The following is a 144,179-nucleotide window of genomic DNA, read 5'->3' on the forward strand; positions in this document are numbered from 1 at the left end:
CTTCTATAGTGTAGACTGTTTAGTCTGGCTTTCCTTGTTTTGGAGGAGTTTACGGCGTAGATTTCTACATGTGGCCTTTTCTAGAGTTTTTCATAGCTTAGCCACCTGGCCACATTGGGTTGCACGTTCATGCATTGACAGGCTTCCGGTCATTCTCATGATGGTTCTTGGGCTTCCCCATTTTCTCCAGATGGTTTGACTATTACAAACACCGCAGATCCTATTGGGTAGGACAGTTCTAGGTCTATTAGCAGTTCTTTCATGACAAAGGGGTTGTTATCACTCAATTCAAGACCTTCACGCAGTATTTTCACCTTGCATCGGTGGAGTACAACAGTTTTCTACACTGCTCGTGAAGGCACTTTACCATGGAGATTTCTTGGTGGTCGGGACACCCCCCCTCTAGAGTGCGCAACTGTCGAATCTGACCACACCTCTTCTCAGAGGCCCTTCACAGTGCAGATTGTTGAGTCTTGCTTCCCCCTCATCTTGGATTACCCTAACAACTAACAGGACACCATTCAATCATGGTCCATGCAGTCTATCAACTACTTTAGCTTACGGTAGCTTCTATAGTGTAGATTGTTTAGTCTAGCTTTACTTATTTTGGAGGAGTTTATGGTGTAGGTTTCTACTTGTGGCCTTCCTGGAGTTTTTCACAGCTTAGCCACCTGGCCACATTGGGTTGCAGGTTCATGCATTGACAGGCTTCCTGTCATTCTCATGATGGTTCTTGGGCTTCCCCATTTTCTCCAGACGGTTTGATTACTACAGACACCACATATCCTATTGGGTAGGACACTTGTAGGTCTATTAGTAGTTCTTTCATGACAAAGGGGTTGTTCTCACACTCAATTCAAGACCTTCACGCAGTATTTTCACCTTGCATCGGTGGAGTACAACAGTTTTCTACACTGCTCGTGAAGGCACTTTACCATGGAGATTTCTTGGCAGTTGGGACATTACCCCCTCTAGAGTGCGCAACCGCCGAATGATGGTTGGAGTATTGTCCTTCAGTGAACATTGCAGCATACATCTTCATCATTTGCCTCACATCTTTGGCTTCATGTGGTTCGTTCAGCATCCGGTGCTGAGAGGGGGCGTTAGACTTACACACTCCGCTGCTTCACTCAGGTCTAGGGCATACATGTACGGCTAGTATGTCTTCGGGCTGGCCACCCACTGCATTGTCCGACCACCCACTCCGGGCGGCTGATCGCCCGTGCCCACCTTTATCTTGGTGGCCATCCTATATTATTTTCACACTGGGTTGTGGGGTTTCTTTATGCATTGCCCTACCTCCCTCTTGGGCACTTATATGAGGGGCCAACGGGGTACCCATAGTCAGTCAATCTGACACACTGTACATTGCAGGTTTGTGGTTGATGGTAGTCATGGGGGGCTGATCTCCCCCTCTTGCCTACTCCACTTTTTTGCTTTGTGGTCTACTCACTCTCTCTCTCTCTCTCTCTCTCTCTCTCTCTCTCTCTCTCTCTCTCTCTCTCTCGCACACGTGCACTCTCACAAAAGCCCCTAGAGCACGAGCCTCAAATCATTACTCTATTTGTGTGTGTGTGTGTGTGTGTGTGTGTGTGTGTGTGTGTGTGTGTATCCTTGCTTAAAAGAAACGAGGATCCTAATTTTTGAGCTGCCTCAACAAGGAAACCCCTTGGGACCAGCTAAGGGATTTTTTGGCAAGCAAGGCTTTTGACTCCTTGGGCCAAGATCCCACCCCATGAGGGGCAAAGAATCAAAGTTTTTCAAAAGGGAATTTCTAAGAAGAGCTTCAAAAGGGGGCAAGGAAAGGCTTCATGCATGATTTTAAGAATCCGATTTCAAAGGAAAATCAAGGCTTCTTTGAGAGCTCAAAGCAAAGGGAAATTGTTCTCTCTCTCTCTCTATCTCTCTCTCTCTCTCTCTCTCTCTCTCTCTCTCTCTCTCTCTCTCTCTCTCTCTCTCTCTCTCTCTCTATGTCCCTAAAAAATGAGGCTTAAAATTTTTGCACCCAAGGTACAACATCGATATGTATCCTATCATTTTGTTTTTCGGTGATGATGTGGTTATAGTGTTCTTGTAGAGAAGTAGACACTGACATTTGCACACCACCAATTGTCAAGAATCCTCTAGCTGCACTATGGAGGACAAAGAGGATGAGAAATTCAATAGGGAGGGCTTCCACACGTGGAAGACAAAGCTATATGGATACGTCATGAAGAAGCAATTATGGTCTCATTAAGTCTATAGTAGTGATTCTTTGTTTTAGAAAAGACACTTAGCTTGTGTGACACCATATCATGATGAGACCGCCTATGGTAGCATGTGTGGAATTCGTATGTGTGATGGAGGGTTGTTGAGTATGTGGCGTTTGTGATGTATACCATCTAGCATTTCAATAGCATCCACTCAATAGGTGATCATGTGACACCATGTGGGCTTAAGTGAGCCACACAAGGAGCCAAATAAGTACCCTTTGGAGACCACATTGGGATATTACCTTTGCCCTTTGGAAAGATACCTTTTTTCCCTTGATAGGTGCTCCTAGCCATTGTACTACCACTTGCACTTTCCATGCTACTACTATATAAGTAGCCACATTTGTACAAATTTAGTGTTGTTAGTTCATTTCATAATCAAGTACTTTCTACTACTTTAACACCTTAATTAATGTGCCATTTCTATCTTTATTCATTCACCATAAATGCTACTCTAATTATGCCCTCATAACCTATTGCCATGTGCTAAAAGGATGAAAATATTGACTACTCTATAATAAAGTAGAGGAAGATATGAACAACAAAATCAAATACAATGTTTTCTCTACCCTAAGTTGCCTTGTCCTTGGAAACAACACCAAATATTTAGGGCTCTCTAGTCACACAATATCATGTGCAATATAGCAAGAACCACGTACCAAGATTTTCAATTCATGAGGAATAGTTGACTTGACTAGTGCATGGAGGCTAAAGGAGGATGTCAAATTGCTAAAAAAACTCTATCACAACTCACTCCTAACTAAGTGTTGATCTCAAGTGTTTGCCCGACACTAAAAGCTACTCTGCCAATCGCAAGCTCAAATGCATGTTTTGCTAAGCACGCTTTGCTACCTGGCACATAATGGAACCAAACTTAATTGGTAGGTTGGAAAGACCCATTAGAACATTGCTATGCTCTTAAACCCCCAAATTGATGCATGGATGAAAAATGATTATTAACAATATCCTATTTTTAGCAAGTCATTTTGACGTCTAATACACTTTATAGCAATGTCTAAGGGAACTCTATTACCTCCTATGCTCAAAAATTGAAATAGATGCATAAAATAAATGCCACAACTATTTTCGCAAGAAGATCAACCATGCCAAAAAAGACAATTCACTTGTAATAGAAATGCAAGTCATGGACTTGTAATAGCACCATGTACAAGCACAAAAGGCATGAAGGTACAATCAAGTACTCACATGCTTACTTTCATCATCCAAAACTTACAAAAATTGGATTTTCTATATTAGCCAAAGGTCAAAATGAGCGTTACATAAAAAACTACCAACCATAAACTCAAATGCGTGTTTCACTAAGCTACAATGCACAAAACATAACCAAACTTAATTGGTAGGTAGGCAAGACCCATTAGAACACTGCTATGGTCTCTGAAACCCCCAAACTGATGCATATAAAAAAATCATTATAAATAGTATCCTATTTTTAGGAATTCATTTTGATGTCAGTCTGATATAGCTTTGTCTACGGGAGCTCTACGATCCCTCCGATGCTAAAAAATTGAAACAAATTTATAAAAATGAGTACCACAATCTTATTTAGTAAGAAGATCAACCACTTAAAAAACACAAATACATCACAAGAAAGTTACGTAGAATTGAAGAGCTTTCACTTGTGATCGCAGTGCAAGTCATGAATTTGTCAGATAGCACTTTGTATGAGGGAGAGACAAGCACAAGAAGCAAGAAGGAAGACTAAAGTACTCAAAACAGCTGCACGCTTATTTTTATTGTCCAAAAACTATGGCTTTTATACCTTAGCCAAAGGTCAAAATGGATTTTAAGTAAAAAGTTAATGTCATGTATGGCAATCTAAGTGTCCAGAGTGAATCATACTGCAAGTGTGTGGCCCATTACTCAATAGTACACATACAAAATCAACAAATTACATAAATTGTCACACAAAAGTTGTGGTGTCCACTTTTACATATAAAGTGAAAAATATATCCTAGCCACTTTGGAATTGTGTCTTAGTGACTTGGGTTAGCTACTGCTAACATTGATCCCTCTCTCTCTCTCTCTCTCTCTCTCTCTCTCTCCCCCCCCCCCCCCCCCTCCCCCCCCCCCCCCCCCCCCACACACACACCTCTTAATCTCGCTATTCTTGCATCTTTCTTTGTATATTTTACATAATAAATTCTTTGAGAACTCAAGGCCTTTTGGAGAGCATATAAGTCATTTGCATTTTACTGAGCATATGCACACCCCCATGTGTTACTGAGGAAGATGCAAATTCTTCTCTGTCATGTGTTGCAAAGGTAGTATTTAAATGCTAATTCCTAGAAATTCAGGTTTGTTGTACATTGTCTTGATTGTGTGCTTGGTTTAGGTTTTCAAGGGTGAGCTATAATTTTAATTGCATTAGATGTGATTGATGTTAGTTAGTTGGTTGGATTACATTTATTGAGCAGTTTGAATAGATCTTCTACCCCCTCCCCTTATGTAGGAGATGGATCATAAGAGAGAGGGCAAGTAATCAATAGCAAGAACCAAAGGAATATTTCAAGCTATTAATCTACGATCATGTGTTAAAATATGCATTGGGTATCTGTATTCCTCCCTTAAGATCTTGGATCCAAGAACAAACAACCTTGAGATATATTCTATTTGACTATGCAACTTATGAGTCTATATGACATTGCTTCTGTTTTGAGGTGTTTCTTTTGTCATTATTTGTGTTTGGATGCGTGCGCACGCCCGCGAGAGATAGATAAAGAGATTTTATTATCGTCCTCGGAGGTCAAATATGACCTATGGGACCAAAGTTACATGTGATGTAGTATGTGTATGGTTGATGAGTGACTCTCGATGCGCCAAAATTGTGGTGATGAGAGTCGCAATGGAGAGCCCACACTGTGCCTGGGAGAGGAAAGTGTGTAGGTCTAAGTCATGGCTGAAAATGTGAGAGAAGCAAGTTTGGATGTGACCAAAAGCTGAGCACTCTAGTAGCGTGTGGTACTCAGACTCTCGAACTTGGAGTGAGCATAATGTGCACAATCGATTTGACTCTTCTTCATCATCCCAACGCCCTGTCTCGCATCAAAGGGAATGGGAGCTAAGCCGAATGGCTGTGATAGTGCATATCGCCGACAAGGGGATAGGCTCAAGCATGTAAGTGTGAGTATGGTTTCCTCTTTCAGCGAAGAACATGGTTTTGTAGTTGGGGGCAATATGGGTGGTGTAATGTATGAAGCGTGACCCACCAGATTTCTCCCAAGCCATGCTACATTGGCATTCTAGAAAAGCTTCATTCACTTGGGAGTCAATTGAAGCATCATGTAGCAAGTGTAATGCATCCCATCTCCCAAACCACTTCTTTATGTCTTGCATCCATCCCGTGCTCAAGATCTTGCTTTTATGCGCCTTTTGAACTTTTTTGCTTGCTTCCCATGCAATTGTAGGAAGTCAATGTGAGGGGTTTTGACGCATCTTTATCATGTACTCCACAACCCTTTCCATGCCCATAACCTCAATTGGAAGAGATCCCGACTCAAGAAGTAGGAGCATATACGGTGTCTATGTCTTAACTTGGGAGAAAGTTTGTAATAAAACGCTTTTGGACATTCTCAAACTCTTTCCAAGTGGACGTTGAGATGCTCCCATCCCACACTTCATCTCCATAAAGAAGAATTGGTGTCACCAATGCATCAAAAATGTACTTCTTGAGAATCCAACACTTGATGTTTCCCCCATCACATGTTCTCAAATGCATAATATGTTTTCTTTCCCGCTTCCAAATGACGCATAGCACATTCATGCCACTTGAGATTGAACGGAACCTCAAGGCCAAGGTACTTAAAGCTCTCAACAACTTCAAGTGTCTCATGGTTGTACACAATGCATGGCTTCTCCTTATGGTTGGTTTTCACAAGCATAACCTTTGTTTTGGATTCATTCACAATTAGCCCACTATGCAAGCAAAATTTCTCAAGGACAAACATAAGCTTTTGTGCATCTTCTAAAGTATGTGCTAGAAGTACTACATCATCCGCATACAACAAAAGCATGAGTACCGCATTACAAATAGTGACCTCTTTGATGGCTTCTTCTTGCATAAAGTCAAGTACCATTTGTTCCAATTGATCGTTGCATAGACCTTCTTGCAAATGATACCAAGTATGCCATGATCATGGTTTTTGCTGTCGTTGGTTGAGTGATTATGTTGCTATCTCCACATTTTGGATCATTTTCTACAATGGTTGTGGACCTTGTTGAAGAAGAAGAAACCTTGCATGTGCCGGAAGACATTGTATGTATAATAAGAGATGAGAGTCAACTTTCTTGAACCTGTTCACTTCGGAAATGCTGCTCTACAGAAATGCCTTCCATTACTCTAATTTTTTTTTTGTCTTTACATCAATGCGTAGAGGGCGTCGTGGTCTTCGATTGAGGCTAGAGAGAGAGAGAGAGAGAGATGGTTTTGTGTTGTCTCTTCTCCTCAAGTTTTTTTTTCTAGCCAAGTGCCTCATGTAGTGTAGTTACAAGAGCACAATAAATCGATTACAATTGTCAAACACGCTCAATTATTTTTTTGACAAGTGGAACAAGGTTAATGTGGTTAGGAACTTCACACGGCCAACCATTTCTTTAAAAGACTAAACTAACACAGTTCTTTCTTGTTGTGTGCTTGAAAAAAGCTGCTATATGGTCCCTCAAGCTCTTCATACACCAAGCGTGGAACCAATTTGAGTGAAATTGCATTGCTTACATGCTTCGGCATTGGTTTCATTGTTGATGTATTAGTTGAGAAGGAAATGGTTAGTATGTTTGGAATTTTCTTTTGTTGGACTTCACAAGTGCTCTATGAAATTGGCAAGCCTTGCTTTATTGAAATTAATGAAATTTCCATAGCTTGTGTTCATGCTATGTTGTGTTCCATTTTGGGTAGACTTTAATTTTTTGTGTGCATGAGTATGATGATATGTTGTGTCCTTTTATCAAGATTTATTCTAATATATTCTCTCCAACAAGGCCCTTAGGTGTTAAATGGATTGCAACACATCCTCAACACAAGCTACATAGAAGGAAAATCACAAGTATCGACAATGGCCACTCTCTCGCTTCTATTCAAGTACAATTCAATTTTGTTGGGCTTTTGTATTTAAAATGATATCTTGTCACATGTATACAATATATGGGAGATGACATCGTTGCATGAAAGAATGAAAGATATTGGTCGCAAATGATGACAACTCCTTTGCATAAGCTTTAAGGCCATCATTGTTACATTTATACAAGGGAGCTGTTACACACAAGCAACTAAAGCTTGTTCAAGAATTATAAGGTCACCAAATATTCAAAGCATTGGCTTTAAGGCCATCATTGACAACATGTCAAAGGGAAAATTGTCACTCTCTCACTACCCCCTACATTTGAATCAAAGAAACATTTTTTAACATCCATACATAAGAACAACACAAAATGACGTCTTTATATTTCTTTATGGAGATCATTTTAATATCGTGCTTTTGTGAAGAATCTAATGACTAATCAAAGGAGAGTATTCTTGATTAAGAAAACTCTATAGCACACTATGGGAGAAAAGGGGATCGATATGTTCAATGTAGATGGATTTATACCAAGGTACACAAAACTTAAGGGCTTCCTAATCAAGAAGGGGATATAGGGCATAGTGAAAACTACCATTAGTGATTCCTCTTCAAGTGGTGCACGATCACCCTGTTCATGAGCGCACAAAATCAAGACAAAGAAGAGAAAACTTTAAAGATGATCATTACATCCTTACGACCATATGTGCAATTTGTGAGACATCCTCACAAGCATGGAGGTCCTTTTTAAAAAACAAATTGTGGCTCGAAGAAAAAAAATTAAAGTAATCCTTAGAAGGAAACTTTAGAAATGACAGATGGAACTTAAGGAATAGTTTTATCAACCGCCTCAAGAGCATGATCACACAACTCACTTAGATGAAATGTGAAGTGCTTGAAGAGGACAAGATTGATGTCCTATTGGATGCTTTGTCATCCAAATATAACAACATTGTCACTATCATTGAAGAAAAGACCTAACCCCTAACAAGCAAATGCCATTAAATCCCTACAGTTTGAAAAAGAAGAAGATAATGAGAGATCAACTATCAAGGGGAGGTGCATTAGAGGTTACAAATAAATAGGCATGTTTTGAATGTGGCAGAGAAGATCTTATCCAAAGCTTGTACCATTTGTAAGAAGAAGGGCCATCCTCCTTCTATGTGCTTCAAGAAGGAAAAAGGTAGTACTCGCAGCAACTCAAAGTCCAAGGCAATAATTGAGGTGACAAAAGAAGACCAAGGAGAAGAAAAAGTCAACCACAATAATCATATTTCTTGTGGCTATGAAAGTGATTACATTCTTTAGCTTTTGGTTAGCCTTGACCTCTTCTAGTGTATTCTTATTGGTGATTGCTAGGAGTAGCATGGTCTTGGTCTTGCATTCATCTGTTCAGAGGAGGTATCTTGTAGGTTCTGTCTTGGTTTAAAGATATGTAGTGGATCAAAAGATCTTAGCGGGTTGAATTTAATTGACCAAGTTGACTCCACGCACAAGGTGCCTATTCACATAAGGATCAACTCTCAAACTAAAAAAAGGCTTGTGAAAGATTTGAGCCCAAGCCATTACATGTGATTTAGAGCGTGTAAACCACATTGCCACAAGTTTTCTTCATTGACATTGGTGACATGATTGACATACACCCATCACCATCCATTTGTGTGATCGGCCTAGCTACCGCTTATATTCATAGTCGAGTTGATAACCTCTAGTATATTATAACCATCTATTCAAACACATCTAGTATATTATAACCATCTATTCAAACACATTTTGTATCTAGTTCAAGATAAAAGATGCCATGGATGCTCAAAGGAAGCCATGGACCAAGATGCAAGAAAGCAAAACAAAGATCACATGCACAAACACATTGCACCGAAGACAAGCATACACACTACAACCACACTCACGCCAAAGATCGCATGCACAAACAGACTGCACCAAAGACAAGCACACACCCAAAGCACTCCATGGCCCTCAATTGAGACTAACTTCCACACACCACATGGATGGACACACTCACACTACAACACTATCACACAATGCCAATAGAAAAGCAAAAGAATGTTGACAAAAAAGGGGAGGTAACAAGAAAAACCTAGGATCAAACACATGTGACAATAAGCAAAGCCCCCAATTCATTTTAAATGAAAAATCCATCAAAATCATTAACAACCGGTCCAAATGATTTGAAGTCAAAAGCCACCTTGCTTATCTATATTACAATGATCACATGGGTAATGAACAATGTAAGGATTTTGATGTATTTCTGTTTCGACTACATTTTTTCCTTTTGACTTTAGTAGTCTCTTCCTTCTTCCACTAGTATCAAGTAACTGGAGCCTTTAGGGGAACAACCTTCACTTCCTACCCAAACCAAACTTGTTGACATCTAGTGTTCGACATGTGTCCCTTGAGTGGGGCTTCCAATCATTAAAGACTAAAAGAAATCACATCATTTTTTGTGAGATCTTGACTCTAAGAGCTACCTTCCAAGGATTCGTTCTTTTATGAGTTTTCGGTGGTTATGCCGTAGCAAAAAATGTTTACTTGATATACATACTTTGTCTATAAATAGTAAATATAATTTTTTCAAGGATGCTCTTTGTAAGTTTACTATTATTCCAAATAGCAGTATGGTCAAGGAATTAGTATTCAAGCTATAATTGAGATGCCAAACTCATCTTGATGGAAGCTGTCCTTTTCTACAAAACGCATACTATTTCTTCTCCTGTGCTTAGATTTAGAGTTTTTCAAGGCTTCTGTAAATTGTAAATGCAATCTTTTCAAGAATGCTCTTTGCATGTTTATAGTTATTAAAAAAGCATTATGCTTGAGGAATTAGTATTCAAGCTATAATTGAGACACCAAACTCATTTTGATGGAAGCTATGTCCGTTTCTACAAAAGGCATGTATTTCTTCTCCCTTGGTTTAGATCTAGAGATTTTGAAATTCTGAAGGATAGAATTGCAAGGCAAGACACTTTTGCTTTTGGCAAAGCTTTTATGTTTTAACATGGCTTAGCAGTCTTCACATTGTTCTCTAAACATCAACAAGCCTCAAATGAATGTGTTGATAAGGCATGCTACCGACAGCTAAGTCCTTGTATAGTGTCATTTGGAAGAATGCTACCGACAGCTAAGTCCTTGTATAGTGTCATTTGGAAGAATGCCCGACACTAGTACTGATTGACTACTTGCAAAGCAACATAAGCTTTTCCATAAGGACCTATAAACATGCAGCCACTCTCAGACATCAAAGCAATTGGTAACGAAGCAGCAAGCTATTTATCATTATAAGGTTTGTGATACTCTTGAAAGTTAATAAATATAATGACATCAAGGCTTGAAACTTAGAGCTATTCCCTTCTGTCAACTCAACAAATAGCTGGTACAATGTGCTATTGCCAAAGATGGAGAAGGTTGGCATGCCTTCACACAATTGTCAGGAAGTCAGGCATTAAGTCATTAACCCTCAAGCTATAACTTGTGTCTCAAAGAGCACAAGGGGAAGAACCCAACTCACAGAAATCTATGTTACAAACTGTCCCTTTTAATTAGAGCTCCCACTGCGGGGGGACATACATCTCTGGCTTTGGTTGCAACCTCCTCTGAACAGGTTTTTTAGATTTTGAATCTGTACTTTCAAGCGTAGACCTTATTGTAATCAAAAGGTCCTCTATGCCCATTCCTTCCCTGCATATAGATAGGACAAAAAGGTTAACAGTAAGTTTTCTAGAAGACTATTTTGATTAGGGCAATAGAATGAGGCATCATTTGATACACAGGTGCATTACATCCAAAGAGCAAGCACCATGGATCAAAGTGGTTAGCATTCATAGTGAAACCGAATTTGTGGAGCACACAAGAATGATACTATGCATAGATTGAAGCATATGGCACATATACGCCTACGCAAACGGGTATAGACGTCTGTTATAAGTATGTTTCAAAGGGGCTGCCGTAAACATATGTAACCCTAAATTCTAGCCACTTTTGTAGGTACATATGCTAACCAAAAAACTATTAAAAGTTCAACTTACAAGTTACAACTTGACATTGAACATTCAGTACTGGCTCCAGAGTCCAAAATTTTCAAGTTCTTAAGATTTTTACACTTTTCAAAAAGACCAAAATGTTTGGTCAAACATTCTCCAAAAATACCAAACATTTGCAAACATTTCAACCTCAAACATACACATGTTTCAAACTATGATAGAGAATGTTAATCTATGGGTAAGCCAAGGTTTCCACGAGAAGCTGTGCAAATGTTCATCTACACGGTATCACTTGCAACACAACGAAGAGAAAAGAGAAGACAAAAGACAGATTCTTACAGAGCGCTTATCCCCGCAATTGCTGCTGCATGAGGGAACTTTCGGACAGGCTCCTGCTGACTGAAAAAGTACTCTCTTGCATCGACTGAGCTTGCCCCATAGTCCATTAACGGATCATCTGATCTATTATCGTCTGATTCAGGGGGGTTTGTTGACTGGGTGCCCAGCATAAGAATCTGTTCTTTCAATGATTCAAATCTTGCCGCAGCCTGGAGCCAAGTTTCATCATATAAAAAACAGCCTTAGCTTCTGCTTTGGTAAAGCCTAAGCACAACCTGAACAAGTATGTGTGTTGGTCCTTGTTCCAATAAAGCAGCATACCTCGGGAATATCCAGCTTATTCAATACAACAATGTGTGGCCGCTCCAAATAATCAGGGTTGTACATTTGTAGCTCCTAAAAAATAGCTTCCCCTATTAGTTCATTTTTCTGCTCATTGCCCAAATATATTGATCTGATAATGGGATTAAAAAAACTTTGGATTTTACCTCACAAAGTATCCTGTAATCTTCCAGCGGGTCTTCTGAAGAGGCATCCACGACATGAACTACAATCCTTGTTCTGCGCAAATGCCTAAGAAACATTCTTCCCAGACCCTGAAAACAGGAAAACAGTTTTAAGTAGGGAGATCACACTAAAAGCTTGCCATCACAACAGCAACCATGAGATCCGAGAAGATTCAACAGCAAAATCCACTGCCTGCAGCCCAAACACAATCAATTGTTTTGAAAACTGTGAAACCCTTTCACTCTGCAAGAAATCGGAGCATGCATGCACCTCAAACAAGCGCAGATCATTCGAAAATTATGTCGAATATTAGCAATAATCCCACAGGAAAAGAATAGTCAGAGTTCTACACAACACACAGGGGTACACCATAAGAGGACAATGCAAATAGTATAAAGATGCCTTGACCATGACCATCACCAAGGAATAAAAGGTTGCATTCATGGAGACAGCTCTTCATGTAACGGGAAAACCACGAACGAGGCGGTAGAATCACTGCAACAATCACTACATTGAACCAAAACAGCAATTACTTCAACTTGAAAGAGAGAACACACACTGTAGACAGAGACACGGAGTGGCGGAGTTCCACTCCCAGAAGCATTGGCCCCCAAGTTGGGTGCCCCTTTCGGTACTTCATTTTATATTCAGAATCTCAGAGTACGACTGCCGGGGAGTTGCTCTGCAAACATACCACCATGCCCTGATTTCCCACAACCCGTGATTTCCGCAGGGATTTGCACCGCAAAATCTGAGATACCACGTCATCAATCGATCTGCTCTCTCTCTTTCTTGGTCTCTGGGTTGCACATCTTCACTTTGTGACAAGCCCGCCCGCCCGCCCCCCCCCAACAATAAAAAAGAAAAAAAAACAGTGATCGCCTTTGATAACACCTGCAAAACAAACAATAAATCGTAATCCATCTGACTACACACTGATTCTATGCATACATGGATTTGACCACTCAAACCATGCACTAACACAAAGACACTAGTCACTGAACAACCACAATCACATTCACATCATTATCCCCATCGTGATCTCAAACACAAATCATGATCATTATGAGTTATTTCGCAATCACATCCAAATCACCGTGATCTCTAATGGATGTCTTAATCTACTAAATCTCGCCACTTTCATATTCACATCGCCTCATTGGTTCCACACAGACATGCCAATGAGCATTCCCACAAGACAATACATTCAAAAAGCATGCATCCGCACATTTCCTAGTCCACACTGGATTTCAAATGACAATCCACGTTCATATAGTTCACAATAAGGATTCATATGCAAAAAATTAAACTAGCCACCTCATCTAATCATGTACCAACATCACTATCTAGCCATCTCATCCTTCCCGAACTTTTTTTGCACTAAGACCAGTATCTAATCATCTCATTCAGAGAGAACTATTGATGCACTAGAATCACATTTACATCTTGCCCTTAAGAAGATCTCAGACATGAACTGTGAGTCCAATAATTCATTTAGCCATCACATCTAGATCTCACCAATCTCTACTAGATGTCTAGATGCACTAAATTCATCATATCAATCATCAATATCATCCTTGTTGGTGATTCAAGACAATGCTATAGACATTTCGTCTCTCATGCTCAAAGAAACGCACCTTTGAAATTGTCGATCAATCAATCCTTATTAAGGAGTTCCTTAATCCCAAAATTATGGTCAACTTTTTATGTAGATATTATAAAGTCACTTAGAAGAGCATTGTCAACCTGTCAATTCCCTTTAGGGCAATCTGTGACAAAGGAGTGAAGTGGTTCCCCTCTTGTGAAAGCACATACCGCACTAGATTCAACCCGCTGATTTGACGTGCATTTTTGGAATAGGCAGAGCTAAACCAAAAGCCTCAAAGTAAAGCTCTAGTATATGAAGAGTATATGCCAAACTTCTTGAACTTGACCAAATATCTAAGTTACCCTTCACTTTTCTTATGTGCTAGGACTCTTTATGTATAAGAATCTCCTCCATTTCTTTAACCTCAGGTTGCTCCTCTGGCTCTCTTTCCTCAACACTTCACCTTTGAAAGGTCTCAATAGACTCACATGAAAAGCATTGTGAATCTTCCAAGTATCTGGCAACTTTAGTCTCAAGGGCACATCATTGATCTTTTCAAAACTTTGGAAGGGCCCATAGTATCGTATACTTCGCTTTGGAAAAAGTCTCTCCTTACCCTCCTTTCTAAGGCACGCCTTATCAACTTTAAGAAGCACCCAATCATCTTCCTTCAACTGCAAGTCGCGTCATTGCTTGTTTGCAGCCTTCTTATACCATTCTTGGGACTTCTACAAAGCCTCCTCAACCTTGGCGTAGTCAATCTCCACATCCCTGTCAAAGTGTGACCATTGGTTTTGTAAGCAAACTCCACCAAGGGAAATACTTCTTCCACTGAGACTTTTTTGAGAGATACAATGCTTCTACGAGTCTAATGTCACTAAGTTGGTAATCTTTGGTGAGATCTTTGAAAGAGTACAGAGTAGGGAGACAGTTTCAAGGTATTCTCCCAAGAAAGGGTATTTGATACAAAAGACCATGTGGTGTGTGACAAGTGGTTTGAGGCAGAAGGTGTTGACGGAGTGTCACAATCCTCCTTTTGTTGGGCACAAGGACATAGATGCGACACTTACAATGTTTGAGACTTACTTTTATTAGCCGTAGCTTGGTTGTAGCTCAAGAAAGGTGTTGATGATTTTGTGCGTACTAGTTTGTTATGCCAGAAGGTGAAGTATGATAGGCACAAAATAGACAAGACTCCTACAACCTTTGTCAATTTTAGATCGACCATGAGAGTATAGTGATGGACTTCATTTTTTTAAAATCTTCCTAAGACTGTTTGGACATGATAAAAACTGGACTATCAAAGAAAAAGCTATTTGTCTCGTACATTTTCGGTTACAAGGGATATCGAACTCTACTATTTTAGATAGAGACCCCAAATTACCAGTTTGTCTTGGAGAGCAATGTGTGAAAATATAGGTACTATGCTCAAATATTCGTCATCAAATACCCAAAAAGCGCATGTGATCAATAGATGGCTTTCTATCATGCCATGCTTCATATGGAGCCATAGACTGCAAAGCTTTCGCATGACACCTGTTGAGTACAAAAGTGGCACATATAATGGCCTCAAGCCAAAACGAATGAGGCAAAGCTTGACTTTTGACCATACATCTTGCCATCTCTGTAAGCGACCTGTTCTTTCTTTCAGCAACATCATTTTGCTGAGGCGTATACGGCACTGTACATTGGTGTTTTATCCCATGACTAGCCAAAAATGCATTAAATTCATGAGACATATACTCCCCCCCTCAATCAGAACGAAGGGTGCCCATAGTACATATAGAGTCATTTTCAGCCATAGCCAAAAATTGCTTGAAGCACATAAACACTTCGGACTCCGTCCTAAGCAGATACACCCATGTATGCCTGAAGTAATCATCAATGAAAGTCACGAAGTAAAGGTAATTGCCCAAGGATAGAGTTTGCATGGGCCCACAAACATCACTATGCACAAGCTGCAATCTGCATGTAGCCCTAACTGAAACATCCTTTGGAAACTTCGAACACTATATCTTACCCAAAATATAGCCTTCACAAACATGCTTAGCAGGTGCTTCAAGAGGCGGCAAAAAAGCAACCATATCAGATTTTTGCAAACGCAGCAAATTGGTAAGATTCAGATGCCTAAAACGTGCATGCCAAAGTTCATCTCAAATAGCCTTAGAATCCACAACTGCATTTGCAAAATTCTACCCACACTTGTCATACAAAGTGAGCTTATACAACCCACAGCATAAAATGCCTAATGCAACAATCTTATCACCGAAACTGAGATCATGAACTGTACATATGTCATCCACAAATTTCACAACAAGACGAAGTCTAGCAAGTGCAAATACAGACAAAAGGTTCTTCTTGATCCCAGGTACATAAAGTGCATCAACAAGTGTGAAAGAACTGCCATTCGCAGCACTCAGCACAATCTTTCCAACTCCCTTAACCGAATAAGAGGCATTGTTCGCACAAGTAACTGAATTCCCATGAGGGACATCCTCAAGAGAGGTAAACAAGTGACGATGAGACGTAATGTGCTTTGTAGCACCACTGTCAAAGTACCACACATCAGCATCTGCAACAACTGACATACATGCATCATGGACAGAGGGATCATACGTACACTCTGCACTGAAAACCCATTCTGCATCAACATCAATATCACAATCTCCTTTCACAGAAGACTCAACAATTGCTACATTTGTAGTGGAACCAGCCTCTTTCTTCTTAGCCTCTTTTGCCTTCAACTTAGGACACTGCTTGATCAAGTGATCATTAGCTTTACAATAATGGCAACGTATCTTCTTTCTGCCCTTTTCACCAAAATTCCCAGACGAACTACTGTCCGCACAAGCATTAAGAGCATGTTATTTTCCACCTGCAAAAGAATCACGAGAAGTGGCTACATTGCTATTACCACCTTTTTTTTTAGCAGCAATGAAGGCCTATTCAACTGCACGCTGTTTAGCCCTGTTTTTTCTAGAATGTGACTCTTGCCACAACAATGTGCATAATACATCAAACTTGACAACTACCTTGGGTCATAAGTCTCCAAGTACTAGCAAAAGTCTGGTAAGAATCTGGCAAAGCATCAAGAACAGTCTGCACAAGGGAAGCTTCAGAAATGACTTCGCCTGCAGAAATAAGTTGCTAATTAATATCCTTGACACCAGCAAGGAAAGTGTCCATCTCATCTTCCTCATGCATAATCAAGTGGAGAGCGAGGAGCATTTTGTTTGCAGATGCAAAGCTTATGTGGATATCAGAGTCCGATACGAGCCCCTATTTAGAGAGCAGCCTACCTTTCGAGATATCACGCACTCTCAAGATCAGAGACAGCTGGGGTGCTACTTGCTAGAGAAACAGAGGCACAGGGACACACTTCAACAGCCACCTACAGAGACCCCGGGGGGAAGACAGTCACAGCTAACAGATTTCTTTCAGAGCGCTACACCCCTTCCACTCCAAGACCCACCGAGGGGAGTGACCCTTCAACAGGCTGAGGCGAGCCGTGGGCCCGACGATGCCCGCGGGCCACCAGAGGCCAGGCCCCACGACTCTACTGCAGACAGATTGAGGAGATCAGGACTCAAGCACATTGAGTTGCCGAAGAGAGGCTGGCTCACCCAGAGGCGTTCATCAGGGCAGGCCTTGTTTCCCACCCTACATTTTACCTCCCCCCCCCCGGGCAATTAGCACAAGATGGAGCTAGCTAGATTGATGCATCTGCATGGTTGTACTACCCTCAGCATATAGACATGCACATATCCCTAGTACTAGTGCTCCACCCATCCCCATAGATTTCATCACCCACCAGACGTCCTTCTCTCTTTTATTTGTACCAATCGGAACTATTTTGTCTTTTCCGATAGACAGAAGATATACACATATGTATACTTGATTTGTCTCTTAGGTCGACTTCGGCCTCACATAGACTACAACAGAGGATTTGAGCCATACTCTCTCGACATCCAGAGGGCAAATGAGGATGGATTCTAGTAGTAGTATCTTTGTTCTAGTTCTTTTGTACCCAACCATGGTATTAGATTCACCATTTTGTAGCAGATTGGTCTCATAGGTCATTTTGGCCTTTTGAAGACGTTAATATAACATTTCATTTCATTTCTCTCTCTCGACTCACCATTGTAATCAGTTTGGTCTCATAGGTCATTTTGGCCTTTTGAAGACGTTAATATATCATTTCATTTCATCTCTCTCTCTCTCTCTCTCTCTCTCTCTCTCTCTCTCTCTCTCTCTCTCTCTCTCTCTCTCTCTCTCTCTCTCTCTCTCTCTCTCTCTCTCTCTCTCTCTCTCTCTCTCTCTCTCTCTCCGCCTCCCCTGCGCGCTCCCGCTCCCTACCCTTGCTCGCTGCCGCCTCCCCTCGCGCTGCTCGCTGCCCTGCCCCTACCCTCCCTCGCTCCGCCTGCAGCCCCGCCACACTGTCCCCCCCTCTCTGCGCTGCTGTGCCCGCCCCCCCCCCTCGCCCTGCTCACTGCCCTGCACTCTTGCTACCGCTCCCGCTCGCTGCCCGGCTCCCCCCACCCCTGCCCGTTGACCTGCCCTCCCGCTCCCGCTCCTCTACCCCCTTGTGCTCCCCGCGTAAGGTGTCCCCCGGACTTCTTCTACGCGTAGGATGTCCCCCCCCCCCCCCCTTCTTCTACGCGTAGGAAGTCCCATTTTTTTTTTTTTTTGGACATGGTATCACACTCGCTATGGTGTATCAGCTTGGTCTCATAGGTCAATTTGGCCTCTTGAAGATGCTAGTATATCATTTTATTTCTTTTTTTCAATTTAGAGAGCATCTGCAGCCACTGATACATATTGCCCGCAGGGATGAGCAGGCTAGGTACATGTGGGTGAGATTGAAAGCAGAGACAAGCAGATATCTCTACCTAGCTATTTGCTACTTTCCCCCGAGTACATCAATTTATGCATCACCCAGAGGACAATCCCCTTTCTCTATTTTAGATGATGACATATGGGAGTTCTCTAGGGATGGTGACATTATCATACTAGGGGACTTCAATGCTAGGACTGCTCATCACCGGAAAGTGTTTTATGATACTTCAGAGGAGATGCTAAGAGAGCTAGATGTCATGGAGACGGGCCTGTCCAGACTATCACACAATGTACAATGTGGAATATACTGAGTATGGGCGACACCTGGTAGACATGGGCACTGCACATGGATTGGCCATCTTGAACGGCCTACAGAGATTTCTTGCTGCGGGAGGTTTTACATGCGTCCCACACAGGCATGGAGCCAGCACAGTGGACTATGTCATGGCACAGCCGAATCTCATCTCTAGTATCCAGGATCTCATAGTTGGGCCCAGACCGGTCGGGGTAGCAGTAGATCATGCTCTGGTGTCGATAACCATCTCTTTCCAGTTCAGTGTAGCACACAGGCCACGGGTAGCATCCCCTACTTGCTACACACACACAGGAGACGGATTCTGTATACATGGACGGGATCTACGGACGCCTATGCACTAAGGACCCGGGGCAACCTCTGGAGGAGCTAACTACTATACTGACACAGACATTCCATGAGGCAGCAGCAGAAGCATACCCACACACCGAGCTGAGCAGAGCCGCCGATCAGGAAGCATGCCTCAGAACATTTGGTACGATGAGGAGTGCCGCCAGACTAGAGCCAAACTTCAGAGGGAGGTGCTTTTGGGGGATGTCACTCACAGACAGTCACAGATTGACTTCCGACGCCTGGTACGGCGGAAGAAGAGAGCTTTTTTGGCTCGACTCGAGCAGGATCTATATCAGCTATTCTTGAGTCAAGACTCGCGTGAGGTGTGGCGGCTCTTTCATGAGCAGTCCCCCCCCCCCCTGCTATTTCCTCCACAGAGACCTGGGGTCAGTACGCATCATCCTTGTACACAGTACCTAGACAGCCGCCCCTCCCCAACCCCCCCGACCCATGCCCACACACATGTGCTTTTTTCACCGCTGAGATGGTGAAGAAAGCCATTGACAGGATGAGGACTGGGAGAGCATGTGATCATGATGGCTTAGTCGCTAAGCATTTCATGCATGCCAAAGAGCTTCTAGAAGTTATGTTTAACCGTGCCATGTGTGAGGGCCTACCGGACACTTGGAGCCTATCTACGATCGTACCTATCTTCAAGGCAGGAGACCCCATGGAGCTTGGGAATTATCGCACTATTATGATTGGGCAGCCTACCGGACACTTGGAGCCTATCTACGATCGTACCTATCTTCAAGGCAGGAGACCCCATGGAGCCTGGGAATTATCGCACTATTATGATTGGGCACACACTGGCACGGTTGTATGCATCCATTCTTGAGCAAGAGCTGAGTAGATGGGCAGAGAGGGAAGGAATGCGTGCAACTGGGTAGGCAGGGTTCAGGAGAGGCTTCTCTACTCTTGACCATATCTTGAAACTCAAGGCAGATCTCATGGGAGACGGATCTATTGTAGCTTTGTGGACTTCCGCAAAGCTTTTGACACAGTACCCAGACCTAGATTGATGCGCAGATTACAGGAAATGGGAGTACCCACAGAGCTCATTTGGGGGATCATGGCATTGTACAGATCAGTATTAGGGCATTTACGCACCCCGGAGGGACTTTCTACACCCGTTCACTCCACTATTGGGGTGAAGCAGGGCTGCCCGCTCTCTCCTACTCTTTTCGGTATGTATGTGGATGAGGTTTCTGACTACATTGACAGCGATGGGGATAAAGGTGCATAGCTGGCAGGGACATGGATTCCACTTTTGTTATATGCTGATGATATTGTGTTGATCTCCGAATCCCCAGAGGGAATGCAACGTCAACTGGATACTCTCCATACGTTTGCCCACGAAAGTGGTTTGTCTGTCAACCTTGGTAAAACCAAGGTTGTGGTGTTTAATACCACCCCACAGTGGATCATGAGGTCAGCACCTACATTCACATACGGCCAGGAGACTGTGGAGTACACAGACGCTTACACTTACCTTGGAGTGGTTTTTAGCGGACCTACATTCTCACTCAGAAGAGCAGCAGAGACCAGACTGACTAGAGTCCACGCAGCATTGGGTAGATTGGAGAGGATGTGTTCGCAGGTTCAGTTTCAGGAGCCCCGGACGAAGCTCTGGCTCTTTGACACCTTGGTGGCTTCAGCATTGCTCTATGGGGCTGAGATATGGGGACCTTCTTTGGATCACCACGGGAGGCCAGGTCGCAAAGACGGATGGGGGAACATGGAGAAACCTCTCATCTCTATGATCTCGCGGCTCATTAGAGCCAAGGCATCAGTACCACGGGCCATTATCCGAGCAGAGCTAGCGGCCCCCCCCACTAGTGGTGGAGGCGCTCACCAGATCAGTCTCCTTCATAAACCGCACATGGAAACTTCCCAGAGACAGATATGCTCGCATAGCACTTGAGTCCTCTCAACAATTAGCCATACAAGGAGATACAACATGCTGGTATGGGGAGATGACATCATGGTTTTAGGCGCATGGGTTCAGCATAGACAGGCTGCCACCATTCCAGTACTCATCGGATGCACCATCTCTCATTCTTAACATGATCGGAGATCACCAAGCTCGTCCGCCAAGATCTGACCCAGCTAGACACCAGGAGGACATGGATACAACCAACACAAGAATTGGGCACGAAGATGGCTTTTTACAGAGACCACCTTCTCCAGCTTACGGAAGATGGTTTTGTGACGAGACCAAGATACATGGATACCCACTTGTCTCATGGGATACGATGTGCTATTGGCCAATTACGCACATCGTCTCACCAGCTGCGGATTGAAACTGGGAGATACAGCGGAGTACCAGCGAGGCCAGGACATGCCCCTTGTGTGACATGGAACCTGAGACAGAGCTGCATTATACATGCCGCTGCCCCGTCTACTACGAGATACGAGGCCGCTTCCATTGCTTGTTCAGAGAGGGTTTTGAACCACTCTCAAGAGTAATGGGATACGAAGATCAGAGATGCCTGGGTTTGTTCTTGCTCGAGCTGCGCAGACACAGAGAGAGCCTGATGAATGGCGAGGCTAGCCAGTCTCAAAGACGGATCACAGACTTCTTCAAAGCAGACACGGGACAGCAGCAAGAGCCACTCCCACAGCAGAGCTCCCCCTCATCTCACACTAGAGGCACACTGATCGACCGAGCGATTGAACTGGGGAAATCCAGGCGCCCACGACTGCGAAGGACTACACAGCACCGACGGAGGCTACGTCAAAAGATTCGGAGCATGCTGGCCAGGCATGCACGACGCCCGGTCAGACTACTAACCATGGAGGAAATTGATGAGATTCGCCAACAACCGATGCTAGATTTTTTGTGATTCAGCTATCCCAACATGCCGCCCATTTTTGCTTAGCTCACATCGACCAATCTAGGATCCCATAGTATATATCTTTGTTTTGTATTGTTGTTAGGTTATTTCGTTACTTTGACTTTGTATCAAATCCACCACCTTGTAACTTTCTGGTCTCATAGGTCACTATGGCCTTTTGAAGACGTTAATACAACATTTCATTTCATTTCATTTCTCTCTCTCTCTCTCTCTCTCTCTCTCTCTCTCTCTCTCTCTCTCTCTCTCAGCACCGACGGAGATTGCTCCACAGGATTCTAGCACGACACCTAGAGTGTCAATCAGGATAGGCTTCATGCTACTGCTATATTGTATCATGGTGACACTTATCCCCACTTTGTACCTTTGTGGCATTATACCATTGCTCAGCTTACCAGCCACCCATAGGAGTCTGTAGCACTCCTATCTCAGTTTCTAGTTTGTAGTTTTCTTTGTTTGTACCCAGACTTGGTACTAGACTCACCATTGTAATTAGTTTGGTCTCATAGGTCATTTTGGCCTTTAGTAGACGTTAATATATCATTTCATTTCATTTCTCTCTCTCTCTCTCTCTCTCTCTCTCTCTCTCTCTCTCTCTCTCTCTCTCTCTCTCTCTCTCTCTCTCTCTCTCTCTCTCTCTCTCTCTCTACAGAGGAGAGCAAACGGAGAAGTCACTACAGCCTACTCATACTAGAGGTACACTGTTTGACAGAGCCACTCAACTTGGTAGATCCAGACGTCCACGACCTCGGGGGGTCTCCCACTACCGACGAAGGTTGCAACAGAAGATACAGATCACTCTAGCTCGACATGCAAGACGCCCAACCAGAGTTCTGACCATGGAGGAGGTCGATGAGATCCGACAGCCCCCCTTTCCTCCCCCCCCCCCCTTTATTTCCTTTCTCCTTAGTGCCTTAGTGTTTTAGTGTTAGTCCTCTGTAACTGGGTAACTTTGTAACTTGGTAATTTCCGTACTCAGACATGGTATCAGATTCACCAATTGTCACTTTTTGGTCTCATAGGTCATTTTGGCCTTTTTGAAGACGTTAATATAACATTTCATTTCATTTCTCTCTCTCTCTGTCTCTCTCTCTCTCTCTCTCTCTCTCTCTCTCTCTCTCTCTCTGCCCCCCACCCCAATTATGCCTTTCCTTGTCATTCCAATCTGCTCCAAAACCCAGCTCACCGCCCCCTGTTCCATGCTGGAGAACGTGATCCATCTTTTAGCTCTTTAGCCTTTAGCCTTTCACAGAATCTTCAGACAAACGTACTTTTTCAGAGTGGAGCCAGTAGGTTAAGTTTTTTCTAAGCAAGACTTGGGCAAAACAGAACAAAAGCAGGTATTACTTCACAAGCACACCACTGTTAAAAGCTTTAAAAATTCAAGGTCGAAAAGGTTATTGTGATAAGCTGTGGGTTACAAGGTGGATTGATACTGGCTTTGAGCCTTCAAAACACACGCCTTTTCCCAAAAAAAAAAAACACAAAACAGCTATGCGGCCAAAACTTAAAAAGCAAGAGTTTAACAGCGTTCTCAGTCAGTTTGTCATAGGGACTCAGTCAGTTTAACAGCGTTCTCAGTCAGTTTGTCATAGGGACTCAGACAAAGTCACTGGCACACCATTTGTGATACAATTATAATTACATGATGTACAAAGATCACACTGACCTTACCAAGGTGTGCACCTTTGATTAAGCCTGGAAGGTCTGCCATTTTGGGGCCCTTTGAGAAACCACCATCAACCTCCTCAGAACTGCCAGGAAGGTGCCCAAGATTTGGCATCAATGTTGTGAAGGGGTACTCTGCAATTTCTGGCTTTGCTCTTGTAACTGCAGCCAAAAGGGAAGACTTCCCTGCATTAGGTAGACCCTGTAGAACGCAAACAAGATTAGGAGCAGACTAGACGTAACACTGCAACAAAAGAAAGTTTACTGTTCACATTTATGTTCGCAAACAACTTTTATAAGCCAGTTCCAAAAACTGGTCCCCACGTGAACTTTACAAGCATTCCACAGAGACCGGAGAGGGATAGCGCCCATGCATCTCAAGCTTTAAATGACAAGTTTCAGAAACTGGTCCCTATAAACCTCGCAGCATTTGCAGGCACTGCCAACAATATTCACCATGGGCTCTCACTCAGACTGAGACACCATTCCACTTCTGTCAAGGCTATTTTCAACAGGGAATACTATCACTTTCGTCCACATAGCGGGAAGCTGGTACACTTGTGCTTACTACTGCAAGCGGTAACTCTTCTACATCCATAGAGGATTCGGAGGGAATTGCTCGCTCTGGAGATGTAGAAGAGATAAACATGGAGGTCACAAACACATCGTGGCCAGACTCAATGAGACACATAAAGCAGAAGAAAGAAGGTTTAAAAGACGGAAATCATGTAGATACAGTGGGAAAGGCAGTACATAAGTGATAATTACCGATTAGGCATGATTGGATGTTATAGCAATTAGCCCCACCCTGATCAAGAAAACAAGCACAATAGATATATTACAAAAGAAAGAATTTCTCAAAAGTTCGGAGTTTCAAACAAGAAAAAGGGGACACAAAAGATTGCCCAAAACATGGCAGACAAACGGTACTACCATATTGAAGGTTTGAACATGTTAAGCATAAAAAACAAGGAGCAAAAACTGACAAGATAGCTATCTTCTAGATGCAGTTTGTAGATGCAGCGGTTTCTCGAAATTAGGTAGATTTTATAATGTGAGTGCATGCGGTGAGTGCGGGAAGGAGAAGACACACACAGCATGTGGTGGAGCGCAAGATGAGAAGAATACTCATCCACTCCTTATTGTTCTATTAAACCAATAAGTGAATTATGTTCGTGATGGGTTCCTGCGTGTCCGGCCTAGTTGGCCTGCAACCCTAACAGTCTCCCACTTAAAGGCCAGCGTGGCCCACCAAACAAGAATATATAGCCAGATGTGGATTTTGACTATCCACACAACCCAAATGATCTGCATCTTTGTAACCCACTATGGATGCATCGCTATTCCATAAGCGTAAGCACTTGCTCGTTGTACCCTTACGGTATCTCAAAATGTACTTCACTGCTTCCCAGTGCTTTCTGCCAAGATTTGCCATAAACCTGCTAACCACTCCCACTGCAAACGCAAAGTCTGGTCTGGTGGCTACCATGGCGTACATAAGACTACCCATTGTTGAAGAGTACGGCACCTTTGCCATTTCCGCTTTCTCAGCATCAGATTGGGAGCATCATCCTTGCTAAGTTTTGCATATGCCTGCATTGGGGTACTCAATGACGCCTTCCCCTCCTGCACATTAAAACATTGCGAGACTTTGTGGATGTACGCCTCTTGAGATAACTTCAGTATTTCACTCTCTCTCTCTCTCTCTCTCTCTCTCTCTCTCTCCACATACCAAGAAAGTGATTTGCAGCTCCCAAATCCTTCATAGCAAATTGCATGCTAAGTGATTTCTTCAGGATAGCAATCTCGACAATGAGCATATCATCAACGTAAAGTATCAAGATGATTAGCGAACCATCGTTCAACTTCCGGGTATACAAGCAAATGGTCTTCTTAGCTCCTCACATAACCTTGCAACGGCATGTACTTGTCAAATTCCTGGTACCAATGCCTTGTGCCTTGCTTAAGGCCTTACAATGCCTTCCGTTGTCTAAACACCAGTTCTGCCTTGCTAGGCTTGTCAAGTTTAACTTCAAAACCCCTCTCGTTGCTTCATGTAAACATCCTCTTCCAAATCCCTGTGAAGAAATGCCATCTTCACGTCCATTTTGACAACTTCCATGTCCTTAGTGGCTACTAGTCCAAGCACAAGACATAATGTAGTCATCTTGATTACTGGAGAAAAAATCTCATTGAAATCCACGCCTTTCTTCTCCTCAAATCCCTTAGGAACCAATCTAGCCTTATACTTGGGCTCAAGAACACTTGCCGTGCATTTCTTCTTATACACCCATTTGCAAGGCAAGGCTTGTTTGCCCTCTGGCAATTCCGTTAGTTCCCAAGTCTCATTTGCCTCAATCAAATGTATGCTAATTGCAAAGCCAGCTTCCACTTCACGCTATCTTCCATCTGAATAGCTTCTTGGTAGCAAGTTGGCTCTCCGCAATCAGTGACTAATAGTCTAACTCTTGGGGTAAAGGTGGTGTGCCTCTTACCCCGATCGGATGCGCCAGAGGCGTTAGACCGCCCATCATCTGTACCCACATTATTCTTTACGAGATAGCAAAATAAGGGGCTCTCTCAAAGCGCAGTGAGTTGCTCCACCCAAATCCGTGTCTGCTCTTCTCCTCTCTTGTGCACGCCGCACGCACCATGCACCGCTTCTACACCCTGGGCGCTCACAAGTGATATCAGACCGGATGGTTTCCCAGCTCCGTTTCGTGTGTGCACGGGCTTCACGGAAGCTAAGATTTGCTTGGCAAAGGTCTTTACATAGAGTGGAAATTGAGTTCGATTCAAATCTCAGTTGCTGCACACAGTTCAAACCACGCACAGAGGTAGCACCAGAGGAGAAAGCAGTGCTGAAATTTAACTCCTTACAGTAGCACAAGTGAGGAAACCCTGCAGAAGAACAAGTAGCGTTGGAGTTTATGAAGACAACAGACAGCGCAGTTTTTGCAAAGAAAAGATAGTGCTGGTTTCTTTTTTAATTCACTGCTTGGTAGTGTAAAATTAAGAAAAGTTTCATAGCAGCGCTGAAAAAAAAAAAACTTCTTACAGTAGCACTGATGGATCTGTATAGCTCAAAACAGGGCAGCGTTTTTAGAATTGGGCAAGGTGTAGTGGCGGGGTTTTGAGCAATCAAGCAAAGCAACCTGCAGGCTCTGTGTGCAAGCAATTCAAGTTCCCATCCCTGCACAAGAAGGCAAGCATAGAGTGCAGCCCACTGTGTGATGGCGGATTCGCACAATGTGTATTGTGAGCACCCGGGTACTCTTGAAGCGTGAGGAAAAGGGACAAAGCTCAGCGCATTTATGCCCTTGTCAGCAGCCGGCAAAGAAGGGCTTGTGTGAGAGAGAGATCTTACGAGCTACTGTAAAGAAAGAGTGTGTGCGTGCTATGCACACACGTGGCAGAGTGGGGCTTTTGGGTAGCTCTTGGGAGCATTTCAGGTGCAGCCAGGGCCCATTGTGGGCATCTTCAGCCGCATGCAGGTGTCCATCCGAGCATGTATGCTCTATGAGGATTTGTATGCAGGTCTTCGAGGTGCCAAAAGCACACATGGCTTCTCATGTATGTAGAAGTGTGAGGCTGATTTGGTGAAGATCGAGCCCTATTGAATGTTGCGTCGTCACACTTCTGTGAACACACACATAGGCATCGTGCTTTGCAAATCCGGAGGTATAGAGCAGCTCATGTATGCTTGAGTGCGGATTCACGCATGATTTGCTCATGGTTTTTACAATGTTTATCGCATGTATGGTTATCATGGTCACATAGCCGGAATACTGCCAGAACTCTACCAAAAATTTTCAGCGATTTTGTGTGTTTTATGCGCATGGTTTGCAATCGCGTTTTGATTGCATTTTGGCACTCAGTGGTTGCTTTGCCATAGTGTTTTGGCATCGCATTGCGAAAGAGTTTGCTCTTGTTGGCTTGAGTTTGAATCGCCAGATTATGCCATGCTTCACATGTATGCGGTACTCTCTTCACAGGAGATTGGTGACAGGTTTCCACAGGTTACTCTTGCAGTGATTTCAGTGCATCGGTTTATGGTCTTTCGCGGCCGATTTGCATATGGTTTTGGCATACGGCAAGCAGTGGTAGAGACAAGAAAAAGCATCGCATATTCCTGGAGAACCTGGAGAAGAAGGAAGTATTGCTCTTTCCAGTGCGCGCAATAAAAAATAATACTGTAAAATTGAATACAGCTGCTGACTCCTGTGATAGTCTGAATGTGAGTGCAGCAACAGTTCCTGGCACGCATTTGCAGTGTCTTCTGTGGAGAGATTCGAGAAGGTTTTGGTGGCGGGCAAAGGTGCCAGCACATTCAATATTCCCATAGCCTCCTCCATTGTAAGTGTAATTCCATGTAGCTTTGGAAAAGTAAGCAAGAGGACACTTATCTTGGCACTGGAGATTGTGCAGGACAAATCGGCCTGAGCCAAATTTTGGAGACCCAAGTGTATCGTCTGTTGCTGAGAGAACACATCTTTGAGTGTCGGGTTTGGCGCCTGTAGATAGATCATTAGTAAGGGTACCTTCGAGATGGCACCAGAAGGGCGAGGCACCTTGAGAGTGGTGACCTTGCCAGCAGTGAGTGATTGGGATGAATCTTCCTCAGAAGATTCTCCTGAAAGTTGCTCGGAACTAGGAGTATAGTCTGATTTATTGTTAAAGCTATCCCCAGAGGAGGCAGAGGACTCTTCCTCGGACTGTAGGTGCTGCTCTCGATTCCTAGTACGAACCATCTTGATACAATACACTCGAGAATCTGCAACTGATGAATTCTTAAAAACCTGTATTCTTAAGTCCTCATTGTAGCAAGAGCAAGGTCGAGATCAAGCTGCCGTTATCAAGGAGCACAGAGAGATAGGAACGCCGGAGAGAAGAGAGGAACGTCTGGAGATGCAGGAGTAACGCCTGGCGATGGCCAGAGATGTTGGCCATGGAAGTTGACTGAAGGGAGAACCAGCGCTTGAATTTATAGACGTTATCTGATTTTTCTTTTTGCTTTTCGCTGGGCAGTGCTTTTCGCAGGGAAAATTAAAGCATTTTAAGTATACTTTAGAGTGTTATTTGGCTTACTTAAGGCGGTGGAAGCCACAAGCGAGGGCAGCGGGGAAAGGCGAGGCGAGATGGCCAGGCCCGGAGGGCGAGGGCGAGGGCGATGGGGAAGAGGGCAAGGGCGAGGGCGAGGAGAAAGGGGGAGGGCGAGGGGAGAGGGTAAGGGCGAGGGCGAGGAGAAAGGGGGAGGGCGAGGGGAGAGGGTAAGGGCGAGGGCGAGGAGATAGGGGGAGGGCGAGAGGCGAGGGCGAGGGCGAGGGGAGGGGCAAGGGCGAGGGGCGAGGGGAGAGGGCAAGGGCGAGGACGAGGAGATAGGGGTAGGGCGAGGGGAGGGGCAAGGGCGAGGGGGGAGGGGCAAGAGGGTAAGGGCGAGGGCGAGGGCGAGGAGATAGGGGGAGGGCGAGAGGCGAGGGCGAGGGGAGAGGGTAAGGGCGAGGGGCGAGAGGCGAGGGCGAGGGGAGAGGGTAAGGGCGAGGGGCGAGGGCAAGGGCGAGGAGAGAGGGTTGGTGGCGAGAGTCAAGGCAGCAAGGCTTCAGGGCGAGGTCATATGGATATTTTCGAGGCAATCAGAAGCAAAGTGAGTGAGTGAGAGGACATCAGAAGCACCAAACAGGCAAAGGGACTAGCAAAGCAAGAGCAGGGAAGATTCACGGAATTGGAAATCATCTAACCCCTCTGAAAGAATCCGTGATAGATAAAAACGCGAAGTAAAATTGCTAGTGAACATGGTACCTTCATAAATACCCAATTCAAGAACACTAAGGCTTATATGCATAGCAAAAGGAACTTAGTGTCACTTAAGACGCTATAGATCAACAGAATTTTGTGCTTTGTAAAAAGGCATGAGTCGGGTTGAGGTAGTGGGTAGGTTAAGCCCAAGACTAGAACCATTCTTACAGAACAGAAGAGGGTTTACATAGGATACAGACAGAGAGTGAATACAGCGAGTGAAGGAGAGGGTTTTCTCAATTCTAGAATCAAGCCCATTGAACGCAACAGAGTCAGCAGAAGGAGAGCTATATAAGGAGAGGGTGTATGAGATAGGATGAAAAAGAACAGAAGGGATGTCGAAGATAGTGATCCAGAAGATATTTAAGGGTTCAGGAGTCGACGAAGATCAACACTTGATTTTAGACCGTTGATCGTCAGCTTGAGCATGATAGCATTTGATCCTAGATCCATTGACTAAAAGCAGCGGAGAACTCCTTCAAGGGTGGCTAATTGTACAGCCCCTTGGGGTAGAATCTCCATCACCTTACATGGTCCTTGCCATGCTGAGACCAACTTCTTTGCTTTTTTCAGATACTTAGCTTGATAAAGTAGCACCACTGCTCCTTGCATTATTTGCAGCTTTCTGAGATGGCGATCATGCCAGGCTTTGCGACGAAGCTGCTCTGCTTCCAAAGCCAGAGAAGCCAAACTTCGGCTTTCATCCAGAAAGAAAAGACGAGAGACACATACCGACCCCAAATCTCCATTGGCACACAAACTGCCGACTCGCGGAGATCCTGAGTTGAATTCGAAGGGTGCTATCGCTTCCAAACCGAAAGCTAATTGAAATGGGGTGTGATTGGTTGTGGCTTTGAAAGAAGTTCGATATGCCCAAAGGGTGCCGTGGATAGCTTGAGCCCAAGTCGAAGGATGAAGATGACATGCTTTCCGCAGAAGTGCTATCAGAACCTTATTAGTGCTCTCGGCTTGCCCGTTTGCTCTAGGGTAATAGGAACAAGATTTTCAGTGAAAAATCTTGTAGTTGGCAAGCAAGGTTGAAATCGTTTCATTCACAAAGTGACTACCCCTATCACCGGTGATTTCCAAGGGACATCCAAACCTGCACAAAATATTTTCGTAGAGAAACTTGGCTACCATAGTGCCAGTGCAATTCGTTGTTGCCAATACCTCTGCCCACTTTGTTCCATAATCTGTAGCCACTAAGAGATACTTCCGATTGCCTGGTTGGACGGACGGAGTAATTGGACCTACAAAATCATTGCCCCATCTCTCAAAGGGCTGCCATGCCATAGAGACCTGTAGAGAACGGTTTGACTACTTGCTTGGTTTAGGGCCACAGCGCTGACACACATCACATACTTTTACATAGGCAATTGCATCCCGAAAAACATAGGGCCACCATAAGCCACACTGGAGAATCTTCTGGGCAGTAATATAACCAGGGTAATGGCCACCAGTGCGACCACTGTGGGAATCCTCTAAAATATAGTCGACTTCATGAGGGGAGACACACCGCCTCAGAACACCATACTGTCCTGACTTGTATAGCTGGCCCCCAATCAGAGTGAATGGCCTAGACTTCAACAACAGTCGTCTCTTTTGCAGTGGAGAAGCGTTCTATGGGTACACGCCAATAGAAAGCAGATGCAAAACATCGCCATACCATTTCGGAGTGGTATCCACCTTAAAGAGACTGCTATCTGGGAAGTCGTCAGCAACCCCCGTTGCTTCTTCACCCGTGTGAATGCGAGCGAGGTGGTCGGCAAGGACATGATGTTTGCGGGGCCTGAGTACCACTTTGAAACCAAATTCTTGAAATAAGAGTAGCCAACGCCATACTCCACCTGCAACTTGCGGCTTGTTGAGCAGATAGCACAGGGCATGGTGATCAATAATAACTGTGAAGTGGACCCCTAATAAATAATGCCGAAATTTTTGCAGAGCATACACAATAGCCAAACCTTCCCTTTCTGTGGTGCTATAGTTGCGCTCTGCCTTGGTGAGTAGATGTCACGTGACACATCCCAACCCTATGTGTCCGTGGACAAGCTACAGCATGATCAGGGTTCAGTCCGTCCAATCAAGTCTAGATTTAGCAGCGATCTGACACTTTTGTGAGTCTATTCGTAGACCGTGCATGCCCAGTCACTGAGTGTAGATGCATATCCTCTGGTTGCACACAGCATGATCATCAGTATTCCCTTCAAGATCCATCAGATTCAGTCAGGGGAATTTTCCAGTGCTAGCCTATTTTCCCTATTTTTGGTATTTTCACTTATTATTTTTAAGTGACTTTCCAACAAAAGTAGGTAGGGCAATTTTGCTAAGTTAATATATAAGCAAACCCAAGTTAGCACTTTCTGGCAGATGAGCAAGGAGCACAGCAGGCTTTCCAAGCAACAGGTGTTGCCTCCCTCTCTCAGCAAGAACCTTGTCAAGCTCGCTTGGTGAGGCCCCTCACATCAGCCCTAGCGTTTTCTGGATCGCCACCCTCTAGCCATCCTTGGCGTTTTCCCCCACAGACCATCGCCATCAAGCACCCCTTTCCTGGCGTTTTTCCCTAGGACCGGCAACCCGATACCCCTCACAAGCCCTAGAGTTTTTTAGCCAAAAACGCTGCAGTTCATTGGCGTTTTTCAGCCCAGCACATAGCAACAAAAACACAGATTTTCAGCAGTGACAAAAACGCAGATTTCAGCAGATAGAAACGCAGTAGATTCAGCCTAAGTGGTTGCAGCAGTCCCCCCATTTTCAGCCCATAAAAACGCAGCCAAAACAGTCATTTTCAGCCACCGAAACAGTCCCGAAATTCAGCAGATAGAAGATCTCAGATTTCAGCCATCAATTCGTCGTCGTCATCGGCATAGTCCAAGTTGCATCAGTCCATTGCATACGCATTGTACCACTTTGTGCAATCATAAGTAGACCACTCTCGCCAACGAGAGTGGGGCCTTCGGAGGAGGGTTTTACAACGTCTCTGGTGTCGTATTTCTCTTCTCTCTCTATCTCTCAGTCTCATACACTTGCACGCACAGTGTCCATTCACTTTGTTTGTGATCATAGCACTTTCCATTAAGAACGGAAGGCTCTCCCTTCCATAAGAACTAAAAGGAACCTTGAGCACAGTTCGGAGCACTCATCTTGAGCAAAGCGCAAACAATCATTCCGCTGCACCTAACAGTAGACGACTTGCATAGTGAACGGGACGATCCAGGTTGTACTCCTTACTAGGCTGAGTCAGCACAGCCCCCAAAGCCAGTTGACTGGCATCAGTATGCACATGAAAAGGGAGAGACCAATTTGGAGCCACTAGGATAGGCGCTTCAATGAGGCGTTTTTTGAGGTATGCAAAAGCTTCAGTCTCTGCATTCGACCATTGAAAGGAAATAGTAGCACTGGTTAGGCGGGTTAGGGGTTGAGCCACCTATGCATACATGCATATAAACCGGCGATGATAGCCTGTATGGCCTACAAAGCTCTGCACCCCTTTTGGGCTGATGGGAGGTGGTAACTTTAAGATTGCCACGATTTTCTCTGGGTCAGGCGCTAAGCCTTTAACAGACACCACATGGCCTAGAAGTGTGCTCTCAGTGACCAAAAAATGATATTTGTTAGGATTTAGCTTTAGGCATGCCTCTCTGCATCTGAGGAAGACAGCAGAGAGCTTAGCGAGGTGTTCCTCTAGATTTTCCACTAGGGTTGAACATTGAGCACCTGAGAAGGTCGCAAAATCGTCCATGAAGATGCGAAGATGATCCGTAAGTAGAGGACAAAAGATGAGATATACCGCCCGATTGAAAGAAGGTGGAGCGTTTTTCAACCCAAAAGACATTCTAGTGTATATAAAAATACCCCAGGGAGTCACAAAGGCCGTTTTTAGCTGACCACCTGGATGGATGCCCAACTGATTGGATCCACTAAATCCATCTCATGAAACTGTACGTTTTTCAACCCAAAAGACATTCTAGTGTATATAAAAATACCCCAGGGAGTCACAAAGGCCGTTTTTAGCTGACCACCTGGATGGATGCCCAACTGATTGTATCCACTAAATCCATCTCATGAAACTGTACAATACATGCCCTGCTACATCTTCAAGCACACGCTCAATGAAAGGTGTGGGGAAACCATCTGGGATAGTTACCTTATTCAGAGCGCGGTAATCTACGCACACACGGATTTTATTGGACTACTTCTTAGGAGCTATCACCATGGGTGATAACCACTCAGAGTGCTCCACAGGTACAATGATCCCTGCCTCTTGCATTTTTTCTAGCTCTGACTTGACCGCCTCAACATACTTTGGGTTGAGCCTGTAAGCTCGGCCTCTTACAGGCTTAGCCCCTTCAACCAGAGGTATAGTGTGAACACCCAATTCTGGTGGGATCCCCTCCAAATCCTTGTAGGACCAGGCAAAATCATCTTTAAACGAGTGTATAAAAGAGACTACCTGATTGAGTAACGCGGGATGCTCCCATAACCAAGCTGCTAAGAGTACGTGCTGAGGGTTGTCAAGATCTCCCAGGTTGGCTTCTTTGACCGGGTCAGGAGGTGTAGCTGGAGAGGGTGCTTCCGAAGATGAGAAGTGAGCTGCCTCTTGGAGCTTCGAGACATCATGTGTTGGTGTTTGATCGATTGGAAACTCCGCATACTCTTCTTGTAACCATCTTGGTGGAAGCTCCTCGAAGGGTAAATCTTCAGACACAGACATAACAGAGTGCTTTTGAAGGGGTGGGGCGTCCAACCTGGGAGATGTTAGAGGAAGGGGGAGATCTTTGGCGAGTTCATGCAGAGGAGATTTCTTCCCCCTTCGGTGATGTGTTATAGGTTCCCCGAGGCCGACGGTTTCCATCAGAGGATCATTTGAATCATGAGAATTTGGGGCTAACACACTTACTGCTTCGACTAGTCCACTGTCTGCTGTAGGACTTGGGACATTGGTGTCCGCCTGAGGAGCTGGGAGAGAGAGCGTTACCGGCACAGGTGAGTTTTGAATAGAGACCACATAGCGTGGCATCGATGTGGTAGCTTCCAACCACTGTAGCAGGTCTTCGTCAGACCTGTCAGGTGAGATGGGCTGCTCAGGGTCGGGGTTGGACTGTACTGACAATGAGCTGTGATGAGCCACTGGATCCATCCCTCCTTCGAGCCAAATTGGTTGCATTGGGGAGCCAGGAGTATGTATCCACATGGCGTCGTTTCCCCAATCATGAAGTGCGTTAGTATGCCGCAACCATGGTCTACCAATCAGCAAAGGAAATCCTCCCTCCACCTGAGGAAGACTGACCACCACAAAATCCAAGCTAAATGTGAAGTCTTGTACCCTCAAAGACACCTTCTCTACTATGCCCACATGGTAGACTGTCCTCTGGTCTGCCAATGTAACAGTGAATGGAGTAGGGCGGATAGGCTGCATACCTAAGGTCGACATAGTAAATTCTGGCATTAGATTGATCCAGGATCCACCATCCACTATGACGCCTGAGAATTGATGCCCAAGAATAGATATAGTGAGACGAGGACTTTTGTAGTCGGTGAGGGGAGCAGCTGGATATGAAATCATGTAGGACTCCAAGGGCTGCACAGGTCCTGTACCAGGGTACAGAGACTGAGTTATTGAGAGGGTGTCACTTATGAGGGTTGCATCTATTCGGAGCATCTCATAAAGGGAGACTTGTTCAAAGGTGTTCTTCAAGATTGCTTCCGCTGTGGGCTTAGCTCTTACAATCTGGGCCTCCACGGGAACTTTGACCTGTTGCAAGTCAGCCACTACTGCCAGGAAGGCTCCATCAATGTCCGAAAGCATAGAGATTGACCTATTCTTCTCACCACTTAAGGGTACGACAGTTTGATCAAGTTGCGGAAGTGATGGACGAAATGGTCCTGTTGGCAAGCTTAAACCCAGGGCTGCTCTTTGTGCCCGAGTGAGCACGCAAGCGAGCTCTGCCACTTGTTGTGGCCGAATTGTATATGTAGCAGGTGCTCACTGAGGGGTGGTGTTCACTATGATTAGATTGATCTTCGGGAATGTGAACTCTTGTTGGTTTTGAGTCGGGCCTAAAGATGAGGATTCCCTTTGCTTGGGACAATCCTTACTGTAGTGGTCCTTAGACTCCGGACAATGTCTGCAAGGAGGGAGACCCTTCAAGTAAAGGACACTTACTTTGGTAATGCCCATATTCACCGCATCTGTAGCATAAGATTGGCCGATTAGACGGACGAAACGGGGGACGAGGTGATCGCTGCTCTTGTTGCTGCATGGAGCTGGAGGCTAAGGTGTAGAAGCTTTGGGGAACTGAGGGAGCACTAGCATGATAAAAGCTAGGGGATGCAAAGTTGTTGTGCATACCTTGCTGCATAGGAGGTGTTGTCAGCAGAGGTGGCAACGAGTTTTGATGGCCATAGGGTGAGACCATGTTGGATGCAGGTGCTAGCCCTTGCTAGAGAGAAGGACCTAGACTTTGTTGTATTTGCCACAATCCTTTGATATAGTAACAATCCTCGTCTTCGTGCCCAGATTTTTCGTAGAAGTGGCAATAAGTCCGAAGGGGACAGTCCTATGGAGGATGTCCTAGAGAGCGACAAGAGCTGCACCATACCATAGTTTTAGTCTCCTACTGAGACCGAAGCTCTTCTAGCTCTCTCTTGATTTGATCCAAAGCCTCAAGATGCGATGGTTTCTCTTGTCTAAGAGAGACTGATTTCTCTTCTTGGAGAGCGCGTTGTAGTTTTAGGGCTTCAAGTTCTCTACGCAAAGAAGTCAATGGATCAGCAGGACTACTTTCCGAGAACACAGAGGGAGTCTCTATGTGAGGGGAGTTGTTGAACAACTTCCTAACCCCCTCTATCCTAGTAGCAGCTGCGATGAATTCCTCCAGAGTGGCGTCGGGTCGAAGGCTCTCTCGAAGTTTTTGCTGAGAGGTTTTGGGAAGCACCTTCTCCACCCACTTCTTAACCATGAATTCACCGGGTTGTTGGGGAAGCTTGGCAACTAGAGACTTGGTTTTAGTCATAAGCTCTGCAAAAGTCTCCTCTGGCTGGAGCACCATGTTGGGCAACTCATCCAACACTTTCTCTTGGTAGTCACCTGGCCAGAAAGCTGCACAAAATTGTTGTCTTAAGGCTGCCCAAGTTGCAAAATGGTTCTCTGCAAACTGGCTATACCATTTGTCTACTAAGCCGTCCAAGGTGGATGGAAAGAGTACCAAATAAGCATCTTCTCTGTTAAGACCACGACCCCTACAGAGAGATACCAACCTCCTTGCATGGTCGTCAGCATCTTCTGAAGAGAGTCCTTTGAAGGTGGGGAACTTGATGTTTACTTTGGCCAACACACTAGCCAACGCCTCCATGGCTCCTTGTTGAGCCTGTTGCTCAATAGCCTGCTGTAGCGGAATAGGAGAGAGCTTTACTGGAGAAGGTGATCTGGAAGATGTGGAACCGGATGAAGGAATGGGGGATGTCGTATGTGGAGGTATGGGTGATGAGGTTAATGGACTTCTACTAGGTACCAAAGGTCGTCTTCTGTTATAGTACTTCCGAGGGCTCAATAGTGCGCTTTGACGCTCGATTGACCGCCTTGTATGTGTCATGCAGTGACCACCAATCCAACCAAGATTTGGGCAAGAAGACCCTCAACTGTGGGCTGAACAACACAGGTCTAGACCAGGACAAGTGAGGATAGTGACTAGACCACCTGGTCCAGGACTAGTGACTAGACCACCTAGCTGGACCAGGACGAGGAGGACTCGACCAGGGCGAGGAGGACTGGACCAGGACTAGCAGGGACTAGACCAGGACCCGGGACGAGGACGAGGACTCGTTGGACGAGGACGCGAGAGGACCAGACCAACAACTATCTACACAATGCAAGCAAGTGGGCGAAGCTAGGTAACAACCAACTAGCTTCACAATTTGTATCTCAACAAAGAGTGAGACTTCATTTGAGGTCCCACCCTGATCGCCAAAATGAGAGCACCTGTAGCGCAGATAATGTTTCGTGCTCTCTACAGTGGGTGGTCCTCAATGCAAATGTGCGTGACAATCTCACTCAAACAGACTGAAAAGAAAGGAAACAATAGACATCAACTGAGCTCACAAAGACACAACAGCAGAAAACATATGACTCAACTAACTCAAAGAACTGATACAGACTCTGGTGTGGCAGCACACTCAGCTCCAACCCAGGACTCACAGGTACAATGGGGGTGTCGAGGCTCAGATCTGCCAGGATGGTGAAGACGTGCTCTGTGTATAGACTCACTCTAGACGACTACGTCCAGATCATCCTAACCAAAACGCTACTACTCATATATACAACCATAAAGAGCCACCAACGGCTCATAAATGACAGCACCTAAGTCTATCCCCACTGGGTGGCGGTGGTGACCTGGCCACGATGTCCACTAAACCGCCGTATCCCTGCCACGTGTTGCTGCCCAACGAGTCCGTCTAGTGTGAACAGACCGGACCAAAGACCAACTATAAAGTCCAAACTGTACTAACTGTCCTCTAAAAGTGACACTGTAGCCTACAGATAGTAACAAGATTTAATTAATCAAGGCATCCGGGAGATATCTGTGAGATCTGGATGTGATTGCTAAATACGTTACAATAAATCATAATTCTCATCCAAGATCTCGATGAGGATAGTGATGTGAATGTGATTTGAACGTTTGGTGATTGTCGTCTTTGTGCAAGTGTTGGATATGTGTTGTCTAGTGCGTCAGTACTTAGAGTTAGTGTCTACTGAACTAGTTTCTGGCTTATGTTGGTTTTGTGGGCGGACGTGGCATGGCCAATTGGATGCACTCCGCACAGAGGGAGGTCCAAACACTGGTGAAAGATGCAGATAAAGTTAAAACAACTTGCTTAACCAATTCTGCAAGGCCAAAAATGAAAGATTCCACCTTTAAGTTTTTCCAACTTAAAGGGTCCTATCCGATGGGGCCCAAGGGACACTAGAACCTTAAAAATAAAACAAGAACCCTGAGGATGCTAACATGGCAACGTTGTACGAAACTTTTTTATTTTTCGTTGACTGTTGATATGGCACTGTACGGATTTCTGTGATTTACGTTGGCTGCCGCTAGCGCCAACTTTGGGCCCCAGGATGCTTTTGGACTTGCAGTTTTTAAGTTTTCATGTAACTGCTTTTGGAGGGCCATGGGCCTATAAGTTAATTGCGAGGGCCTCACTTTGGGCATATGAAGCTATGAGAGCTTGGCAGAGTTGAGGAACCTCGGACATTGTACTTTGTGAAGCATCAAAAAATAAGAAAATACCAAAAGGGGTGCTAGTCTTTGGGCCAATCTCTCTAGGCCCGGAGCTTCGCCGTGCAATGTCGTCTCTCTCTCAGTTTTCTTCAGTTGTTGAGTTTCTTTCAGTTTCTCGTGTTGCATCAGACTCTCGGCTTGGGATGCCAAGTGTATTACAAACGGGCATACGGCTGTTTTTAAACACGGATAGGTTGTTTTCACGTATCCGCAAGAGTGCGTATGAGATGTATGCTTGTGTGGCTACGAGTAACAAGTAGCCGGACTTGAGCTTTTGGCAGTGGTTAAGTCGTTCTCCCACTCGCTCTACAGATTCCACGTACATTTGGCAGTTGAGACTTGCATCAGTGTGACGATTGCAAAGCACATTGTGGTTACGCTACTTCACGAAATTTTCTGCGTTGATGCACTTGAGTTTCTTTCAATTTCTCTCACATGTGTTGCATCGGACTCTCGGCTTGGGATGCCCGAGTGTATACGGCTGTTTTTAAACATGGATAGGTTGTTTTCATGTACCCGCAAGAGTGCGTATGAGATGTATGCTTGTGTGGCTACGAGTAACAAGTAGCCGGACCCGAGCTTTTGGCAGTGGTTAAGTCGTTCTCCCACTCGCTCTACAGATTCCACGTACATTTGGCAGTAGAGACTTGCATCAATGTGACGATTGCAGAGCACATTGTGGTTACGCTACTGCACGAAATTTTATGCGTTGATGCGCTTGAGCATTGCGAGTGCTGGTGAGCTTTTTGAGAGCATCTTCCCCCACAGGGAGCTCCTTTCGCTTCAAGTTTGGTGCACTTCTCTTAGGCATTGGTTTATGCACATTACCCTTGAACATGTTGTAGAGCCATAGCTCTAGTTATGCTTTGATAGCATCGTCATTGTTGAGATTTTGCACCAAATACAGGGGAGGCTCTGTCAATTTTTCCCTAGGATTCGCCCTTATTTTGGTGATAGTCGTCGAGTTGATCTCCCACTTTGACATTCACGTACTTGAAATATTGGCATTGTGGTTACACAGGACACATTAAACGACGTTGCTTCAGACGATTAAGGCGGCTCAGAAGATGTATGCGAGAGGTAGTTTCAATGGTGATATATGCCCATGACAGTGATGTCACGCTTGCCTCGAGTATATCTCTTGCAGATATATCTATGAGATAGCACACTTTCTCCACAATGGTTACTAGATGGCGACACTGCTTTCCACGTCAAACCATGTCGTGAGTGGTTTAGTAGTTTTTCTAGTGGGAGACTTGCTTGTGTGCGACTCGCTGATGGTTCGGCATGTGACATAGAGTGTCACCAGCGTGTCACTACTATCTATCCTTTTTGTTGATTTCTTTCTTATTATCTATTTACTTTCACTTTTTGGAAACACCCCTCTGGAAATCTAACTGCCCTGCATTGCATAGCTAGTGTGGAACTGTCCAGAGGGAGTCCAGGCCTGAGGGCAAGAGAGCACTAAGGTTGGACAAGGACTATGGTTAGCAAAGTGGGGTCATTGACTAGCCAAAGTGGAATCCTTTGCTACAGAGGCTACATTTCAGTTCTGGATGTGGCCGCAGTGTACAAAGAGGGTCGAATGACCTAGAAAGATACAATGGCAGCATCTCCTAAAATTTAGGGAACTGCTATTTTGGGACTTGAAAATGTGTTGACGTCATTACCTCCGGAATGACAAGGGGAACATTTTCTTACTTTGCCGTGAAGTCAACTGGGCAACCGGTTGGGAGATTTTTAGGCGGCAACCCCGAAACGGGAAAATGCTTGTAAATATGCCAAGTGGCACATTCTGGTGCACTTGCGTCATGCAACAAGAAGTGGCGCTGAATTTGAAGGAGACAGAGCCTCATTTTCAGATTTGTCACAGGTTAAGAGCTATGGAGTGCTTGCTTTCCCTCTTATGCACAGTGCGGTGCCAGGAGTGATGCCCTGCACGCTACGCACTGCCCTCTCTCTCCCCTTTGGCAGTATGTTATGCCCCTCTAGTGGGCTCTTCATTTGACCAATGTACAGTTGTGTGGGTTCATGCGCGATTGCCGAGGCAAGAGCCTCTTGCACAGGTATTGGATTAGCTAGCGGCTAATTCCCCCGCAGGTACAGGTGAATTCGGAGAGGTTTCACGCCAGAAATCTCGTCCGATTCAAAGGGCAAGTAGCCCTACAGGTGCGGGAGCTCGAGGACTTGCTACGGATGCGACCGGCACGCGAAACGGAGCCCGAAAACAGTGAATTACAGCCTGCTGTGTATTTTTGCAGGTTTAGGGTTTTGGCCCTAAACGGACCCTAATACCCCCAGGAGGTTCGGGGACGCAAGGGGACCGTTGTACAGATGATCTAGCGCATTTTCAGGGCCGAAAACAGAGAATTCAGCGTGCTGCAGATTCTCGCCAGGTTTTGCAAAGTGCCCATATGCGTCGGGAAAGTCAGTCAATGTGTGGGAATATTGACTGTGAAGGGTCCTAGTACAGTTATGCTGCCGAAATCAGGCCGGAACAGTTGAAATTCAGCCAAGTTTGTGCGGGGCAGCTTGTAGGGATCCATAGCATTTATTCCCTCTTATAAAGAATAAAGAAATACCGAAAGGGACGCCTAAGTTAGGGGCCAATCTGTTGTCGGTCTTCTCATACAGGTGCATTCTAGCATCTGTATCCCATTCCCCTCTCTTGTGTCACTATAGCGCAGGTAAAATAGACGACTAATAACGGGTGAAAGCTAAATCAAGGTTTGAAGTAAAGTCTACCGCCCTTTTTGGATTGAACAGGCCGGTTTTATGGTTCCATCGACGGGATTAAATCACTTTTTCCCATAGAAGTGAGCCTTGGTCAGTTTTGGGCTTGAAGACACAGGGGATCATAGACCAGACACAGGGAATTGCAATTATGGCTGACAGACCAGATGATGTGACTGAAGAGGTTTCCTCTTCACAGGGTCAACAGACACATGAAGTGGGTGAGTCCTCAAGACCACCACAGACAGATGACGATATATTCAGGACCCAGTTGGCTACTGCTGTGGCTATGTTCACACAAGTAATGCAGAACCCGAGGTTTTTAGCCTTTCTGCAACCTCCTGTTCCGTCTCAGCAAGTTGGGTCACTGGATCATATTCAAAAGCCTGTTAAGACTAGAGCACAGGTGATTCATACCGCATAGTCAATGGAAACACCTGTACACTTGACGGAGAACATGCAGTCTCCACAACCTATCCCTAAGGTGCAAGAACACGTGGCTGAGATGCCAGTCTTTCAAGCTGTACCAGTTCAGCCCGCCACCTTTCAACAGCCTATAGCTGGTTCTAATGGGCAGGGAAGCAACCTACAGGCTATGCAACAGGTCTTCCCACCACCTTCAGTACACCCTGGCTATTTTGGAGGTGGATCGGTATTCCAGAGCATGGTTGGTCATGCACCTAGAAATCAGTTTTATACGCCAGGAACAGTGTTTGGGGGTGCTCAAACGATGATGCCTAACCCCATGTACAGTGTCATGGGTATGCAACCAGGGTTTCAGAGCACTCAGGGCCAATTTGGGATGCCACAAGCAAATTTTGGTATGGCTGGAATTACAAATCAGCAGCCAAATATGGCATTTCCAGGTCATGTTTATAGCGGCCAAGGAACACAGAAGAACCCTAATAGTGTTCCCATGTTTCAGTCACTTCCATATGACAATTTAACGCCGCTCGAGAGGCCAACTCCGTACAAAGAAGGTGGCAAAGGTGTGTCATTCACGACCTTTACAGGGTTTGATGACAGGAAGAAGGCTCTCTCATTCCTCCAGCAGTTTGACAAGGCCTATGCAGGGGGAAACTTTACAGAGGCTTCAAAGGTCCGCAAGGCAGCCACTTTCTTGACAGGGAATGCGGGACAATGGTGGACAACTTTATTGCTTCGAGGGCAAGCTCCGTCCACATGGATTTACTTCAAGCAGATTTTTGCAGCAGCATGGTTATCTGATGACTTTGAAGCAGATGTCATGACAGAATGGCACCAGCTAAATGCTGCCACTTGCAGAAATCTGGATGATTACAATCGGAAGTTTTAGAAAGCTCTACTTCCAGTAACTTCCTATAGGTTTGTGCCATTGACAGAACAGATTGAAAAATATTGTTGTGGCCTACCCAAAGGATTGAGAAAATATTGCACGAAGACAAAAGTCACTACTTTGACGCAGCTCATCGAGGTAGCAAACACTGGCAATGGTTTGCTCAAGGGAGAAGATTGTGAATTTAACACTGGCGTCAAGGCAGGTCCAGGCAAGAAAAATTCAGCCAAGAAGCACGTTCCCAATGAGGCTCCTAAAGGGACTCAGGAGTCGGCCAACGCAGGGAAAGATAAAGCTACGGCTAAATCAGAAAAAAGGACCAGCAAAGAAATAGAAAAGACGTTTTCCTCGCAAGTCAGAAGAGCAAAAGAAGGTCCTGAGGACAGAGAACAAATGCTTTATATGTGAGCAGCCTGGCCACATTGCTTACAATTGTCCTACAAAGAAAAGGCCAGCTGATTCTGATGACAAGGAAGACAAGAAAGGAAAGAAGCCCATGGCTGGTCTAGTGCCAGATATGGTGGGCGATAAGCCAAATTCAAATGCAAGTGAGCTTTGCAGAGCATGGGGAAAGGTCAGGGATCAAACAGTGCTTATCTTCTTTGATCCAGGTGCCAAAGCCAACTTCATTTCCCCAGAATTGGCTTCAAAGTTGGGAATCAGACCTGAAGAGATGGGGTATAAAGCAGAGGCAGGTTTGGCATGTCCTGGCCATACAGAGGCTGTGACACCCATCATTGGAAAGTTGCGTCTACATATCCAATCCTATGTAGATGCTGAAGAATTTTACATCATGCCACTGGACGGATGTGATGTGTTGCTAGGTATTCCTTGGTTGTTTCGTGTACAGGGAATCATGGATGCCTACAACAAAAAGATCACTGTACAGAGCAGGGGAAAGACTCACATTCTGGATGTAAAGCTTAAAGGGGAGTGTCTATTCCTACTGTATCAGCTTCTGCTATTACTTCTGTAATGAAAAAGCATCTTTCTGCGTACTTGGTTTTTGCACGTGAAGTGTCAGATTGTGATGAATCAAATTTATCTGTGCTAGATAAAGAAAGGTCAATGTTTTTACAACAGTATAGTGACTGTTTTTCCGATTCATTACCGTCTCAATTACCGCCAGAGAGACCCGAGGACCATGCGATAGATTTGGTGCCAGGCAGTAGCCCACCAAATAAGCCTCCGTACAAGGTTAGTGCGGCTCAGCAAAAAGAGATAATGGGCCAAGTACAGGAGCTGTTAGAAAAGGGGCTGATTCAGCCCAGTTCATCTCCATTCTGTTCTCCAGTGTTGTTGGTGCAGAAAAAGGATGGCTCATGGCGTATGTGCATCGACTACCGTGCACTGAACAAGAATACCATCAAGAATAGGTTCCCTATACCTAGAATTGATGATATTATGGACAAATTAGAAGGAGCGGCTATGTTTAGCAGGATAGATCTAAAGAGTGGGTACCATCAGATCCGCATTAGATCAGAGGATGTGCACAAGACTGCTTTTAGAACGACGTTTGGCCTTTACGAATTTTTAGTGATGCCCTTTGGTCTCACAAATGCTCCTGCTACGTTCAATAGGATGATGGACAGAATTTTCCATCCACACCAGCAGTTTGTTGGTACATTCTTTGATGACATGATAGTCTATTCAAAGAATGAAGAGGAGCATAGGCATCACTTGGCCATTGTGTTCAAAGAGCTACGCAGTCATAGGTTGCTCATCAATGCAAAGAAAAGTGAGTTTTTTCTGGAAGAGATTCACTTTTTGGGACACATTGTCTCAAAGGATGGTGTCAGAATGGATCCTGCAAAAGTTGAAGCGATCAAGTCATGGCCAAATTTGAAGACGGTGCATGATGTCCGAAGCTTTTTGGGACTATGCTCCTATTACAGAAGGTTTATCCGAAATTTCGCTGAGATTGCTTCACCTTTACATGCTCTTCAAAAGAAGGCAGTCACTTTTAGATGGACACAGAAAGAGATTTCAGCTTTTAATCTCTTAAAGGAAAAGATGACTTCAGATCCAGTCATTGTGTTGCCACATCTTAGGAAGTCATTTGTGGTCCAGTGTGATGCCTGCGGTAGTAGCATTGGTGCAGTGCTAATGCAAGATGGCAGGGTAGTAGCCTATGAGAGCAGAATTTTGCAAGGGCCAGAGATGACCATGCAGGTCTATGAGAAAGAGTTACTGGCTGTGATTCATGCGCTCTTAAGTTGGAAACACTACCTGCTAGGTGCAGATTTCGTTGTTCAAACGGACCATCAGACCTTGCCATACTTCTTGACACAAACAAAGTTATCTGAGAAGCATATGCGATGGGCAAATATCTTGTCCATGTTCCATTTTCAGATTGTGCATGTGGAAGGCAAGAAGAACGTTGTGGCTGATGCCTTGTCAAGGAAGCCACAAATTTCAGCTGTGTCGATTCCTTATCATCATGAACTTGATGATATGAGAGAACAGTATGCAAATGATGAAGATTTTGCAAGGGTCTTCGAGCAACTAATGGATGGACAACGTCATGAACACTATCTTCTTAAAGATGGGTTCATGATGATGCATGGCAGATTGTGTGTCACAAAGCCATTGCGACACAAAGTTATGGAAGAGAGTCATGTCCCACCGTATGCAGGGCATCGTGGTATCGATGCTACAGTTAAAGCGGTTGAGACATTCTTCTATTGGCCTACATTGAGAAGGGATGTGGATGCCTTTGTGCGAGAATGCCTAATATGCCAAAAGGTCAAGTTTGACAGGCAAAAGGCACCAGGGTTATTGCAACCACTACCTATTCCAGATAAACCATGGGAAAGTATTGCTATGGATTTTATCTTTGATCTTCCGAGAACGCAGACAGGAAACGATGGTATTTGGACCATTATTTGCAGATTCAGCAAACAGGCTCATTTTATTCCTCTCCGGAAGAAGATAAAGCCGGATCAGATGGCACGCTTGTTTATGAGCAATATTTTCAAGTATCATGGCATGCCACAGTCGATTGCTAGCGACCGTGATCCACGCATGACAAGTTTGTTCTGGAGAGGCTTGTTTGAGAATATGGGCACCACGCTCAAATTCTCTTCGTCATTTCATCCTCAAACAGATGGACAGTCAGAAGAGGCAAATTCTATTGTCCTAGATCTGTTGAAGTGCTATGTGTCAGAGCATAAAGGAAAGTGGGAGCAGTATTTGCCATTGGTGGAGTATGCATACAATAATACAGTGCATTCATCAACTGGCAAGGCACCCTTTGAGATAGTTGAAGGTGGCAAGAAAGTTCCTCCCATACTGCATGCAAAGGACAAGATATTTGAAGCAGATAAGTATGTTCAGGACATGGATGAAATGTACAAGAAGGTCAAAGTGGCCTTAGAAAGGACTCAGGCAAAGCAAAAGAAAGCAGCTGATCGTCACCGTCGTGAAGTGGTATATTCACTTGGTGATTGGGTGCTTTTACGCTTTGAAAAGGCAAGGTTAAAGAAGATGAAGGGCAAGGAACGATTGTTTCCAAAGCTCAGCATGCGTTACTATGGGCCTTTTCAAGTGTGCGACATAATCAGTGATGTTGCATATAGGCTGAAATTGCCTGACAGTTGGAAGATTCACAATGCGTTTCATGTGAGTCTTCTCAGACCCTATGTGGGTGATGTGCCAGAAGATATGCCAGCTGAAGATCAGCCACAAGTCGAGGAACTTGACGAGATCTTGGTCCCTGAACAGATTTTGGCACACAAAGAAAGGAAAGTGAAAGGCAAGGTTGCTAGGCGTTACTTGGTAAAGTTCATAAACTATCCACCAATGGATGCTAAGTGGATGGAAGAAGGTGAACTTGCAGAGTCACCAACTGTGTTATCACTTTACCTGGAAGCCTTCGATTTGCAACCTACCTTGACCCCTTGAGTTTCAAAGCTAAATGGATTGCCAGTGTGACAATGGCTTCTGAAACAAATGATGTACATGGTATTTAAAGTAAGCTCAAATGAAATACCTGTTACATGAATGTTAGAGCTGTACAGATTGTCAGTTTGGCAATTGCTCTTATGGAATGTCCAAAAGTTTGGTTAGTGCTATAGAAGTGAGTATTTCTTGTCAGTTTGTCAAGGATACAGTGATTGCTTCTATTGAAGAGTACATGTGTAACTGCATTCTTAAACTGTCGGTTTGGGTATGCTCGAAAGTGTTACGGGATCCAACGTGTACTATAAGACAGTGGCAAAATGTGCAGCTACCATTTTGTCATCGGAAAGTTAGTGACTCAAAGCAATGGCACAATGCGCAGCTACCACTATGTCATTGGGACAGGGTTCACACGCAGGCAATACATGAGTCGACAAGGTGTTGAATACACGAGGGTTGACAATGAGCATGTATGTGTCGTACATGTGTCCACGGGTGTTGAATACATCAGTGTTGACTAGGAGCATGAACGACATAGATGCAAACGAGGACGTTTGAGATTTCAAGAGGGGGGTATGTCACCAGCGTGTGACTACTATCTATCCTTTTTGTTGATTTCTTTCTTATTATCTATTTACTTTCACTTTTTGGAAACACCCCTCGGGAAATCTAACTGCCCTGCATTGCATAGCTAGTGTGGAACTGTCCAGAGGGAGTCCAGGCCTGAGGGCAAGAGAGCACTAAGGTTGGACAAGGACTATGGTTAGCAAAGTGGGGTCATTGACTGGCCAAAGTGGAATCCTTTGCTACAGAGGCTACATTTCAGTTCTGGATGTGGCCGCAGTGTACAAAGAGGGTCGGATGACCTAGAAAGATACAATGGCAGCATCTCCTAAAATTTAGGGAACTGCTATTTTGGGACTTGAAAATGTGTTGACGTCATTACCTCCGGAATGACAAGGGGAACATTTTCTTACTTTGCCGTGAAGTCAACTGGGCAACCCGTTGGGAGATTTTTAGGCGGCAACCCCGAAACGGGAAAATGCTTGTAAATGTGGCAAGTGGCACATTCTGGTGCACTTGCGTCATGCAACAAGAAGTGGCGCTGAATTTGAAGGAGACAGAGCCTCATTTTCATATTTGTCACAGGTTTGTTAAGTATGGAGCCTGATTTATCCTTGTAATTTTCTGTGGTAAAAGCGCACATTTGTAAGGCCCCCATTATGAGGAGAAGCCATCGTGCGTGAAGGAAAATCACTCACCGGAAACCAAAATTTTCACGGACAAGAATCAGGGGCAACTTTAAAGGCCTCGGGGGCGGAGGCCCCCGAGACTTTTTTTTCGCCGGAATATTATGGCCGGACGACGGCCGGAAAGTGGTCGGAAAACAACCGATCGGTTTGGCCGGTAGTCAATGGCTGATGGCCGGTGGTCGGAAGTCAATGGCCGGTGGCCGATGGTCGGAAGTCAATGGCCGGTGGCCGAATTCAATGGCCGGTGGCCGAATTCAAAAGCGGACTTATTCGCACAAGGGCGGCTATACATGGCTGTCTCTCATAAGAGAGGGCAGCCCTTTTGGCCTATAAAAGGAGGCCATTTCTACACACATTCGATAGTGTGTGAAGTTGATGCAACAAGGTGAGTGTGAGGTGGTGAGAGTGAAGCAAGGCGGGAGCTCCATTAAGGGTATAATCCCTTTGTAAACTACTTCTTGTTTTGAAGTACTAAAGCCATTGAGTGGCTGCTTTCCCGTAGACGTAGCCCACATTGGGTGAACCACGTATATCGTGTGTACTCTCTCTCTCTCTCTCTCTCTCTCTCTCTCTCTCTCTCTCTCTACTCTATAATCTCGTGTATATAAATCTGTCTCTCTCCATTAAGTAATCTACTCAATTATCTATTTAGCTACGTCTTATTTCCTAACAACTGGTATCAGAGCAAGGTTTGCTCGTAGCTAAATTATCTCAAGGAAAGGATTCCTTGAATTGAGTGGGAGTTATGGCGGAGGAGAGGAAGCTCAAGATTGAGAAGTTCAACGGCAAAAACTACCAACATTGGAAGATGCATATTGAAAACTATCTCTACCAGAAGGACCTCTATTTGCCACTAGGCGGTCTTGAGAAGAAGCCCGCAACAATGGCAGATGAAGCATGGATTGTCCTTGATCGAAAGGCACTAGGAACAATCCGGTTAAGCTTGGCGTCAACGGTGGCCTTCAATGTTTCGGAGATGAAGACCACGGAGGACTTGATGAAGTCACTTGACGACTTCTACGAGAAACCATCGGCATCCAATAAGGTATTTCTTATGAAGCGCTTGTTCAATCTAAAGATGGCAGAGAATGGTTCAGTTGCAGAACACCTAAATGACTTTAACACAAACATAAGTCAACTTCGATCAGTGAAAATCAATTTCGATGACGAAGTGCGAGCTCTCCTTATACTATCATCTCTACCGGATAGTTGGGACAGCCTTGTGATGGCTGTAAGTAATTCTATCTCTGGCACAAATACTCTTAAGTTTGATGATGTTGTGGGTGTTCTTCTAAGCGAGGAAATGCGGATGGAGTAGGAACGCACGATGATGCGCCAGAGCGATGACGCTGCACGTACCACTGTCTCTGCTGCGGTGACAAAGAAGAAAGAAACTCCTCATCATCCATACCTGCATTAAACACACGAATATTTAAACTTAATATTGAATGAATAGAGTAGACAATGACGTAAAGACCATTAAATACAATGACGTAATGACGCATATAAATACAATGACGCAATGAATTGAGTGATAGAAGAGGCAAGTCGAAAACTCAGAATTTTCAATCAAAAGATGTGAGCGCGAGTAGAAAAGAGCGTTATACACCATGGAAGGTACTTAGAGAGAAGGAGATGCACAGGAGAAACATCAAGTGCTGCACTATCAGTGGAAACAAGAGGAAGGCCTAAGGAGAGGTTCAAAAACCAAAAGGGTCGTGATCGCTCAAGGCGGAGCAAGTCACGCACAAAGTCAGTTCTTGAATGTTGGAACTGCGGCAATAAGGGCCACGTCAAGAAGGATTGCTGGTCCAAGAAGAAGAAGGAGACAGAGTCTCAAGACAACAAGCCAACATCGGAGGCCAATGTGGCAGGTAAAGTAGAGCAAGATGCTCTAATTCTCTCATTAGACAATGTGTCTAATTCCTGGATAGTAGATTCCGGGGCTTCATTTCATGCGACACCACACAAGCAACATTTCCAAGACTACACCAAAGGTAATTTTTGGGTATGTATACTTGGGAGATGATGAAGCTTGTGAGATTGTCGGCAAAGGTACAGTTTCTATCAAAACTGCTAACGGAAATGAATGGAAGCTTAAAGATGTTAGGCATGTTCCTTCTCTTCGCAAAAATTTGATCTCTACAAGACAATTGGACGATGAAGGTCACAACATTGCATTCGGAAACAAACGGTGGAAGATCTCAAAGGGATCTTTGGTGGTTGCCAAGGGTGAAAAAGTCGGTACACTTTACTTGTGTACTGTTAGCACGCAACCTTCAGCTTGTGCAGCAACTACAGAAGTTGACAGTGCGGTGTGGCACTACCGACTTGGGCATATGAGTGCCAAAGGAATGCAAATCCTTCAAACAAAGAAGCTTCTACCAGGTTTGAAAGAAGTGGACTTAGAGTTCTGTGAAGATTGTGTTTATGGTAAACAAAAGAGGGTAAAATTTTGCAAATACACCATCACTTGGTGGCTCATTGTACTATGTAACATTCATAGACGATGCGACTAGAAAAACATAGGTTTATGTCATGAAGAATAAATCCGATGTATTTTCCATATTTCAAAGGTGGAAAGCCTTTGCGGAGAATGAAACAGGTACCAAGGTTAAATGCCTCAGATCCGACAATGGAGGTGAATATTGCAGCCAAGCTTTTGAAAGCTTTTGTGCTAGCAATGGAATTCGGAGGCAAAGGACAACCCCAAGGATACCTCAACAAAATGGGATTTCGGAAAGGATGAACAGGACAATCATGGAACGAGCACGAAGCATGCGGCTACATGCAGGCCTACCGCTTGAACTTTGGGCGGAAGCTGTAAGTACGTCTGTGTACTTAATCAATCGGTCACCCTCAACGGCATTGGATGGGGGAGTTCCAGAAGAGGCATGGACAGGTAAACCGGTGAATTATGCATTTCTCAAAGTGTTTGGGTGTGAGGCTTTCATGCACATAGATAGAAGCCTAAGATCAAAGTTAGATGCAAAGTCCAAAAAGTGTTTCTTCATTGGCCATGGAGAAGGAGACTTTGGGTATCGCCTATGGAATCCTGAAGATGGTAAAATCTTAAGGAGTAGGGATGTAATTTTTAATGAACAAAATATGTACAAAGATTACTTGGAAAGAAAACAAACAAAAGAAACAGGTGATGAGTACATGGAGCTTGAGGACGGTGAAGACTCAAGGACTGCAAACGGTGACAATGTGCAACAACGTCAACCAAATGAGGAGCCTCAACCTATTCCCCGAAGATCTACAAGAGCAAGTAGACCTCCAGAAAGGTTTGTTCCTTCCTTCAACCATCTCTTGATCTCAGATTCTGGAGAGCCGGAATCATATGAAGAAGCTATGCAACATGAATCCAAAGAAGAATGGACGAAGAGCATGCAAGTGGAGATGGACTCACTACATCGCAACCAAACATGGGAGTTGGTTGAGTTGCCTAAAGGTAAGCGGGCACTTCAAAACAAATGGGTGTACAAGCTAAAGGAAGAAGAAGGTGGGAAGAAAAGGTACAAGTCTAGGCTTGTGGTAAAAGGTTTTTCTCAAAAGAAAGGTATTGACTTCAATGAAATATTTTCTCCTGTTGTAAAAATGAACTTAATTAGGCTTGTCTTAACCCTTGTGGCTGCTCATGATCTAAATCTCGAGCAAATGGATGTAAATACGGCATTCCCTCACGGTGACTTAGAGGAGGAAATCTACATGCTTCAACCAAAGGGGTATGAAGTAAAAGGTAAGGAGAAAATGGTTTGCAAATTAAAGAAGAGCTTGTATGGTTTAAAGCAAGCATCAAGACAATGGTACTTGAAGTTTGATCGATGGATGTTGGATCATGGATTCACAAGATGCAACGGATCATTGCGTCTACACAAAGAATTTGGGAGATGGGAAATTCATCATCCTAATGTTGTATGTTGATGACATGTTGATTGCAAGTGCTAACATGCAGGACATCAAAGACCTAAAAGAGGAGCTGTCCAAATCTTTTTCAATGAAAGATTTAGGTGCTGCAAAGAGGATACTTGGTATGAAAATATCAAGGGACAGGACGAAGAAGACAATAAAGCTATCTCAAGAAGATTACATCAAGAAGGTACTAGAAAGGTTTGCAATGCAAAATGCAAAACCAGTTTCTACACCTTTGGCTGGTCATTTTAAACTAACGAAGGATATGTGTCCAAAGACACAAGAGGAGATAGCCTATATGTCTAAAGTTCCATATGCTGCAGCGGTAGGTTCTCTAATGTATGCTATGGTCTGGACAAGGCCAGACATTGCACATGCAGTGGGAGTTGTGAGTAGGTTCATGGACAACCCAGGTAAAGAGCATTGGCAAGCTGTGAAGTGGATACTTAGGTATCTAAAAGGGACAACAACAAATGCTTTGTATTTTGGAGGAACTGATATTTTTCTAGAAGGGTATGTTGATGCAGATATGGCTGGTGACAAAGATACTCGAAGGAGTACTACTGGCTATGTGTTCACGGTTGGAGGCACAGCAGTAAGCTGGGCTTCAAAGCTGCAGAAAGTGGTTTCACTTTCTACCACGGAAGCAGAGTATGTAGCAATGACGGAGGCAAGCAAAGAAATTCTGTGGCTTCACAGATTCTTAGAAGAGCTTGGATTCAAACAAGACAATTGTGTCTTGTACAGTGATAGCCAAAGCGCTATCCATCTTGCGAAGAACTCAGCCTTTCATTCAAGGACAAAGCACATTGAGGTGAGATATCACTTCATACGCACTCTTTTGGAAGAGGGACAGCTAAAGCTAGGAAAGGTGCATACAAGTGAAAATCCTGCAGACATGTTTACAAAGGTGGTCAACAAGGAGAAGTTGAGCTTTTGCTCATCTTCAATCGGCATTCAAGGATAAGAAGCCAGAATGGAAAGCAGTCACAGGTTTGGTTTGGAGATCAGTCTCCAAGTGGGAGATTGTTAAGTATGGAGCCTGATTTATCCTTGTAATTTTCTGTGGTAAAAGCGCACATTTGTAAGGCCCCCATTATGAGGAGAAGCCATCGTGCGTGAAGGAAAATCACTCACCGGAAACCAAAATTTTCACGGACAAGAATCAGGGGCAACTCCGCCCCCGAGACTTTTTTTTCGCCGGAATATTATGGCCGGACGGCGGCCGAAAAGTGGTCGGAAAACAACCGATCGGTTGGTCGGTGGCCGGTAGTCAATGGCTGATGGCCGGTGGTCGGAAGTCAATGGCCGGTGGCCGGTGGTCGGAAGTCAATGGCCGGTGGCCGGTGGCCGAATTCAATGGCCGGTGGCCGAATTCAAAAGCGGACTCATTCGCACAAGGGCGGCTACACATGGCTGTCTCTCATAAGAGAGGGCAGCCCTTTTGGCCTATAAAAGGAGGCCATTTCTACACACATTCGATAGTGTGTGAAGTTGATGCAACAAGGTGAGTGTGAGGTAGTGAGAGTGAAGCAAGGCGGGAGCTCCATTAAGGGTATAATCCCTTTGTAAACTACTTCTTGTTTTGAAGTACTAAAGCCATTGAGTGGCTGCTTTCCCGTGGACGTAGCCCACAGTGGGTGAACCACATATATCGTGTGTACTCTCTCTCTCTCTCTCTCTCTCTACTCTATAATCTCGTGTATATAAATCTGTCTCTCTCCATTAAGTAATCTACTCAATTATCTATTTAGCTACGTCTTATTTCCTAACAAGGTTAAGAGCTATGGAGTGCTTGCTTTCCCTCTTATGCACAGTGCGGTGCCAGGAGTGATGCCCTGTACGCTACGCACTGCCCTCTCTCTCCCCTTTGGCAGTATGTTATGCCCCTCTAGTGGGCTCTTCATTTGACCAATGTACAGTTGTGTGGGTTCATGCGCGATTGCCGAGGCAAGAGCCTCTTGCACAGGTATTGGATTAGCTAGCGGCTAATTCCCCCGCAGGTACAGGTGAATTCGGAGAGGTTTCACGCCAGAAATCTCGTCCGATTCAAAGGGCAAGTAGCCCTACAGGTGCGGGAGCTCGAGGACTTGCTACGGATGCGACCGGCACGCGAAACGGAGCCCGAAAACAGTGAATTACAGCCTGCTGTGTATTTTTGCAGGTTTAGGGTTTTGGCCCTAAACGGACCCTAATACCCCCAGGAGGTTCGGGGACGCAAGGGGACCGCTGTACAGGTGATCTAGCGCATTTTCAGGGCCGAAAACAGAGAATTCAGCGTGCTGCAGATTCTCGCCAGGTTTTGCAAAGTGCCCGTATGCGTCGGGAAAGTCAGTCAATGCATGGGAATACTGACTGTGAAGGGTCCTAGTACAGTTATGCTGCCGAAATCAGGCCGGAACAGTTGAAATTAAGCCAAGTTTGTGCGGGGCAGCTTGTAGGGATCCACAGCATTTATTCCCTCTTTTAAAGAATAAAGAAATACCGAAAGGGGCGCCTAAGTTAGGGGCCAATCTGGTGTCGGTCTTCTCATACAGGTGCATTCTAGCATCTGTATCCCATTCCCCTCTCTTGTGTCACTATAGCGCAGGTAAAATAGACGACTAATAACGGGTGAAAGCTAAATCAAGGTTTGAAGTAAAGTCTACCGCCCTTTTTGGATTGAACAGGCCGGTTTCATAGAGGGCGCATGAAACATATGTTTATCATTGCCCAACGGTGTATCATACACACTTCGTTGTGTGTGATAGGTTCCTCAGTTGAGACAGAGTTTGATCGCTGTCACTATGTGTGACTATGTTGCAGTATTACATCTACTTCTAGTTGCGGATACGCAAAGTGCCATGCCAAGGAGAACCCCTACGCTTGGATTGTCACGACCCTTCGCTCAAGAGACATGCCTCTTCGCCAAAAATCACACTCCTTCAACGACTGGTCACACCCCTTCGCTCTACGGTTGCGACTCTTCGTTCAATGGTTGCAGCACTTCGCTGAAAGGATGTGTCTTTATGTCTAAAGTCGCGCCTCTTCACCATGAGATGCGTCTTTTAATTTGTGCCTCTTCGTCTCCTATATAAGGAGCCCATTGTACTCAAGTTTGAGGCATTCATTCAATCAATCAAACACACATTTAGTCTCTTGAGTCTCAGTTTGAATTTAAGTATGAAGTTTTAAGTCTTAATTATAGGATTAGCACCACTAATCCTCACAGTGGTATCAGAGCAATTTTTTTCCCCGGACCCGAAGGTTGTGAGCCTCTCACCCTCGCCGTTACACTCTAGCCCCTCTCCCAGTGTTGTATGGAAGCAACCGAACGGTTGCGGGTGCACACAGACAAGCATGAGGTAACATGAATCTTTGCGTTTCAATTACATAGGTAACAGAAAGAGACACGAATGTGTGTGTGTGTGGCGTACCCGGTGCATTTCGGAAACCCATCTGTTGCTGCCTCTTCGGGTGAAACCCTTTTGAACCCGTACTCGCAGCCCTTCATGTGAAAGGGTGCAAGACGACAGGCTGCCACCACTTTCCCAAGTGCTCTCACCCCTTCTCCCTTGCTCGCACTCCTTCCCCAATCGTTGGGCTCAGGAGATGCAGCACTGGCCTGAAACGCTGGCTGAATTTCTGCGCTGCTAAAATTGGCTGCTTGGCTGATTTCAGCGCTGGATGAATTTTTTAAATTCTCACGCTGGCTGAAGTGTTACGATGCAGAGTTTTTTTACGCTGGCTGAATTTTAGCCTTAGAAACTTACTTTTGAGTTTTGTCCGCCGGACTTAATTAGGTGCACGGCCAAAGTGGGTGACTTGAAATTTTAAACCAAAGGACACTTAAGAAAAAAAAAAATAATAATAACCCCAACCCAGCGATTGCAGCTTTCGTACGCTGCTCTTCCTCCCAGCGCTGGCAACTCTGGTCCTGTGTTGCTCCTTTCCAACTCGTGGTATTTTTCCCTACAATGGCCGACGACGAATTCAACATATTTGTGCTGTTTCTCTCGTGTATAGACGAGATTCCCGAAGAAGTTTTGCCACCGTACCCTCTGCCGCCACCCGAAATAGAAATTATTCCCGATTCACCGGAGCCAGAACCAGTTCCAAAGGGTGCTCTAGTTTCCGAGGGCCTTCCCGTTCCACAAGCTGTACCCAAATACTTTCTGCTTTTGAAGTACCCGTCTGAGAACTTGCTCCTGCACCTATTCGAATTCCCTTTGAAGCGTAACCATGCCGAATTCTCAGGACGGAGGTGGTCAATCTGACGATGCCCTTACTCTTATCAAGGAACAGATGGCCCCACTTTCCACAAGTCTCGCATCACTTCATACTCATTTGGATCAGATGCAGACGCAAAACACTTCTCGAAGTCGTCATACTGCTTCTCGGACGACTAATGCTTCTTCTCCACCACCTTCTTCCGAAGCATCAGTAGACGAACAAAACGAACCAGATCCAACTGATGAGCTAGACAATTGCGAACCTCAATTACTTTATAAAAATTTTAATGTTGCACAGAAGAAGAAGCTTGATGTTAAACTGCCGGAACCGTATAATGGTCGCCGCGACAAGCACGTGCTGGACCAATGGCTGTTCAAAATGGAGGTTTACTTATCAAACACAAATTTGGTCGAGAGTAAAAAGGTTGCACTTGCTAGTAAAAAGACAACATTTCTTTGGTGGCAACGACGGATTGCTAATGGTAAACACACACCTTGGGATAAATTCCGGCATGCTATTCGCAAGGCGTTTGAACCTGCCAATGCGGATTTTCATGCCCGGTTGTCACCAGCGTGTGACTACTATCTATCCTTTTTGTTGATTTCTTTCTTATTATCTATTTACTTTCACTTTTTGGAAACACCCCTCGGGAAATCTAACTGCCCTGCATTGCATAGCTAGTGTGGAACTGTCCAGAGGGAGTCCAGGCCTGAGGGCAAGAGAGCACTAAGGTTGGACAAGGACTATGGTTAGCCAAGTGGAGTCATTGACTAGCCAAAGTGGAATCCTTTGCTACAGAGGCTACATTTCAGTTCTGGATGTGGCCACAGTGTACAAAGAGGGTCGGATGACCTAGAAAGATACAATGGCAGCATCTCCTAAAATTTAGGGAACTGCTATTTTGGGACCTGAAAATGTGTTGATGTCATTACCTCCGGAATGACAAGAGGAACATTTTCTTACTCTGCCGTGAAGTCAACTGGGCAACCGGTTGGGAGATTTTTAGGCGGCAACCCCGAAACGGGAAAATGCTTGTAAATGTGCCAAGTGGCACCTTCTAGTGCACTTTCCTCATGCAACAAGAAGTGGCGCTGAATTTGAAGGAGAGAGAGCCTCATTTTCAGATTTGTCACAGGTTAAGAGCTATGGAGTGCTTGCTTTCCCTCTTATGCACAGTGCGGTGCCAGGAGTGATGCCCTGCACGCTACGCACTGCCCTCTCTCTCCCCTTTGGCAGTATGTTATGCCCCTCTAGTGGGCTCTTCATTTGACCAATGTACAGTTGTGTGGGTTCATGCGCGATTGCCGAGGCAAGAGCCTCTTGCACAGGTACTGGATTAGCTAGCGGCTAATCCCCCCACAGGTACAGGTGAATTCGGAGAGGTTTCACGCCAGAAATCTCGTCCGATTCAAAGGGCAAGTAGCCCTACAGGAGCGGGAGCTCGAGGACTTGCTACGGATGCGACCGGCACGCGAAACGGAGCCCGAAACAGCAAATTACAGCCTGCTGTGTATTTTTGCAGGTTTAGGGTTTTGGCCCTAAATGGACCCTAATACCCCCAGGAGGTTCGGGGACGCAAGGGGACCGCTGTACAAGTGATCTGGCGCATTTTCAGGGCTGAAAACAGAGAATTCAGCGTGCTGCAGATTCTCGCCAGGTTTTGCAAAGTGCCCATATGCGTCGGGAAAGTCGGTCAATGCGTGGGAATACTGACTGTGAAGGGTTCTAGTACAGTTATGCTGCCGAAATCGGGCTGGAACAGTGGAAATTCAGCCGAGTTTGTGCGAGGCAGCTTGTAGGGAACCACAACGTTTATTCCCTCTTTTGTACAATAAAGAAATACCGAAAGGGGCGCCTAAGTTAGGGGCCAATCTGGTGTCCGTCTACTCATACAAGTGCAATCTAGCAGCCTGTATCCCTCTCCCCTTTGTTGTGTCTTGAAAGTACAGGTAAAATAGACGACTAATAATGGGTGAAAGCTAAATCAAGGTTTGAAGTAAAGTCTACCGCCCTTTTTGGATTGAACAGGCCGGTTACACCGGTCCTCTCTTTGCCGCCTGAGCCAGACAGGTTCCTTGGCCGCTTATATCACAGAGTTTCAGAGATTGACTCTAGAGATAGAAGATCTCAGCCCCTCTGATAAACGAAACAGTTTCATTGACGGGTTTGAACCAACCCTAAACGACGATGTGCACAAATACAACCCTACCACCTTGGATGCTGCAATTGCCTATGTGGAGCGTCTTGGCGATAATCGGTACCCTACAAGGAACGTTTTCCTTGGTGATAGATCTTCAAACAACGCTCGCTTTTTCACAACGCGATTGCAGAGAACGCTATAGCCAAAGTCAACAGCAACAATCTTAGTTCAGGCAGTACGCAATGGAGCCTTATTCAACTCCAAGGTTCTACTCTCAAGATCGACAATCTCAAAGCAGATCTCCTTCAAATGCTCCACTTGATCCTGGTAAAGGACGTGATTTTTCTCAAGATCGGCATACCAATACTTAGCAAGGCTCTTTGTCAAATGCTTCTTCGACTTCAAAGAAGGAAGGATTATGTACAATTTGCGGTGGTGACCATAGATGGTATCATTGTCCAAAGAAACCAAGTCCGTCTAATTTGAAAAGAAATTCCAACGCAGAAACATTATTGAATTCTAAACAACCAGCTTTTGCTCAAGAGAAAGGAAAATCTCTGGTCAATACAATTCGTGTCTCAGAGGATCTAGCTATTCTTATGAAGCATGCTCGATGTGGTTCTTCACTTTTGGAGCCTCTTCCAAAGCAAGTTTTGAGTCTTCTTGGAACTCTCAACGGTCGTTCCATCAACATTTTGGTGGACAGCGGATGCTCTAATAATTTCGTCAGCTCAAATAGTACGACAGCTTGGCTTGCCAACTCAGAAGACATCTCACTTATATGATGTGGATTTAGCAGATGGATCAATTTTGACTTGTGATCAGACACTTCGAGACAGTTGCAGTTCGAGATTTAAACTTATGCAGATCAATTGGATTTCAAGGTCATGCCTTTATCTTATTACGACATGATTCTTGGTCAGCATTGGTTATTTCAATATGATCGAGCTATAAGCTTTCGAGGACATACTATCAATTTGTTCAAAGATTGATGTGAACTGATTTTACACGGGCTTTATCATACGGAATGAGTGATATAAGCCTCACGTAAACTAGTCAAACAGTATGATACAGTGCATTATGAAACGAAGATGATCTCCAATGTAGATGCAAAAATTATTATTGATGAATTTTTGAATTCATTAACTTCTCCTGAACCAATTGATGAAGACAAAGATGATTTCAAGCAAGAAGTTTTTCCAAGTAATACTTCGTTACCAGACAAAGATAAGGATATGGTTGCAGATTATGAGTCTAAAGACGACTATGCTTTCTTTGATTCTTTGTTGGATGATGATATGCCAATTGCAAGTCATGAAGTGACAGTTTCTGAAGATAATTCTGAAGAATTTTGGGATTCATTATTGGAAGATGATTATAATCTCAAGTCAAAATCCTCTCCAGTGATTACTAAAGTTGATGTTACCCCATCTGAAGAGAAGATTTTATAACCAGCCTGTACACAGTAAAGGGCGGAACCAAATCTACAACCTGTTAATTACACACAGAGTACTAAAGGGCGGTACCAAATCTACAACCTGTTAATTACACACAGAGTACTGATGGAAAAGAGAGAGACTCAACACTTGCCTCCAATTGCTAGAATGCTGTGCGTAACAATGACCGACACCCTGCTAGCCCCAAAAATTGGCGCACCTTGTGGTATTTCTTTATTGGATTGAGATATTAAGTCCCCAAGCAACTTTACAAGTTGTCCAAACCTGTCTAGGGCTGTTATTTCAAAGTTTCACCCAATTTCGACAACATAACGACTGTATAACCTGTAAAGACCAAAAGCAAGTCTAGAGTGACTTCCCATGCGATTCTGGAGCTTTTCTGTGGGTTGGAGAGAGAACGCAGAACACTGTTTTTCACTGTTACAGCCTCTAAAAAGTTCCCAAACACCTGTACAACCACACTCTAGCTTCCCCAAAGCTTCTGTGAAGTTCTGGTGCACTTTAGGAGCAAACCCCTAAACTTGCAATTTTACACAGCAGGCTGTATTTCTCTGTTTTGGGTCGTTTCGGACAGAGCTAACGCATCAACACCCTCCCCAAGACCTCCCGCACGCAATGGGTCAGTTGCCTTGTGATTTGGAGGAGTTTTCACGCGAGAAAATTCGCGTTCCTTCGCCATGGGGCTGTGCGTACCTGTGTGGGATTAGCAATTAGCTAATCCGGTTCCCGGTTCCTGTTCAAAAGGCTCTTGCCTCAGCAAACGCGCATAAAACCCACACAACTGTACATGATCATCTGAATAGCCCAACTAGTGGGGCATTACGATATGTGCAAAGGGGAGAGAGAGAGATGCGCAAGAGTAAATCGTCACGCTACATAGAGCAAAGGAGAAGGCAAGCTTTCCATTAAAGCTGTAAACCTACACCCACTACTCACACACATACTGTAAGTTCACTTATAAGTCAAATCAACCTTCTCTCTCAAATTGGGTGGCCCCTCTTCATGCTGGATCTGGCAAATTCACCTGGAGCCGCCATGTGTCCAGTTTGCCCCTTTTAAGTTAATTCTCTAGTTCCCACTGACTTATAAAGTTATAAGTGACTTGCTGAGTGGCCCAAATTCCATCTGGCACACACGAGCTTCCATACTCATCAGAATTTAGGGCTAACTGGCCCGACTAGTCCCAGACTGACCGACCTAGACTCTCGATGTGAGAAACCCAGCGGCAACCGTTTCACACTGGCCATGCAATGTCCACTTGCACCTTTTCAAAGGTTATGGGGAAAACAAGTAAAAATAAAATAAATAAAAATATGTAGTACATATTTAAAGAAGGCAACATGAAAAATACACCTCCTGGTGACACGCCCCACCCTTGAAATACTGCAAGCGACCTCGCTTGCATGCCAATAATACATGTTGTTATCTCCCGATAACACATATATTCTATGATGGGAATCCAAGATACATATGCTTCCGGAAATGTAGCGTCGGACGATTAAACAATCCCACCAACCTGGCTACCACACATATATCAAGCATAGAAGCCTTCTAGTGTACTCTCAAGCACAAACTTCTCTAGCCAAATTCTGTATGGAAAGAGTACTCTTTTGAGCATCATGAACCATGCTCTCACATTGCGCAATAGAGCTACATCAAGTCACAGTGGGTTCTGTTTGGAAGGCTTCAAGATATGGTTGCAATAGTTGAGGTGAATCAACCAATTCAGACTCTTTTCCATCCATTTAGCATCCCATGATGGATAGTTCTTGCAACCTTTCCTCTGACCTTCCTTTCCTTATGTGCCAATATCTGTTCAGGAACAAGAATCTCATCCAATTCTTCCACCTCGGGCTGTTCCTCATCGGTCGTATTCTCTGGCACATCACCAACAAAGGGCCTTAAAAGGTTGACATGAAAAGCATTATGTATTTTCCAACCTTCTGGTAGCTTCAACCTGTAAGCTACATAGCTGATCTTTTCTAAAATCTGAAAAGGACCATAATATCGCATACTGAGCTTAGGAAACAAACGTTCCTTGCCTTTTTAAAGCACAAAAGCACCCAATCACCAAGTGAAAATACAAGTTCACGACGGTGACGATCAGCGACTTTCTTTTGCTTAGCTGAGTCTTCTCAAGAGCAATCTTTATCTTCCTGTATGTTTCATCCATATCTTGCACATACTTGTCTGCCTCAAATATCTTGTCCTTAGTCTACAAAATGGGCGGGACTTTCTTCCCTCCTTCCACTATCTCAAATGGTGCCTTACCTGTTGACGTATGCACAGTGTTATTGTAAGCATATTCAACCAATGGGAGATGGTGTTCCCAAGTTGCCTTGTGCTCTGACACATAACATTTGAGCAGATCCAAGACAGTGGAATTTGCCTCCTCTGACTATCCATCAGTTTGTGAATGAAACGAAGAAGAGAACTTTAGTGTAGTGCCCATGTTCTCGAACAATGCCTTCAAGAAAAGACTCGTCATACGTCACTGACAATTAACTGAGGCATCCCGTGATACTAAAAGATATTGCTCATGAATATCTTGACCATGTGTTGCCTGCTTACTGAACCTACAAATGATAGTCCAAATCCCATCATTGCCTGTTTGCGTTCTTGGAAGATCAAAGATAAAGTCCATCGCTATGCTTTCCCATGGCCTATTAGGGATCGGCAATGACTGCAACAATCTCGGTTGCTTTTGCTTGTCAAATTTGACTTTTGGGCAAACTAAGCATGATCGTACAAATGTGTCAACATCTTCACGCAAAGCTGGCCAATAGAAGAATGCCTCAACCCCTTTCACTGTTGCATCAATTCCATGATGCCGAGCTTAAGGTGGAGCATGACTTTCCATCAAAACCTTCGGCCGTAACTGTTTAGTAACGCATAACTTTCCATGCATCATGAGAAAGTCCTTCTTAAGCATATAGTGCTCATGATGTTGCCCATCAACAAGCTGATCATAGATCCTTGCAAAATCTAAATCTTCAACATATTGTGTCTTCATTTCGTCTAGTTCACAATGGTACGGAATTGGCACTGCTGAAATTTGGGGCTTTCGTGACAATGCGTCAGCCACCACGTTCTTTTTCCCTTGCACATGCACAATCTCAAAATGGAACATTGACAAGATGTTTGACCACCGCATGTGCTTCTCAAACAACTTCGTTTGTGTGAGAAAATATCGCAAGGTTTGATGATCTGTTTGGACAACAAAATCAGCCCCTAGCAGATAGTGTTTCCAACTAGTGAGAGCATGAATTACTGCCACCAATTCTCTCTCATAAACTTGCAAGTTCCTTTTGGTCTTCAAAAGAATTCTGCTCTCAATGCGACTACTCGGCCATTCTGTATTAGAACAGCACCAAGACTATGGCCACATGCATCACACTGAACCACAAAAGGTTTAGAAAGATCTGGCAAAATGATTACCGAATCTGAAGTCAGCTTCTCTTTCAAGTGTTTGAAGGCTAAACTTTCTTTGGCTGTCCACTTGAAAGTAACTCCTTTTCCTTGCAGTGCATGGAGTGGAGAAGCAATCTCAGCAAAATTCGGATGAACCTCTTGTAGTAGGAACATAAGCCTAGAAAGCTTCGAATGTCATGTACGGACTTCAAGTCTGGCCATGACCTCTTCCACTTTGGCGGGATCCATGCGTACCCCATCCTTTGAAACAATGTGCCCAAGGAAGTGAATCTCTTCCAGAAAGAATTCACTCTTTTTCGCATTAATGAGTAGCCTGTTCTTGCATAGTTCATTGAAAACTGCAGTCAAGTGGTCTCTATGCTCCTCTTCAGACTTTGAGTAGATAATCATGTCATTAAAGAAGGTACCCACGAAGTTTCTATGTGGAATATAATTATGTCAATCATTCTATTAAATGTGGCATGAGCATTTGTGAGACCAAATGGCATGACAAGAAACTCATAGAGACCAAATGTTGTCCTGAACGCAGTCTTATGGACATCTTCTACGTATCCGGTGGTGCCCACTCTTAGGTCTATCCTTGTAAACAATGACGCTTCCTCAAGCCGATCAAGAATGTCATCTATCCTCGGTATGGGGAACCTGTTCTTGATTATATTTTTATTCAAGGCGCGATAGTCATGCACATGCGCCATGAACCATCCTTCTTCTGCACTAGGAGTACAGGTGAACAAAAAGGGGATGAACTGGGCTGAATCAGTCCCTTCTCTAAAAGCTCCTTGACCTAACTCATATTCTCTTTCTGCTGGGCTGCACTAACCCTATATGGTGGTCTATTCGGTGGACTAGAACTTGGCACAAGAGGTCTCTCAGAAGGTAACTCCCCTGGCAAAGAGTTGGAAAAACAATCACCAAAACCTCTCAAAAAAGTTGACCTGTCTTTATCTAAAGTGACAAATTAGATACAACTTCAAGTACTTCTTTTGCAAAGATCAAGTACGCAGAAAAATGATTCTTTATTACAAATAATGAAATAGCAGAAGCTTCCCCAAAATGGGAGTAACGGGCTCTGAATGACCTAGGCATGCCAGACCTGACTCACCTGTCATACCCATCTCCTCTGCACGAATGCCCAACTTTGATGCCAATTCTGGTGATATAAAATTTGCACGAGCTCCTGGATCAAAGAAAACCAACACTGTCTGTTCTCTAACTTTGCCCCAAGCTCTGCACAGTTCCGTGGCATCTATGTTTGGTTGATCACCAACCAAACCTGGGGCAAGTCCTGCACTGGGCTTTGGCTTCTTCCCTATATGGTCTGACTTGTCATCTTTATCCTATGACTTCCTCTGCGGGCATTCATTAGCAAAATGTCCTTTCTCTTCACAAATGTAGCATTTCTTGGCCTCTCTTAGAGCTTTCCTTTCCTCAAATGTCTTGCCAGAAAAATGCCTTTTCTTCCCTTGGCTTTGCCTAGAAGAAGGTTTAAACTGCCTCTGTCCTCCGAAAGGCTTCTTCTTGAAAGGTGGTACAGTGAGAGTTGTTGTGACATTGCCCTTGGCTGAAAATTGCTTGCCCTGGGACTCCTTGTTGCTGGCTTTAAATCCACTGAATTTACCCTGCAACAAGTTATTGGCCACTGTCGCATTCTAAATCAACTGCATAATGTTGATGACATTGGTCTTTGTACAGTAGTCCTTGATCTCTTTGGCAATCCACAATAGTACCTTTCAATCTGATCTGTCAATGGTACAAACCTGTAAGAGCTTATGGGTAACAAGGCATCCCAATATTTCTGATTGTACTCTTCGAGATTTGCACAATTTGACGCATTCAGATCATACCATGCCGTGATCACATCCACCTCGAGAGTCGAAAGTGTTTGTGAGCCATGCAGGAGCAAATATCTGAATAAACTGGACCCATCTTGTAGGTGCTTGGCCCTGATTTAACAATGTGGTCCACCATCTCAACACATTACCCTTCAAAAAGGTGGCAACCTTGCGTATCTTGGAAGATTCTGTGAAGTTTCCACCTGCATATGCCGCATCAAACTGCTGTATGAAGGTCAAGGCCTTCATTTTGTCCTGTGTGCCATTAAAAGTGTCAAACTTCACGGCTGCCCCGCCTTCCTTGTATTCCTTTGGTTGGCTCGTAGTAACCACATTATCATCCACAGGTGCTTTAAGAAGTGGTACTTCTCGGTTAAGCATTCGAGCACTCATATCACCTGTTTTGCAAGGGTTATTCAGATTCTGAGCATTTTGTTGTGAAAAACCAGCCATGCCAAAACGAGTTTCAGGCATCCCAAAATTGCCATACGCGCCCTGAAAGCCTGGTTGAACACCTATGTTCCCATACATAGGGTTAACCTCTTAGGTGCAGCGCAATGAATGTTGCGCTTTGCTCAAGATGAGTGCTCCGAACTGTGCTCAAGGTTCCTTTTGTTCTTATGGCAGGGAGAGCCTTCCGTTCTTAATGAGAGAATGCTATGATCACAAACAAAGTGAATGGACATTGTGCGTGCAAGTGTATGAGACTGAGAGATAGAGATAGAGAAGAGAGATACGACACCAGAGACGTTGCAAAACACTCCTCCGAAGGCCCCACTCTCGTCGGCGAGAGTGGTCTACTATTGATTGCACAAACTAGTACGATGGGAATGCATGTGACTGATGCAAGTCTAGGGCATGTCGACGATGACGACGGGGATGACGAGGCCGACACTAGGGCAAATCTGCAATCTTTTATCTGCTGTCCAAAAACTCTATGGGCTGAAATCTGCAGCTAGTCCAAAAACGCTGATTTTGGGGGCTGTTTCTGTAGGTCTTTGTTGCTGAAATTCTGGAACCGGCCTTTTCAATCCAAAAAGGGCGGTAGACTTTACTTCAAACCTTGATTTAGCTTTCACCCATTATTAGTCGTCTATTTTACCTGTACTTTCAAGACACAACAAAGGGGAGAGGGATACAAGCTGCTAGATTGCACCTGTATGAGTAGACGGACACCAGATTGGCCCCTAACTTAGGCGCCCCTTTCGGTATTTCTTTATTGTTCAAAAGAGGGAATAAACGCTGTGAATCCCTACAAGCTGCCCCGCACAAACTCGGCTGAATTTCCACTGTTCCAGCCCGATTTCGGCAGCATAACTGTACTAGAACACTTCACAGTCAGTATTCCCACACATTGACTGACTTTCCCGACGCATACAGGCACTTTGCAAAACCTGGCGAGAATCTGCAGCACGCTGAATTCTCTGTTTTCAGCCCTGAAAATGCGCCAGATCACCTGTACAGCGGTCCCCTTGCGTCCCCGAACCTCCTGGGGGTATTAGGGTCCGTTTAGGGCCAAAACCCTAAACCTGCAAAAATACACAGCAGGCTGTAATTTACTGTTTCGGGCTCCGTTTCGCGTGCCGGTCGCATCCGTAGCAAGTCCTCGAGCTCCCGCACCTGTAGGGCTACTTGCCCTTTGAATCGGACCAGATTTCTGGCGTGAAACCTCTCCGAATTCACCTGTACCTACGGGGGGATTAGCCGCTAGCTAATCCAGTACCTGTGCAAGAGGCTCTTGCCTCGGCAATCGCGCATGAACCCACACAACTGTACATTGGTCAAATGAAGAGCCCACTAGAGGGGCATAACATACTGCCAAAGGGGAGAGAGAGGGCAGTGCATAGCGTGCAGGGCATCACTCCTGGCACCGCACTGTGCATAAGAGGGAAAGCAAGCACTCCATAGCTCTTAACCTGTGACAGAGACTTGCAAAATGAGCCTCCCAGCTATAAATCACGTTTTTGCCTTCTCTATAAGTAGTAAACTGGCCTCAGAGTGCCAAGTGTCACTCATTTGTGCATTTTCCCGCTTTAGACCCTCGGGTCTAAAAATATCTCACCTACAACCTCTGTTGACTTGGCCACAGAGTAACAAAATGATCCCCATGTCAAACTGCACGTAATGACGCGAAGACATTTTCAGGTCCCAAAATAGCAGTTCCCTAAATTTTAGGAGATGCTGTCATTGTATCTTTCTAGGTCATCAGACCCTCTTTGTACACTGCGGCCACATCCAGAACTGAAATGTAGCCTCTGTAGCAAAGGATTCCACTTTGGCTAGTCAATGACCCCACTTTGGCTAACCATAGTCTTTGTCCAACCTTAGTGCTCTCTTGCCCTCAGGCCTGGACTCCCTCTAGACAGTTCCACACTAGCTATGCAATGCAGGGCAATTAGATTTCCCGAGGGGTGTTTCCAAAAAGTGAAAGTAAATAGATAATAAGAAAGAAATCAACAAAAAGGATAGATAGTAGTCACACGCTGGTGACATACCCCCCTCTTGAAATCTCAAACGTCCTCGTTTGCATCTATGTCATTCATGCTCCTAGTCAACACTGATGTATTCAACACCTGTGGACACATGTACGACACATACATGCTCATTGTCAACCCTGGTGTATTCAACACCTCGTCGACTCATGTATTGCCTGCGTGTGAACCCTGTCCCAATGACATAGTGGTAGCTGCGCACTGTGCCATTGCTTTGAGTCACTAACTTTCCAATGACAAAATGGTAGCTGCACATTTTGCCACTGTCTTATAGTACACGTTGGATCCCGTAACACTTTCGAGCATACCCAAACCGACAGTTTAAGAATGCAGTTACACATGTACTCTTCAATAGAAGCAATCACTGTATCCTTGACAAACTGACAAGAAATACTCACTTCTATAGCACTAACCAAATTTTTGGACATTCCATAAGAGCAATTGCCAAACTGACAATCTGTACAGCTCTAACATTCATGTAACAGGTATTTCATTTGAGCTCACTTTAAATACCATGTACATCATTTGTTTCAGAAGCCATTGTCACACTGACAATCCATTTAGCTTTGAAACTCAAGGGGTCAAGGCAGGTTGCAAACCGAAGGCTTCAAGGTAAAGTGATAACACAGTTGGTGACTCTGCAAGTTCACCTTCTTCCATCCACTTAGCATCCATTGGTGGATAGTTTCTGAACTTTACCAAGTATCGCCTAGCAACCTTGCCTTTCACTTTTCTTTCTTTATGTGCCAAAATTTGTTCAGGGACCAAGATCTCGTCAAGTTCCTCGACTTCCGGCTGATCTTCAGCTGGCATATCTTCTGGCATATCACCCACATAGGGTCTGAGAAGACTCACATGAAACGCATTGTGAATCTTCCAACTCTCAGGCAATTTCAGCCTATATGCAACATCACTGATTATGTCGCACACTTGAAAAGGCCCATAGTAACGCATGCTGAGCTTTGGAAACAGTCTTTCCTTGCCCTTCATCTTCTTTAACCTTGCCTTTTCAAAGCGTAAAAGCACCCAATCACCAAGTGAATATACCACTTCACGACGGTGACGATCAGCTGCTTTCTTTTGCTTTGCCTGAGTCCTTTACCACGCCATATTCTCAAACAAACCTCTCCAGAACAAACTTGTCATGCGTGGATCACGGTCGCTAACAATCGACTGTGGCATGCCATGATACTTGAAAATATTGCTCATAAACAAGCGTGCCATCTGATCTGGCTTTATCTTCTTCCTGACAGGAATAAAATGAGCCTGTTTGCTGAATCTGCAAATAATGGTCCAAATACCATCGTTTCCTGTCTGCGTTCTCGGAAGATCAAAGATAAAATCCATACCAATACTTTCCCATGGTTTATCTGGAATAGGTAGTGGTTGCAATAACCCTGGTGCGTTTTGCCTGTCAAACTTGACCTTTTGGCATATTAGGCATTCTCGCACAAAGGCATCCACATCCCTTCTCAATGTAGGCCAATAGAAGAATGTCTCAACCGCTTTAACTGTAGCATCGATACCACGATGCCCTGCATACGGTGGGACATGACTCTCTTCCATAACTTTGCGTCGCAATGGCTTTGTGACACACAATCTGCCATGCATCATCATGAACCCGTCTCTAAGAAGATAGTGTTCATGACGTTGTCCATCCATTAGTTGCTCGAAGACCCTTGCAAAATCTTCATCATTTGCATACTGTTCTCTCATATCATCAAGTTCATGATGATAAGGAATCGACACAGCTGAAATTTGTGGCTTCCTTGACAAGGCATCAGCCACAACGTTCTTCTTGCCTTCCACATGCACAATCTGAAAATGGAACATGGACAAGATATTTGCCCATCGCATATGCTTCTCAGATAACTTTGTCTATGTCAAGAAGTATCGCAAGGTCTGATGATCCGTTTGGACAACGAAATCTGCACCTAGCAGGTAGTGTTTCCAACTTAAGAGCGCATGAATCACAGCCAGTAACTCTTTCTCATAGGCCTGCATGGTCATCTCTGGCCCTTGCAAAATTCTGCTCTCATAGGCTACTACCCTGCCATCTTGCATTAGCACTGCACCAATGCTACTACCGCAGGCGTCACACTGGACCACAAATGACTTCCTAAGATCTGGCAACACAATGACTAGATCTGAAGTCATCTTTTCCTTTAAGAGATTAAAAGCTGAAATCTCTTTTTGTGTCCATCTAAAAGTGACTGCCTTCTTTTGAAGAGCATGTAAAGGTGAAGCAATCTCAGCGAAATTTCGGATAAACCTTCTGTAATAGGAGCATAGTCCCAAAAAGCTTCGGACATCATGCACCGTCTTCAAATTTGGCCATGACTTGATCGCTTCAACTTTTGCAGGATCCATTCTGACACCATCCTTTGAGACAATGTGTCCCAGAAAGTGAATCTCTTCCAGAAAAAACTCACTTTTCTTTGCATTGATGAGCAACCTATGACTGCGTAGCTCTTTGAACACAATGGCTAAGTGATGCCTATGCTCCTCTTCATTCTTTGAGTAGACTATCATGTCATCAAAGAATGTACCAACAAACTGCTGGTGTGGACGGAAAATTCTGTCCATCATCCTATTGAACCTAGCAGGAGCATTTGTGAGACCAAAGGGCATCACTAAAAATTCGTAAAGGCCAAACGTCGTTCTAAAAGCAGTCTTGTGCACATCCTCTGATCTAATGCGGATCTGATGGTACCCACTCTTTAGATCTATCCTGCTAAACATAGCTGCTCCTTCTAATTTGTCCATAATATCATCAATTCTAGGTATAGGGAACCTATTCTTGATGGTATTCTTGTTCAGTGCACGGTAGTCGATGCACATACGCCATGAGCCATCCTTTTTCTGCACCAACAACACTGGAGAGCAGAATGGAGATGAACTAGGCTGAATCAGCCCCTTTTCTAACAACTCCTGAACTTGGCCCATTATCTCTTTCTGCTGAGCCGCACTAACCCTGTACGGAGGCTTATTTGGTGGGCTACTGCCTGGCACCAAATCTATCGCATGGTCCTCGGGTCTCTCTGGCGGTAATTGAGACAGTAATGAATCAGAAAAACAGTCACTATACTGTTGTAAAAACATTGACCTTTCTTTATCTAGCATAGATAAATTTGATTCATCACAATCTGACACTTCACGTGCAAAAACCAAGTACGCAGAAAGATGCTTTTTCATTACAGAAGTAATAACAGAAGCTGATACAGTAGGAATAGACTCCCCTTTAAGCTTTACATCCAGAATGTGAGTCTTTCCCCTGCTCTGTACAGTGATCTTTTTGTTGTAGGCATCCATGATTCCCTGTACACGAAACAACCAAGGAATACCTAACAACACATCACATCCGTCCAGTGGCATGATGTAAAATTCTTCAGCATCTACATAGGACTGGATATGTAGACGCAACTTTCCAATGATGGGTGTCACAGCCTCTGTATGGCCAGGACATGCCAAACCTGCCTCTGCTGTATACCCCATCTCTTCAGGTCTGATTCCCAACTTTGAAGCCAATTATGGGGAAATGAAGTTGGCTTTGGCACTTGGATCAAAGAAGATAAGCACTGTTTGATCCCTGACCTTTCCCCATGCTCTGCAAAGCTCACTTGCATCTGAATTTGGCTTGTCGCCCACCATATCTGGCACTAGACCAGCCATGGGCTTCTTTCCTTTCTTGTCTTCCTTGTCATCAAAATCAGCTGGCCTTTTCTTTGTAGGACAATTGTAAGCAATGTGGCCAGGCTGCTCACATATAAAGCATTTGTTCTCTGTCCTCAGGACCTTCTTTTGCTCTTCTGACTTGCGAGGAAAACGTCTTTTCCATTTCTTTGCTGGTCCCTTTTCTGATTCAGCCGTAGCTTTATCTTTCCCTGCGTTGGCTGACTCCTGAGTCCCTTTAGGAGCCTCATTGGGAACGTGCTTCTTGGCTGAATTTTCTTGCCTGATCCTGCCTTGACGCCAATGTTAAATTCACAATCTTCTCCCTTGAGCAAACCATTGCCAGTGTTTGCTACCTCAATGAGCTGCGTCAAAGTAGTGACTTTTGTCTTCGTGCAGTATTTTCTCAATCCTTTGGGTAGGCCACAACAGTATTTTTCAATCTGTTTTGTCAATGGCACAAACCTATAGGAAGTTACTGGAAGTAGAGCTTTCCAAAACTTCCGATTGTAATCATCCAGATTTCTGCAAGTGGCAGCATTAAGATGGTGCCATTCTGTCATGACATCTGCTTCGAAATCATCAGATAACCATGCTGCTGCAAAAATCTGCTTGAAGTAAATCCATGTGGACGGAGCTTGCCCTTGAAGCAATAAAGTTGTCCACCATTGTCCCGCATTCCCTGTCAAGAAAGTGGCTGCCTTGCGGACCTTTGAAGCCTCTGTAAAGTTTCCCCCTGCATAGGCCTTGTCAAACTGCTGGAGGAATGAGAGAGCCTTCTTCCTGTCATCAAACCCTGTAAAGGTCGTGAATGACAAACCTTTGCCACCTTCTTTGTATGGAGTTGGCCTCTCCAGCGGCGTTAAATTGTCATATGGAAGTGACTGAAACATGGGAACACTGTTAGGGTTCATCTGTGTTCCTTGGCCGCTATTAACTTGACCTGGAAATGCCATATTTGGCTGCTGATTTGTAATTCCAGCCATACCAAAATTTGCCTGTGGCATCCCAAATTGGCCCTGAGTGCTCTGAAACCCTGGTTGCATACCCATGACACTGTACATGGGGTTAGGCATCATCGTTTGAGCACCCCCAAACACTGTTCCTGGCGTGTAAAACCGATTTCCAGGTGCATGACCAACCATGCTCTGGAATACCGATCCACCTCCAAAATAGCCAAGGTGTACTGAAGGTGGTGGGAAGACCTGTTGCATAGCCTGTAGGTTGCTTCCCTGCCCATTAGAACCAGCTATAGGCTGCTGAAAGGTGGCGGGCTGAACTGGTACAGCCTGAAAGACTGGCATCTCAGCCACCTGTTCTTGCACCTTAGGGATAGGTTGTGGAGACTGCATGTTCTCCGTCAAGTGTACAGGTGTTTCCATTGACTGTGCGGTATGAATCACCTGTGCTCGAGCCTTAACAGGCTTTTGAATATGATCCAGTGACCCAACTTGCTGAGACGGAACAGGAGGTTGCAGAAAGGCTAAAAACCTCGGATTCTGCATTACTTGTGTGAACATAGCCACAGCAGTAGCCAACTGGGTCCTGAATATATCGTCATCTGTCTGTGGTGGTCTTGAGGACTCACCCACTTCATGTGTCTGTTGACCCTGTGAAGAGGAAACCTCTTCAGTCACATCATCTGGTCTGTCAGCCATAATTGCAATTCCCTGTGTCTGGTCTATGATCCCCTGTGTCTTCAAGCCCAAAACTGACCAAGGCTCACTTCTATGGGAAAAAGTGATTTAATCCCGTCGATGGAACCATGGAACCGGCCTTTTCAATCCAAAAAGGGCGGTAGACTTTACTTCAAACCTTGATTTAGCTTTCACCCATTATTAGTCGTCTATTTTACCTGTACTTTCAAGACACAACAAAGGGGAGAGGGATACAAGCTGCTAGATTGCACCTGTATGAGTAGACGGACACCAGATTGGCCCCTAACTTAGGCGCCCCTTTCGGTATTTCTTTATTGTTCAAAAGAGGGAATAAACGCTGTGAATCCCTACAAGCTGCCCCGCACAAACTCGGCTGAATTTCCACTGTTCCAGCCCGATTTCGGCAGCATAACTGTACTAGAACACTTCACAGTCAGTATTCCCACACATTGACTGACTTTCCCGACGCATACAGGCACTTTGCAAAACCTGGCGAGAATCTGCAGCACGCTGAATTCTCTGTTTTCAGCCCTGAAAATGCGCCAGATCACCTGTACAGCGGTCCCCTTGCGTCCCCGAACCTCCTGGGGGTATTAGGGTCCGTTTAGGGCCAAAACCCTAAACCTGCAAAAATACACAGCAGGCTGTAATTTACTGTTTCGGGCTCCGTTTCGCGTGCCGGTCGCATCCGTAGCAAGTCCTCGAGCTCCCGCACCTGTAGGGCTACTTGCCCTTTGAATCGGACCAGATTTCTGGCGTGAAACCTCTCCGAATTCACCTGTACCTACGGGGGGATTAGCCGCTAGCTAATCCAGTACCTGTGCAAGAGGCTCTTGCCTCGGCAATCGCGCATGAACCCACACAACTGTACATTGGTCAAATGAAGAGCCCACTAGAGGGGCATAACATACTGCCAAAGGGGAGAGAGAGGGCAGTGCATAGCGTGCAGGGCATCACTCCTGGCACCGCACTGTGCATAAGAGGGAAAGCAAGCACTCCATAGCTCTTAACCTGTGACAGAGACTTGCAAAATGAGCCTCCCAGCTATAAATCACGTTTTTGCCTTCTCTATAAGTAGTAAACTGGCCTCAGAGTGCCAAGTGTCACTCATTTGTGCATTTTCCCGCTTTAGACCCTCGGGTCTAAAAATATCTCACCTACAACCTCTGTTGACTTGGCCACAGAGTAACAAAATGATCCCCATGTCAAACTGCACGTAATGACGCGAAGACATTTTCAGGTCCCAAAATAGCAGTTCCCTAAATTTTAGGAGATGCTGTCATTGTATCTTTCTAGGTCATCAGACCCTCTTTGTACACTGCGGCCACATCCAGAACTGAAATGTAGCCTCTGTAGCAAAGGATTCCACTTTGGCTAGTCAATGACCCCACTTTGGCTAACCATAGTCTTTGTCCAACCTTAGTGCTCTCTTGCCCTCAGGCCTGGACTCCCTCTAGACAGTTCCACACTAGCTATGCAATGCAGGGCAATTAGATTTCCCGAGGGGTGTTTCCAAAAAGTGAAAGTAAATAGATAATAAGAAAGAAATCAACAAAAAGGATAGATAGTAGTCACACGCTGGTGACAAATTCTGCAGGTCTTAGCCTGAAAAACTGAGGTTTCTTGGGGCTGAATCTGATGGTCCTTCTACTGCTGAAAATCACCTGCTGAAAGGGTTCAAGGGCCGAAAATTGGGCTGCCTTTGCAAGGATCAAAAACCCTAGGCATGGGGGGTTCGGTGGCGATGGCAATGGCTGAAAATCTGCAAACGCTGGGATCTTCAAAAAACGCTAGCTGAGGATCTCCAGAAACGCTAGGTGTTGAAGCTCCAAAAACGCTAGGTGCTGAAGCTTTTGCTGCGATAATCTTCTTGCTTGGAAACGCTAGTCTTATGCAGGGCTAGGGCGATGATCTCCTTGATGAGAAAACGTTAGGGGGAGAGATGGTCTTGCTTGGAGGAAAATCCACCAAGGTCTTGCTTGAGAAGTTGCCTGCTGAGTTGGCTCATGTTGCCTCTTCTGCCAATTAGTGCTAGTCTAGGTTTGCTTATATACAAACTTACTCAATTTGCCCTACCTACTTTCCAACAGAAGTCACTTAAAAATAATAAGTGAAAGATGTCAAAAATAGGTAAAATAGGCTAAATGCTACTATGCCAAGGAAGAGACAGGGAATGTGACTTCCATGAAAAATCCGCATACATCCGTGCTCATTCATGAGTGAAACATGCTCAACGTACAATATGTCATGCCTAGTAAAAGGGATCACATAAAGACGCTGACTAAAATACAGGAAACAATCACGAATGAAATACTCGAACAATGCGTGCGTATCAATCATGCGAACACGTAATACTTTCTGTGAGGGTTCTTTGGACCGAGGCTAGAGAGCCAAGATCGGTTCTTCCTAAGGGGGTTCTTTGGACCTAGGCTCGAGAGCCAAGATCGATCCTTCGTGATTGATCGAATCTGCAACGAGGTTAGCTTTGCTAGAAAAAGCATCAACTAACTCATCATCCTTGTGAACAATCACATCATCTTCATGCAACTCATCATGCTTGAGAGAAATCACATCTTGATCATGCAAATCATCATGCTTGTCATTGTCATCCAAATCATCATGCAAATCCTGTGTGTCATGCTTTGGAGAAAAAGAGACAGAGAGAGTCTCCTTCTCATGAATCCGTTCAATCTTGTCCTGCGTATTAGCAATGAGAGATAGAGAATGAACAATGTCCTCTCCATGAATGACAATGGGAGAATCACTTTTGGCATCGAGAGTGAAAGTGTTAGCCTCCCAATCAATGAGAGGGTTAACATCACGAAACCATCGAATGCTCAAAATCTTCTAGTGAAGGCAGCTTGTTGAATTGCAAACAACACACCAAGACACTCCTGCGTGACGAGAGCGTCCATACCGGGAACAAAGCCAAGGACCGTGAGAGGAGATCTCTGACTAACGTCTAGGCGGGCTCTCTCAACAAGAGAGGGACTGATCACATCATGCATACTACTTGGGTCAAACAATATGACAAAACGCTGCCCCGACACCTGACCATAACATTTAATGAGAGAATCATCACTGGGAGGGTCATGAGAAACTTGGGGCACACTCGTGTTATCATTAATTGCATTGACAGAGGAAGTGGGTTCTGTGGATTCCTTAGATTCATTCGATTCAAGCTTAGGACATCTTCTTTTTATGCGACCCTTAATGTGACAATGAAAACAACGACCTTCCTTAGAATAAGTGCTTTACTCTTCCGACGTGATGTATCCTCCTACAATTCCTTGTGCTACCTTTTCATCTGGAGTAAGCTTAGGTTTAGCAATTGTGTTAGCCTTACCCTTAGATTCATTGGAAGATTCTTTTCTGAGGGACTGTTGGAAGATTGGCTAGAAGAGTTACCATTCTTACCGTTCTGAGGGTTCTGAGAAGACTGCGAGGTACTTGTGGAAGTCTTGTTCTCCTTAGGCTTTCCCTTGTTGTGCTTCATCTCCTATGCGAGAGCAATCGCTACCGCCTCATTGAGATCGATTGGATCGAGCACCTCGACATCGTACTTGATATACTCGTCCAATCATAAAGGAATGCCTCTTTGCGTTCATCATCCGACTTGCGTAATTGGGTACCTAGCTGCAAAACACGATTAGAAAAGGACATAACCAGCATACCATTTTGCTTGAGAGCGCGCCAATCATCCTTCATTCGTGCGAGGTACTGAGGTGGCATAAACCGCGCCTTGAGCTTGTCTTGGAAATCAACCCAATTGAAGGAAAGGGGCGTGAATTCGTCGGGTTCCTCTAGGTGCGCGGCTAACTGTGCCTCTTGCCATGCGTGGTACCAATTAATGGCATCACCGGCAAGGTACATGGCTGCCGTCAAAACTTTGCTATTTCCTGTCTTCTTAGTTGTCGCAAAATAAGCATTAAATTGATGCAACAAAGAGTGAATAATTGTCGCATCCATCTTACCATCATACTTACTGAAAGTCAACTTCTCTGTGATTGAATGGTTGGAATCTGCATCGTGGCTTGCGCCACTTGAGGAACTCCCACGATCTTTGGCTGGTTCGGACTTCGAGGCAAGTACTTGTCGAACCAACTCTTGAGTGCGTAGTTCTCTTTGAGCCTCACGCTCGAACTCCTAGACCGCGCGTCTTGCTGCCGCTTCTTCTTTACTTAGGTCTTTTCTTTCTTTTCGTTCGTCGTGTTCGCGTTCCAAGGCAATGCGAGTCTCTTCTTGTTTGGCCATCATGTCCATCATCTGTTTGACCATTGCCTGCATAGGGTTTGGTACACTTTGTGGCGTAGATGGGGAAGGGGGAGGGTCACTGTTCAAAAACACGATTAGGAATCGACATGCCCAAGCGAACTTGGGTTCGTGCGACCGCAACAAGCAAAAAAAATTCTTGTGATTCTTGTGGTTCTTTCCTTGAGTGATACAGAACACTGCCGAAGCTCTGATACCAATGTTAGGTGCAGCGGAATGAACGTTTGCGCTTTGCTCAAGATGAGTGCTCCGAACTGTGCTCAAGGTTCCTTTTATTCTTATGGAAGGGAGAGCCTTCCGTTCTTAATGAGAGAATGCTATGATCACAAACAAAGTGAATGGACACTATGTGTGCAAGTGTATGAGACTACGAGATGGAGAGAGAAGAGAGATACGACACCAGAGACGTTGTAAAACCCTCCTCTAAAGGCCCCACTCTCGTCGACGAGAGTGGTCTACTTATTGATTGCACAAAGTGGTACAATGCGGATGCAATGGACTGATGCAAGTCTAGGCTATGTCGACGATGACGACGGAGATGACGAGGCCGACACTAGGGCTGAAATCTGCAATCTTTTATCTGTTGTCCAAAAACGCTATGGGCTGAAATCTGCAGCTAGTCCAAAAACGCTGATTTTGGGGGCTGTTTCTGTAGGTCTTTGTCGTTGAAAGTCTGCAGGTCTTAGGCTGAAAACTGAGGTTTCTTGGGGCTGAATCTGATGGTCCTTCTACTGCTGAAAATCACTTGCTAAAAGCGTTCAAGGGCCGAAAACTGGGCTGCCTTTGCAAGGATCAAAAACCCTAGGCATGGGGGGTTCGGTGGCGATGGCAATGGCTGAGAATCTGCAAACGCTGGGTCCTTCAAAAAACGCTAGCTGAGGATCTCCAGAAACGCTAGGTGCTGAAGCTTCTGCTGCGATAATCTTCTTGCTTGGAAACGCTAGACTGATGCAGGGCTAGGACGATGATCTCCTTGATGAGAAAACGATAGGGGGAGAGATGGTCTTGCTTGGAGGAAAATCCACCAAGGTCTTGCTTGAGAAGTTGCCTGCTGAGCTTGGCTCCTGTTGCCTCTTTTGCCAATTAGTGGTAGTCTAGGTTTTCTTATATACAAACTTACTCAATTTGCCCTACCTACTTTCCAACAAAAGTCACTTAAAAATAATAAGTGAAAAATGTCAAAAATAGGTAAAATAGGCTAAATGCACTGGAAAATGCTACTGATGGGATCTGACTGGAATCTGATGGTCATGCTGTATGCAACCAGAGGATATGCATCTACACTAAGTGACTGGGCATGCACGGTCTGCGAACAGACTCACAAAAGTGCCAGATCACTTCTAAATCTAGACCGACTGGACTGACTGAACCGTTGTCGTGTTGTAGCTTGTCCACAGACACACAGGGTTGGATGTGTCACGTGACATAACCGCACCTGGTTACATTGCCCCTGGTATGTACCCTTGTAAACCTGTGGATGGTCAAGCGATAGCCTGAAACATTGAACCACCACCAAAGTAACCAGGATATGAAGTAAACGGTGGAATGGTCTGTCGAACAGCTTGTTCATTACTGCCTTGACCGTTCACAATCTCATGTCCAGATACCACATGTTCCTTTGGACCTGTAGACACATTGAGTGTCTTCACCACCTTCTGCTGCTCTTCCACAAGAGCCTTTCCATGAGTGTCATGAGACCCCTCAGCATGTGAACCCTCTTTTTAGGGGGTAGGGAAGAGACGTCCCGTTTAGGAGCCTGTAAGTACTTCTGTAACTTCGGATTCTAAGCCATTTGCTCGAAGATATCCATGATCTTCAAGAATCGAGCTTTGAACATAAGATCCTCATCCTCCGGCTCCATGGGTCGCTTCCCTTTATCAACAACCCTTTGCTCCTCCTGCCACTGTAAGAGGATGCTTCCTTTTTAGAACCCTCGTGTCTCCTTTTTGCCATATTGCTTAACTTTGTATCCTTTCACACACAACAATCCACGACGCACTCTTTGAGGAAAAAGTGCCTTATCCTTATTGATGGAAAAGAAAGAGACTCAACACTTGCGTCCAGCGACTAGACTACCGTGCGCAATGATGACCAACACCCTGTTGGCCCCAAAAGTTGGCGCCCCTTTTCTATATTTCTTTATTGGATTGAGATTGGAAATCCCCAAGCAACTTTACAAGCTGTCCAAACCTGTCTAGGGCTGTAATTTTAGAGTTTCACCCAATTTCGACAGCATAACGGCTATATAACCTGTAAAGACCAAAAGTACCAGTCCGGGGTGACTTCCCATGCGATTCTGGAGCTTTTCTATCGGCTAGAGAGACAACGCAAAGCACTGCTTTTCACTGTTACAGCCTCTAAAAAGTTCCCAAACACCTGCACGACCACACTCTAGCTTCCCCGAAGCTTTTGTGCAGTTCTGGTGCACTTTAGGAGCAAAACCCTAAACCTGCAATTTTACACAGCAGGCTGTATTCCTCTGTTTTGGGTCGTTTCAGACGGAGCTAACGCATCAACACGCTCCCCAAGACCTCCCGCATGCAATGGGTCAGTTGCCCTGTGATTTGGAGGAGTTTTCACGCGAGAAAACTCTCCAAATATGCGTTCCTTCACGATGGGGCTGTGCGTACTTGTGTGGGATTAGCAATTAGCTAATCCGGTTCCTGTTCAGAAGGCTCTTGCCTTAGCAGACGCGCATAAAACCCACACGACTGTACGTGATCATCTGAATAGCCCAACTAGTGGGGCATACGATATGTGCAAAGGGGGGAGAGAGAGAGATGCGCGAGAGCAAATCGTCGCGCTACATAGAGCAAAGGAGAAGGCAATCTTTCCATTAAAGCTATAAACCTGCACCCACTACTCACACACATACTGTAAGTTCACTTATAAGTCAAATCAACCTTCTCTCTCAAATTGGGCGCCCCCTCTTCATGCTGGATCTGGCAAATTCACCTAGAGCCGCCATGTGTCCAATTTGCCCCTTTTGAGTTAATTCTCTAGTTCCCACTGACTTATAAAGTTATAAGTGACTTGCTGAGTGGCCCAAATTCCATCTGGCGCACACAAGCTTCCATACTCATCAGAATTCAGTGCTAACTGGCCAGACCAATCCCAGACCGCCGAGACCGACCTAGACTCCCGATGTGAGAAACCCGTTCGACCGCAGCCGTTTCACACTGGCCATGCAATGTCCACTTGCACCTTTTCAAAGGTTCCGGGGAAAACAAGTAAAAATAAAATAAATAAAAATATGTAATACATATTTAAAGAAGGCAACAAGAAAAATACACCTCCTGGTTGACAGATTTCCTTTTCAACAAATGTTTCGCAGTTATCGGAAGATCTTAAACTAAAAATCTTACATCACATGAAGGATTTTCAAGATCTATCTCTTGTTGCAGTCAACCTGATTATGCCAAATTCCTCTAAAAAGTCTTTGAATAATGCAATGACATGGGATTTAGCAGTCAAAGCAAAAAGGTTTCGCAAGAAGCAAAGGTTCAAGACAAAGGTTTTAGATAACTCAAAGATTGAAGACTTTCGAAGATTCAATGCTTTTCCAGAGTTCTATCAACATCAAAAGTCATTTCTTTGACACTCGCTCTCATTTTAAATGGGAGGGAATGTCACGATTGTGACTATGTTGCAGTATTACATCTGCTCCTAGTTGTGGATACGCAAAGTACCATGCCAAGGAGAACCCCTACGCTTGGATGGTCACGACCCTTCGCTCAAGAGACATGCCTCTTCGCCAAAAGCCACACTCCTTCAACGCGAATGGTCACACCCCTTCGCTCTACGATTGATAAGTCGCGTCTCTTCACCATGAGACGTGTCTTTTCATTTGTGTCTCTTCGTCTCCCATATAAGGAGCCTGTACTCAGTTTTGAGGCATTCATTCAATCAATCAAACACACATTCAGTCTCTTGAGTCTCAGTTTGACCTTAAGTATGAAGTTTTAAGTCTTAATTATAGGATTAGCACCACTAATCCTCACAATCTCGGTGAAACAATCTTTTCAAATGCATTGTGGATAGCTAGTGATTGCGCAGGAATCCCGGAGTGGCTTGGTACAAGACCGCGTAGTCTTGATGTGTTGCATATATGTCAACGAGAGACGAGACAAGTCTCTTTTGTAAATCACCACATTGTTGTGTACGACATGTCTGTTGCTACAGAGTTAGAGCAGCCATGCTCTAGCGAGACACATCAGCTTGATCCTCTTAGGACAAGATACCTCCTACCACAGAGATGAGCAATATGGAGTTTTTTGACACGCTCATGCTAGAGGCTGATATGGTGATGCCAAGACATGTGGCTATAGTCCCTATGGATGATGAGGGAGTGACAATTGCCCTAGAGTAAGGATTGACGCGTCCAAACGAGATTCTGGTGGTGATGCAGTGAGCGTTGAGATACTCGCCACGGATAGAATAGCAAAGGTCACTGCACATGGCGTTGATGCGATTGCCATGGATATGTTGGAGCTTACGCATTTGTCATCAACCTTCGCGACTCTCGTATACGATCTCTTAGTATTGAGACCCGATATAGTAGCTGCAGTGGAAGCGTTTGCAATTACGATTGCCAGCTAACACTAGTACGATGCATCGTGGAGCAGTGCAGGTCATTACAACATATCTACAGGATATGCATGCTGATTCTAGCAGGAATATACGCTTCTACACACCTAAACGGTGGCATACATCGACTTTGAGAGAGCAAGTGGGCATAGGTTGAGACAAGACGAGATTCCTTCCTATACCTCGTGTACTACTAGGTTCTATAGTAGTACCCCGGCTGGATACGCCAGAGACGTCCGACTGCCCATCATCTGAATACATACCTTATTCTTTACTAGACAGAAGAATAAGGGGCTCTCTCATAGTGTGGTGAGTTGCTCCACCCAAATCCGTGCTTGCTCTTCTCCTCTCTTGTACACTGCACACACCACTTCCGCACCCAGCGCGCTCACTCTAACCCTCGCTGAAAACGCTCATGTGCAAGAGAAACTCTCACAGATCTCCTCACTGCCTAGCTACTGGAATCCACTCTCTCTAGAGCACTACTAGTGGTAGGAACATCACCAGTAGACTGAGTTGTCGGTCTAATCTCAATTGAGGCTACATCTTGAAATCTAGCTTTTCGATATTCCATCTCTTTAATACGTTTCTTGTGCATCTTTCATTCATTGAAGATAACATACGAGCTCCAAGTTACTCATCGAGATTCCAGATGCCAGAGACAGTATCTCACTTCTCCATCGACACCATAACCAATGACGATGCATTTGTGTGATTTGGGGTCTAGCTTTCTCCGTAGATCTTAAGGCACATGTGAGAATGCTTCACCCTAAATACACAAAGTCTGTCATAGTATATGATGATTGTCGCAGGTAGATAGTTGATAGCAAGGACACGAAGGATGCCGAAGATCAACGGGATGTAAGGAGGTCGATTGTCGAAAACCAAATCGATGTTGTAAACCGAGAAGTGTCGAGAGTCAAATATGATGCTGAAAATGCCAATTGAAAACTACCGTTTGTTATGTTGCTCAAATAGATTCTAAGGGTAGAAACGGCTTTGAAAGGGGGGTAAAACCCTAGAAAACTTGATGGGAATACTCCCGGGACGACAAGGAAGCTCCAACAACAACTCGAACCGAAATCCTACCTGAAACTGCACGCGCGACGCAAACAAGAATTTCAGCTCTGTCTGATCACTGTGTACTGTTGAGCAACGTAACCGCGAAACACGTTTCAGCAGGCTTGAAACGTGAAACAGGTGAAACGACCGAAATGTTTCATCTGCAAGGTGAAACGCCTTAAATAAAAAAATTCCTTTAGAGAATTTGGCCATTAAATAGTTATTTATTTATTATGTATATGCTATTTCAAGGTTAACATAGCATGTGTCTCTATTCATTGCACTCTGAACACCTATTTTGTCGATACATAACTCTATATATACACAAAATTGGCGTTTCGGTCAGACGTTTCAGTGAGGCCTTAGCCTAGGGTGAAACGGTTACGCTTCTGTTGAGCTCACTCAGAGCTCTAATTCCCTATTCACACAACATTAATCCACCCAAGCCTTAGTTTTCCGGGTAGAGGAAGCTCATGCAGATGCGGGAGGGGGAAGAGATGCCACCACCATAGCTCTGATACCACGTGTGAGTGCGTGCGGACCGTGCATGCGGTGAGTGTAGGAATGAGAAGACACACACAACACATGCAGCGTAGGTCAAGAAGAATTCTCATCCACTCCTTATTGTTCTATTAAACCAATAAGTGAATTATGTTAGTGATAGGTTAGTGGGTGTCTCACCTAGTTGGTCTGAAACCCCAACATATTATAGGTAGTCCCAACCCATGCAAGGAAACAAGGGGAAGAATGTATTGAAAGAATAGAAACTCTTCTAAGCTATGTGTTTCAAACATGAAAGACTTGGCAATTTAAATCGGGACTTTCAAGTTTCAGGCATTCCAAATATTGTCGGAGAATAACACGTACAAGTAGGCAAGAGACTCTACATAAACATTAAGCAATCCTAAAACCTTGCGAGCCCTTGACACAACCATTACCATCCAGTTCTTGCAGAACATACATCATCACACACTTGATCCAGTAAAATAACATTAACTCAAATCCTACAAGTACCTAGACATGATGAAGGTATCAATGGACAAAAATGAGCCTCAACTCATAATTAGATCTCTCTACCAGCTTATAAAGACAAAAAGAGCTTCATACCACAAGGCCCACATCAGCAACCACACGAAGAGTCAACTCTAGCGTTACTTCTTCGCCCGGAGCACCTAGAACAAGTGCCTGCAAAATGGGATCCGCATCATTACTCACTGCAATATAAAGTGTTCAGATGGTGTATAAGACAAGTGCTACGTCTTACACAACCTGCACACTCTTTAAGCCCAATCATTTTGACTGGAAAATTCTTGCATTTCACATTCAGACATAGTTTTCAAATCTTTTGTTTTCAAATTACATGAGCTAGAGCCAAAGAAGTCAAGCTCCCATGATAAAGTATACAGGGCTATACAGTTCTGAGCTATTCGACTCTTCCAGGGTTGACCATTTGAAAAAAGAGCCTTTTACCAAGTGCCATAGATGGGAACTTTATTAATGGGAGCACGTGCTTGACACACTGTTTCTCTCATTCCTGTTCCTCAAACAAGTGCAATACCTCAATAAATATCTTTCTTTTAAGCACGTAAACAAGTTTTGCAAGGATATGTTTTCAAAAATTTCCTATACGTTGCATAGGAATTCAGCATAATATTGGTGATATGAGCCTTTTTTATATGCATGATGTCCTTGCTCCCGTTTCATAACAGAGTCCTGTTCCAACTTTAGGCCCCCAACCCATTTGACTATGCTTTAGGACCACTTCTAATGCTGTTCTCGAACATCAATTGACAGTATTTATACCTTATCATCTGGATCTTTCAGAGTTGGAGCTTTTATAGGCCGAAGATGTCCTTTGTTGCCTTTCGGAATCTCTACCAGGCTTATCTGTACAAGAAACCAGAACCAAGAATGCTCAAATCGCAAGGGGTGTCCCAAAGAAAGCAAAATGCTTTCAAGGCTACAACGGCAGGGAGTGCACGAAAGGCAGTATGGAAGATACAATGAAATCAGTAACCATCTTACCCCCCCTCGTCCTCCTCGAGCAACAAGCACTTTATCACCTGCCCGCACAAGATCAGCTAGAAGTTTCCCTCCTCTCTTCCGTTTAACAACAGTTCCTGAAACACTAACCCTGGCACAATTAGAGGGGGCCCCAGAACTTGCAAAGGTCTATAGACCAACTAGTCCTGCTTTTGCAGTAGGTGAAGGTATGCATATGAACTCCAGATTCGTACAAAACACAATTCCTTCTTTCATTTGATGTCCTACTAGAAGGTTTTCTAGAAAGTGTGCATGAGAGAGAGCCGCCCTACCAACAGGAACGGGTATCTGCAAGGCTGGAGCTGCAGAACCATCTTCAAGAAGGGGTGAGAGATAACCCATAGCGTCTACATTGCCTCCTCTCTTTGCAAAGTGCCTTTTTTTTTTGTGAAACTCCAATAAATTGTCCTCACTATCACTTGCGATGATTACCACATCTCCTCCATGACCACCCATGGGCAAAATTACAGTACCATCGGTCTCCCTCTTCATTTTCCTTCGCTTATGAAATAGGTCTCTATCTGTGTTTTTTGAAAGACCTTTCATGGTTGTGCGTGGTAAACTGAGAACAGCTCCATGACCCCCATCGCCTGAGCGCACTGTAATCATAACCTGATCGAAATATTTGTGGGGTTCCTTGTCAACATTGGCAGAAATTGTACTGCCATTCTCAGCAAGCTGAGTCAAGGAATTCTGAATCATTGTCTGCCATCGGGAATGCTGGTGACAACATCTGTTTACCTTCAGCAAAATAAAAAATCTGGTTAAAGGAGGAAGGCTTCACATTTTCGGCAGCATTATAGTCAACAACATGAACCAAAGTGAAAGAATGTAAATACCATGAGAGGCACGATTCGCAGAAGAAACTTTTAAACTAAGGGTGCAAGTACAGTATGCTATATTACAAGAAGCGTGTCCAAAAAGAACAAGGCAGTCCATTTCGTGATGTATGATGACCTTGTGACGGGCTAAACGTGTGTACGTGCAGAGGGCTCACACGGGGCGGGGGGGTGTGCATGTGCTTGCATGTACCTTAGTAAGGTCAGAAAAGTCTGAACTTAGGAGCGGCAAGAGGGGTTAAACACTTGCACTACACCCCCCATAAAAGAAAGGAGGTAACGAGCAATACTGATTTTATAATCATTTTATTTGTTTGAAAACAAAAACAAAACAAGCACGGTGACAGCCTTATTACTTAACTTCGCATGTTATCCAGACAGGGAGTTAAAAAACATCAGCTTTATTATTGCATAGCTTGGGCAATAGATACAGTCGGATGTGCTTCCCATAGCCTAGGTAGGGCATGAAGTGCAAAGCTGAGGAAGAAGAGGCCGGGCAGAGAAAGAAGAAGCTATTCACAAGAATTAAGCAAAAAAAAATTCCTTGTATAAGCCAAAGTTACATTAAAAAATAAATAAAGTGTCCAGCCACTCTATTTGCATGTACTCCTAGCCTATAAATAAATGTCAAAAAATCAAGGTAGGACATCTATCATGTAATTGGCATGAGGTTGAGGTGACAAAAAAGTACAAAGTGGGACCCCCCCCCCACGATGGTGATACGGGTATAGTTTTGAGCCATTTGTCACATGAAAGCCTTCATCCTCTTCCCTAAATCCTTGAAATTGCGAGAGAAAGAAAGATAATGTATTTACATGTATTGAAGGACAAATGGCTTATGAGACGCATTTGCCTGAGACCTTGGAAAGAGATATACACAAAGAAGACGATGCATTACATCTTCTGTAGGACAAACTGGCCCATGAGACACATTTCCATACAATGTCATTAAGTCTCTATAGACATCCGATACTAAACATTATCCTCGCTACGTGGAGGGATAGAGTGAATATCATATGGAAACACGCTGATATACTGTGCTCCCTCACTTCTCACATAACAGCGCCCCATTGAACTTCTCAGCTTGGGCATATTGCCAAGAGATGCACAGAGAAATCCCACGGCCATTCAAAGACTATACATAGATAACATTACGCATGGTCCCCTTTTTTTGAGGGAAAATTATAAAGACAGATCAGAAGTTATACTCTATTGTATCTCGGTCTCTCTCCAGCTAAGACTGAACTTAACAAACAGAGTTTTGAATCAAACCTTCCTCTGCATACCAGTCAAGTTGCAACCACCACCAACCAGGCTGCAAAATCCTGGAAGCCTAGCAGCACCTGTGAAATGGTTCCTTGCAATAAGCCAATGCACAAAACAACATGGAGCTCTGGTCCAAAGCAAGAAGTAAACGACTAGCTTACCCTCAGGAAAAAGATAGGTTTTACTCATTGGAAGCCTTCCATATGGAGCAACCTACGATAATGTAACAGTCAGTAAAAATGAACTTTCAACTCTTAATCAAAAGACAACACATGCCCAATATTGTGCCAGCCAAGAAAGCTCCAAGGGCACGTGCGTGCACACATCAAACAAAAGTAATGTGCAAATTGAATTTCTTAGCATACATGTCTTTACGTTCATGACTAAAAAACCAGTGTATACATCTCCAGTTAAAGGTTGTTACATATTGCATTGTAATTCAATCAACCAATGTTCAGAATCAAATCATCTGGAAATACAAACCAGAGAAACTACTGCAGACCAAAGGACTGATCAGAGAGGACGGACACCCAAGTGTGGAAACGAGCCCCAACAACCAAGAATCAGTTGAAGATACCTGTCAAAGTTACAGCAAAGAAAGGTGCCATGAAATGAAAGGCAAGACTAAGGGGCCAAGAAGATGGGAGCTGTCACAAACTGCTGACGTGTCAAGCCACTGAAGAACAGAGCCAACCTGTAGATCCTGGCCAAGGGGCCTAAACCTTAGAAGCAGCACGAGAAGTTTCACCAACTTGTTAAAGAAGAGTTCCACCAGCTTATGGGACCCCCTTCGATGGGGCCAAGGGACCTAAAGGCATTAAAATAAAGCGGGACCAACACACACAATTGCGTGAAGAACTGCTGACATGGCAGCACTGTACGGACTGTCGCAATTTGCATTGACATGCTGACGTGGCAGCACTGTACGGACTGCCGCAATTTGCGTTGACGTGCTGGCGTGGCAGCTGTACGGACTGCCGCAATTGGCGCTGACATGATGACGGGGCAGCTATACAGATTTCCGCAAGTCGCGCTGGCAGCTTTGGGCGCCAATTTTTGGGACCAGATGCTTTTAGAGTTTGATGCTTTTTATGTAACTGCTTTTCATAGGCCAAGGGCCTTTAAATATGTGCAGTGCATACTCTAGCACTCTTCCGAGTGAAGCTGCAGAGCGCGAGTACCGGCATTGTACTGAGTTCAAGCAATATAAAGAAATACCGAAAGGGGCGCCAAGTTTTGGGGCAAGTGCTCTCTTGGGGTGGAACTACACCACTCCTCATCTCGCGTGTCGTGCATCTCTTTCAGTTCGGTTGTTATTTGAAGTGCTTAAAGTTGTTCAATGTGTTCTTTTCCGATCCGCACATGGTGCCCGTCCAGTGACAGGAGCGACAGCAATTTAAAGAGGAGGACCCCTTCGTCGTTGTGGGCGAAATACCTGAGACCCTATCTCTTTTTGCCTGTATTAGACGCTTATGTAGACAGTTCATGTGTTAAGCTAGTGGGTTCATATACTTGATTGATATGATACAGTTTTTACTGTCTTACAATGTTCATCTCTTTACTTGTGCTACTCTCTATCATTGTCTTGAGTTTTTTTTTTCCCGAGAAAAAAGATCCTTCTATTGTAGCCCATAGGGCTACAACCACCTCTACTAGAGAGGGCTACATCAACCATAAGGGGAGACTCTCCCAATGAAAATACAACGTATGTACAATGAGGGCTAAATCAAGAGATGGAAGGAGGGAAAAGCCACATAGGTGGACGGTAGTGCCATCTAAGCTCGGCCCGGACCATGGTGAAGAAAGGCCTTGGGCGTCAGAGTCGAAGGAACTCCTCTCTATGCTCCAGCATGTGGTCCGACCTGCCCTGAAGTCTCTCGAACTAACCCCTCAGGGTATGGATCAACTCCAACCAAGAATCTCGAACAGTCTTTGATGGTGGCACAAGGCGAGCCTCGAAGATGCGGAGGCAGCAGGCCCGCCAAATGAACCAGAGTGGCAGGCCACAGACGAGCTCCAAACACACCTCCCGCTCACTACTCCACTCCTCTGGGGTAAGCTCCGCAGCAGGCTGGAGTGTAGGTCGGCCCCACTGTATCACTATCATCCTGCTGGTGGAGAATAGCTCAAACTGTAGTGCAGGGCCCGTGAGAGTGGACCTTGGCAGTTGCCCCCCAAGCGTACTGCCGTGTTGTGGAAAGAGCACGCATCAATCGAAGGACCCGAAGCCAAACTTGTTGTGCCATAGGACAGTCCCACAGACAATGATGTTGACTCTCCGAAGAATGGTCACAAGCCGCGCATGCTGCCGGGAGGCCACTGTGTACTAGCCAACTCCCCACTGTTGCAGCTCCGTGTACAACTAGCCACTGGAACAGAGTGACTCGACACAGCTGTCTAGCGTCCCACAGCCTCGCCCAAGAGGCTGACAAGAACTTAGTTGTGAGACCCTCCTCCTGCCAATGAGGTGCTGCAGTAGGACGGGCCCCTCTCCGTGCTGCCAGTATGTGACGTCCCAGTCGAACGGTGTACTGAAAGAAAGGGACCCTTGGATGGTCCGCTGAGGAGAAAGGGTCCCTCCAAAACCACTCTCCAGGATCCCACTGCACTCGTGCAAGTGGGAAACTCTCCCAAGCCCACAGCCTCCAGTGGCCTGTCTCGAGAGCTGCTGGGTCAGGATCGATGACACAAGACCTCCCGCAGATGCCCACTACTCGGATCCTCTAAAGACAGCACTCTGCAACCTATGGAGCCTCTATTGAGACTCTGTGAAGTCTACCCTCGCCCTGTATCTCGAAGAACATGGAGGGAACAGTCTCTGAGCAAGCTCGAGTTGTAATGAGGACCTCCAATCGCGTGAAGGCCCCCATCCATCTGGGAGTTGCTGACCCTAGAGGTGTGAGGCTTTCAGCCACTCAACTGGCACTGCCTCTGTGATGTCCTGGCACATGCTCTGCACCCCTCTCATGCCCTGCAGCTGGATGCTCTGTAACTCCTCTGGCAAGCCTGAGAACTGAAGCCAGTCACCTAGAGTGTGTGCTGGACCCTCTGCCATGGGACCCCAAGAAACATGAGGCCTACTACCAACCAAGTGGCCTCTCTGAGTACTGACCAAGGGGTTCCAAACAAGAGGCTGCCGCAAGCGCTCCTCCGTGCAGGTGGGCTGGTGCTACTCCAGGCCTCTCTGCAGCTGCGAAGCAAGCTCTTAGAAAAACAATTCTCCAGCCTCCTGCTCAGACCAACTCTGCGCATCTCTGTGAAGATCGATTGAGGGAAGGTCTCCAGGGGCTCCTGCCTGAGGTACTCGAGCTCTAAGCCGCTAAAGCAAAAAATCCTTCCAGGGCTCCTCCCCTGGAAGGTCATTGTCTTGAGTTACTTTAAGCTCTTATTCAATTGATAGTTAACTAAGAACTACACATGCTTGGCACATTGAAGTTTCCCTCCCTCACCCAAACCCCACAGGAATTCCTGTCAGGTTCATGTCAACCACAAACTCCCGATTGACACATGTTCCCATACACTACTTGATGTGTATGTGTGTGTGCATGTGCGCCTGTGTAGATGTGGTATATATGTATATGTCTATAAGTCAATCACTTGATCTTCTAAAAACATTTCAGCCAGACTACAATGAAAGTCATGAGAAACAGAATTGAAATGGACATTAACATCTGCAAAAGGCCTAGACAACCTATGAGACCAAAAGAGTTTACATCATCATGATGATATGATCCATATCTTGGCATGAAAAAGACCAAACAAAATACCAAACGACCTACACAACAATGACATCACATGAAGTCTCTCATGGGCCTATGCCTCATGGCCTCAATCACAGAGAGAGGGTGTTGAGTATGTCCATAGCTCGGTGGGTGTGTGCATTAATATACATCTCATACCATACCATTGGTAAGCTATCTCAACTCCCTCTTCCTTCGCAATCTACAAAACTTGCCTAAGGACAGCCATGTGCAATCTGGGGTCTCAAAATGGTCCATTCATGCTGAGGAATATGAGGGCATAGCAATGCCTTCCTCCAATATACTCCAGGAAGGTGGTCATCATCGCTATGCAAAAGAAGGAAGCTTGATAGACCGCAATAACCAGGAGATTATATATCATCAACTATTGAAGTGATGTGGGAAGCAACATCGAGAATCTATTCAGAGGCTTGCTACACACGGAGCCATTGCCGTTTTGGAGTTGGTTCACACCGATCGGCAAGGCTCTCTATTTCATGTTACTCGTGGATGATTTCAGCCGCTTTACTTGGTATATTTTCTACACATTTGGCCTCTTCAAAAATTGGCGTTCTCTTTTGGAGAAGGAAAGAAATCAAGTATTGAGGACTATTCGATCAGACAAAGGTGCGGAGTTTACCTCCAAAGCATTTTTGCAGACAATAAGCAAGAGCTTGCGAATACCAGATCCCCTTCAAAGAATGGACCTTGTTTGGAACCCCATGGTTAGCACTCAGAGAGGCCACTTGGTTGGTAGTAGGCCTCATGTTTCTTGGGGTCCCATGGCAGAGGGTCCAGCACGCACTTTAGGTGACTGGCTACAGTTTCCATGCTTGTCAGAGGAGCTTCAAAGCATCCAGCTACAGGGCATGAGAGGGGTGTTGCATGTGTCAGGACAGCACAGAGGCAGTACCAGCTGAGTGGCTCACACCTCTCGAGTCGGCAGCGCCCAGATGGATGGGGGCCTTCACGCAACTAGAGGTTCTCATCGCAATTCGGGCTTGCTCAGAGACTATACCCTCCATGTTTTTCGAGCTACCGAGTGAGGATCGTTTACACCGAGTTTCAGTAGAGGTCCCACAGGTGGCAAAGTGCTGTTTTCAGAAAATCCGAGTTGTGAGCATCTGTGGGAGGACTTGTGTCATAGATCTTGACCCTGCAACTCTTGAGACAGGCCATTGGAGGCTGTGGGCTTGGGAGTGTTTTCCACTAGCACGAGTGCAGTGGGATCTTGGAGAGTGGTTTTGGAGGGACCCTTTCTCCTCAGTCGACCATCCAGGTGTCCCTTTCTTTCACTACACTGTTCGACTGGGACATCACATACTAGCAGCATGGAGCAGCACCTCATTGGCAGGAGGAGGGTCTCACAGCTGAGTTCTTGTCAGCTTTTTGGGTGAGGCTGTGGGACTCCAGACAGCTGCGGAGAGTCACTTTGTTCCAGTGGCTAGTTGCACATCGAGCTACAGCAGTTGGGAGTTGGCTTGTACATAGTGGTCTCTCTGCAGCATGCGCAGCTTGTGACCATCCTGTGGAGAGTCAGCGCCATTGTCTTTGGGATTGTCCTTTGGCACAGCAAGTTTGGCTTCGCATCCTTCGGCTGATGCCAGCTCTTTCCACGTCACGGCAGTACACTTGGGGGGCAGCTGCTTGGTCCACTCTCACGGGCCCGGCACTTCAGTTTGAGCTATCCTCCACCAGCAGGATGATAGTGATGCAAGGGGGTCGACCTACACTCCAGCCTGCTACAGAGCTTACTCCACAGGAGTGGTGCAGTGAGAGAGGAGTGTTGGGAGCGGAGCTCATATGCGGCCTGACACTCTGGTTCATCTAGTGGGCCCGCTGCTTCCCCATCTTTGAGGCTCGCCTTGTACCACCAGCAGAGACTGTTCAAGATCTTTGGCTAGAGCTGATCCATACTCTCAGAGGACAGTTGGAGAGACTCTAGGGCAGCTCCGACCACATGCGGGAGCATAGAGAGGCTTTCCTTCGACTTTGGCGCCCTCGGCCTTTCTTCACCATGGTCCAAGGTGTGCTGAGATGGCACTACCATCCACCTGTGTGGCTTTTCCCTCCTCCCATCTCTTGATTTAGCCTCATTGTACATATGTTGTTTTTCATTGGGAGAGTCTCCCCCTTAGAGGTGGTAATAGCCCTATGGGCAGTTTCATTAACTAATCGAAGGATCTTTTTCTCGGAAAATAAAAAATAAAAAATTGTTATTGTTTTCCGTTGGCACATGGTGCAATTCCGTTATAGTGGTATCAGAGCTTCGAGCGCGTGCTTTTCTAAAAGCATACCAGTCCTTTAAGAGCAAACAAAAGCAAGACTGAGCTTCCAGATTTTATGAAATTTTTTCTATCAAAGAAAGCTTCATGTCCCTACCCTAAACTTATTAGGCACTCTCACCCTTAGTCCATCACGCATCAGGCACGCTCCTGTCTCCATCGCTCTGTCTTAAGAGGCATAAGCCATAAAGAACCCAAGACCACATGGCGTTTATGGATTCAGCAGAGCACCTGTAGTTTCTATTCGACGAGCTTCGCGACATTCTTTCACGACACCCACAGCAGAATCTCTTGATGTTGCAGGGTTTCCAACAATTTTTGAATTACATGTTACCACCTCCGATGCCTTAGGTAGTACCTCCTCCTCTCCGCCAACAGAAAGTACAAGAGCTTCCAACCGATAACCTTCCCGACCTTCTGTTCCGATCGGAGAAGTTTTCAGGAATATGGCGCCATCCGACCCTGATCAATGTAACCGGCTTTGCCACTCGCGTTGCCCCCACCACCACCGCCACCAGGCTACAATCGTTGGAGCCCGTATGATATGGATACCCTTGCTATCGGTACCCAGGGTATGCGTCCAACCAACCGAAGGATTTCAAAGATGGCGGCACGACAATCAATTTTTTCACCTTTTCCGGGGTGAAAGATCGAAAGAAAGCATTGCAATTCCTACAGCAATTCGACAACATCTATGCTTTGGGGAACTATACAAAAGAATCCAAGATTTTTGGAGCAATGGGATTTCTTAAAGATAATGCTATGCAATGGTGAAGTTCAATCCCAACAACCGCATTCTCCAAGGACCTGGCAAGCTTTCAAGACAATATATATACCTTCATAAGCTCAGAATAGTCTGAACTCACGAATTATAAGAGGGAATAAAGCACTCATAAAACTATAAAAGCAAGGGACACAAGAAAAGAAAAGAAAAACAAAAACAAACAAACTAAATCACTTTGTTTGCTACGAAACAAAACTAGATAAAACAAAACATTATTAACTTAAAAATGTTTTTAGAAAAGGCATGTGTAAAATAAGTTGACGCAACTTACTTGGCTTAAAACAAGTACTCAACTTTAAGTAAAAAAAGGATAAGACATCTTAAAAACTTAATCCTAGAAATCAAACTTCACACAACAACTTCTAACGGAACACATTCTTAAGTCCTCAAGACAATATTTGCACGCAGTTATATGACTTCCCTCTTTGAAGTCCATATCTTTTCAGAATGGGGCAACTTGAAAATGCTCGACACAAAGACCACGGACGATTATAACCAAAGCTTTCTCGACGTACCTTGGAGGACTAGTGCGAGCGATACGCCATTGGACTACTATCACCATTGCAGGAATATTGTTTGTCCAAGCAAGTCTCAACCATGCAAGAGCTTATAGACCATGCCACAATCGGCTACAAATTGATGAAAGGAAAGCTAGAGTTTACTACAGAAGAAACTCCAGCAAATAACCAGAACTCCCCACAACAACAAACAAATTCTTGAAATTCTCGTGAAAGTCAACCGCAAAGGCCTCATTTGACGCCCCAACAACGAGACACCTTATTACAAGAAGGCCGATGCTTTGGATGCTTTCAAACACGGCATAACTATTTTGGTTGTCCCCTTCGCATTGACTGACCGGCCGAGTCGACGCTTGCGCCGACGGTCGACAAAAACAAAGCCCGAGGACTATCTCCAACCACACGAGCTAAACCAGCCATTGGACTTGTACCTGACATCTATGGCATAAGCCTTGAAAGTACAAATGAATTGTGTCGAGCATATGGCAAAGTTAACGGCTTCAAAGCCCTAATTCTCTTCGACCTAGGAGCTACCGAAAACTTTATCCATCCAGAATTCTTGAAGCAGAGGGACTTTAATTATGATCCACAGGGTGGCATGAAGCTGAGCTAGCCACGGGGCAAACTCAGAAAGTGGTATCGTTTATTGGTGCTCTTCCAGTGACCATCCAAGGATATCACGGAAAAGCCAATTTCCACATTAATGAAGTTGGGCAACTGTGACATTCTCTTGGGCATGCCTTGGCGTGACAAGAATGACGCAACACTCCACATCCGGAATCGTGCAATAACCTTGATAGAGAAGGACAAGCCAGTCATCCTCAAAGTTAGGCCGTCTGGTACCAATCAAAATGGCGTCGAGGGAGAGCGCCAACAATGTCTGGAATCCTGGGAAGGACTCTTCGCCGGTCCACCCTGATGCGTGGGTCGTGCGATACTTGAGCTGCATAAAGGTCAGCAACACTTGCTTCTTTGGGCCACGCCGAAAGCGACACAGTGATCTGTGGCTGCTTCAATGGTCCAACTACGTCTATGGACGTAGGTCTACCTTCTTCAAGAATCTCCGAGGAGGAAAATTCCTCAAACCACTTCCAACACAAAATCATGAGAATACCCATTCCATGTAGAGTGACTGAAAAAAGACTATTCTTCCTAAAAGATTTTGCATGCAATGTAGATGAACAAAGTGACGGAGTGCCAAACCGTTCAAACATACGCAAAAAGTGAGATCGAATCTTGAATTTCTGATTTAAATCTATCAATTGTGGCAAATCACAATGGAAATGCCGATGCTTAATGGTCAACCTTTCTTGTGCTCTTTCTGAGACTGTGTCATGCCAAGGAAGAGAAATGGAATGTGAATTTCTTGAATGCAAACTTTTTCTCTTTTCGAGAGTGATCCGCATACATCTGTGCTCATTCATGAGTGAATCATGTGTATTGTACAATATAGCATACCTGTGCAAAGGAAACACATAAAGATGGTGACGAAAATACAAGAAACCGTCACGAATGAAACACTCGAATAATGCGTGCTGACTAATCATGCGAACACACAATACTTCCTGAGTGGGTTCCTTAGATCGCGACTCGAGAGCCAAGATCGGTTCTTCATGATTGATCGTATTTGCAATGAGGTTAGCTTCACTAGAAAAAGCATCAACTAAACCATCATCCTTGTGAACAATCACATCTTTATCATGCAAAACACGTGTGTCGTGCTTTGAAGAAGAAAAGACAGAGAGAGTCTCCTTCTCTTGTTTCTTTTCAAGCTTCACCTGCACATTAGAAATGAGAGGTAAAGAATGAACAACTTCCTCGCCACGAATGATGACGGGAGATTCACTTTTGGCATTTAGAGTGAAAGTATTGTCTGCCCAATGAATGAGAGGGTTATGCTCACGAAACCGTCTAATGCCCAAAATCATAACACATCCTGAAAGAGGAGACACTACAAACTTTTTGTGGAATGACGCTTGTTGAACAATGAATAACACATCAAGGCACTCTCGTAAAATGAGAGAGTCCATACCGAGAGCGAAGCCCGACACCTCGAGAGGAGATGTCTTGCGAACCTCTAAGCGGGCTCTTTCGAAAAGAGAGTCACCAATCAAATCATGCATACTACCAGAATCAAACAAAACCACCATGTGTTGACCATTCACATGACCATAAACTTCATGAGAGACTCATCAATGAGAGGATCATGAGAAACTTGGGACACATGAGTGTTCTCATTTATGTCATTAACAAAGGATGTGGGTTCTATGGGTTCTTTAGATTCATTGGATGGGTTCTTAGGACATGTGCCCTTTATATGTCCCTTGACGTGACATTGATAACAACGACCTTCCTTAGAATAAATGACTCGTTCTTCTGCCGTTATGTATCCTCCTATGATTCCTTGTGCAACTTTTCCATCTGGGGTGAGCTTAGGTTTAGCAAGTGTGTTAGCTTTACCTTAGATTCATTTTCAAAGTTCTTTTCCGAAGGATTAGAGGAAGACTTGCTAGAAGAGTTACCGTTCTTACCATTCTTACCGTTCTATGGGTTCTGAGGAGTCTGAGAGGTACTTTGAGAAGACTTGTTCTCCTTAGGCTTTCCCTTATTGTGCTTCATCTCCTGTGCAAGAGCAATCGCTACCGTCTTGTTGTGATCTATTGAATCGAGTACTTCGACATCATACTTGATATACTCGTCCAAACCATAAAGGAATGCCTCTTTGAGCTCATTATCTGATTTTTCGTAATTGGGTGTCAAGCTACAAAACACGATTAGAGAAAGACATAACTGGCATATCATTTTGCTTGAGACCGCACCAATCGTCTTTCAACCGTGCTAGGTACTGAGGTGGCATAAACCGCGCCTTGAGCTTGTCTTGGAAGTCGGCCCAATTGAAGGAAAGGGGCGCGCCTTCTTCGGCTTCCTCGAGGTGCGCGGTCAACTGTGCCTCTTGCCATGCGTGGTACCAATTAATGGCATCACCGGCAAGGTACATGGCTGCCATCAAAACCTTGCTATTTCCTTTCTTCTTAGTTGTCGCAAAGTAAGCATTAAATTGATGCAACCAGGAATGAATAATAGTAGCATCCATCTTACCGTCATACTTACTGAACGTCAACTTCTCAATGACGGGGTTGTTGAAGTCCAAATCTTTGCTTGTGCTACTTGATGAACTACCAACATCTTTGACCGACTCGAGCTTCGAGGTGAGTACCTGTAGGACCAACTCTTGCATGCATTGGTCTCTCTACGCCTCACGCTCTAACTCCAAGGCCGCTCGTCTCTCTTCGGCCGCCAAGCGCGCTTGCTCGCGATCACACTCCAAGGCTAACCGTCTTTCTTCGCGCTCGTGGTCCAATTCTGCCTTTCTTTCCTCGGCTGCCAAGCGCGCTTGATCACGCTCGCAATCCAAGCGCTCACGATCCAAGATAGCGCGTTGCGCTTCTTGTTGTAACATCATGTCCTTCATCATCTTGACTAAAGCCTCCATAGGATTTGGTGCAACCTTTTGCGTAGATGGGGAAGGGGGAGGGTCGGAAAAACCTCCTGATGGGAAAATTTCTTCTTCGCTACCTCCATGCTCATCACCTCCACGCAAAGTATCCATTCTGCTTCAGGTGATGACCGTACACTGAGATCTTGGGTACTTAAGTTCACGAGGAACTTGGGTTCTTGATGTTCTTGGGTTCTTGAGTTCTTGACGTTCTTGAGTTCTTGGGATCTTGAGGTTCTTGAGGTCTTTCTTTAGCTTGCAATATGTGTTAGAGAAGGCTTTTCTCTTACCCGAGCTCGACTCTTCTCTGCGGGCGCACCCCTTGGTGGCCTTGCGCTCACACCAAGGTTTCTTTTTCCCACCTCACATCGATTGGCCGACCGCTAAGTGCACGGTCCGCTCTCAATGAGTGAAAAGAGAAACAAGGGAAGGCCGGACAAGCCCTTCTTTCTTGGGTTACCTATCACTCTTCAAAAACAAGATTAGGAATCGACACGCCCAAGTGGACTTGGGTTACGTGCGACCGCAACAAGCCAAAAAACTTACGTGGTTCTTTCCTTGAGTGATACAGAACACTACCAAAGCTTTGATACCAATGTAAGGTGCAGCGGAAGTGAATGTTGAACTTTGCTCAAGATGAGTGCTCTGAACTGTGCTCAAGGGTTCCTTTTACTTACGGAAGGGAGAGCCTTCCGTTCCTTTAGTGAGAGAGTGCAAATGATCACAAACAAAGTGAATGACACTGTAAATGAAGGTGCTGAGATTGTGTGTGTGTGTGTGTGTGTGTGTGTGTGTGTGTGTGTGTGTGTGAGAGAGAGAGAGAGAGAGAGAGAGAATACGACACCAGACTGTTGTCAAACCCTCCTCCAAGGGCCCCCCTCTCTATGGTGAGAGAGGTCTATGCTATTGATTCCACAAATCTGGTACAATGGTCTAGATGCAATGGATTTGCCGACGATGTCAACGACAATGATGACGACGACAAGACAGGCTGAAATCTAAAAACGCTAGGGACTGAATTCTGCAAATCTGCTAACTGCTGAATTCTAACACTGTGTCGGCGAGGACGGCGATGGCGACGACGCGACGACGATGTGCTGAAAATGCAGATGCTGAAATCTGTGGACAGCGGGCTGAAACCGAAAACACTGGCTGATTTGACAGTGCGGCGAGAATCTGCTGCAAGTAGGTGAGATCTGCGAGGTTTGGGGCTGATCTTGCGGAGTCCAAGTGCTGAAAACTAGCAACACTGATGTGCTTGGGCTCAACTGTCGCCAGAAACTGCAAAACGCTAGGCACTCTGCAAACTGGAAAACGCTAGGTGAACTGTAGCAAAAACGATATGCTGATCTGCTAGAGAAAACGCTGGGTTGAAACTGCTGGTGAAAACGCCAAAGGTCTTGATGGCTGGAACGCTAGGGAATCCTGCCGGTCTTGGTGAGAAGGTGCGCTGCCAATTGCTGATACTCTGCTACCTCTTCTGCCAGAAAGTGCTAGCGCTAGTTTCCTTATATAGTGTCTTGGAAAAATTGCCCTACCCAGTTTCCCAACAAAGTCACTTATTAATAATAAGTGAAAAACGGATAAAATAGGGAAAATGGGTTCTGTGCACTGTAAAATGCTCATGATGGATACTGACTGTAATGTTGATGATCATGTTGTGTGCAACCAGAGGATATGCAACTACTCTAAGTGCTTGGACATTCACGGCCTGCGCACAGGCTCACAAAGGTGCCAGAACACTTCCTAAGCTAACCTAAACCCTTGACCTGAAGTAGCTTGTTCACATGCACATAGGGTTAGATGTGCACGTGACACAAAGACTGCCTCATCCTCCGACTCGCCCATCCAATCGGCTCATTTTGTGCTATAGATGCCGAGAATATGGGCATTACCTAAGCAAACGTCCTCTGCTAGAAGGGTGTCCTCGTTGCCAACATTGCCCTGGGACTCATGATCACTATAGTAAGGACTGCCCAAAACAACATGCATCTACTTCTTCGAGCCAACCTGAATTTAACTTTCCCAAAATCAAGTTGATAGCAGTTGGCACCATCCCTCAACCGTCACCTTCTACTCATGTGGTGGCCCCTAATCACAAGTTCAATCAGGTAGAGAGGCCCACTGGTGTCCTCACTCGGGCCCAGAGGGTATCCTTGGGTCCGAGCCTTCCAACCAATTCCACTCTTCCACCCACGATCCCACCAATGGATATCCCGCTTCCAGCTATCGACAAGCCATCCCCTAGTACAAAGCGAGGATCCTCATCTTTGCTCTTTGATATTGGGGAGCCTTCTTCGAACCAGTAGCCGACCTACAGCACTTCAAAGTACCAGAGAAACCACAAATAGATTAAAAAAAAACTTACAATAGAGACAATCTTGAAAAACACCTTCCAACAAGTGTCCCTACAGCTAGATGCGAGTTTTCGAAGTGACACCCTTGCAATGATTTAGTCCCTTTACCCCAAAGCAAGTCCTAGTGGGCGGGCACCAAGGTGGAATCCGTATGTACGTACCTAACAATTCCGTACGGTACAGTACCTACCGTACAGTACAGTACAGCAAGTTTTTTTTTTTTTTGGGGGGGGGGGGGGGGGGGGGGGGGTGTGTTTTTTTTTTTTTTTTTTTTGGGGGGGTGGCGTTTTCTCCACGGACCACTCGCGCTAGGGGCGCTTTCAGATTGGGATAATAGGGTGAAGGAGAGAGAGCCTTAAGCTTTTTTAATCGACCAGGATTACAAAAGACTCTCTTTAGAAAGGTCTGTGAACTTAAATTTAGTGTAATTTTCTTTTTTTACAAATGGTACGTACCTATCACGTACCTAAAGGTTGGTTCAGTACGGAAGTACGTTCCGTATGTACCTAAACCGTACCATACACTACGTACCTTTCCACCTTGGTGGGCACCTCCCAGTGCAACCATCATCAGAGTCCTATATGATATCCTATCCCACTGTCCCCCTCACTGATTATAGAAGCCCTCGTCTAACCGTACCCATCTTGGGGCAGCAATTCTCAGGAGTGATTGTGGATGTGGATCTGGCATCAACATGATGCCTGAGTTCACAATGTTGGCCTTAGGTCTGCAGCCTACACGGCCTGCTCCTTTCATAGTTATGTTGGCCGACCAGAGGATAGTCTACCCATTAGGCATAGTAGACAAGGTGCCTCTATGTAACGTGCACATCTAAACCTATGTGTACGTGGACAAGCTACTTCAGGATGAGGGTTCAGTTAGCTTAGCTTAAAAAGTGTTCTGGCACTTTTGTGAGTCTGTTAGGAGACCGTGCATATCCAAGCACTTAGAATAGATGCATATTCTCTGGTTGCACACAGCATGATCATCAGCATTACCATCAGATTACATCAGGAGCATTTTACAATGAACAGAATCTATTTTTCTTATTTTAGCCATTTTTCACTTATTATTAATAAATGACTTTGTTGGGAAACTGGGTAGGGCACTTTGGCTAAGCCAATATATAAGAAAACCTAACGCTAGCAGTTTCTAGCAAAAGAGGCAGTAGGGACCGAGTGTCCAACAGAGCACCTTCTCAGCAAGACTCCCCGGCAAGCAACCTAGTGTTTTCAGCCATCAGGATCAGCCAGCATTTTCATCAAATGCAGATCAGCCCCAGCGTTTTTCAGCATTGCAGATCAGCCTAGCGATAGCACATCACAACAAATTCCCTAGAGTTTTTGCAGCAAGACAGCAGATCAGCATAGCGTTTTTGGATCAGCAAGTCAGCCTCGCGTTTTGCAGATTCCCGACGACAGAACCATCATTGGCTTCAACATTTTCAGTTTTCAGAATATAGACAACGAAGAGCAGCCCCAAACCGCGCAGATCTCACCTTCCCGTAGCAGATCCTTGCCGCACGGTCAAATCAGCAAGCGTTTGCAGATTCAACCCGCTTTTCGCAGATTTCAGCATCTACGTTTTCAGCGTGTGTCGTCGCATCGTCGTCATCGCCATCGTCACCGACATAGAGTCAGAATTCAGCATATACAAGATTTGCAGACTTAACCGCTTAGCGTTTTCAGATTTCAGCCCCCGTCTCGTCATCGTTCTCATCGTCGTAGACATCGTCGGCAAGTCCATTGCATTGTAGAGATTTGTGCAATCAATAGTAGACCACTCTTGTCATAGAGAGTGGGGCCTTCGGAGGAGGGTTTGACAACATTCTGGTGTCGTATTCTTCTCTCTCTATCTCTCAATCTCAGCACCTTCATTCACAGTGTTTACCACTTTGTTTGTGATCATTGTACTCTCTCACTAGAGGAACGGAAGGCTCTCCCTTTCGTAAGTAAAAGGAACCCTTAAGCACAGTTCGGAGCACTCACCTTGAGCAAAGTTCACATTCACTTCCGTTGCACCTTACATTGGTATCAGAGCTTTGGCAATGTTCAATATCACTCAAGGAAAGAACCACAAGAATTTTTTTTGCTTCTTACGGTCGCACGTAACCCAAGTCCACTTGAGCGTGTCGATTCCTAATCGTGTTTTTAAAGAGTGACAGGAAACCCAAGAAAGAAGGGCTTATCCAGCCTCCCCTTGTTCTCTTTTCACTCATTCAGAGCGGACCGTGCACTTAGCGGCCGGCCAATCGACGTGAGGTGGAAAAAAAGCAACCTTGGTGTGAGCACAAAGCCACCAAGTGGTGCACCCGCGGGAAAGCGAAGAGCTCGGGTAAGAGAAGATCCTTCTCTAACACAGATTGCAAGCTAAAGAAGAACCTCAAGAACTCAAGACCCTCAAGAACCCAAGAACAACAAGAACCCAAGTTCCTCGTGAGCTTAAGAACCCAAGACTTCAGTGTATGGTCATCACCCAAAGCGGAATGGATACTTCGCATGGAGGTGATCAACATAGAAGTGGCGAAGAAAAATTTTCCCCATTAGGAGGTTTTTCCGACCCTCCCACTTCCCCATCTACGCCAAGGATTGCACCAAATCCTATGGAGGCTTTGGTCAAGATGATGATGGACATGATGTTACAACAAGAAGTGCAACGCACTGCCTTGGAGCGCGAGCGGGAAGAAAGAAAGGCATGCTTGGATCGCGAACGCGAAGAAAGACGAGCATCCTTGGATTGCAAGCGTGAACAAGCGCGCTTAGCGGCCGGGGAAAGAAAAGCAGAATTGGATTGCGAGCGCGAAGAAAGAAAAGCAGAATTGAATCGCGAGCGCGAAGAAAGAAAAGCAAAAGAAAGGCCTACTTGGAGCGTGAGCGCGAGCAAGCGCGCTTGGCGGCCGAAGAGAAAAGGGTAGCCTTGGAGCGTGAGCGTGAGCGTGAGCGTGAGCGTGAGCGTGAGCGTGAGCGTGAGCGTGAGCGTGAGCAAGCGCGCTTGGCGGCCGAAGAAAGAAAGGCAACTATTGAGCTCAAGCGAGAGCAAGCACGCGAAGCCCAACGAGTAGCAGCCGAAGACAGACGAGCGGCCTTGGAGTTAGAGCGTGAGGCACAAAGAGATCAACGCATGCAAGAGTTGGTCCTACAAGTACTTACCTCAAACCCGAGCCGGTCAAAAATGTTGGTAGTTCATTAAGTAGCACAGACTTGAACTCCAGCAACCCCATCACCAAGAACATCACATTCACTAAGTATGACGGTAAGATGGATGCTAGTGTTATTCATTCTTGGTTGCATCAATTTAATGCTTATTTTGCGACAACTAAAAAGATAGGAAATAGCAAGGTTTTAACGACAGCCATGTACCTTGCTGGTGATGCCATTAATTGGTACGACGCATGGCAAGAGGCACAGTTGGCCGCGCACCTAGAGGCAGCCGACGAAGATGCGCCCCTTTCCTTCAATTGGGACGACTTCCAAGACAAGCTCAAGGCGCGGTTTATGCCACCACGGTACCTAGCACGGTTAAAGACGATTGGCGCGGTCTCAAGCAAAATGGTATGCCAGTTATGTCTTTCTCTAATCGTGTTTTGCAGCTCGGCACCTAATTACGCAAATCGGATGATGAGCGCAAGGACGCATTCCTTCATGGATTGGATGGGTATATCAAGTATGATGTCGAAGTACTCGATCCAATCGATCTCAACAAGGCGGTAGCGATTGCTCTCGCCCAGGAGATGAAGCACAATAAGGGAAAGCCGAAGGAGACGAAGACTTCTCAAGGTACCACTCAGACTTCTCAGAACCCTAAGAACGGTAAGAATGGTAACTCTTCTAACCAATCTTCCTCTAGTCTCTCAAAAAAGAACTCTCCTACTGAACCTAAGGGTAAAGCAAACACAATTGTTAAACCTAAGCTCACTCCAGATGAAAAGGTGCAGCAGAAGTGAATGTTGAACTTTGGTCAAGATGAGTGCTCCGAACTGTGCTCAAGGGTTCCTTTTACTTACGGAAGGGAGAGCCTTCAGTTCCTTTAGTGAGAGAGTGCGAATGATCACAAACATAGTGGTAAACACTGTGAATAAAGGTGTTGAGACTGAGAGATAGAGAAGAGAATACGACACCAGAATGTTGTCAAATCCTCCTCCAACGGCCCCACTCTCTATGGCAAGAGAGGACTATGCTATTGATTGCACAAATCTCGTACAATGGTCTAAATGCAATGGACTTGCCGACGATGTCGACGGCGATAAGAACAACGACCAGACGGGCTAAAAACTAAAATCGCTAGGGGCTGATGGTGTGGTGCTTCTGTTGCCAAGGAACTGCAAAACGCTAGATGATCTGCAACTCCAAAAACGCTATTGATTCTACTATCGCCAGGCTGATCTGCAAGTTGCAAAACACTGGGGCTGATCTGCATCTGAAAATAAACGTTGGTCTTTGGTGGCTGAAAACGCTAGGTTGCCTAACGGGGAGTCTTGCTGAGAAGGTGCACTGTTGGACACTTGGTCCCTACTGCCTCTTCTACCAGAAATTGCTAGCGCTAGGTTTTCTTATATATTTGCTTAGCCAATTTGACCTACCCACTTTCCCAACAAAGTCGCTTATTAATAATAAGTGAAAAATGGCTAAAATAGGGAAAATGGGTTCTGAGCACTGTAAAATGCTCATGATGGCTACTGACTGAATTACTGATGATCATGCTGTGTGCAACCAGAGGAAATGCAACTACTCTAAGTGTCTGGACATGCATGGTCTGCGAACAGACTCACAAAGGTGCCAGAACACTTCATAAGCTAACTGAACCCTTGTCATAAAGTAGCTTGTCCACGTACACATAGGGTTAGATGTGCACGTGACATCCCCTCCTTTTTAAAGTGAGGTACTGGTACCGAACTGTATGGCGTCGAGGGAGATCGCCAACAGCGTCTGGAATCCTGGAAAGGACTCTTCGCCGGCCCACTCTGATACGTGGGTCATGCGATACTTGAACTTCATAAAGGTCTGTAACGCTTGCTTCTTTGGGCCGCGCCAAAAGCGACACAAAGTCATCTGTGGCTCCTTCAATGCTTCAACTTCGTCTATAGTCATGCGTCTACCTTCTTCAAGAATCTCCGAGGATAAAAATTCCTGAAACCACTTCCAACACAACAACATGAACATACCCATTCCATGTAAAGTGACTGGAAAATTTCTAGTCTTCTTTAAAGACTGTGCATGCAATGTAGATGAACATATAGACGGAGTGCCAAACCGTTCATCAAACACATGCAAAAAATGGAATCAAAACTTGTCTTTCAGATCTAAATCTATCAACTGTGGCAAATCACAATGAAAATGCCGATGCTTGATGCTCAATCCTTCTTGTGCTCTCTCGGATACTGTGGCATGCTAAGGAAGAGACATGGAATGCGAATTCCTTGGGTGCAAACATTTCATCTTTTCATAAGTAATCCACATACATCCGTGTTCATTCATGAGTGAATCGTGTTTAGCGTACAAAACGGCATGCCTATGAAAAGTAATCACATAAAGACGGTAACTAAAATACACGAAACCATCACAAATGAAACCCTCGAACAATGCATACTAACTAATCATGCGCACACATAATACTTCCTGTGGGGGTTCTTGGGACCTCGACTCGAGAGCCAAGATCAGTTCTTCGTGATTGATCGAATCTACAATGAGGTTAGCTTCACTAGAAAAAGCATCAACTAAACCATCATCAGTGTGGACAATCACATCTTTATCATGCAAATCATCATGTTTGTGAATAATCACATCTTTATCATGCAAATCATGTGTGTCGTGCTTTGGAGAAGACAAGATTGAGAGAGTCTCCTCCTCCTGATTCTTTTTAATCTACGCCTACACATTAGAAAATAGTGGAACCAACTCTTGCATGTGTTGGTCTCTCTGTGCTTCACGCTCTAACTCCAAGGCTACCCTTCTGTCTTCGGCCGCCAAGCGCGCTTGCTCACACTCGTGCTCCAAGGCTAACCGTCTCTCTTCGCGCTCGCGATCCAATTCGGCTTTTCTTTCTTTGCTTTCACGATCCAATTCTGCTTTTCTTTCTTCGGCCGCAAAGCGTGCTTGCTCACGCTCACGCTCTATGGCTGCCATTCTTTCTTCGTGCCACGCTTCTTGTTGTCTCATCATGTCCATCATCGTCTTGACAAAAGCCTCCATGGGAGGGTCGGAAAAACCTCCTGGTGGGGAAAATTCTTCTTCGCCACTTCCATGCTCATCACCTCCATGCGAAGTATCCATTCCGCTTCGGGTGAGGACCATACACTGAAGTCTCGGGTTCTTAAGTTCACGAGGAACTTGGGTTCTTGTGGTTCTTGGGTTCTTGAGGGTCTTGAGTTCTTGAGGTTCTTGAGGTTCTTCTTTAGCTTGTAATCTGTGTTAGAGAAAGATCTTCTCTTACCCGAGCTCTTCTCTTTCCCACGGGCACACCCCTCGGCCTTGCGCTAACACCAAGGTTGCTTTTCCCCACCTCACGTCGATTGGCCGGCCGCTAAGTGCACGGTCCGCTCTCAATGAGTGAAAAGAGAAACAAGGGGAGGCTGGACAAGCCCTTCTTTCTTGGGATTCCTGCCACTCTTCAAAAACACGATTAGAAATCGACACGCCGAAGTAAACTTGGGTTACGTGCGACCGCAACAAGCAAAAAACATTTATGTGGTTCTTTCCTTGAGTGATACAGAACACTGCCAAAGCTCTGATACCAATGTTAGGTGCAACGGAAGTGAATGTTGAACTTTGCTCAAGATGAGTGCTCCGAACTGTGCTCAAGGGTTCCTTTTACTTACGGAAGGGAGAGCCTTCCGTTCCTTTAGTGAGAGAGTGCAAATGATCACAAACAAAGTGGTAAACACTTTGAATGAAGGTACTGAGACTGAGATATAGAGAAGAGAATACGACACCAGAATGTTGTCAAACCCTCCTCCAAGGGCCCCACCCTCTATGGCGAGAGAGGTCTATGCTATTGATTGCACAAATCTCGTACAATGGTCTAAATGCAATGGACTTGCCGACGATGTCGACGGCGATGAGGACGATGACGAGATGGGCTGAAAACTGAAAACGCTAGGGGCTGAAATCTGCAAATCTTGTATCTGCTGAATTCTGACTCTATGTCGCTGACGACGGCGATGACGACGACGCGACGAGGATGCACTGAAAACGCAGATGCTGAAATCTGCGAATAGCAGGCTGAATCTGCGAACGCGGGCTGATGTGACCGTGCGGCGAGGATCTGCTGCAAGGTGAGATCTGCGAGGTTTGGGGGTTGCGGTACAGAGTCTAAATGCTGAAAACTGAAAACGCTAATGGTGTGGTGCTTTTGTCGCCAAGGAACTGCAAAATGCTAGATGATCTGCAACTCCAAAAACGCTAGGGCCGACGGGACAGCTGCTGCAAAAACGTTATTGATTCTGCTGTCGCCAGGCTGAAATGCAAGTTGCAAAACGCTGGGGCTGATCTATATCTGAAGAAAAGCGTTGGTCTTTGGTGACTGAAAACGCTAGGTTGCCTGCCGGGGAGTAAGGTGCATTGTTGGACACTTGGTCCTTGCTACCTCTTCTGCCAGAAACTGCTAGCGCTAGGTTTTCTTAATTATTTGCTTGCCAATTTGCCCTACCCAGTTTCCCAACAAAGTCACTTATTAATAATAAGTGAAAAATGGCTAAAATAGGGAAAATGGGTTATGTGCACTGTAAAATGCTCATGATGGCTACTGACTAAATTACTGATGATCATGTTGTGTGCAACCAGAGGAAATGCAACTACTCTAAGTGTCTGGACATGCACGGTCTGCGAACAGACTCACAAAGGTGCCAGAACACTTCCTAAGCTAACTGAACCCTTGTCATGAAGTAGCTTGTCCACGTACACGTAGGGTTAGATGTGCACGTGACAAAAGGCAGAACAAGGAATTTTAGGAGGCTACATCACGTCGGAAGAACAAAGCATTTATTCTAAGGAAGGTCGATGTTATCATCGTCACATCAAGGGTCACATAAAAAGAACATGTCCTAAGCTTGACTCTAATGAATCTAAAGAACCCACAGAACCCCCATCCTCTGTCAATGGAATAAATAAGAACACTAGTGTGTCCCAAGTTTCTCATGATCCTCCCATTGATGAGTCTCTCATTAAGTGTTATGGTCATGTGAATGGTAAACACATGATGGTCTTGTTTGATTTTGGTAGTATGCATGATATGGTTAGTCCCTCTCTTGTCGAAAGAGCCCGCTTGAAGGTTAGCAAGACATCTCCTTTCGAGGTGTCGGGCTTCGCTCCTGGTATGGACTCTCTCATCACAGGAGAATGCCTTGGTGTGTTGTTCATTGTTCAACAAGCGTCCTTCCGCAGGAAATTTGCAGTATCTCCTCTTTCAGAATGTGATATGCTTTTGGGCATTCGATGGTTTCATGAGCATAACCCTCTCATTGATTGGGCGGAAAATACGTTCACTTTCAATGCCAAAAGTGACTCTCCCATTGTCATTCGTGGGGAGCAAGTTGTTCATTCTTCATCTCTCATTTCTAATGTGCAGGCGAAGATTGAAAAGAATCAGGAGAAGGAGACTCTCTTAGTCTTGTCTTCTCCAAAGCATGACACACATGATTGCATTATATAGATGTGATTAGTCACAACCATGATGATTTGCAGGATAAAGATGTGGTTGTTCAAGGATGATGGTTTAGTTGATGCTTTTTCTAGCGAAGCTAACCTCATTGCAGATACGATCAATCACGAAGAACCGATCTTGGCTCTCTAGTCGAAATCTAACGAACCTACTCAAGAAGTATTGTGTATGCACATGATTAGTCAGCACGCATTGTTTGAGTGTCATTCGTGACAGTTTCTTGTATTTTCGTCACCGTCTTTATGTGTTCGCGTTCCACAGGCATGCCATATTGTATGTTGCACATGATTCACTCATGAATGAGCATGGATGTATGCGGATTACTCATGAAAAGATGAAATGTTTGCACCCAAGGAATTCACATTCGATGTCTCTTCCTCAGCATGACACAGTATCCGAGAGAGTACAAGAAGGATTGAGCATCAAGCATCGGCATTTCCATTATGATTTGCCATAGTTGATTGATGTAGATCATAAAGTCAAAATTCGACCCCATTTTTTGCGTGTGTTTGATGAACGGTTTGGCACTCCATCACTTTGTTCATATGCATTGCATACACAGGTTTTTAGGAAGACTAGAATTTTTCCAGTCACTTTACGTGGAATGGGTATGCTCGTGTTTTGGTGTTAGAAGTGGTTTCACGAATTTTCATCCTCGGAGATTCTTAAAGAAGGTAGACGCATGACTATATACGAACTTGAAGCATTGAAGGAGCCATAGATGACTGTCGCTTTTGGCACGGCCCAAAGAAGCAAGCGTTGCAGACCTTTATGAAGTTCAAGTATCGCATGACCCACGCATCAAAGTGGGCCGGCAAAAAGTCCGAGCCCCTTCACATTGTGAGGCTCGGCCACGTCCATAAGGCTCTCTTAACGCTCATAACCCTAGGCCTAAAAGTAAGGGGGCATTCTCACCTTCGTGGTAAGATGTCCTCTACGCCAGTCTCCCGCACCCGCAAGACGTTTCTTGCCAGGACCCTATTGCTCGCCAAGATGCGAGGATCACAGCCCTAGAGGCACAGATTCAAGAGCTCATCGAGGAGAATGCTCAGCTCAAGCAGCGTTTGTGCAAGCTTGAGCAAACGAAGGAAGTAGACAGCCAAGCTCTACTTGGGAAAGCACAGAAGGTCGAAAACGCTTTTGCTGAAACTGTCAAAGCAACCCAGAAAGATGTCCACGAAGCAACACGTAAAACGATCGTCAACAAAGTTCCAGCAGCCTTACAAGAAAATCAACTACAAGAATCTGTTAGCCTCAAGGTCGGGATTGGAGGACTCCCTTCACCATGGTGCACAGACAAAGACACTCTTGAAGACGCAATCGCCAAGCTCAATGACATTCTCCACCCAGTAAATATCAAGCCAGAAACCGTCTCATCAATCAATGACACACATAGAAAGGTGCCACCCAAGCATTATATCCTTACTCTCAAGGACAAAGAAGAGCGGTGGAAGCTACTATGCCAGTCCCATCTCCTAAAGGGAACAAAGCTATGGATTGCCGAAGAATTGACCCCGAACCAACTCAAGACCAAAGCAAGTGAACTCAAGAAGATGCACGAAGCTCGCAAACAAGGTAAATGGGCAGTCAATTGAGGTGGTAAAGCCGTCATCCAGGAGTTTTGAACTCCCAAACCGGCTCCCCCCTCACCTGAGCCTTCCTAGGTTTCATCCTCCTTTTTCTTTTTCATTACCCTCTTGATGGACCCTCAGTCCTTGACTAATATGTATCCATGCTTCACTTGAAAGCAACCGTTGTAACGTTCTGTTTTTCGGTCCCATAGGTCATATCTGACCTCCGTGAACGATAGTTCTCTCTCTCTCTCTCTCTCTCTCTCTCTCTCTCTCTCTCTCTCTCTCTCTCACACACACACACACACACACACACACACATTGTGTCCACATGCGCACACACGCACACATGACAAAATGAAAGAGAGGTACTTTCTTTAAATTTAAACTAGATTTTAGAAAATGTCTCTCACTTACTTTCAGAAGGTAATCAACTCATATAGAACCAGCTAAACTTAATCATTAATTTGAGCCAGGAAAACTTCATTATAAAACAAATAAAAACATATTCTATCAAGCTACATCCTTCTATTTAAACTAGTTGAAAATCTTAAAAGATATCCTATCATGCTATCATGCTTAATTTTACAGAAACAAAGAAAAACCACCCAGCTCATATCAAACGAATCATTACCTTGAGTTGAGAGAGCACCTCACATCAAAAACTCAGGCCAAGAAAGATGTGGCTTGCGAAATACAAAGGCAACCCAAAGTGAAATGTGTGTGTGTGTGTGTGTGTGTGTGTGTGTGAGAGAGAGAGAGAGAGAGAGAGAGAGAGAGAGAGAGAGAGGAGAAGCAATACTTCCATCATCAACCCTCGTGTGCTAGTCATCATCAACTGGAAGGCAGTCAAGCGAAGATGGCAGCAGTCTGTTAGTTCGCCAAACAGGAGATTTTGAGCTCGAGGCCTTGACAAACGGTCGGCCTCACGCCCATGCCCAACTTTTGGGATTGTTGCCACCTTCAAAATGTGTCACGGGAATGTATTCTATCTATATGTATATGTATATTCTATAAAGGCAGTGAGAGTGCCCTTTACACTTGTGGAGAGCTCCGAGCTGAAGGCTACGGTCCAAAAGTCCTATGCACACGATAAAGAGAGAGAGAGAGAGAGGCCGCCTTCGACGGCCGGCCGTACCAGTGCTTATTATGGCTACCACTTGGTTTTTGTTGCAAGAATGGGATGACATATACTTTGAAGTCCGGCGTGACACCCAACAAACCAAAGGTGGCTACGTGGCCAGTGTGACAGGGGCCTAAAGCATACATGGTGGTTCTGTTCTCTGAGATAGATATTTTAAATCTCTAACTCTACTGATTATCATTTGTGTGTGATGGTCACACGTGCTTCTTATTAATTTTGACTATGAGTAGAGTTAGAGAATAGCATACTAACATAGCAACCTTATGATGGGATTTGATAGAAATATTGAGAGGAATAACATGTGCACAACTTGGCACTAATGGGCATCTACATGTGACTGCCTTGCAACTATGTGTCTTACATTGTCTTGTCTTCAATTCATCTCAACTCATCTTTAACTCATTTAATTGCCTACATGTTTGATAGTGGCAACCATCACCATACCTAACTTATATGGAGCAAGGCATGCATGGAGAGAAAGATAAATAGAGATGGAGACAGAAACACACACGCACACACACACACACACACACACACACACACACAGATAGTAAGGATACCTCTAGACCATTTGTATGTCAATCTGTTGCTCCAATTGTACGAGGAATTTGCTTTGCTTTCATAGCAGCTTGTTGTCCTCTCGTATGAAAAGAAAGCTCTCTAACTTAAGCATGATGGGTCTGCATGCTACTATTTAAATAATAAGCTCAAAAGAGCTTGGTCATAGCAAGACCATTGTGAACTTCAGTTTTTATTTTGTTCAAATGAGGACATCTAGTGCCCACCATGTGGGTGATATGTTGCGCATGCAGACAACACCTCTTTATACCTGTTTGTGAAAAGCAACCTTGAAAAAGCCAACAAGTGGGATGCTGCCACGTGGTGTAGAGAAATCAGACCAATTGAATGGGCATCTTATACTAATGAAGTAATGATTGCAAGGGCTCATTTTATGGTTGATCTAGAATACTACACGTCCTTCAAAAATTTATAAACCCTAGTTTGTGGTAGCTAGATACAAATGGAAGAAATTGAGGTATTTTGCAAATGAGACATAAATCTAGATTTAGCATTTAAAATAATAAATCGAATGGAAGAAATGAAGAATTTTAGTTTACACTTCCTCGATGTGGTCTCATTCAAAATCTAGAGTAAATAAATGTCAAGACAAATGAAGGGGTGCTTTACCAAATACAATTACCAATCATGATAAGGGTACACACGATCAAGAGAGATGGAGTGGGTGCACACAAAAAACATGAGAGAGAGAGAGGGGGGGAGGGTGCTATAATGAGTTTTTCTATAGTCTAGGATTGTGCACACATACACACACACACACTCTCTATCTATCTAAATATCTCTCTCATGTCTCATACTTGTTTCCTATAGCTCCCTCTCCATTTGGGACTACCTCAAGTTCTTGGCATCCACACTTGAGTGCAAGAGCAAGAACATTTTGATCACCTATTGAGAGAGTACAACTTTAGAGCACCACCTTTGAGCATTGGTTAGCATCATCACCTGTAGCATCTATATAGCAATACCCAATGATAGGAACCGATCAAGAGTGCAAGAGCACCTTAGCTTTGGGCAATATCACCTCACATGCCTATAGAGTATGTATCATACTGTGAAAATCGAGACATAGCAACATGGCATACACCCAAAAGACACTTTGAATTGTCAATAGAGTGAAGAGTATGACCCAACAAGGTCATGGAGGCATCTCACAATGGTAAAGAGACTCTCTCTTTGGCCAAGAGTAAAGCCTACCTAGGTTGACCTAGGTTGAGGTGCTAATCTAAGCAAAACTTAATGTTCCAACTCCTCAAGCAATCCTTTCCAAAACCTTGGAAATGCTTACATATTGGTGCAAACCAGTCAAGCAAATGAATGGCAATTGGACATGCTTCTGACACTTAAATAAAGTTTTATGCCTTGTGTCCAAGTCCACTGGTACATTTACTCTCAACATGCGGAGTAAATTCCAAAACTAGGGTTGTTATCCTAAAAGGAAGAAGAACATTGTGTGGAGTGATTATGCCAAATTGAATATAATGAGACCCCATAAAATTTCTCTCCACAATCCAGTGGATAATTTACACTTAAAGAATCGATGCCCATATTGTGATACAATACTCATTATTTGAGATAGCAAAATGTGACCCTACATATGATCACGGTTAATAACCCAAATGAGACACTCGTGGTGCAAAACTTCTATCTTATATAAGACATAGTGACAAAGACCATCTAGTCCCAAAAGCACAAATAAAAAGCGTTTATTTAATTTGCGGTTGGTAACAACTAGGGTTGAGTTGCTCAAAATATATCCAAAACTTAAGAGGCATCATATAACTATGGAGACCAATTGATGAATTGTGCTCCTAACATGATATTGCATTGTGGTCCTGATGAGCAAGGGACAATGCTGCTTTGTATGTGAATCTAAGAAGCAACCAAAACACAAATTCTCTCTCTTAGAGTGTTTAGAATCTGTAAACAGATAGAGAACCCCGAGGGTCCATGCCCACCTAATAGAGTTTGTGTTAGAGATCAAAATTGTCTAGCAATGATGCAAAGGTTCCATTTGCAAATCTTGCTCATCTGAATTGTAGACCAAAGCTTCTAAAATGGCATCTTTTAGTGCCTTTGGAAGCGAATGAGTCTTTGCAACATTGATGTTGGTATGCCGCCACGAAGAAAACCTCCAACCTTTTGGAACTCATCCAACTTTTGGATAATCTCCTTGTACTTGGAGATTTAATTAGTCAGAGAGGAATTGTGTATGTAACATTTGTCCCACCACTTTCTTTTTTCGTGGCTTCATTGCTTCAGCCACAAGGACAAGTTTCCAAACCTTAATATGGTGATGAGATCACACAATTAAAAGAATACCAAATAAAGCTACCAAAACAAGCTACACTAGTCTTTGAAGCTTCAAAGACATTCTTTGGTTGTATTGATGTGAGTATAGCTAAAAGAGGTCTTGATATAATACACCCTTAACACGATTTTCTTGCATGTCCTTGATAATTGCACTTCATAGAATCAGTCTACCTTATTTTCATGAATGAGAAGACAAAAAATTCACTTTGACACAAATTGCACAACACTTATGCAAAAGAAACCGCTTCTAACAATGTTTACCTTATGAAGAAGCTCTTCAATTTGCAAACGAAGAAAAAGAGGATTGTTTCTTCACGTTCGGATGATTTTAGGATTGTTTTCAACTAGTTGTAGGGCTCAAAAGTTGAACTTTGATTATAAAATGTTGGGAAAAGGCGCTACGTCTTTTGCTTGGGCTGGACGTTCGGTGTTTGGCCACCCGCTCAAATGTGTACATACTCGTATTCTTCAAATAGAAAGAACAAGGAGCACCTCACTCAGTGAGTTCAGAGGTTGCTCCACTGACATCGACTCGTGCTCCTTCCCTTCCCCACATGCAATGCACCGCACCGCGCACATGTGCACCTATAAGTGGTATCAGAGCTACGACGACGAGCCGCACGCACGACCGCTTCTGGGCGACAAACACGGAAGCAACGGAGCTTGGCCTTAGTGGCTTGAGCTCAGAGACAGCAGATCCGGCTTGACGGCGTCGGATTGAAGCTCCTTGAGCACCCGGAGAAGATCGGGTGGTTCCCGTCTCTGCGTGTGCAACCGCTCTTGGCTTGGAGGGGATCTCAAGGATTCTCAGGGAATTGGAGCAAGAAAGAAAGCTTTGTAGACACTGAGTTGGGCAACAGGAACTCGAGCAAGGAAGTCGTGTGTGGTGTTCACACACACACTAAGGTGAGCTCAGAAAGCAAGGCTTGAGCCGACACTCGACAGAGCTTGGTAGAGCTTGATGCAAGCAATCAAGCAAAGGGCCTAAAGCAAAATCGGGATCTGTAGCAAGGAAATTGCAACTGAAAGCATAGAGAACAGCAGCTCGGAATCTTGAAGCTGCAGGTCGATACACACACTGTTTGCATTGAGGCCCCAGCCGAGTCGAATGCCAAGCAAGCAATCGAAGGCTTGAAGCAATTTGCAAGAGCAAGAAATTGACGAGCAGCGTTAGGTAGGCCTTGAAGGTTTTGGAAACTCTCGGTAAATCAAGCAGCTAGGCAATCAGAAGCTTGAGAATTGTGCAAAAGCAGGCCAGGAGCTCTCGGACAGCTGCAATCGACTCTACTGTTGGAGCATGGCAACAAGCAGAGTCGAGAGTGGTATGTAGTTGCACGCGTGCACACACACACACACACACACACACACACACACACACACACTCTGGTGCAATTGAGTAAGCACCCATGTGTGTATTCTGGCAGCGCTAAGCAGGGCCGTGAGTGCAGAGTGCAAGGGGTGCAAAGCATCCAATTGAGAGAAGTCGAGTCAGGGTAGCAGGTTGGTACGCACGTGCGTCTCGACACCAATCAGGCGGCCATTCGGCAAGTGTACTTTCGCTCGATGACGGAAGATGACATCGATGACGGTTTTCCCCGGCATATTGACATCCCGACTTGACACAACAAGAGACCATAGAGTGAGAGCAACATCGGCTCTCCTCTAGCGCCATTCCATAGTGGATTTGGCTCTGACATAGTCTCCACGACGCTTCGACTTTGACGATTCCCCAGTTTTTGGCTTCGATGGCACATACCAACAGATACGACTCTGACAGACCATTCTAGAGCTGGGTTTTCCATCGATGAGTTTACCGACCAATGGGGTAGTGTATGCCAATTTCCCAACGGTTTTGCTCACAGGTTGCACAGTCTTTACAGTACGGCTTATGCGGCACATGTAGTGCTCATGTACGACTCTGTGGAGCATTACAGAGAGCTTGTTTGGACGGTTTTGTGGAGTTTCACACTATGTATGCAACCATAGTTCACGAGTAACAGGTTCGCAGGTTCACATGTGTTTTTGGACAGGTATACGTCCATAGAGCCACTTGGTCAAGAGTGAGTTTTTTTTTCCTAGATTTTGGTAGTGCTATGTATGACATTTGTGGATTTTGCTACTAAGACACTGTGTGTCTATTTTCATGCGTATTTGGTGAGTTTTTTGAGTTTTTGCTCAGTTTTTAGGGGAAACTCTATCGGATTTCTCCCGGATTCTCGCCATGGTTTATGCGAATTCGCAGTTTCCTCTCTGATGGTTTAGTGGTCGAGTTGACTCCCACTCTGACAGTTATCTGCAGTTTTTTGGCTTGCGGTTTGCGTTGAGTTTTGACTCATTTTGCATAGGAAATTCTGTTCGTTTTTCCTCATCTTCTTGCCATAAAAGTTTGCAGTGTTATGCCATCTTCTACAGTGGTTGATATATTCCCACTTTGACTTTTGACAGTGATCAAGTGTTTACTCTCACTTTGATAGATTTTGTCAGCTTGAACACAGTTTCGTGTTCTTTTACCCACTCTCGCATGAGTGAGGATTAGCGTATGCTGTGTGGCTATAGATAGACAAGTCACATATTTCACAAGTTTTTGTAGATTTTTGCAGGCAGTTTCCCTTGTGGGATGTGTTTTGATCTAGTTTGCTCTCTATTTGCATATATGGTTATGCTCTTTAAGCTTGGTTGAGCAGTTTGTCCCAGTTTATGCTTGCAACTGACACTTCTCCACGTTGGTTGCTAGATGGGATGCAGTTTTCCATGTGGCTATAGATAGACAGTCACATATTTCACAAGTTTTTGTAGATTTTTGCAGGCAGTTTCCCTTGTAGGATGTGTTTTGAGCTACTTTGCTCTCTACTTTCATATATGGTTATGCTCTTTAAGCTTGGTTGAGCAGTTTGTCCTAGTTTATGCTTGCAAGTGACACTTCTCCACGTTGGTTGCTAGATGAGGATGCAGTTTTCCATGTCACGCCGCATTGTGACTGGTTTAGCACCTTCTCTAGTGGGAGTTTTGGTTGTCTACACTTGGCCGATGGTTCGGAGTTTGACATAGAGAGTGTAAGATACGTTTGTTTGTCTTTGCCTATTGGTGCGTCATACACACTACGGCATGTGCGCTATGTTCCTTAGCTGATACATAGCTTGATCTCAGTGAGACAGTTAGCAGCTTTTGGTTGTCGAATACTACTTAGAGAGTAGTCTTTCCAGATGCATTGGGGTTCATTAGTGATTGCCAAAAGAGCCCAAAGCAGCCTGGTATATCCTATGCATGTGTATGAGATTCGAGACGATGTGGTCTCGATTTTTTTGTTGGCATGCTTTGAGGGAGAGACGAGACATGTCTCTTTCGTAGGTGAGTTCCACCATGCTTACAAGACAGAGCATTTAGTTATGCAGGACGTGCGAGCAGTAGACTCTGTAGAGACAAAGATAAGAGCGGCAATTCTCTAGTGAGACACAACAGGTGTTGTTAGAGTTTGTGCAGGCAGAGGTAGAGCAGGTCTACTCCCTAGAGTCACAGGCAGAGATGATAGACACAGAGTTCTTTGATATGCTCATGTTAGAGGTTGATGAGTTGGTACCAAGACGCATAGTTTTGCCTATGGGTGAGAGGGACGTAGGTTTTCCAGCGTCGATGTTGACACATCCATACACGATGGGTAGTCTTGATGAAGCAATGATTACAGGTTTGCATAGATTTCGTCAACGTTTGGGCGTCTCATGTTCGACTTGTTAGTGTCGAGGCCCGACCTAGCAGCTGCAGTGGGAGCATTTGCAGTAGGGGTTGTCAGTTGTGCGATGACTGACACTAGCATGATGCATAGTGGAGTTTTGCAGACCATACAGAGTAATCTGCGAGATTTACATGCAAGCTCTAGCATGGGTACGCACGCTCGTCTACCACCAGAGCCGATACGACTGCATGTATATCGACAGAGTGAGCCAATGGGCATAGGTTGAGAGTCTCTCTCATCTAGTTTCTTGTATATATTAGTAGTTTAGCTAGTAGGCCTCAATAGTCAGCGCATAGCCTTTAAGTGGGAGTTTGTTGGGGTAAAGGCGCTACACCTTTTGCCCGGGCCGGACGTCCGGTGTTCGATCGCCCGCCCACATGTGTACATACCCTTATTCTTCATAAAGAAAGAATAAGGAGCACCTCACTCACTGAGTTCGAGAGGTTGCTCCACCCACATCGTCTCGTGCTCTTCCCCTTCCCTGCAAGCACCGCACCGCACCACGCACGCATGCATCCGCGCACATGCACATGCACACTCACATGAAGTCATAGCTATATGCTTAGTATATTCTCTACCTATGTCAAACCCTACGCCCTTTCACCCTCCCTCTTAAGTTTTGATACCATCCCATCAAATATTTCCCTTGATTTTGAGTAATTTAATGTAATTGCCAATACCTTAAATCTCATAGAAAGTGGTTGAGGTGATATAAATTTCTATTAAGTATGTACACGCTCTAAGATCATTTTTCAAGTAGTACCTCCATAATACTAGTTATGGAGCACTTTGTATCCATTGGCATAGTCCCCGAAGCTAGAATGCCACATAAGTTATCAATATACAATGAACTCAAGTTACATATTATGAACCACAATCATTGACCGCTCTATTGTGTGTTGCAACACAACTTTTCGTAAATTTTGATGGCCATTCCAATCATATGAGCTTAAGTTAATTTAGTGTATAGGTCTTGTGGATTCTTGGACATCCTTCCTACACTATTGGTGACTTTACATGTAGAACGTGTGCCCAAAAGTCACCACCACGACACTTTAACTTTATATAGTATCTGTTCTTCATCAAAGTCAAGTACCTTTTGTGATGGGTTTCATCACTCCCAAAATAGTCTCATACCATTTAGTGTAAAAAGCTTGTTTGTGCATACCTAGGGCTACATTGAGATCATCCACACTACAAATTGTGATCTAGCACTAAATATTTATTCCTTTGAACCGTCTTAATTGAGAGAAAAAGTATATGAAACATGTTTTGATATCCCTTGAGCTTTTCGAGTCAACTGCAATCCTACCTTGGCCTCACAACGTTTCTAAATTGTGTTGAATCCAATGTAAACAATCAACTAGGCTTGTTTGGAGTATCAACCTCTACAACCATGAGAAACACACACATTGACGATGCTCCACTCGTTACCCATGGACTCTACACGTTTTGAACTTTGCAAAATAACTACCTCATGAAGTAGAAGTTTCATTGCCTACCAATGAAACATTGTTTTGTTGTCACACTTTGATGGAATATGAATATACAAAAGGCTACCCTTTCAAATTACCAATAATCACCAATGTTTTCTCAAAGTGAAGGAATAGCGGTTGTGAGTAGAGGAAGACTATGCTTCTCAAAGGAACGACTACGCTGTCTTAATGTCATGGTGTGTCCCCCATGCATCAAAACCAACCCAATTCATCTCCTGCTAACCTTGGTTTAGGTCTATCTAGAGATAAATCTTGTTAGTATTGGTACATATGCATCATGGTTGGGTTACCTAGAGTATCTCCAAACTCTACTTGTTTAGAGTTTTGTATACTCTATGCTATGAATTACACCCTAAGTGCAAGCTATCAAGTACTTGTCAAGTTCACTTTTATAAATGCACATTTATCACTATGGACAAAGGTGTACAAACTATCAAAGAGTCAATATTAGACTAGATATGATGTCCCATACACCAAACCTACAACTAATTCCTTGGTAATTTTAAGTCCCATACAAAAAATTACCACTAAAGTAGTTGCAAGACTAATTGTTAGGACACGCACTAACCCTTTCCCCTCCTAGAGAGATAACCACAAACTCTCAAGGAGCAGGATGACTATGCATGGCACGCCAAAAGAAAAAATATTTTGTTGTGTACAAACAATGCACACAAGTGTACTAGTTAGAGGTGATTATTCTGACCAGTAAAATCTCGAGTTTGAACATTGGGAGTAGTGTGCATGGATGTTTATACTTGTGTTCACACTTGTTCAAACAAAGTTATGTATAAACATTTTGCTATGTACAAAATCAAGAACCGATTGGAGCAGGCTACCATGCCAAGAGGTTGTAACTTTCCTAAGCATGTTTAGTATGTAAGCACATAACAAAATCATTATTGCATAATGTAGCAAATGAAAAGTAATCCAGTGGACAAAAAAATAATAAACTAGAAACTTATGTTTTGTATCATTTTGCAGGCCACCAATCTTTGATACCAATGTTGTGCTTTTGTTACACTCACCATGGACTATACCAAGGTTGAAGAGGAGGAGGAGGTCAAAAGCTTGGGTTCACCACTCAACTATATAGAGCTAAAGAGTGCCCCATGCACCACATATGACACAATAAGGATAACACCTTGAGGCTTGGTTACATAGTGGTGGCCTAGCTATCCACACTCACCGGTTGCCCCTAGACCCTTTGACATTGGGCGTCCACACCTCTGAACCCTTGACATTCTCATCATCCACTCTTTGGGGGCTGCTCTGAATGCCCAACAAAGCTCTATCACCACTATCAATGGTCCATGAGCACCTTTACAAGCTAGATAATACTCTTGTCGATCTACTCCATTGACACCTAGGAGATAAGTGCTCTTTAATTTTAACCATTTACATATACATAAGAGAAAGTGCATACAATCCCATTTGATGCTTGGAGTGCATTGATTTTTTGTGGCCCTATCGATACCCAAACAAGTTTACAATGTGTGATGTGGTCTTAGCTTAGAACTTCAAACCTTCTATAGTGTGTGAAGAACCTCTTGGAAGGATCTCTTTTAAATGTCATGGCCGGGTTGAGATAACGTGTCTACAATGGTACTATATGGACTTAACCCCGGCCAGTCATCCTTTTCATCATGCACAAAGCTTTCAAGGAGCACGACTCCATATATATAGTTGGTGCAAGGCAAAGCTTGCAAGGGAATCCAAAGCATATAAAGCTCTTAGGATCGTAGACCAAAAAAACAAAAAAGCACATTGCCATCCATGGCTATGAGTTGAATCCAAAGTAGGCAACAAAAATTCCTCTCAAAACCGGGCCAAAAGGGCTCCAAGATCGAGAAGGGGAACAAGACCAAGGCTTGGCAAGAACTTGAACAAGGCTCTCAGTAAGGCTGTCTTGGCAAGAAATATCGGCAAGGAAATTTTGGCACAAGATTCACAAGAGCTCCTGTGGAGCTTGGGGATTTCCATCACAAACAAGTCTACAAGATGGTATACACAGGATGTCACAAAATAGGTACGAATAATTTCTTCATTTTTGTTTTTTATTATTTAGTTGCCGGTTGTTATCGTGAGGCAAGGCCCTAAGCAAGAATCCTAGATGGTTCCAGTTGAGATGTAACTATCTAAAGCAAAGCTTCTTATTTTCGGACTCTCACATAGTAGCTTCCAATGTTTGAGATATGCTATTAACATACAAACCAGGGAGGGCTTTGCTAGGGTATCAGACCGGTGAAGGATTGTTTAGCAAGCTAAGAAGGATGCTTTTGACTCACCATTTTATTTTACAAGAACTAAAAGGTGATGATTACCTTTAGCCTTAATGTTTTGAATTGCACTTGAGGGACACTTATGCACTAAGAGATGTGATATGGTTTAGTATTAATGCGTTGTTGCAAATCAAAAACAATTTGTTTACATATATTAGATTGTAGTGTAGAGAAATGCAAAAGTTAATTTGGACTATTGACTTGGTCATTGAGTAGGTGTCTGGTCCGTGTGTTCAAGGTGAAGAATGTTGTTTGTCAAGCTATAAGAAAACCATGTGAGTAGTTAAACTTTTTGTCATGGAATGAGGGAATGACACAAACTACAGGCCATATATAGTGCACGCCATACAAAAGTGCCATACACAAGTATGGTGGAGAGTCGGCACTTTGTCTCCTCAGAATGACGAACCTTTACGACTTGTTGACACATAGTTATGTCTATCGATTTGTAGATGCTCCTGTTGTCAATTTGCTCCCGTTCTTATGGATTGCTATCACCAACTCTTTTTTGAGCTTGTAAATGGGAAGACTTTTTTCTTTCTCATGCACTGATACCTTTGAGCATTGGCCAAATGTGGTTTCCTTACCATGTGCATCCTTCTTCCATTTTGGCATGCCATACGTACACCATGAAGTTCCTGGAGCGACATGCCCCTCTCTTGTTTCTAGCATGGGATCTTCCCAAAAGGACGATTTGGGATGGAATCAGGCACGGTCCTTTGCTGATGCTCTTGCAACTCTCACCTCTCTTTAGTTAAAACAACTTGTGTCATTGCATCTCTCTAAAGTGAACTGTCTGGATTTGTTACAATTCCATAGGTGGCATCAATGGAGTACCTTGTTTTCCCTTTTAAGAAGGCTTGTCCATCCTCATTTAGCTCACTTTCAAGCTCTTCTTTGATGCCTTTATCTTGATACAAGAGTCAAGATCCATCATCATCATAATTGGGGTAATCCCTCACATTCAAGACCTAACACTATCAATTGCTTAGCTTCCCATCTCTTAGGTGAAGTCATTCTATTTCATGGTTGCCTGGAAGAGCCATTCTCATCCTTCTCTGTGATGATAATTGCGACTAGTTGAAGGCTGATTCATATTAGAGGGATTAGATTACACATACGAAGAGCTTCAACGTACATCAACACTAATTAATCTACGGCAGACATTTAAGCTAGGTGGAGCCATTCTCATCCTTCTCTGTGATGATAATTGCAACTAGTTGAAGGCTGATTCATATTAGAGGGATTAGATTACACATACGAAGAGCTTCAACGTACATCAACACTAATTAATCTACGGCAGACATTTAAGCTAGGTGGAGCATTCTGTGGGCTCATTTCAGCAAAACGATTTAGGCCAACCAAGTAGACATAAGAATTAGGAATATGCTTTAGCGTACCCGACGTTTTTGAACTCACAACCTTGGGCTGTTGAAGTGTCACGCCTCAGATTACTGAGCTGCATTGATGTAGAAACAGGTAGGCTAGATTGCTGAGAGAGAGATCGACATAACAGATCTTGGATGCAGTGGGGGTGAAGGTTCAAGGCACCCCCAACTGCTCAACATCGTCTTCCTTCCCACAATAGTAGCAGCTCGTCATTTACTTCAGAGACTGCGTTTTCTCAGTGCATATATCCCCCCCCTCCCCCTCCCCCCTTTCCCCCTTTCTTTGCCGTTCCTTCCCTTCCCCGAGCGAACACATCAGCAAAAACACACGCAAGTCAGATTTGGGTTTTCAGGATGGCTCCATCTTCTTACCGCGATCGCACTACAGAGTTTTTAGCGATTGCAGATCGGGCAAGGAAGACACAGTCTGCCGTCTCCTCCTCCTCTTCTTTGGCCAATGGAAGCAATGAGCCTTCTTCCTCAACACGTCTGCTACCTCCACGCTCTACAGTCTCACTGCATTCTGAATTCAACAAAAGAGCCTCCAAGATTGGCCTTAGCATCCATCAAACCTCCCAGAAACTCTCCAAACTTGCCAAATGTGAGTCCTTTATTGTGATTTTGTTTCTGATGCACTTCAAATCTGTTTTCATTTCACCAAAGACTGACTAAAACACAGTAGATCAAAGTTTGTTCTCCAATGTTAGATTGGAGGGTAATACAAGCACATCAGGAATGATATTACTTGGTTTAGATTATTGTGGAGCTGCTTGCTGACAGCTATCTTTTGCATGTAATGCATTGGAGTTTGATGTGGTTGATTTGACAAGTCTTTACTCAAAATGGAAAGATTGACCCTGCTTGATCTTTGCCATCTAACTCATTGGTTGGCTGGTGGTGTCCTTGATGAGTGGATGTTTGGGACATCTGGTACAGTGCATGAAAAGGTGGGTCAGAACATTTGGTACTGAAGCCTTCATCAATGATCGACTCTGCTTGTTTCATACATGAATAATTGCAATGGGTTTCAAGGAAACCCCTTAGATTGTTTTCCAGGGGATTGTGGCGAGTTTTGTATCCCATTGTTGTAAATTATGCCTTTCCTAGGAAGATTCAAAGTCCATGATGTGGAAGCGTACAATGAGAAAGGGAGAGAGAAAGAGAGAGCGAGGTTGTGCTGCCAGATCAACCAACTGGGCAATGAATTAGTTGATTATACAATGGGGGCTAGGTGTGCTTATGTACTCCCCTCAACAAATTGCCCTACCCAAGACTTTGACAAATAAGTAAAATAAATACCTCAACCAAAATAAATATTGGGATCACATTGGGCCATTCACTTGAGATGCTATAACTTTAACACCCTCTCTGCAGCTCATAGTGGAAGACCGAGTCGATGAAGAAGCTACCATGGACACCCCAGCAGCAGTTCCCTACTGGATACACCTCGGATTTGCTACTACCAACCTGACACTTGAGAAGAATGCCATCTTGAGCACCAGTTGCCTCATGGAAAATTGAATTATAGACCACAGTATGTCCAAGAAATTAGAATCCCCATTTGTGAGCTGTGAACAAATCACCTCCAAACATTCCTAGAAAATGAACTTCTGGAACACATCCCGTCCATAATCCGGTCAACAACAATGGATTGGTGCGCATATCCATAGTGTTTTGTTTACTTCGCATTGGTTCCTTGCCATATGCTTGTGTCTTGAACTCCGACCCACGGGTTCAAACTGTTAGATTCTTCATCTCCAGATGCTTCGCACCCTGCCTACAGGCTTCACACACTTCACATGCACTGGCCCTTGGTTGTGGGTTGGCCACCCATACACCTGCTGGACAGGGATCTTTAGGCACTTTTAGGGTTTTGCTCAGCACTTTGCCCAGCCGGACCTATTCTGGTCCTTTTCCATTTTTCCCATATTCATGTGTATTTTTGTGCATTGTCCTTGGGGCTTCTGGTATACCCTACCTCCCCCTATTCTCCTATATATAGGAAGGGGGGGTGGGGGGGGGGGGAGACTGCACTCTCCTATTCATCTCGTCTTGTACACAGCAGTTTTGCCATCTGGAGTTACTGGGGCTTGCCAGCCTTTTCCATCTGTCTCTTGTGTGTCCATCGCCATTGTCTCTCCCTTTCTCCACCTTCCGCTGCCTACCTTGACATGGTATCAGAGCTCTAGGCTTGGATAAGCCTTCGCCTACACCTAGGAGGACCCTGCATAGGATTTCATTGGGAAGAATCACCTCAGATCCACTTGCGTTTTTTTCATGACTTGCGTTTTTGCTTGCAGCTAGCGTTGTTTTGTGGAGAGCCATCTTATTCTGCAAGCCTGTGCTCTCGCCCTCCCTCCCTCTACCTGATCGCCACCTGTTGCCTATCCCTTGCATCAGCGTTTTTGGCAGCCAGGCAGCCATCTGACTAGCGTTTTTGTTGCAGGACAGCTAGCCTTTTGGATCTGCGTTTTTCCTGCACTAGCGTTTATCAGCTAGCAGTCCTTTGGCCTTGCGTTTTTGGGCAAGACAGCTGCCTTTAGACCAGCGTTTTTTTACCTTTGCTTCAGCATTTCCTTCTCCCGATCTTGGACAGTCGGAGCCTCTTGCTCCTTGCCTCTTGGTCTTCCCGCTTGGAAGCTGAACAATTGTGACTATTGTTGGCGATTTCCCGATTACTTGTAGATTTTCAACCTGTTTTGGTGCTTTTACAGCCTCACCTTACACTCTCAGCATCCGGCATTCATCTCCTGACGTTTTTGCTCAAACCCCTGTGATGTTTCAAGCTCCCTTTTTTGCTGCGATTTCATGTTTGGACAGCATCTCGACTTGGCTTCATCGGCATCCCTTCAGGTTTCCGTTGCCTCTCCCGTCACTTGCCCTCTACTGGGCGGTCTTTTTGGCATTCTATCTGGCGTGGTTTTACGATCCTATCCTCACCTTCGCTTCTGATTTTTACACACTAGACTTCTTTGCTAATTTTGTGTTTGTACCTATGGCAACACTCCCAGTCATACCCATCTTTCCTCTCGACGAAAAGCTTGACGGCTCCAACTTTGTCATCTGGAAGATGAAGATCATGGTGATGCTCATGGAGTTTGACCTTTAGGATTGGCTTACCAATCCTACCAATGCCATGTGTCCCGGCCTTGCTCCTGCATCCGGTGCTCCTACATCGACATCATCAACTACCACTTCTTTTGTTGTTACACGTGTTGGCTCCTCATCTACTTCTTCTCACGGTACTGTTAGACTTACACCATTCTGTTGCTTCACAGGTCTAGGGCATGCATGTACGGCTAGTGTGCCTCCGGGCTGGCCACCCTTTGTATATGCATTTAGACTGCATTGTCCGGCTGCCCACTTCTGGGGCCAGCCGCCCACCTTGTCCGGGCGCCCTCATATTTCATTTATTTCTTGTTGGGTCGGGGGGGGGGGGGGGGGGGGGGGGATATTTTCCAAGCATTTGCCCTACCTCCCCTTGGGCACCTATTTATAGGGCCAAGGGGGTACTTCCATCATACTGATTGTACTAAGGGTCTCCTTAGTCTTCTGTTTTGGTAGTCATGGGGGGTTGATCGCCCCCTCTTCCACACACCACCGTTTCTCTCTCTCTCTCTCTCTCTCTCTCTCTCTCTCTCTCTCTCTTCCGTACACGCGCACTCACATGGTGTCAGCAGCTTCAGGCTCTCGATTATCCAAGGCGCATCTCCGCATCAGGTTCTTCCTCCCAAGGGATCACATCAGCCAACGTTTTTTCAGATCGAGCGTTTTTGCATGCTGCTGGCGTGTTTGCTCTGCAAGCCCAGATCTGCATCTCCCACTGCAGGTGCCACCCTCCTGGCAACAAATTGCACCCAGATCGGCACCAAATCTGCCTAGCATTTTTAGGCCAGATCTGCGTTTTTGGGACAGCTTGCATTTTTGGCCTTGCTGCGTTTTTTGGTTATTGCTGCGTTTTCAGCACAGGACAGGTTTTGCGCGTTGGGCCTAACCCACAGATCTTACCTCCTACCCGGCTTGGCATCCGGTGCTTTGCCAACTACAATCCTCTTCGTTTTCATCAGATTTTAGCCATTATACCATGCTGTTTTTTCTCTGTTTTCAGCTCACCGGGGTTGTGACATTGACTCACCACCCTTCCCATACTCATCTGCATCGCTTCGGACCCTGCCGGGAGCGTACGAGCACGCTGAAAATCGCTGGACAGCAGCGTTTTCATCACCTCGCAGTTAGTGTTTGCGTGGACAACCATAGTCACAAGGGACGCGTTCTGGGACGGGGCTCAAATGGATTTTTAGTGTAAAGAAGAGGGCGGGATGGAAAAGTGGGGACGGAAAAGTGTAAAAAGATGGCGTCCCTTGTTACTATGTGGACAACAACCACATGGTTTGTGTTTTTCACAGAGGATGAAGTTACCTCCTGCCAGGACAACATCCGGTGGTGGTTCGTGCGGTCTCTCAGTTGACTGTTGTAGTACACGGTATCTTCGACATTTGCTTGATCATCTACGGGCGTACGATCCTTGGGAGATCCATTCATTCCAGCCATCATTCGGCGGTTGCACACTCCAGAGGGGGTGGTGACTTGTGGTTTGCTATGGACACACCTATGCACTCATCATAGGAGTTCACACGAGATATGGCCATGCTCATGGCATATGGGATTTTGACATTCCCAAAGAGGACACCACCATCTTGGGTGGACAGACACTTACCACTTGACCTCGACACGTCAGATCACTTTTTTACATAGGAGCATCTACATGGACTTAGGAGAGTGTAAGGTGCAACGGTAGTGAATGTTAACTTTGCTCAAGATGAGTGCTCCGACTGTGCTCAAGGTTCCTTTTTACATACGGAAGGGAAAGCGTTCCGTTCCTTTAGTGAGAGAGTGCAATGGACACAAAGTGATGAACACTGTGAATGAAGGTGCATGAGACTGAGAGATAGAGAGAGAAGAATACGACACCAGAATGTTGTCAAAACCCTCCTCCGAAGGCCCCACTCTCTATGGCGAGAGCGGTCTACTATTGATTGCACAAATCTCTACAATGCTTTGGACTTGCCGACGATGTCGACGACGAGACGGGCTGAAATCTAAAAATGCTAATGGCTGAACTTTGCAAATCTTTATCTGCTGAATTCTATCTCTATGTCGGTGACGATGTCGATGGCGACGATGCAGCGATGACGCGCTGAAAACGCAGATGCTGAAATTTGCGTTTTCCGGGCTGAAACTGCAAACTTCGAAGGATCTGACTGTGCGGTAAGGATCTACTGCGGGGAGGTGAGATCTGCGAGGTTTGGGACTTCTCCTGCGGTGTCTAGCTGCTGAAAACTGAAAACGCTGATGCTAACTAAGGTTCTGTCGCGGAGAATATGCAAAACGCTGGATGTTTATGCTGATGCAAAAACGCAAGGGCTGGATGTTGTCTTGCTGTGGAAATCTGCTAACGCTAGGGCTGATATGCTATCCTGCTGTTGCCGGGGCTGATCTGCAATGCAAAACGCAAGGGCTGGTCTTGGTGACAAAAACGCTAGGCTTTGCAAATGACTGAAAAAGCTAGGTCTGTTGCGGAAAGGTGGTCTTTTTGAGAAGGTGTAAGGTGCAGCGGAATGAATGTTTGCGCTTTGCTCAAGATGAGTGCTCCAAACTGTGCTCAAGGTTCCTTTTGTTCTTATTGAAGGTAGAGCCTTCTGTTCTTCATGAGAGAATGCTATGATCACAAACAAAGTGAATGGACACTGCGCGTGCAAGTGTATGAGACTGAGAGATAGAGAGAGAAGAGAGATACGACACCAGAGACGTTGTAAAACCCTTCTCTGAAGGCCCCACTCTCGTTAGCGAGAGTAGTCTACTTGTGATTGCACAATCTGGTACAAATGGAATGCATGTAACTGATGCAAGTCTAGGCTATGTCGACGATGACGACGGGGATGACGAAGTCGACCTAAGGGCTGAAATCTGCAATCTTCCTACTGCTGTCCAAAAACGCTATGGGCTGAAATCTGCGACTAGTCCAAAAACGCTGATTTGGGGCTGTTTTCTATGGGTCTTTGTCGTTGAAAATCTGCAGGTTCAGGGCTGAAAACTGAGGTTCTTCAAGGCTGAAAACTGATGGTCTTCCGGGCTGAATCTGCTACATCTTTAGGGATGAACTTGTAGGTCTTCTAATGATGAAAAACGCTGCATTGCTGAATCTGCAAAGGTTGAATCTGGGACCAAAAACGCTAGAGGCTGAAGTTGGACCAAAAAGGCTAGAGAAGGTCTTGTGCTACTGAGGATGCTGATGCAAAAACGCTATCTGCTGGGGTCTTCTGGTGATCCTTGGTTGAAGGAAAACGCTAGGCTGTTGGGTTCCCGCGGTGAAGCTTGGAGATAGAAACGCCAGTGATGGGGATCTTTGTTTGGAGGGAATCCACCAAGGCTTGGTCTTGCTGAGAAGTTGCCTGTTGAGCAAGGTGCTCCCGTTGCCTCTTCTGCCAATTAGTGCTAGCTTAGGTTTGCTTATATACAAACTTACTCAATTTGCCCTACCTACTTTCCAACAAAAGTCACTTAAAAATAATAAGTGAAAAATATCAAAAATAGGTAAAATAGGCTAAATGCATTGGAAAATTCCCCTGAAGGATTCTGATGGGAATGCTTATGATCATGCTATGTGCAACCAGAGGATATGCATCTACACTAAGTGACTGGGTATGCACGGTCTACGAATAGACTCACAAAAGTGCCAGATCACTTCTGAATCTAGACGGACTGGACTGACTGAACCCTGATCATGCTGTAGCTTGTCCACGGACACATGGGGTTGGATGTGTCACGTGACATCCCCTCCTTTTCAAAGTGAGGTACTGGTACCGAACTGAATGGCGTCGAGGGAGATCGCCAATAGCATCCGGAATCTTGGAAGGGACTCTTCGCCGGCCCACTCTGATGTGTGGGTCGTGCGGTACTTGAACTTCATAAAGGTCTGCAACGCTTGCTTCTTTGGGCCTCGCCGAAAGCGACACAAAGTCTTCTGTGGCTCCTTCAATGCTTCAACTTCGTCTAGAGTCATGCTTCTTTCTTCTTCAAGAATCTCCATGGCGTCAACTTATTTTACACATGCCTTTTCTAAAAACATTTTTACGTTAATAATGTTTTGTTTTATCTAGTTTTGTTTTGTAGTAAACAAAGTGATTTAGTTTGTTTGTTTTTGTTTTTGTTTTCTTTTCTTGTGTCCCTTGCTTTTATAGTTTTATGAGTGCTTTATTCCCTCTTATAATTAGTAAGTTCAGACTATTTTGAACTTATGAAGGTATATATCTCCACGGTTGAAAATTCTTGAAACCACTTCCAACACAAAAACATGAACATACCTATTCCATGTGAAGTGACTGGAAAAAATCTCGTCTTTCTCAAAGACTGCGTATGCAATGTAGATGAACATAGAGACGAAATGCCAAATCGTTCACCACATACATGCGAACAATGAGGTCGAATCTTTCTCTTATGATCTAGAGCAATCAATTGTGGCAATTCACAACGGAAATGCCCATTCGTAGTGCTCATACTTTCATGTGCTCTTTCTACGAATGTGTCATGCCAAGGAAGAGACATGGAATGTGACTTACTTGAATGCATACTTTTTAGCTTTTCACGAACAATCCGCATACATTCGTGCTCATTCATGAGTGAAACGTGCTCAACGTACAATATGTCATGCCTAGGAAAAGGGATCACATAAAGACATTGACTAAAATACAGGAAACGATCACGAATGAAACACTCCAACAATGCGTGCGTATCAATGATACGAACACATAATACTTCCTGTGAGGGTTCTTTGGACCTAGGCTCGAGAGCCAAGATCGGTTTTTCCTGAATGATCGAATCGTCCTGTGGGGGTTCTTTGGACCTCGACTCAAAAGCCAAGATCGGTTCTTCGTGATTGATCGAATCTACAACGAGGTTAGCTTCGCTAGAAAAAGCATCCACTAACACCATCCTTGTGAACAATCACATCATCTTCATGCAACTCATCATGCTTGTGAGAAATCACATCTTGATCATGCAAATCATCATGCTTATGAGAAATCACATCTTGATCATGCAAATCATCATGCTCATCATTAACATCCAAATCATAATTCTTATCATTGTCAATCAAATCATCATGCAAATCATTGTCATCCAAATCCTGTGTCAAGCTTTGGAGAAGAAGAGACTGAGAGAGTCTCCTTCTCCTGAATCCTTTCAATCTTGTCCTGCATATTAGCAATGAGAGAGGGAGAATGAACAATGTCCTCTCCACGAATGACAATGGGAGAATCACTTTTGGCACGGAGAGAGAGTGTTAGCCTCCCAATCAATGAGAGGGTTAAGATCACGAAACCATCGAATGGCCAAAATCATATCACATCCTGAGAGAGGAGAGACAATAAATCTTCTAGTGAAGGCAGCCAAACAACACACCAAGACACTCCTTCGTGATGAGAGCGTTCATACTGGGAACAAAGCCAGAGACCTCGAGAGGAGATTTCTGACTAACTTCTAGGCGGGTTCTCTCAACACGAGAGGGACTGATCACATCATGCATACTACCTAGGTCAAACAATATGACAAAACGTTGCCCCGACACTTGACCATAACATTTAATGAGAGAATCATCAATGGGAGGGTCAAGAGAAACTTGGGGCACACTCGTGTTACCATTAATTGCATTGACAGAGGAAGTGGATTCTTTAGATTCATTCGATTCAAGCTTAGGACATGTTCTTTTTATGTGACCCTTAATGTGACAATGAAAACAACGGCCTTCCTTAGAATAAGTGCTTTGCTCTTCCGACGTGATGTATCCTCCTACAATTCCTTGTGCTACCTTTTCATCTGGAGTAATGTAAGGTGCAGCGGAATGAATGTTTGCGCTTTGCTCAAGATGAGTGCTCCGATTTGTGCTCAAGGTTCCTTTTGTTCTTATGGAAGGGAGAGCCTTGCATTCTTAATGAGAGAGTGCAATGATTACAAAGTGAATGGACATTGTGCGTGCAAGTGTATGAGACTGAGAGATAGAGAGAGAAGAGAGATATGACACCAGAGACGTTGTAAAACCCTCCTCCGAAGGCCCCACTCTCGTCTGCGAGAGTGGTCTACTTATGATTACACAAACTGGTACAAATGGTATGCATGAGACTGATGCAAGTCTAGGTTATGTCGACGATGACAACGGTGATGACGAAGTCGACCTAAGGACTGAAATGTGCAATCTTTTTACTGCTGTCCAAAAACGCTGTGGGCTGAAATCTGCTGCGGGTCCAAAAACGCTGATTTTGGGGCTGTTTCTGTGGTTCTTTGTTGCTGAAATTCTGCAGGATCAGCCAACATTTACAGTTTCAGCCCGCTGTTTTCAGATTTCAGCATCTGCGTTTTCAGCGCATCGTCGTCAAGTCGTAGTGATCACCATCCTCGCCGACACAGTGTCAGTATTCAGCGGAAAGTCAACGTTTTCCAGATTTCAGCATTTCAACCCTAGCGTTTTCAATTTTCAGCCCGTCCTCGTCGTCATCATTATTGTCGACGACATGGTCGGCAAGTCCATTGCATCTAGACCATTGTACCAAATTTCTGCAATCTATAGTAAAGACCTCTCTCGTCACAGAGAGGGGGGGCCCTTGTAGGAGGGTTTGAAAACCGTTTGGTGTTGTATTCTTCTCTCTCTCTTTTTCTCAATCTCAGCACTTTCACTCACAGTAGCATTCACTTTGTTTGTGATCACTACACTCTCTCCCTCTAAAGGAACGGAAGGCTCTCCTTTCCGTAAGTAAAAGGAATCCTTGAGCACAGTTCTGAGCACTCATCTTGAGCAATATCAACATTCACTTCCGCTGCTCCTTACAGATGGTCATCGGAAGAGCACCAATGAGCGGTACCACCTTCTGAGTCTGCCATGTGGCTAGCTCGGCCTCAAGTTCGCCACCCTGTGAATCAAAGTCAAAATCCATCTGCTTGAGGAATTCGGGATGGATGAAATTCTCGATAGCTCTTGGGTCAAAGAAGATTAGGGATTTCAAGCAGTGGATTTTGCCATAAGCCCTGCACAATTTGTTTGAACTTTCAAGATTAATGCCATAAATATCAGGGACATGTCCAATGGCAAGTCTAGCTCTCTTAGCCGGAGGTGGCCATGCGGGTTTATCTGCGGTCGAAGTTGGTGGTTGCTCCAAGGACGTCAAGGCTCTTTGAGGACATGATGTATGCCTTGTTTGAAAACATTCAAAGCATTGGCCTTCTTGTAAGAGGGTTTCTCATTGATGTTGTGTCAAACAAGGTCTTTGAGGTTGACTTTCACGAGATTCCTTGGGATTTGTTTGTTGTTGCTGGGAGTTTTGATTGTTTGTCTGAGTTTCTTCTGCTATAAACTCTAACTTCCCTTTCATAAGCTTGTAGCCGATTGCGGCATGGTCCATAAGATCTTGCATTTGTCGATATAGAAAGTATTCCTGTGAAGGTGATGGCAATCCAATAGTATTTTGCTCACAGTGGTCCTCCAAGGGAATCATTGTTGCTAAATTAGCTTTATCTGATAGAAAAATAATTCTAAATGAATTATTGGATTTATAAGTGAGAGGGTTTTCTCGCTTGAGACATCAGGAAAAATAATTCTAAACAAATTATTAGAATTATAAGTGAGAAGGTTTTTCTCAGTGGAGAGTCGGAGACATCCAAGTACAGATAATTCTAGTGCATCATTCAGAGTATTGACGGGAGCACTGTGAACGGGAATATCTTCAAGGCCACCAAGAACGGGTGCTTCTGATGCGTCACATTGGATGGGTGACAGGGAGCATCGGGAAGAAGTATTCGACCCTCTGGAACGGATATCTCTGATGCGTCATAGGATGGGTGACATAGAGCATCGCGAAGGAGATTGTACCGTATGTTTAGTGAGAAAAGACTAGGTGATGGGTATTCTTGATGTGTCACATGGTGGGTGATGGGGCATCGGAAAGGGAATATGCCATAGTCGGGAGGAAATTCCGGACTGTGTTAGAATTGTGCACAAGGATGAGCAAGCACTTGAATGAAGATGGATTTAGAGGAAACTTTGAGAAAAAAAGGATTCTTTCTAAGAAAGCAAGTCGCTTTTCGGGAAAGTAGATGCTTTTCCTTAAAGAGGTCTATGTTAGCATTGCATCTGTGCATGAGACAGCATCCAAGGATGTCTGGGTTGTGATTGTGTAAGCATTGTTTTCAGCTTATAAGGTTGTACTGAGTTTTTAGCAAGTTCGGACCATTTTTAAAAGAGGTCGGCTGTCCACTTCTTAAATAAAGCAGCAAAAACTAGGGGGCCCCACTTTTTCTCTCTTTTTAACAGGTGCAAAAGCGATTTCTCTCTCGCTAGCCCTAGGCGCCCCCACTCAGCCCTATTCTTGTCGGAAGGACCACCTCTATTTGCGCATGCTGCCAAGAGCTATAAAAGTAGAACCTCTCTCACTCTCAGGCACGAGAAGGGCCAGCGCTAAAGGAAGGAGGCGTTTGTTGCAGGTTTCAGCCACGCAAGAGATTGACGCCACCGGTGATGCCCTTGGTTGCCCTGAGTGTACCAGATGATGCCACGACCGAGTAGGTGAGTCATACTCACATGGGGACGGGGACAAATCCCAGGGACGAGGACGTGGCAAAACAGGGGACGAGGCAGGGGACGCGTGTTAAAAAAGCGTATACTAGACAACAGTAAGAGCACAAGATTGCAAAGAAAAAGTCGGTTTTGCAATCATAATACCAAAATATGACATGCGGTAAGAACACGAGGCGCACGTGCTGTGCACGTTGACATAGTGAAATTGTGATCAATCATTATACTCAAAGGGAAAACAGTAATGATGTACAAGTGAAGAGTGGATTAAGTAGAGTCTAGTGTGCAACATTGGCATATATGGGACCCTTACCTTGTCAAAATTCAAATCTGCCACCCCCTACCCACGTCCCGCCCGCTTGTGTCACCCGAGACCCGTGTCCCCTCTACACCCCATGTGAGGGACTCCTCTGCTGTCCCCGTCTCGTCTCACGTTCCTCGTCCCGTCCCCGCCAAAAAGCCTTCGGTCCCCAAGACCCCTGTGACTATGACTTGTTGATGTAATCCGTGACTCTTAACCAATCCCAATTTTCTCTGATCCCTTCCTCAAATTGTAGAGGAAAAAAATTTCTCGAAATACTCAGACTTGAATCGAATCCAAGTCTTTTCTTGAGCTCCTTGCAGAGCTTTGGTATACCACCAAGTACTCGCAGTCTCCTTGAGGAGCTTGGTCACATTCCTCACCTTTGACTCTTTGGAGAAAGTGCCAACGGCAAAGGCAACTTCAAACTATCGAATGAAAGTGGCGGCTTTCGGGACATCTCCCCTTCCGTCAAATCCTTCCCAAAATGACGGGATTTTCTTGGCTATGGTTCTGGACTCGGTGTTCATGGATATTTTGAAAGAGGAGTGAGGTGAAACAGTGGATGACAAGGAAAGTTCTTGCAGATTTCTTTGAAATGCAACAGAAGAATTTCTCTCACTTCTGGGTTCTGGAGGGTATCGAGCATTTTGCTCCTTGGATTCTCTAGGTTCTTGAGCATCATGCTCTTGTCGCTTCCTTAGAGAATCCCAAGTCTTGTCTGTTGGGTTAAAGGCCTAAATAACCCCTTTTGTACATTTTTATACTTTGTCTAGGTTCAATGAATCTGGACACATTTTTTAAAGGTCACTTGTAATAAAAGTGGGAAAACCCAAAACTCACTTATTGAGTTTTCCCCAAAAACGTGAGCTCTCTCTCTCTCCCTCTTCGTTCTGCTAGCGCTTCCCTTCTGTAGCACAGCGCCTCCGCTTCAAGCCTCAAGGCCTGCACATCTTCGCGTGCTCTATCACTTGCACACACCGTCGCGCGCTCATCAACTGGTATCAGAGCCTGATTAGGGTTTGCTCCCAAACCTGCAAACACTGATTTTCAGCCAAGGAGGTCAACTTTCACGTGAGATTTTGCAATTTCATCGCCAAAGGACTCGTCCCTGGACACTAGAGAGCTCCCGGCAAGTCAAATTGATCTAAAACAGGCTGATATTAGGTCAAAACCAGCAAATTACAGGTTATGACAGCAAAATACAGGTTTTGCAAATGATGTATTAAGGTGTGGGAACACTTTTGCTAAGTCCCCGCTACCCCGAAAACACTGAAATTGCCGAAAAACAGGTCCTAAAATAGGTGTTTTCAACAAATTTCAGATTTACGCAGGTTTTTGTAAGTGTTTTTATGATGCAACTACATTGGGGGAAGTGCAAATTGAAGCAATTTACGTACGTTTGACAAAGTTTGGCTATGTATGACCATTTGTGGCTCAATTACATACAATTTGATGCTACAAATTGGGGCTTTTGCTCTTACATGCTTCTAAAGACTGTGCATTAGCTTTACGTATGTTCTGTGAGGTTAAAAACAACTAAAATTGTTGTTTTTGAGCACAAATTCGCTCGCTGAAATTTCCTGCGCATAAATTTTAGAAATTGTTTTTTGTGTCTAAATCTACCTATTTTGCCCCAAATTGCTCCTGTGACCATTTGGAGCTGTAGTGCACACCTCAGTGAGGCTATACTCCGGTTTTTGTGCATTTTGCCCAAAAATTCAGCGTATTAGCCCTCTTATTTGTGCAACTATGGCCTCATCTTCTTCGGATGTGAAGAATCCCTTCGAGATTAGGAGGTTCGATGGAACAGGTTTCGATATTTGGAAAGACAGGATCCAGGGAATCCTATTCTTAAGGATTGTGAAGGGGCACTTGAATAGGTAAAGCCACAGAATATGACGGATGAAGCATGGGTGAGCCTGAACAGGAAGGTTGTTACGTACATTAAAATGGCCATGACCGATGAGACAATCATTGATGTGAAAGGTCTCACAAGTGCTTTTCATGTGTGGGAGAAGTTAAAGGGAATGTATGAGAATACAATGCCTGTCAACCAAGTGCATTTGATGCGAAAACTTGTTGGCATGCAACTAGATGAGTCCAAGAGCGCTGCAGAGCACTTGTCGTTGTTAGCAAGTACTTTGTCGCAGTTACAGGATTCAGGCTTGCCCCCTTTTGATGATAAGGTGAAAGCTATCTTCTTGCTTATGACCTTACCTGAGTCATGGGAAACATTGGTGGTTTCATTGTTGAATAACCCCAATTTGACCTTTGATGGTGTTAGGGGTTCTATCTTAAATGAGGAAATCAGGAGGAAAGCAAGTGGAGAGGGAGGCAGCTCTGCCAACATGGTTAGAGGCAGGACAGAGAAGAAGAATGTCTATGCACAAAGGAGTAAGAGTAAGAGTAAGGAAAGGGGAATGCCAGCAAAGGCAAGGGTGATGTGACTTGCTATCAGTGTGGCAGGAAAGGTCACAAGAAACCCGATTGCAGGTACTACAAAGCCGAGTTAGAACGGAAAAAGAATTGCGGAGACAAAAAGAAAGAGAAGAAGGAAGTCAAGACAGGTGCACAGGATAGCTCAAAGGACAAAGAGAAGGCCAATGTGGCTTCTAGTGTTATGATTGAGGAGCTGTCAGATGTAGAGGACATCTTGTGTGCCACTTTGTCAAATGATGATGCTTATGACTTTGATGCCTCTCTTAATGTTCATTCACAGGACATGCAGATCACCAAGAGTGATCTTATTGATGCTTTGTTGACTGTCAATGATGCATTATCTCAAACTTGGATCGTTGATTCCGATGCTTCATTTCATGTGACTCCTATCAAGGAGTGTTTCTCTACTTTTGATGCAGGCAAGCGTGGCCATGTATACCTTGGAAACAATCATGCATGTTCCATTGAGGGTATTGACACTGTGCATCTCTCCATAGATGGCACAAATGAGCTTGCCTTGCATGATGTTAGATATGTGCCGGGAATCAAGAAGAGTCTGCTTTCTGTTGGTCAGATGGATATGCATGGTTACAGCATCTTGTTTGAGAGAGGTCATGGAAAATGACTAAAGGCTCAAGGCTGATTGTAAAGGGCACAAAGAAAGGGACACTTTACTGCATGCATGGAAAGGCCGTGTTGGGCAAGTTTATTGCATTGGCTGAAATTAACTCTCACATGGAGTTGTGGCACAAGAGGCTTGGCCATATGAGCCAAAAGGGCCTTTCTAAACTTTGTACTTTGAACAAGCTTGATGCTAAAGGCACAAAGCTTGACTTTTGTAATGAATGTCAATATGGCAAGCTAGTAAAGCGTTCTTATTACTCTGGTGTCTCTCGTAAATCTTGTGTGCTTGATCTTGTACATTCTGATGTATGTAGCATGCCTACTAAGTCTATGGGAGGTGCATGCTATTTTGTCTCCTTTGTTGATGATCATTTTAGAAAAATTTGGGTTTATTTGCTTAAATCTAAGGATGAAGCCTTTGCTGCGTTTAAGAGATTTCATGCAATTGTGACCACCCAAACAGGTAGAAAGCTAAAATGCTTGCATACAGACAATGGGAGGGAGTTCACAAGTGTTGAATTTAACAAATTTTGTGAAAATTTGGGCATTGAGAGGGAGCTTACTTTGCCATAGAGCCCCTCTTCTAATGGTGTGCTGAAAGATTCAATAGAACACTTTGTGAGAGGGTGAGATGCATGCTGTCCACAGCTAATCTCTCTCATGGATTTTGGGGAGAAGCTTTGAAAACTGTAGTGCATATATGCAATCGATCCCCTCACATGTCTTTGAAAGGTGACATCCCTGAAGAGGTTTGGTCTGGCAAGCCTGCTTCTTATGATCACTTACGCATTTTTGGTTGCGAGGCTTTTGTGCATGTCAGACCCGAGTTGAGGAGTAAATGAGATGCCAAATCCATTAAAGGCCTTTTCATGGGATATGGTGAAGAAGGCGAAATGGGTTACAGGATTTGGTTACCTCAACTCAAAAGGGTGTTACGCAGTCGGGATGTTGTTTTTAATGAGGCAAGGGTGCTTCAAAATAATTGTGCCTCAAAGCATGGCCATAAAAGGGTCAAATTTCAGCATGAACAGCCACCTGTTAGGCCTATTTTTGACCCTAAGGATGCACCACATATGGCTGAAAATGTAGATGATCCAGTGGTGTTTAAGCCAGATGATATTGGGCTAAATTGAGGCTCCTGAAGGGCATTTGCAGCCACGAAACAATGCTGAAAATGGTGCTGAAAGTGATGTACAGCAGCCCATTGTTGATGATTTTATTATGCCACCTGATGTAGACCCATTACCGGATAATGTGGATCATTGGGTGAGGTGGTCTACTCGTCCAAGACGGACTGTGAGTAGATATGATCCCTCTTTGCATTACATTATGTTGATAGATGAGGGAGAGCCTCTTACGTATAAAGAGGCAAAGACATGTGAGTCAAGCAGTAAGTGGGAGTTTGCAATGCAAGAGGAAATGATATCCTTGTATGCAAATGATACTTGGGATCTTGTGCCATTTCCTAAAGGGAGAAATGCTCTTCCTAACAAATGGGTATACAAGATTAAGGTTGTGGATGAAAAACCCAAGTACAAGGCAAGATTGGTTGCAAAAGGATATGCATAGAAAGAAGGAATTGATTTTCAAGAAATCTTTTGTCCCGTTGTAAAGCTTACAACTTTACGTGTCCTTTTTGCTCTCGTTGCGGTGCTTGATTTGGAATTGAATCAAATGGATGTAAAGACATCGTTTTTGCACGGTGACATTGAAGAGGACATATACATGAAACAACCTGAAGGTTTTGTAGTTCCTACACGTGAGGAACTTGTATGCAAACTGAAAAGGGCTCTGTATGGTTTGAGATAATCATCACGGCAGTGGTATAAGAAGTTTGACACTTTTATGCTGTCTCAAGGCTTTAAACGCAGCCATGTAGATCATTGTTTGTATACGAAAAGGGATGAAGATGGTAGTCCCATCATACTTGTTCTCCATGTTGATGACATGCTGCTTGCCGGGAAACATAAGACTAGTCTTGATGCTCTGAATCGTAAGCTAAATTCAACATTTGCTATGAAGGATTTGGGTGATGCAGAGCATATTTTGGGCATGCGTATTAAAAGAGAGAGAAAGCTGAAATTGTTGTTTTTATCTCAAGAAAGGTACATTGCAAAAGTACTTGACATGTTTAATATGGCTGATGCTAAGCCTCTTGGAGTACCTTTACCTCCATACACTACGCTTAGCAAAGGAGATTGCCCAAAGGATGAGGTGGTATTGAAAGCAATGAAGGGAATCCCTTATGCATCGGCTTGTGGTTCTCTTATGTATGCTATGGTTGCCACTCGTCCCGACATTGCTTATGCAGTGGGAGTTGTTAGTCGATACCTGTCGAATCCTGGCAAAGCGCATTGGGAAGCTGTCAAATGCATTCTGAGATATTTGAAAGGTACACAATCAAAGTGTATCTGTTATGGCAAAAGTGACTTAAAGTTGCAGGGATATTGTGATGCAAACATGGCAGTTGACATGGATACCAGGAAATCTACCAGTGGATATGTATTTGCCATTGCTGGTGGTGCAGTCTCTTGGTGTTGTAGGTTACGGAAAATTGTGGCATTGAGTACTACTGAGACTGAATATATTTCAGCCACAGAGGCTTCAAAAGAGGCCATTTGGTTGGGCAGACTTGCAAAAGAACTTGGCATGCCTGCTTATACACTCGTGTTGGGTTGTGATAGCCAGAGTGCTGTCTATTTAGCCAAAAATGCCATGTTTCATGCGCGTACCAAACACATAGATGTGCGGTACCACTTCATACGACAGGTATTGGAGGATGGTCTAGTTAGCTTGACTAAGATCCATACACAGGATAACCTTGCAGATGTTCTCACCAAGAGTCTTGCTAAGGCTCAACATGAGCATTGCATACAGCTGGTGGGAGTTGGTTAACTTAAAGGCGTCATTTATGCCTTTAAGTGGGAGGTTGTTGGGTTAAAGGCCTAAATAACCCCTTTTTGTACATTTTTATACTTTGTCCAGGTTCATATTGAACCTGGACACATTTTTTAAAGGTCACTTATAATAAAAGTGGGAAAACCCAAAACTCACTTATTGAGTTTTCCCCAAAAACGTGAGCTCTCTCTCTCTCCCTCTTCGTTCTGCTAGCGCTTCCCTTCTGCAGCACAGTGCCTCCGCTTCAAGCCTCAAGGCCTGCACATCTTCGCGTGCTCTATCACTTGCACACACCGTCGTGCGCTCATCATTGTCGACTTCTTGTAGAGAGAATTTTTTTTCCAACTTTGCAAGCGCTTCCTGTATGTCTTAAAGTTTCGCCTGCTTGCTTCTCTCTTGGCTTGTCATGGCTTTTTCGTGTATCTTCCAAGAGTCGTCGTCCTTTACAAAGAAAGAAAGGAGACCATGCTTTAATACCACTGTCACAAACGGGAGCTCATAACAATTTAAAATATATTCGGATAAATAGAATTTATCACTTGATACTGAAGCCAATTGATATAGAGAGAAAGAGTGAGAAGATCGACACAATATTGCGGATCAGAAGATGGGCTGGCCCCCTCGTAAAAGTATCTTTATTAGTGGGGAGAAGTCTATACAAGCACTTGAACCGAACGTATTACCACGCTCGTTCTAGAATCAGACTCGATGGCACTCGGAAGCGTGAGCTTCCTATTCCTAAGACCCTATTCCAAGGAACTTCCGTTCCTTATTCCGAATCCTCGAGAACCAAGGTTCTCGCCTTTGGATCTCACCCTCTAGACTCGGAGCATGGCATCCCTACAACTCTTTCCTCGACTCTACTCCGAGAGTCCTCTTCTTGCAGAACAACTTTGCTTCCTTGGATGCGAAGTCCTTCCTTGGGAATCTCAACTTTCGGATCCCAACTCGGGAGTCTACCGCTCTCAGATCCGTGGATCTACTCCCAAACTTAGGGTGCCAAAACCCTTGGGGCTGATGTGGCTCTAGTTCCTCAGAGTGCTTTTTTCTCTTTCAAAGGGTCGTGCCTTCCTCTACTCCTACTCCCTCGCACTCCTGCAAACAAACACTCAAAGATTAAAGCATGAAAATGTTACCTTTGAAGTCTCGACACTCGGAACGCAACTTGGTTCTCAAAAAAGCTACTTCGCGGAAGAGATCTCTTTGCAAAGAACCTTCTCTTCCAATCCCACACATAGAAGAGGTGTGTTCTCGGGTTCCTTCTTGTAAATCAGCCCCGTCTGCGACCTTTATGGGCTGAAAACAGAGAAAAACAGAAACTCACTCTCCGTAGGAGCTTCTTCGCCAGGTAGGTATTGGTCCACTCTTTCCAAGGTGGCTCCATTCTTGAACCGCTCTAAGGAAGATGAAGAAATTCAACGAAGGATTTATACCTGAACTTCATAGACGCATGCAGATATATCCGCAAGATACTTTGCAGCGGATGGTGGAGTCAGCCATGCAAGCTGAAAGCGTACACTTTAGTGTACGAAGAATCTAGTCCCCACAGTGGGATAGGAACCATTGAATGCGGAAACAAAAAATTTATTACCTCTCCTCCAAGGATATGTTGCTATCCGGAGAAAGTTATGGAGTAAGAAATTCAATCTAACTCCTTAGGTTCCTCAACATTAAGTGAGTCATCTCTACCATACTCGAGGACGGGTTCATGCAGCGACCACGCTATATGGACACCTACATGCCACAGCTCACAGGTGGCGATTGGTGAGCTCAGAGTATCATCACATAAACTAGAGATAGAGGTGGGGTGAGCTCATGACATTCCCAGGGAAGAAATGAAATGAAATGAAATGTTATATTAACGTCTTCAAAAGGCCAAATGACCTATGAGACCAAAAAGTTACAACAGGGTGAATCTGATACAATGTCTGAGCAACAAAAACAAGGTCGTCTAAAGTAGACGAGGGCACTGCCCATAGTGGCACAATAAAAAAATAATATCCTGCGCAAGAGTGAGGAGCTTGGTGACAAGACGGCATGACGAAGGAGAAGAGCTGCAGAACGCGAGAAGCTGCTGGTTGATTATACTTCACACGCCCAAATTCTACCTCGTTGACCCCAGAATTAGTTAATTCCTTGCATGCAAGCCACACAAAAAAAAAAAAAACACTCTCACACACCAGTTTTTCATTGGCCAAAGCCCCTATGGCCATGGAGACAAATTTCCTCCCCTTAGACCCTGCCTTAACGGCAGTGCCAATAAAAAGAAAAGGTATTGAGATGGAATTGTGTAGGATATGAGTAGGGGGGGGTGAAAGTAGTGGATGAGGGCTAATATAACACACTGTGGGTATGTGTGTGGTACAAGATGAGCAGGGTGTACAATCCTAAGAAGAGAGAGTCTGTCGAATATGCGGAGAGGAGATGGAGAGTGAGAAGCATTTTGTTTGTAGATGCAGATCTTATGATGATATTAGAGGCAGATTCGAGTCATTATTCAGAGGACAGACTACCTTGTGTGAGATCGTGCACTCTCGAGATTAGAGACAGTTGGGGCGCTACCTGCTAGAGATACAGAGGCATTTGCAGCCACATACAGAGACACAGATGTTGGGGGGGGGAGGGGGACAATCACAGCTTACAGGTCTTTTCCAGAGGACCACACCTCATCGACTCCCAGATGCACCGAGGGGAGTGACTCTCCAACAGGCTGAGATGAGCCGGGCCAGACGGCGTCCGCATGTTACCGGATGCCTGGCCCCATGACTCCACCACAAACAGATCGAGGAGATCCAGACCTGAGAGTGCTAGGTGCTGAGGAGAGATGAGCCCAGATGATGGCTCACTGAGCTGCGTCCCATGTACCACATTCTACACCCTCCTATTAGCACAGGATAGAGCTAGCTAGCTTGATGCATCTGCGTGGTTGTACTACCCTGAGCATAGACATGCACACATCCCTAGTAGTAGAGTTGCCCCCCCCCAAAAAAAAAAAAAAAAAAAAAAACAATAGATCCCATCATACACCAAGGTTTTCTCTTTATTTT

The 144,179-nt window shown here is 44.7% G+C and overlaps 2 protein-coding genes across 2 annotated transcripts in view; one reads left to right on the forward strand and one right to left on the reverse strand.

Annotated features, from left to right (window-relative positions):
• Nucleotides 1-10,593: 10,593 nt before the first annotated feature.
• Nucleotides 10,594-111,288, reverse strand: LOC147462451 (putative GTP-binding protein OBGC2). Its single transcript, XM_086484029.1, has 12 exons — nt 111,124-111,288; nt 87,077-87,128; nt 86,922-86,992; nt 85,083-85,551; nt 84,793-84,887; nt 84,571-84,654; nt 83,875-83,952; nt 23,763-23,963; nt 12,150-12,257; nt 11,983-12,057; nt 11,662-11,870; nt 10,594-11,020 (listed from the first exon to the last, which is right to left on the reverse strand). Exons 1-12 carry the CDS (start codon nt 111,154-111,156, stop codon nt 10,882-10,884), a joined length of 1,614 nt encoding a protein of 537 aa, XP_086340155.1. The 5' UTR covers nt 111,157-111,288; the 3' UTR covers nt 10,594-10,881.
• An 11,958-nt stretch (nt 111,289-123,246) lies between these two features.
• Nucleotides 123,247-144,179, forward strand: part of SYP32 (syntaxin of plants 32) — a 24,760-nt gene continuing 3,827 nt past the window's right edge. The window contains exon 1 of the mRNA XM_086484035.1: nt 123,247-123,848. Within this exon, the coding sequence (XP_086340161.1) occupies nt 123,602-123,848 (247 nt within the window). The 5' untranslated portion in view covers nt 123,247-123,601. The remainder of the gene's footprint in view (nt 123,849-144,179) is intronic.

The sequence above is a fragment of the Adiantum capillus-veneris genome, chromosome 2 (genome assembly GCF_014529385.1).
Source record: "Adiantum capillus-veneris isolate H3 chromosome 2, ASM1452938v2, whole genome shotgun sequence".
Classification (NCBI taxonomy): Eukaryota; Viridiplantae; Streptophyta; class Polypodiopsida; order Polypodiales; family Pteridaceae; genus Adiantum; species Adiantum capillus-veneris.

What these genes read in the sequence shown, in the direction of transcription:
- LOC147462451 (XM_086484029.1), bottom strand. Translation starts at nt 111,156, where the DNA reads ATGATGACTAGCACACGAGGGTTGATGATGGAA. An exon ending in AACCTATCTTTTTCCTGAGG is followed by an intron (nt 86,993 to 87,076) that starts GTAAGCTAGTCG and finishes ACCATTTCACAG; the next exon opens with GTGCTGCTAGGCTTCCAGGA. An exon ending in TTGCTGATGTGGGCCTTGTG is followed by an intron (nt 23,964 to 83,874) that starts GTATGAAGCTCT and finishes TGCGTTCTACAG; the next exon opens with GGTCTACCTAATGCAGGGAA.